We start from the raw sequence: 144,179 nt of genomic DNA on the forward strand, positions 1-144,179 counted from the left end.
TTTTGGCCTGTATTGATATACAGAAGATAAAGGTGAGTGATGATCACACACAGCAGAAACAAAAAAGAAAAATCTTTTGTTATCAAGTAGTAGTGATGACTAAGATTTATTGAATACTCACAATGTAGCCGATACTGTGTAAGCACTTTACTAACTCATTGAATTCTCACTGCCTTTTGATAAGTACTACTCATTTAAGAGACATTATTATTCTACTTTATGGAAAGACAATTGGGGAACAGAGAAGTTAAGTAACTTGCCCAAGTTTATATATTTATGAAGAGGCAGATGCAGGATATTTGAATTCAGTCTTTCTCATTCCAGAGTCCCAGAGGCCTAACCACCGCAAAAACTTTCTCCTTCTCAGATGTTTACCTAAGATGACCCTATGAGTGGCAGACTGAGAATTTCTGTAGCTACAGATGATGTTGGTAGGCAAACCTTGATGCACAGAACAAATACAGGGCAAAACAAAGGAAACAAACAATAGCAGCAATGAAATTTTTGTAGCAGAATTTGGACATGATGGTTCAAAGGAGATCTGGTTGAAGTAAATAGTTATAAGGTGATATGATGAGGTCAAAATAAAACAAGTTGTTCTACCCTTAAGGTGTTGGTCAGAGAGGAAGAGAAGCATCAGAGATTTATAGTGATAGATGCTCAATGGAAAACTGCTCTGGAGCTGGGGTGCTATTAATTATCATCTATGATCAGGATTCTTGGAGGAAATAAATGGAAATGTGTGCATAGTCTATGCGTTGTCATCTTTTGGGTGTTGCTAGTCTCTTTCTCCTCCTTTTAGCAATTTTATTCTAAAAAATGATTATTCCTTTAATCGTGTCTAGAGCTCTTTGTTTATTCTCTTTCTAGGCCATCTTTTCTTTTGTTTACTTTTTTCTTGGTAAGCGGTATATACTAAGAACACACTCCTTCAGCCACAGTTCTAAGGTCTGTAGATTTATGGGATGCTATGGGAGCTGTATGTAGGACAGTAACTATGTTCCTACTTTTGGATGATGGAGGTGGCCAGGGAATTAATTGGAAGTGAGTGGTTTCTTCTCTACTGAAGAGGACAGGGCTTACCTGGTGATGCAGTGGTTAAGAATCAGCCTGCCAGTGCAGGGAACACGGGTTCCAGCCCCGGTCCAGGAAGATCCCACATGCCTTGTTGCAGAGCACAGGCTCTAGGCGTGTGGGCTTCAATAGTTGTGGCTTGCGGGCTCAGTAGTTGTGGCTCATGGGCTTAGTTGTTCCGTGGCATGTGAAAATGTGTGCATAGTCCATGCATTGTCATCTTTTGGGTGTTGTTAGTCTCTTTCTCCTCCTTTTAGCAATTTTATTCTAAAAAATGATTATTCCTTTAATCGTGTCTAGAGCTCTTTGTTTATTCTCTTTCTAGGCCATCTTTTCTTTTGTTTACTTTTTTCTTGGTAAGCGGTATACACTAAGAACACACCCCTTCAGCCACAGTTCTAAGCTTGTGCACCACAACTAACTGAGCCTGCGCTCTAGAGCCGGCAAGCCACAACTATTGAGCCCATGTGCCACAACTACTGAAGCCTGCGTGCCTCAAGGCCATGCTTTGCAACAAGAGAAGCCACCACAATGAAGAGTAGCCCCAACTCTCTGCAACTAGAGAAAGCCCACACACAGCAATGATAACCCAATGCAGCCAATAAATAAATAAATAAATAAACTTATAAAAAAAAAAAAAAAAGAGGAGGACAGAGGGGCAGCCAGATGACCTGAAACCTTGGGAGGCTCTCTTCCTTTGTTAGGACTTATAATGTGTTTCCTTAGTTCAAAAGACGTTTCGTATAAGTTCAGGCAGAACATTGATTGCATCCTACGTGAGTTAGGAAACCCAGTTCAAGGTGCAGATTTGGGGTATTGCATAGCCAGAGTGTACATAAAAAGTCTTTGGGCACATGCTGTGCAGTTTGAGAGATTCAGAAGCTCCCTTTTGTCAATGACAGGACATGATGGTGAGGACTGCTCTGGGTTGGGGTGAGGTGGGGAGAAGAAGCCACAGGGAAGTTGGTCATGAATAACAAATACTCTCTTTCCAAAAAGATACCATGCATAGAAATCTTAGTAAGTCTTTAGGCATCTGACAGGGGATCAGGAGGATGGTGGAGAGGAGGAAGAAAGGGATTTGCAAATACAAACGAGAAAGTTCAGATCCCATGAAGAATATAGCAGGAGTATAGCCATGCAGGCCATATCTGTAATAATACAGATATACCCACCACGATAATCTTAAACATTGTTAAAGATGAACTGTAGGACTTCCTAGGTGGCGCAGTGGTAAAGAATCTGCCTGCCAACGCAAGGGACGTGGGTTCAAGCTCTGCCCTGGGAAGATTCCACATGCCACGGAGGAACTAAGCCCGTGCGCCACAACTATTGAGCCTGTGCTCTAGAGCCCGTGAGCCACAACTACTGAGCCCATGTGCCACAACTACTGAAGCCCACGCGCCTAGGGCCCATGCTCCACAACAAGAGAAGCCACTACAATGAGGAGCCTGCGCACCACAATGAAGAGTAGCCCCTGCTCTCAGCAACTAGCAAAATCCCGTGTGCAGCAACGAAGACCCAGCACAGCCAATAAATAAATAAAATAAATAAATTTATAAAAAAAAAAAAAAAAGATGAACTGTAATGTTTTCTCAGATTCCTGGTGGTCCAAATGAAAAGGTTAAGCAGAACAATTTACATAATTTTTACTATTTGTAAGGAGGAAACACCAGGACGTCAAATGTTAAAATTACTTTTCATCACAGTTCAAATGGAAACAAAACAGAGGGGGCAGAAATGGCTCAGAGAGGACAATTAACTAGCATAGGACCTTCATGATACCCTTCTTTTACTGTTATTTCACAAAGAAATCCTCAAAAGTTATTTTTCTCAGACTTAAAAAACAATACTATATTCCCAAGGGTTCTAATAAATTTACTTTAAAAAATACTCAGAAATGTTTAAAGTTTCCTAACAACCACATTCTGTATATATAGTCAAATCTGACTTTACTAGACTCTGACATTTTGGTTACATTAGAGATTCATCCACAATAAAAATATACTGGAGATAATAGATTTATAACCACGTGCTTTCTATTTGTTAGTATTAGTGGACTGAACAAGTGCAGAACAGATAAAGAAAATATACATTTGTCAGGGGAGAATTCCTTCCACATTGCCTGTCACAATCTGAAATGGAATGTAGTTAATTTCTCTCCTTTCTCAGTTTAGTAAGTTTATTTTCTTAGAATCTATTCTCTGAGTCAGTTTTAAGGAATCAGGTTTGATTGGAAGTACTGTATTGGAAGAAGCTCAAAACAGAGCCATGGCTAAAATAATGAGAAATTATATCCGTAGAAAAAATTTAAGTCTGAGAATTAAAAATAACAACAATAATAAAGTTCTACGTATTACTGAGAAAATGTAGATTCATGATTGTTTAATAATTAAATAATCTAAGTGAAAGAAGAGTACAGAGGACATGCCTGGGCAAAGGGCTTTTCCGTTTACAATTCAAACAGAAAGAGATGTCATGAGATCCTACAAGGCAGCTTTGGTTTCACTTGGATCAAAATTTAGTGACTGCTATTATTATATTGCTTTTCATAATGAGATGCAAAATAAAAAGTCTAATTTATTGGTCTTTGAAAACAGATTTCATATAGATATTCATTGGAAGGTTTCAAAACTTTAAAGATTTAAATGCTTTTCTTTTGAGATATAATAGAAAGCTGATAGTCAAATTAACCCTGATTTGTGTTGATTTACTTCATCCCATCAAGCAGTCATAGGAATTATTTACATTTTGAATAGAAAATAGTAGAAATAGACAAAATAATACATCCCTTTTTAGTGTTCAGTGTAACTCAGCTTTGTAAAAGTCAATGTACTGAGATATCAATCAATCCAGCAATTGCTTTTTGTTACAGGCTCCTGCGTGGATCACTGGGGACTTCAGACTGTGAGCAAATAACAGGGAACAAGATCAGGTATGTTATATAAGCCATTGATTTTTTTTTGTCCCTGATGAATTCAGGTAAAATTGCATAATTAAAATCATACAAACTGCTCTTAAGCCACTTTTAGAAAGCTAATCTGCTTGGGTTTCTTGGTTCAATGTATCCAGCTATGTGCGCATGTATGGAGATCAGACAGGTTAAGTCTTACTGCTGCTAAGAATTTGATAAGACACCATCCAGCTTCTCAAGCCATGACTTTCCTGTGCTGGAAGAAATCATAAAATGCCAAGTCGATGTAAACATGAGGATTAATCTATTAAGAAAGATTCATGATGTTTCCTTTCTTTTGTTACAAAATCAAGGAAAAATGACATGCATCATTAATATTGCCAGCAAGAGACACATTTGGGGGCTAAATGGAATAAATAACTTTCTTTTAAAAATGTTACTTTCATTGTTTTGTAGATTTTGAACCTTGGATTTTCAAAAAAATTGGTGAAAGAGTATGTATGTTTTGCTTCCAGGGTACCTTTACAGGCACACAAGACTAATCATTAATGTGAAAATTCTATCTTGCTAGATTTGTATACACTTGCAAACAAATTTGTTTGCAAATTTGTTTTCTCTGTTAGTACTTCTAAGAGCAGAGAAGCAGTAGGATACTCTGGGAGTTTCTGACCAATATGAACTTTTCTTGTGTGCTGGCTCATGTTTTAGTATCATAATGATTTCAGGTCAGATTGTTCATTTTTCTTTATTTTCACAAGATCATTTACTGGACAATTCTTTAATATGAAGACCCTAAATTTTATTCTTACTGAGACAGTTTTTTCCCCAAGGAATTTAGTTTTCAAAAATACTTCACAGTTAGGTTTTGACTCGGATAAGAAGTTGTAAGCCCTAATGAAATTCCCAGTTCCTTTTACTATTTTTCCTATTGTCACGTTTTACAATCTTTACACAGCCTCAGCGAGCATTACAAGCCCTCATGGCATAACTGCTAATTTCTACCAGCACATGACAATCAATTTCCCTGTACTGAGGAGGATATAACTCAGTCAAAAATCATTCAACCACTGAGGAGCTTCAAGATGAAGTGACATGCCATATGCCAAGTCTTAGGGTGAAATACAAAGCTGGAGATGAAAGGACAAATCAAAATGACCATCCTTTCACATTTATTTTATTCTTCACTAACGCTAATCCCCACTCACTGATCCCAAGAGCAGAGGGAAAAAAACTACCCATGTCTATTCTAAAGTGCTCTATGGTAAAATTCCTTTCTGATTTCAAATTTTAGCAGCCTGTTAAATATAGGAACATGATTCACCAGAAGAAAGCATATAATTCCATGTAAAGTCTGAAATCTCCAGTGTGTAATAAAGGAAGTCACATGTTTGAAAATGATGTCCTATTACTTCCTGCTAGGAATACGTTGGACTTCAGAATGAAAAATCAGTTTTAAGAATCAATTACTTAGGGGACTTCCTAGGTGGTGCAGTGGTTGAGAATCTGCCTGCTAATGCAGGGGACCCAGGTTCGATCCCTGCTCCAGGAGGATCCCACATGCTGCGGAGCAACTAAGCCCTTGTGCCGCAACTATTGAGCCTGCGCTCTAGAGCCCGTGAGCCACAGCTATTGAGCCCCTGTGCCGTAACTACTGAAGCCCATGCACCTAGAGCCTGTGCTCTGCAGCAAAAGCAGCCACCGCAATAAGAAACTGCAAAGACGAGCAGCCCCTGCTCGCTGCAACTAGAGAAAGCCTGTGTGTAGCAACAAAGACCCAATGCAGCCAATAAACAAATTAAAAAAAAAAAAGAACCAATTACTTAATATTTTTTACCCTATATCGTATTTCTAGACTTGGTGACACCGTATAATAGATTCTAGAAAATTTTTATTTAACTTTGCTTTTAGGTACAATAATTTCTTTGGAGGAGAGATATTGGCATTATGAAGATGGAATTTTAAAGTTCTATATAATAACATCCTGTAGGTTGTGCAGTTTTTTAAACTATTTTTTAGGATTGCTAGCATATAATATATGGTAATACAGCCAGCAGAATCCCATTTATTTTTTGAATAATAATACATTTAACTGTTTGTCTTCAGTAGTCTGTTATAGTGTACACCAACTCATGTATTTATGAATTATGTCTATTTCAAAACATAAAATAGGTCTCTGTTCTTTCTCAGTGCTGTTGGGGGGGTCACCACATTAACTAATCTTTTAATTTTAGAGGAAGACCACATCTGGCATAATAAAATCAGTTTTGAAGCTAGTTTAATTCTTTCCATATTATGTAGTTAAAAGTAGATGTTTTATTTAATGTTATTTTAGTACATTAAAGGCAATTGATTTCAGTCAGTGAACTCTGATTATGACTGAATTTCCCACTCAATTCTCCACAAGAAGGTATTTACCTACTTATTAGATGAAAGAATGAACAAAGTGGTGATATTTAGAGAAAGTTACCAGGAATTAAGTAAGATTAACAAACAAAACATGGGACTTTCTGGCAGTCCAGTGGTTAAGACTTTGCCTTCTAATGCAGGGGATGTGGGTTCAACCCCTGGTTGGGAAGCTAAGATCCCACATGCCTCTCAGCCAAAAACCAAAACATAAAAAACAGAAGCAATAATGTAACAAATTCAATAAAGACTTTAAAAATGGTCCACAGCAAAAAAAAATCTTTAAAAGAAACAAAACCAAACCAAAAAACTCTTGAGTCAAAATATTATTAGGTTTTATTAAAATAAAAATTGAATATTAAGAATAAACTCTAAAGGCAATGCAGAAGCTTTACTTTTATGATGTATTTTAATAAAAGTATTGAGATTTTTATCCCATTTCAAGTTTTGTTATCTTTCATAACACTCTCTTCAGAGGTGTCCAAAATTATTACTATTATTATTATTATTATTATTATGTTTTCATGAGTTAGATTATACCTGGTAGAACAGGACATCTAAATAGTATCACTTACCTTTGGTTCTACCTGGAGAGGTTGCCACAATCCGAGTCTGTTCAGGTGTGTAGGGTTCTGGGAGGTTGTGTGAACAGATGGTATCTTTGCCTAATTGTTTTACAGTTAGTGTGAAGAAATGGAATCAAGTTTGAGAAGTGAAATGAAAGTTTAAAGCGGCACCAAGTCTTGATGGAAAAATTAAAGAGACAGAGGGTTCATGAGGTCAAAGGCTAGGATGCTTTGAAACAGGACAGAATAAATAGGAAGATTAAAATGAGTTGAGAGGGTGGTTTAGAACTAAAGTCAAGGATGTGTCAGAGGCTAAATGTTATAGAGGCAGATGGATGAGATAAAGCTATCTGTAAGTTTGGAAGGTAGGATTGCCCCTAAATAGTGTCCCTGCCACAGTGACCAGCTGCCCTAAAGTGACAGAATGTCATAGCCATGTGGTATCCCATCTCACATTAGACATGGGTACCACTTTTTAAAAATGGGAATGAAATTTAAATTTGTCAAAAAAACCCAGTTATTCTATTTTTCAGGGTTAATCATAAACTGCTGTTGTTATTATTGTGGTTAATATAAATAACCGATAGCTTCCAAGCATCACTGGCAATGGAATACCTGGAATGGGGAGAGTTGACATTAGTTAGAAGGCTTTGAATTGCTTTATGCAATAAATGGAAGTGGCTTTGGGCCTTTGAGATAGAGTAAAACAATAACAGCATTAGAAGAGACAGATAGTACATTCTAGTCAAAGGGCTGGAGGTGGAAGCATACTCTTAGGCCTCTACTCTGAGAAAGGAGGAGGAGGTAGGATTAACTGGGGGTGGGGGGAGGAGCCTGGCTTGTCTGACCCACACCCAACTTCCAAGCTGTAGTAATTTAGTGTCTCCCTAGCTGGACTTGGAGGTTTAGCCCAGCCCAGGTTCTGGCATCATTCTGGTTCTCAGAATTGAGGACATTCAATCATCATTTGACCAAAATAAATCAGTTGCAAGACTGTTTTGCTGCTGGATCCAATATTTCCTTACTCTGTTTCATGGAATTTCCAGCTTGTGACTTCTGTGGGGTAACTGTGCCTGTGTCATTCCCAGGTCTAGCCAGTTGCTCCCTATCTAAGCCCTACCTGTTTTTCTGGAGCCGTGGGCTGAGCCTCAATATCTCCAGTTTGGGTTGTAGATACCTGTTTTATAGGTACAGGTGATAACCACAGGATGTGAGCTGAACACTGAAGGTACTTTGACCCAGATACAAGAAAGAAGCTTGTGGAACTTGTTGAGTCATCTCCTCCTAGAACAGTTCAAAAGTTGCAGCAATCCTGCCTAAGGAAGATAAGGCTTTAAATAAGTGATTTTCCTGTTAGGATTCTTCTTAACAAATAACACTCTACAAATAAAATTGTAATAATTAGAGCTGAAAAATATCCCCCAGTATTTCATTATCTTAATAAATCAACATTTTCCACTTTTCCATTCTCCTTTTTAGTTTTTACCCATATGAACACACTGTTGTTACTTAGTTGTAACCATAATAGAGATCCAAATTAGTATGCTAGATCTACTCTAAAGAGAAAATGTGACAATTTATATTTTACTACCTGCTCTGATCTGAATGATTGTGAACTCCCAAAATCATATGTTGAAATCCTAACCCTCATTGTGATGGTATTAGGAGGTGAGGTCTTTGGGAAGGGAACCCTCACGAATGGGATTGGTGCCCTGATAAGAGGCTCCAGAGAAATCCTTAACCCCTTCTGCCCTGTGAGTATGAGAAACATGCGACCTGGAAGAGGACCCTTACCTGACCATAGTGGCATCCTGATCTCAGACTTCCAGCCACCAAAGTGGTGAGTGATGACTCTCTATAGTTTATATGCTATGCAGTCAATGGTGTTTTGTTACAGCAGCCTGAATGGAATAAGACACTGACCAACATGTTGAAACAAAAGTAGTTTAGCAAAGATATGCTAACACCTACAGAGATAGCTAGTGGGTACCCCTAGAATTTTTATTTTTTGTAAGCAGAGCTGGACTTCCTTTGTGAGAATAAGATTATTTGACCACCACTGTTAGAAAAATTCTTGAGAAGTGTGGAGACCCTTTGCTCTATGCATTGAGAACATATTTTACCTGCTACTTTGGTCCCAAACGTTACTAAAGCTTGTCTTAAAATCAACTCCCTGAGGTTTTATTTGCCATTCTACTGCCCTTCCAGTAAGGATTTTGAGAGATGAGAAAACAATTTTTCAGTTAAGGAAATGCAGCAGTGAAGCACAGTCTGGGCTGTTAGGAAAGCGTTATTTAACCCTGGAAAGAGGCACTGTTGTGGTTATCATTTTCCAGGGTACTTCTAGCTGAAGTTGCATTATTTGAATTTGATGATCAGGTAACACAACTTTAAAAGTTGCACATAAAAAATGTTCTAAAATATGGAAGAAAAATAATTTTGGCGGTATAGCTCACAGCCTGTGGGGTAGGAAGTAGGGTTAGTTTTAAACAAGTTGGTAAATTTGGTGAAACTTGTCTTTGAATCACCTTGCCCCCCCCCTTTTTTTTTTCTGCTCTTTCTCCTTTTATTTTGTACTCACTGATATTGTATATTCCAAAACTTATACAGAGAGCGTCCTGATGGGTTAATTAACACAGAGGCTTTAGTGGCTTAATTACTAGCTGTCTAGAAGGATATAAATTTTGTAAGGAGCACCTCAGGGAGTAATATTTAACCTAAATGTGTGGTTCTTTAATAGCAGGATTTCAAGAGCTGCATTCCTGGAAGGGGAGATATTTGCTGGACTAAATGCTTCTTGACCTGCAATTATATCATATTAAAGCATAACTACTAAATATGTGTAGAGATGCTCTGAAAAATATTCAGCATCTTTGGAAAGGGAATTCAGTAGAAAATCTCAAGATTTAGAGATGAATGGGGAACAGGAAATTGCAAATCTTCTTTCTTGAAAGAAAGGACAGTTGTTGTGTCTGCTATGTGATTGCCCTATGCCTATCACCTCTCCTGAAGAATGTCAAGGTAAAGTCAGTGATTATCAGAATCCCTCAAGGAAAATATTTCCCCTCAGGGATTTATAATTAAGTGAAATCATTTCTTTGAACACTTCTGAAATATTAGGACTTATTTGTCCTCTTAACATCATTTTTTTTTTTTTTTTTAAGATTTTTTTTGATGTGGACCATTTTTGAAGTCTTTATTGACTTTGTTACAATATTCCTTCTGTTTTATGTTTTGGTTTTTGGCAGAAGGCATGTGGGATCTTAGCTCCCCAATCAGGGATTGAACCCACACCCCTTACAGTGGAAGGCGAAGTCTTAACCACTGGATGGCCAGGGAAGTCCCTATTCTTTAGCAATTGTTTCAGCAGCTCTCCTAAAACTCTCTGCTTAGAAACAGTCGAAGTTCTGTTCTGGTAACTATGGTTAAGTTAGGCGAAATCCTTGAAATATCCCTCAGAAGTTGCAAACTTTGCTGGGATATGGAAGCATGGCCAGGTTGTTCCTTTGTCCTTTGGGATCTTTGGGTCATGGGACGTGTTTAGGGACTTGGCGATTTGGGGCATACAAAGAAACAAAAAATCTGCAGTTGGTTTTTTGATTGCTTGATATTTGCTAAAATAGTACATGTCTACTTGAATCAAATTTGAAGATATGTTGAAAAAAATAAAAATGGTAATATTTATTTACTTTTATAAGTGCATTTACCAATCTACATTCATTGGAATTACATGTAAACATTACTAGACTCCATAAGCCAATATTTGAAGTTCTTATTCATTTCCTTTTCTATGAAATATATTGACATAAATAAAACTATACTATTTAGAAAAGCTACTTATGGATTCAATTAATTAGGACCTTTTTGCCTCACTCATTTTACTTTAAGAAGACAGCTTATTTATGTGTTACTATAGCAATTCATGACACAAGTAAATTAAAATAAGAAATGTCCACTTTCAGAAATTTTTCTTTTATGATCTGAAACTGCTATAACTACAAGGGACCCATCTAGTGCAATATTACTCTAAAAATTCTTACCATTGTATTTGGCCAAATATAAAAAAAATTAACCTGGGTTATATTGAGGAGCTAATAGTTGGTCAAGCTTCTATCCATTGACATCTAGTGCTGCATTGTTAAACATGTGTGGTCTTGTTTTTAATTCGCCCTCGAAAGTTAAATGCTTTGTGCTTTAAGACTTTTAGACACAGAATAAATCAGCGATTAGCTGTCGCTCAGTTAAATTCATGGCAAACCTGATGAGGAGTCATTCTTGACCAGAATTTGCAGTTGCTCAAGGCTGGTTCAAATGATTTTTACTTCTTTCTATATTCTGCAGTTACGTTCTTGTCCAAAGGCGTCTCCACCCCCACTCCCGGCTTGGGAAATAATCATTAGTTTATTTTCAAGGGTTAGAAACCCACAAAATTATGATTAAAGATGTGGAAATTAAACATGTATAACAGGTAATGCTGCCTTTTGGGTGACACTTCATAGCTAAGGAGTGTTTGTATTTTCTTCATTCAGACAGTAAGGTCAGCTTAATGCATCAGTGTGGTGACTTGATGACAATTGCCTGACGTGAGTGAGAGGTCTGGTTAGAAATTCTCTTTGTTCTTTGTGGCTCTATCTTGTGACACTCTGCTTTTTCCTTTAAAGTAGAGGCTGGCATAATGGCTTGTAGGGAGGATGACCTGGTATAACCTGACCTACACAAACTCAGGTCTTTATTAGGTTGGACCCTTTGACATGCCTCTCTAGATGTTGCTATGCTAATATTATATTGGAATGGAAGAATCTGATTACTTTGGGAATCAATAGCTACCATAGACTTTTTGGAAACATGTTAAACAAATGAATTTGCTACTTTTCCCTCCTTCTTTTTTCTAGACACATGACTCTATTAAGGGAAATTTAATCCGTATGTTTCTGATTCCTTTACACTTAACTCATCAAAATGTTGTTTTGTAAGAGTCCTTTGAAGTCAAGGAAGCCTTTTAAGTCATTTTTTATGAGACTTTTTCAAGAGTCTTTTCTTAGGAACAGGAAGTGGCATTTAGCCAACAGTTAACAAACTCAAACAACAAAAGGTTTAACTTGGGTTTGAATCTCTGAACCCACAAGTGTTTGAATGGATCCTTGACATGACCCATCTTTGCTGTATATCTAGTGCCAATAGCCATCATCACAGTTCTAATTACCAGGATCCTAACTGCCTGCCAGCTCACAAGTGTTTCTCTAATCAATCTACTTCATGCTAAATTACGACTCATTTAACTTTAAAGGAACTACTTTATTACCCAATCGGCCTCGTGTTTTTGTGACTTTTGTGAGAGCTATTTAAATTGTCACTCTCACAAAGCTAGCAAGATAGAACTTTTAAATCCAGTCACCAGTAAAATCACCCAAGAATTCAAGTTCATGGGATAAGGGAGCATTGATTGACCATGAAGTCTTCTACCCACAAAGATACACAGATTATTTCAACCACTCAGTTTCTGAGTAAAGAAGATAACATGGATCCTGCAATCCTTTAGAAAATAAAATGCACATTAGAATAACAAATGAAGCATCTGGCTTCACAAGTTCTCCTTTGATTTATACTCAACAGTTGTTGTAAGTATAAACTAGCCTCCCTTTCTCAGGGAATTTATAGTCCAAACAAGCACAGTACTGCCATGGTAGTTCCCACTGCCTAATGCATTTGGAGTGATACTATCCAGTAGGCTTTGAAATCATCCTGCTGAGTACTAATTCTGCAACTTGCAAATTATGCGACAATGAACATGCCAGGTAGCAACAGCTGACCTACATGATGAGTGGTTTAAGGTAGTCTCAAAGGTAACCGAGAAAGGGATAGTAAGAAATAATTCTAGAAGCAGGAGAGTTTCAGTAATTAACACTGATGTGAAGAGAGCTCAGCCAGAATGCTATGCCTCTTCTTTAGGGGTGTTGTAACTCAGTGCGCTGTACACAGTGTTTATTATCCAGGCTAAGGAGTCTGGGGATGTGATGCAGACTTCCTCTGTACAGATATATTGGATAGCATAGTGGCTAAGTGCCTAGGGGTTCTGGAATCAGACAGCCCAGTTCAAAACCTGACACCATCCATCACTGGATCTGTGATTTTGGGAAAATGGGGATAATAATAGAACCTATCTCACTGGGCTGTTGTGAGGATTAAATATGATACAGGTGAAGGGCCTGGTAGTTGCTCCATAAACTGTGATGTTGTTGTTGTTGATGATGGTGATGGTGATGGTGATGATGATGATGATGGTGATGGTAATGGTGATGGTGATGGTGATGATGATGGTGATGGTGATGATGATGGTGATGGGGATGGTGATGGTGATGATGATGGTGATGGTGATGGTCATGATGATGGTGATGATGATGGTGGTGATGATGGTGATCACGGTGATGATATTGTTTAGGACCAGAGAATAGTATAAGGAGGAAGCAGTCACTCAGGTATAAGTCACACACTGGGAGTAATGAGCTCCTTATGTGCTTTAATCTTCCTTAAAAATTCTCATCTATATCCATGGCTTTGACACTGGTTTATTGCTGATTCTAAAATCATTGTACTTCCTCTTGGCCTTTGTCAGAACAAGGCTTATAAGGCCACTATCAACCTAATCTTCAGCTTCTCTTGCTGAGCTATGGGCCTTTTCTCCAACTTGCGTGTTCTCTTAGGATGCCAGAACTTTGCACGTGGTGCTCCCTCCATCTTTAATGCCCTCACTTCTTATCTGTCTGGCACATTTCAACACATCCTTCAATGCTCAAGTACCATGTCCTCTGTAAAAGGCATGGACTCCTTTTTGCTGATTTAGGTGTTTTTCTCTTTATGCTTTAATTACGCCTCACTCATATTCCACTGCAGCACTCAGCCTATTTTGCTGGAAATCACAGCGCAATAGGATGTTTGTTTATCTCTACACTCCCCTGTGAGCACTGTGAGGGCAGAGACTGCATCTTACATCTTTGGACACCACACCTAACACAGCACCTTGCATGTGGTGGGCTTCAACAGAAACTGGGTGGAGGAATGAAATGTGTCTAGAGAAATAATTGAAAGGTAAGGTGTGTTGAAAATAGTTTTGGTTTTATCACTTCCACTTTTACTATAGTAGACCCTTGACTCCATATTTCAATTCTCCTAGTAGTCACATCTAGCAAATGTAATTATCTGGGAAGTAGTCTATGTGTACACATGAGTTTTATCTTTCTCTATGAAAGATATGCAACAGTGATCAATATACAGAAGAGTGCGTATTCCCCATGTTATACATTGACTATAATAGCCCAGATTTCAAAACAGCTTGACCAGGACAGAGGTTTTCCTTGTTGTTAGGTCAGTGCCTGGCATAGGAGAGACATAGTATTTGGTGAATGAATATATGAGAGGAAAGGAGTAACAGTATCTGGATAATTGAGATGAAAACCCCAGGTTCTTTGCACCTATTTGGGTAATGGCTTCAGTTCCTTAGAGTGATTCTCTAGTCTTTAGAGTGACTCATTGTGTTTAGTATCAATCCTATCAGTTGCCAATGTCAGAGAGTCTTCTTTCTCCAACCTCATTGCTAACGATACCTCCTCAATGTCCTCACGAGTGTGGAACGTGTTGAGAAACTTGTATACAACCTTCAAAACTCAACTGCATGTGCTCTATGAAAATTGCAAGTTACTAACTGCGAGTGATTGATGCATATGGCCAAGAGATGGCTTACAGCTCGGTGGATGCCCTACTGCAAAGAAATGTGTAGTTTGCTTGACTTTAGAGCTATTATGTGAATTTTTATCTGGAAACTTTAAGTCTGGAATCCAGCCAATTGCTGAGAGTAGCTTGAAACACTGTACCTTCTGAGATTCACTGCATAAGGGATATGACCAGAGATCTAAATTGCTTCTTTGATGATTTCACAACCCTCATGCTTAGCTAAGTTGGTCCAAGGGTTTTTTTAAACTCCAAGTCATAACCCATTAATTGGTCATGAAATGAATTTAAAAATGACATGAACAGAACATATCAGTATATTTTGCACAGTAAAAGTAAGTATTGTTCCATGAAGCTTTTGTTTTCTTTATTAAATTATGCTTGTGTTTGTGTGTGTGTGTAGTGTGGTGTGATGTGATGTGTGTGCTGGGTCTTGATGTAAAATTTGTTTCTTACTCTGGGTTGCAGTAAAAACAATTTGAAAGCTGCTATCTTAGAAACTCTAAAGCAACCTGGAGTTTGGATGTTGATCAAGGAATCACAACCACCCTGTGATACAAAGCAGCCAACTGGAACATTGCTTGGCACAAACTCATGTATGTCATGTGGCTTTTTACCAGTGCCAACTCTCTATTATTCATAGAAATGGAAGACAGGATATCTTAGATAATTTACAAAATTTGGATTTCTCATGTCTAATTTTACTCATTTTTTCCCTTAATTTGAGAAACATCTATTGAGTATTATATGTCAAGAACTATTCTAGATGCTAGGGGGACAACAATGTAAAAGTCAGTTCCTGACCTCATGGAACTTAAGATGTTTCCAAATAAAACATCTTACAATTGTGAGTTACAAAATTAATTGTTTTATTTTCTCTTCCTTTGCTTTAGTTGTTGACTTTCTCTGATAAAAAAGCTAATAAATAGAAACTGGTCAAATAGATGAGCAACCAAAATTAAAAATTGGGAAAAAAAATGATCCTGAAAAACATATAATTAGCCTCTTGGTACTCCAGACAATGGCAGAAATAATGTCATATACATGTTTGACTTCTAAAGTTGGCAAGAACCCAAAAATCTTTAGTTCTTTCTATGAGTCCAGCATCTCTGAGTGTTGTCCTTGTGGCTGTTGTCATCGGACATCCTGGAAGGGAATGAGAAGGCCCACCCTCTAATTCTGATGCAGACTTCGAATTCCTCTCTGGGAGCAAAGCTAGATAGCAAGTTATTTTTCCCTTGTTATTTATATTTCCCTGTTTCTAGTTGCTCCATGCTGGACTGCAACACTTAAGGATCACTGAGTAAAATCCCTTCAGCATAATCAGTCATAAATAGTCCATGTTTCATCCACCATTAAAGTAAGGAAAATAACATTTTTGCTTTTTAAAGAGGAAAAACAAAGGACATGTGCCATGGCCTCTGAAAGGTTTTCCCATATTTTGTTTACATGGAATTTCAAAAGTTGACAATGTCTTTCCTTCCTTCCTGTCCCTTGAAGTCATGAAAAAGTTCCCATGTAAGTTTGATCATTCTAGTTTAAAATATTTATACAGTCTCTCATGTACTCAAATGCTCTTCTGCAATAGAATTCTACAGTGTAAGGGCTTGATAGCTTCGAAATTCCTATTTTCTTTTCTTTTTTTCTCAACAAACTTAACTTGTCCTAACTATCATATAATTTAACTTTATGATCCATTCCACATTCCTGCAGGAAGTCTTCTTTTAAACATGATTATATACTTTGAGAATGGAGCTGCTGATTTTTTACTGAGTTGCATTTTTATGGTTGCTCTCCTATTTCCTGGTAGCATATTTTGGATGACACATCCATAGCAACGGTAGTTGTATTTATAAGTAAACTGAAGAAGAAACATGGACTTTGGCTCGTCTGGGTATACAAAGCACATCCAAATCGCAATTGTAATTATGTCCACTGGTGGTGATATGGTCCAGGGTTTATCAAGAATTTCCAAAGAAATTTGTTCTGTGGGAGGAAATCTACCAGCCATCACAACAGAAAATGAGACAAACTGATGTGGGAATGTCTGTTCTTTTGAAAGTTATGTTTTAAATGTAGTCTTTAAAAATGAGTATATGTTAGCAATAGGGTTGAACTAGTGAACAATCTGGATCTACTCACTAATTAGTTGAACAAACATATATCAAGTACTTATTATGATAGACAATGTGGGGACTGCTGGGATAAATAGAATGTCATCTTCAACTTGAGGAGCTGAGTCTCGTGGAGTGGATTACGCATGGGTAGCAAAATGTTTGGCAATATGTGTTAAAATCTGGAATAAATTACATTAATGTCAAATGGGCTCAGAGGAATGAGGAGTGCCTATTTCTAGACCGGAGTATTGGGGAGTGTATTACAAGGGAGGATGAGCCTCCAAGGAGAGGTAGGATTTAACCTAACTACTGGTATAAGGGGAATGGAGAGAATTCCAGATTAAGTGAACAGGTGAATAAGTTTTGGTTTTCCATTTTGAGTTGAGAGTGTAGGGAGTGTGTCCAAAAGGCAGGTTGGGGCTGGGACTTGCTTGGTATTAAATGCTGTGTGGTAGGGTTTATACTTTATGTTATGTAGAAAAGAAAATTTCAGGATGATTTTAAATAAGAACATGATGTATGTTTGTTATTTTGGTTTTATTTTCTGTTTGTTTTTTTTTTTTATGTTCTTTTTTGTTTTCTTTTTAAAATTCTTTATTGCTTTGTTATTTTTTGCCATTTTGACTTTTATTTTTTGTTTGAGGATGATAAGCAGTAAGTAATATATTAAAAGAGAGGGAGGCTAGAGAGAGGGTGTCAAGTTTAGATGTGGTCGTAATAGTCTACAGAAAGGGAAACTCAATGCTATTGTAAGCAGGAAGGCAAAACTGGAGGAGAAGGAGTGACATTGGCAGTCAAACTAGCCAGGTGGGTACTGATGGACTGGTACTCCAGGGCAGTTAAGGCAGAAGTGCAAGTCGAGGACAATTCCAAAGATTTTGGCTTTTGTGATACAGTTCATGGTAAAATCATAATAGATTAATGGCTCACTAGAAAAAGAAGTGTTTTGTGGTAGTTTTGGGGAAGAACAGGTGAAATGATTATTTTTGCTTTGGCTAAGTAGATGGAAATACATATTTAGAGCAGGGCTTCTCAGATTTTCATGCACGTACAGGTGATGGGGGAACTTATTAAAATGCAGATTCTGATTAAGTAAGTCTAGGTGGAGTCCAAAATTCTGCTTTCCCCCCCCAGCTTCCAGGAGATGTCAATTCTGATGGTGATTCAAGTAACAAAAATCTAGAGACTGGGAAAGAAGTTAGTGTGTGGTGATTTGGTAGCCATTTTAATAGAGGTCTTAATTAAAGTCATGGGACCAGCAGCACCACATTGCTATGTAACAAACCACCTCAAAATGTAGCAGCATAAAGCAACATCATTTTATTATTCCCCACCTGAGATGGTTCCTCTCCACTCCATGTCATCTCATCTGAGTCCACATGAGGTGGCCACAATTTGCACCAGAGGGTCCAAAATATCAGACTTGTTTGTCTCATTACTTAGCCTGTTTGGCTGAAATGCTAGGGGTTCTCTTTTATCCTCCTGGCCCTCTCTTTCATTTGGCCTTTCTGGTAGGATAGCCTGGAGGTTTCTTTTTTTATGTTGTGGCTCAGGGAAGAGAAAGTTGCAAGGCTTCTTAAGGTGAAGGCACTGCCATTCACCCAGCATCATTGCTGTCCTATTCTTTGGGTCAAAGGAAAGTGTTCTTTAGGTCACAGAGCAGCTGAGGGTCAACGTGGGAAAGGATGACACAAGGGTGTAAATACAGAGATGCATGATACCTGGGGCCAATTATAATAACGTACCACACAATTTCTAAGATAAAAGAAAAAGAGAGGAGTAGCGAAGATAAAGGACCTACTGTACAGCACAGGGAACTCTGCTCAGTATCCTGTGACAACCGAATTGGGAAAAGAATTTGAAAAAGAATAGATACATGTATATGTATAACTGAATCACTTTGTTGTACACCTGAAACTAACACAATATTGTGAATCAACTATACTCCAATATAAAATAAAAAGTTAAAAAAAGGAGAACTTTCTGAAATGAGGAGGGAATTTGAAGTAGTTTAGGTTGAATGACTTTACTCAACATAGACTGAAAGAAGCTCATCTCTTAAAGGAGAAGTAGTCGTGAAGGACTTTCTGTGAGTCAGAGTGTGATTCCTTTTTTATTATAATATAGGTTAAACCACTCTGGAATTCTGAAATGCAGCTGAAGTTAGGGAGTGCAGCATGAACTTCATTCGAATAGAAATTTCCATCTTATTTTTTTGAGTAAAGTATTTTTGAAATGTATATATCATTTGCACCTTCATATATAATTTTTCATTATACGTGATTTTAGAAAAAATAATATCAAGAACGGTGAAGGACCTGAGATTTACTGAAACTGCAAGCTAAGACGTTAGCTTTTCACAATTTCATGGATGCTGGTGGAAGACAGGAGACTCCATCACAGATAGAGGGCTTTCTTATTCCCAGCAATAGCAGTGTCCAGAATACCTGCATTCTCCTGGGTTGCTTCCCTCAGCCCTAAGCCCCATTGTGAAGAAGTCCAGGTGATGGGTTTCCCTGGTAGTACAGTGGTTAAGAACCCACCTGCCAATGCAGGGGACACGGGTTCAAGCCCTGGTCTGGGAAGATCCCACATGCAGCAGAGCAACTAAGCCCGTGCACCACAACTACTGAGCCTGAGCTCTAGAGCCTGCAAGCCACAACCAATAAGCCCACGCTCCACAACTACTGAAGCCCACGTGCCTAGAGCCTGTGCACTGCAACAAGAGAAGCCACCACAATGAGAAGCCCTCACACCACAACAAAGAGTAGCCCCCGCTCTCTGCAAGTACAGAAAGCCCACGAACAGCAATGAAGACCCAAGGCAGCCAATAAAAAAAAAAAAAAAAAAAAAAAGGCCAGGTGACATCTGAGCACACAGTGTGTTGTATTAGAGGAAAGAAGTCCGGTCTTAGGGAACTTGTCTCTTTTATAATGGGCAGTAGGCATGCTTGTTCTTTTTAATAGGGAAATATCATTTTTATTATACTGTACAGTAAATGTGACTATCCCGTGTTATGGGAGGTGGGGAGATATCATCTTTATTTTCCAAGGCTGTAAGCAAGCCTTTCCTTTGTTCCACAGAGAGAGGCTGTTTCTATCTTCCAATATTGTTTGTTATATAAATCATCCTTGGAAAAATAGTACAGAGCAAAGATAGCCAGTGCCTCTGTTTACAAGACATGTAGAAATGTGTGTGTCCCATGGGGAGTTGTCTCCCAACAACTAATTTTGAAATATTACTTCATTGTGCAAGAAATGGTCGAAAAAAATCCAAATAAATTTCTACCATGAAAAAATATTTCATAGTAACCTTCAACACACAGTTGTTTAAAAATATTCTTTATTTTAAAGTTATGGCATGTTTATTTATATATCAAATTTAATATCAACAGATTTTTCATGTAGGCAATGAAAGTACAAATAAGGCCCTCTTATTAAGATTCATAGTGGAGGCTGGGTGATCTTTGGGGATTTTTAAAATAAAACTTTAAACTGTGGTTAAGTGTACATCAGTTATCACTGTGGTAGGATTTCCATAGAACACATTAGTAGAAAATATGGAATAATGTGTAAACACATTTGAAGCTATGCTGTATTGAAGAAGGAATAAATAAACTCACTTTATACATTTAAACAGCCGATAAATATGAGACTGTTATAGTAGAAGCTGTAAGCTATTTAGAGCACTGATTTCAGTGTTTACCATCTTGAATCTTTGGGGAAATTACAGTCACCAGGGGCCTATTGTGCAGAGGCCACCAACAGCCTCCTTAGGATGGCCCTGTGTAGGTGTCCCTGGCTTTATTAACTGGACTGTAGCTCATCATATTCCCAATACCACACATGGGGCAGCTGGAGTCATTTAGGGACTAGGGCATATCCAGGTCTATAAATGCTCCAAGGGTTTTTTTCCAGCCCAAGGCATGGGGTGGACACGTAAGAACTTGGTGTAAATTTGCATTTCGAATACACCATGAGGTGGTATGGATCTGATGCAGTCCCAGGTACAATGGAACCCAGGGATCTCGTCAAAGCAAGAGAGGAGGTTTAGAATGCTTTCACTTATTGGTGAAGTTTGAGTACCATCCTTGCTAATCATTGTGTAGTTGTTATATTTTTTTAACAGATTTAAAGACATCAAATATATTTTATCTATAAGTAGATATGTGTGTGTGTGTGTGTGTGTGTGTATGTGTGTGTATATATTTTAAAAAAACATATCCTATTATATATTTAATTTAACTCAGTAGGTCATGATGGGGGAAGACTGTTAATTCTGAATCACAGGTAAATAAGTGTGTGTATGAAGATCAGAATCTCAGCAGTGAAGGCAGGACATGAAATGGAATTCAAAATGTTCAGTTTCTCACTTCAGGCTCAGAACATGAATATTAATTAAACTTCTTGTTGTTTTCTCATAAATTTATATTTGCATTTCTTTTTGTTGCATTAGTTTAGTTCAAAGTACAATTTTATTTTAAGGAAGGGACACTAAATCAATTGTTTATCTTCTTAATGTTCCAGTAGTGTCTGGTAACTTGATGAAATACTGAAGTGGTTTGGAATGTAGCATTAGTCAGTATAGCCAAAGAGAATAAGGAAAGAAATTAATGGAAAGAATACATATACCAATATCCACTTCTTTTCCAGCCTTCAACATACTTTCTTGTTTTTCCTGTGACATCTTAACCCCTTCCTAAATACTGGCTGTCTAGACATAGTACTATTTTCATATTACTTTAATTTGTTGAACATTTACTTCCTTATTATAATTGCTTTGCTTTTCTGTTGACTGTCCTCTTATTCTCTCTGTTTATTCCTTCATATAATATTTTTTTGAATACCAGTTTTTACCACTGGGTATTTTTAAACTTTTCCAGAGTCAGAAAATTGCCACTAGAATGATAAGGAAATGGCTTTAGAGGAATTAATTAATACAACATTAGTTCTGTGGAAAAATTTATACTTAAGATTAGGAGATTTTGGTTTCCAGACGGAGGTCTTTATTACCTAGACCACTCCTAGGCTTTCCCTCCTAATTTTTAAGATTGTGTACACACTGTCCAGATGAACTGTGTAGAGTGATCATTGAAAGGAGCACTGGGTCTTGGCACAAAGCTCTCTCCAGACCCAAAACTCTCCCACCCCAAGCAAATGGCAATGGTGTGACATAAAAGTGAGAAATAAGACCCTCCCTAACAAAACTTTAGGCTTCTTAAATTGTATCATTGGCCTCTTTGAAAAAGCCCAGAAATTACTTGCAGAGAGTGCCTGGCATTCAGACACAGTGACAAACATCAGAAGGTTGCTTTCTGCTGGGCTAAGTATGCCAGGATAGGGAGCAGGGAGTGTTAGTAGAGGGAGCTGAAATAGTAGGACTATAAGCAGAGGAAAAGCTTTAGGACAGAACAAAACCTAATTCAAATGTTGTCATTGCACAGTGAATTGCAGGAAAATAGCTATTATGAGAGACCATCCCAGGAGTACAAAAATCACACAAGGTTTTTTGAACCAGGAGCACCTCCTGAGTGCTGGTGTCATGCTGCATCTATTTCAAGTAGTTATCACTATGTTACCTTTTTCTTAGGTTAGAAAGATTTTGGGTCATGCAATTATCTTTCCTTGAACACATGTACCTGTTGGACACCTGGGTAGTGAAGAAATGCCCTAGCATGATAGGAAGCCATAGCTAGGAGAGCAGGAAGAAGGCCCAGAACCTGAAGGTCTGGATAAAATTGGGCAAGAAATAATAAAACAGATAACATTTATCTATTGACTGCTATTGGCCAGAGTTAATGCCAGGACGTGGAGAATTTAGTCAAGGTGAATTTAGTCTCTGTTCGCAAGCTTATAGTCTGATGCAAATTAGCCAGAATCCAGGGAATTCACAGGCACTGAAGGTAAACCTGGTGCTTCAAGATGCCAGATAAGATAGGGCAAAATGTCAGAAAAGAAAGCAGCAGAGAAAATATAACAAACAAACAAACAAAAAAAGAAAGCAGCAGATGTTTTACTATAGAGATCTTGAAAAAGAAGCTATTTCTTCTCCAGCCAAGAAGTCCTCTTCCATAGGTAGAGGTGCAGACATCTCTCAATAAGGCAATGTATCAGCGTCTTGTATGAGGGAGCAAGGAGAACATAGAGGGACAGGGACAGTGTGCTGATCTGGTTAGAGAAGAGATGGCAGGACCAATGGCAAGGGCAAGACCAGACATGCAGGTCATAATCCACCCACTGCTCAGCTTTTGATAGACATCCCCTCCCTCCAAAGAGGTCTCACGGTGCATGCAAACATGGCGAAGGCTTGCTCCTGAAAATGAGGGGGAAGAGTATATCTTTACTACTCCTTTCCTTAATCCTCTCCATTTCTCTTCTCGTCTCTTATTTCCCACTAATGGTTGAGACTCATCATATCTCAGGAACTGTGCTTGCCACCAGGGCAGTTACAAACTTGGACTTTACCATTAAGAAGATCATTCTCTGTTAAGAAGAGAGGTGGGAACCAAAGAAGACAGTACAGTGAATTTAAGTACTAATGGAGGGGGTGTATATTCAAAGTATGAGGGGATCTGAAGGTGGAATCTCTAATTCCAGGGGAGGAATTTTAAGGGAACCTTCAAAGGGAAGGTGGCATTTATGCAGAATTTTGAAGGACAATGAATAGTTTGTCAAATACATGGTTCCAGGAGTTTGTGGGTCAGTTTAGAGAGGGGGAAAGATACTCCAGGCAGATAAGCACCACCAGAATGCAAAAAGGGGCAAAAATATATAAGAAATTCAGGACAGGGAAGAGCTAGACGTAGAGATGAGGCTTAACAGGCAGGCATGGGACAGTAAGAAAAGGCTTCCTTTGTTGCAGTTTACCTACATTTGAGGGAACCTGTCCAGATCACGCCTTTCTTTTTTTTTTCTTAATTTATTTATTTTATTGGCTGTGTGGGGTCTTTTTTGCTGTGCATGGGCTTTGTTTAGTTGCAGTGAGTGGGGGCTACTCTTCGTAGTGGTGTGCGGGCTCCTCATTGCCGTGGCTTCTCTTGTTGCGGAGCACGGGCTCTAGGCGCGTGGGCTTCAGTAGTTGCAGCACATGGGCTCAATAGTTGTGGCTCACGGGCTCCAGAGCGCAGGCTCAATAGTTGCGGCGCACGGGCTTAGTTGCTCCACAGCATGTGGGATCTTCCTGGAGCAGGGATTGAACCCATGTCCCCTGCATTGGCAGGAGGATTCTCAACTGCTGCGCCACCTAGGAAGTCCCCAGATCACGCCTTTCTATGGGAACTGTTCATCATTCACAACCTTGCTAAAGGTGTGAGTCAAGGTAACATATTTGTCTCTGGCTGTCACTGGCCACAACAATTGGATAAGGGGTGGTTACATGACTCCAGAGGAGCTAAATGATAGACCAGGCTGAACCCGTCAAATGTCTGCTTTTCAACTAAGGGTCATACCGGTATGTGATGGATCTCTGAGCAGAGGTCGCCTAGAGTTAGGCTGAGGCAGCCCTTCTCCACCACATGCTTCCTGAAGTAGCTCTCACAGGTCTGCAGAGAGAAACAAGGTAATAGAACAGGTGCTCAGAGAGAAGCAGAGACATGACATCATGTGACTTGTGAGCAAGGTTCTTGAGGTGCACTTCCTGCCTCTCTGTGCCAAGAGATACCACTCTGTAACTTTTAATAAATACTCTTTCCTTTTGGGGGGCAGTCAAATTGTGTTCTTTGCAAACAAACAACACTAAAATGCATGCCATTTTAAAGAGTGTGGATTTTATTTTGTTGGTAAGGAGATACCATGAAAAGTGTTAAGCAAGGGATAGCATAATCAGATTCATTTTGTTGTCATAAAGTAACTTGGAAGAAGGTTGCAGATGCAGAGAACGGACTGAAAGACATGGGGTTGGGGGGAGGGGGCGAAGGGGAAGCTGGATTGAAGTAAGAGAGTAGCATAGACCTATATACACTACCAACTGTAAACTAGATAGCTAGTGGGAAGTATAACAAAGGGAGATCAACTCGATGATGGGTGATGCCTTAGAGGGCCAGGATAGGGAGGGTGGGAGGGAGTCATGGGGGTGAGGGGATATGGGGATAGATGTATAAATATAGCTGATTCACTTTGGTGTACCTCAAAAACTGGTACAAGAGTGTAAAGCAATTATATTCCAATAAAGAGCTTAAAAAAAATAAAGTAACTTGGCTGCAACATGGAGAATGGTAGAGGAGCAACATCAGAAGGAGAGAAAAATGCTAGGAAGCCACGGGAATAATATGGGCAATGGCTGAGGAATCCCTGAACTAAGGAAAGGACACGGGGAAGAGAATATAGAGTGGATAGGTATTTGGAAAGCCCAGATAAGAGAACTCTGGGAATGACTCTTGTCAAGAGTAAAGGATATGATTGAACTTGGTGTACCCCCCCAAAAATAATAAATAAATAAATAAAATTAAAAAAAAAGAATAAAGGGTACAAGAAGGGTGATGAATTAGCTTGTGTGAACAGCAAATTTGTAATCATGGTGAGAACTTTAGAAGATAGATTTGCAAGTGAAAAAAAAGATTAGTTTCAGAGACATTGAGGAATGTGTAAGACATTCCCATAGAAGTATAAGTTCCAAGGAAAGTTCTGGGCTTCCACATACAGAAAGTAGTTGAAACAGTGGTTATGAAAGTGATTGCCAATGGGGAGTCAATAGAATAAGGAGTGTAAAAGTCTACATTGGAACTAGGAAAAACAGTAGTATTCAAGGGATGGGCAGAGAAATGAACTGAGAAAAAAGTCTGAGAAAGAATGAATAATGGGTGAAAGAAAAGCCAGGAGAGCCATGGTAAGAGAAAAAAGATTGGATAGTGTCAAACAAACAAACAAACAAACAAAAGAAGTCAGATGATGCAGTGAAGTCAATAAACATAAGACTTGAATTTAGCTATATCAAGGGCCATGGTGGACTCCATCATAAGGCACACTGAAATCCAAGGAACAGACTGATGGGCTGACCAAAGACTGGTTTGGGAAGCCAGAGCGCAGAGGTTTACCTGTAGGGGTGAGCGGGTGTCCACAGGGCTGGGTCAGGTGCAGGCTTGATGTCCAGGAAGGGTTGTTAAGGATTTGTTGAACATTACACAAAATGTCAAGTCTGGGATTCTTTTTAAACCATAGGCTTCTTTAACTCTGAATTTTAACAGCCTATCTAGGAGCATTTAAGAACTGCATTTTTCCCAGGCTTATGAAATGCAAAAGGGCAAACCTCCCGCTTTGCTAATGAGAGAATCCAATTACTGTCTAACCAAAGTAATTTAATGGCTAAGTAAAATAACTTAAAGAATTTGGAAGAGTCATAATTGCAAATAAGTAATTTTATATAATGTTCATCTACCCCTCCCAGCTGAAGTCACTACAAATCTAGCTCTATTCAGTCCTGATGGGTCCATGCCCAAGTGACCCACTAAGTGGGCTTTGCAGCTCTGGGTCTGGGGTGCAGTATGACTGTGGGGCGGGCCTTGGCCACTTGGAGGTGTGTCCTAGGTTTGTCTGACTCATGTCCCTTAGTGTCTAAATCCTCAGTGGATTTTGCTCTCTTCCTAACTAGACTTCAGGATCACTTGATGTCTGTACTCCTACAGCCTTCCTATGCAACTTGATAAGAACTTACTGGACCCTGACGTTGACCTGAACAAGATCTGAATTAAGCTTGAGTTTTCGTCATCAGTCTGGGACCTCAGCACTGAACCAGCAGAGTAAGTTTCCCACAGTCTTTCTCCAGCTGCCTCCACCTCCCCGCTTGGCTGTGTTCCCAAAGGCTCAGCTTGCTGGCCCCATTCATCAAAGTGCATGATTTTTAATCACAGATAAATACCTATTTTAATAGAAAAGGATTCAGTTTGCTTCTGTATTTTTCCAGAGACAAAACTGAAGTTAAATTAAGGGAATGAAGTATCACATTCAAGTCAAAGCAGTGGGTACTTCTCTTGAAAACATGACCCAAATGTCCCTATTTTGTCAGTGATGGGAGAGAGCAAAGGAGAGGAGATTTTTCATTGGTGATTTGCTGCTTTGCAGTGAATAAGGACCTATGAGGAAGTCTGTGAAAGTCTTGTTTCAGGATAAAGAGTCCAAACCAATGTTTTAGGAATTGGTTAAGAAAAACTCAGATGTGATTGATGTCCTGCTGTAATTTGGTTGACAAATAATCTTGTCTATACAACATTTTCTTTTTCTAAAACAAAATTTGGCATTTTCCTGTTGTAAAAATGGATATGTCAAATTAAAGAAAGACAAATTTATTGTCTTGTGACATTATTTTTACATTTGAGGTTAGAGAATCAGATGGAAGTATATTATGGTGAAAAAGTTATACAAGCTTAAAAAATATGGTTCCGATGACATGTGTCATTGCAGTACAACTCCAAAATTGATTCTGTCCTGAGTATAATCTTATCCTTCTTTACTTCCCACATCCTTAAAATAAATAAATAAATAAATATAAATTGGTCCATAGTTTAATCGGCCCTGGGGACATGTTTGGCTTTAACATTTTTAGGGTTTTGATTTTTGAAAAAATAGTAATCATTTATTTTTATTTTAAGATTGTTTTGTGAACATTAACTGATTTTAATACGCCTTAAAAAAAAAAGACCTGTTACACCAATATTTTAGGGTGCCAAATATACTTTCTGCTCTCATGGAATATTTAGGTAGTTTCTGGCCAGAGAAGATCAATAAAATAGGGCTGAACACTTTGCCAATATATTAAGATTGTTTTTATTCCCAGACCACGAATGGACAGGAGGAGCTTTGCTCTTAAGAAGTGAGTATTTAACCACTAAAAATAGCTCATAGAATGTGAAGTCACTAAAAAGACCCCGTGAGCATGGGAAAATGAGAGCCCTGTGATTCATTTTCTGTGATAAGAAAATTTCGAAGTACATTAGGGAATGGGATGGGACATCAGACTGATTCCCATTCTTCCCCAGAGGCGCTTATTTTGGGAATGCTTACAGATGATAAAAGCATGTTTGTACACTAAACACTCGGAAAGAAAATATACTCTGTTAGTGGCAGTAGAGGCAGCCTTTTTCTCCCAGCAAAGTCAGGGCTCCATTTGTGGAGAAATCAGATTAAGAACTTCATTAGCCTTTCAAAAGCCTGGCGGTGAGGCCTGACTGCGTAAGCTTACAGGGGGCCAGTGAGAAAACCAACAGCTGCAGGAATTAGTGTTAATCAAGTGGATGTGTCTGGTGGGTGATGCGAGCAGTTGGAAAGACTTCAGAATGCACTTTCTCCTTTTCCTGTCTCCCATTAATCCCTGGAATTGCCTGTGTCTTGCATATCCTAGAATAGGAAGTGCCCACTTGGAAATTATTTTAAGGTTAATTGCTCTTAGGGGAGGTGTGGCTGTTGCCATGTTTCTGTAGCCTTCCCCCTCCAGATTGACATCACCCTTTCCTCTGGAGTCTATAAAGTATCCACTGTCCCTAGAGACAGAGGCAGAGGTCAGGCCTGTAGCTGGGAGGGATGGCAGATTCAGAGCAGGGAGGGGCTTCCTCTCGCCTCCCTGTCCTCCCATCTCAGACCACAGGTTGGCAGCGGAGCCCAGCATTAAGTGGGCTGTGATGGGGTGGGCAAGATTTAGCTTCGGCTTCTTTGGCTTCTTCAGTCTCAGGCGTCTCCATCAAGATATCCATAACTACGTTCGCTTCCTTTCTCACATCCTGCCCTCAGCAGAGTGGACCTGTGATGGGCATTGAGGCTCCCTCTGGCTCTTCGCACAGGGCACTGAAAGCATCTAGAATCAGACAGCCAGTGAGTTCTAGTAATGGAGGATGGACCCCTGCTCTGCTAATCAGACAACCAAAAACTCCATTTAAAGTAATTTTGGGGAGAGCTAGGGAGAATATTAAATATTAGTGTCGATTTTCATGTAAACGTCCTGTTTGTTTTCGGTCCCCTGTCGTTGTAGCCTACAGAAAATCAAGTATGGCTATTTCAATGATTAAAGCTCTAAAGGAGAGCAGTTATAGCAAGGAAAGAATTCCCTTGCTGACACCTCTTGGCTTACATATATTAATGCTGCTTTCGGGTCCTTAGCACATGCATAATTGTAAATATAACCTTGTTTCGTTCCTAACAGCAGCAATATCATTGATGGCTTATGTCTTTATAGAAAGAGTAGGGCAGCCCTGGTTTGGGATCCTGCCTCTCCTACTTACGAGATATAGGTCCATGGGCAACCACTCAACAGCTCTGAGCCTCAGTGTCCCCATCTGTGAAAACAGGGGTGGTAACACCACTCAGAGATTTTATTGGAAACAATATAATGTACTTATTATATCTACCACATTGCAGGTATTCAGTAAGTAGTATGTATAATTAATTATTATTAATTAAAATCTCAGGTACTCCTGTACTTTCAATACTCCTGGTAATCATTAAACAGGCAACTGGCATTGTCCTTTTTCCTAATCTTTTTATATCCTCTCTCGAGGTCACCTCATTAACCACTGAATTTGAGTCTCTAAACTTGTGGTTCCTAATCACTTACTGCTGAAGAATCACCTGGAAAATTTGTTAAAATGCAGGGTCCCTGGCCCCAGCTATAGAGATACTAATTATATAGGCTTGCAGTGAGGTCCATAAATGCATTGTTAAAGACATCCCAAGTGTTTTTTTGTTTTGTTTTGTTTCTGTTTTTGTTTGGGCCACACTGCACAACATGCAGGATCTTAGTTCCCTGGACTGGACCAGGGATTAAACCCATGCCCCCTGCAGTGGAAAGGTGGAGTCCTAACCACTGGACTGCCAGGGAATTCCCAAAAGGCAATCCCAGGTTTTATTTTATTTTTTAAATTATTTTTATATTTGTCATGGTGAGCTATGATCAGTGATCTTTTTTAAAAAATGTATTTATTTATTTACTTTGGCCTCATGGCACGTGGGATCTTATTTCCCCTACCAGGGATTGAACTCATGCCCCTTGCATTGTAAGCACAGAGTCTTAACCACTGGACTGCCAGGGAAGTCCCTCTCAGGTGTTTTTGATGCAGGTAATCAGACTGGACCACAGATTGAAAACTGAGCCTTTGTGTATGAAGCACCTTGTAGCCATCTGAGCCTGTGGCCTCTCATGATGCTGCTACTTGGCTATCATTTATTGAGTAGCCACTTACGTTCAAAGCATTATGCTAGGAAATTTACATATGTTATTTTATCTTAATAATAATAGTAATGCTACAATAATTAGTGTTCTGGTTTTATATGGAGGAAACTGCAACTGATTTTCCAGATAGCCTCGTTCACTGACATGCCTGGCTGCTGGGTGAAGATGACTGGAAAAGCTAAGATGACTGGAAAAGCTCACTCTTTATTTTGTGTCAGTCATACACAAACATACGTGTTTTGTGCACACATACACAAACATATGTGTATACATAACCATATATGTACATATTCCTGAGTAACATAGTATTATGTTTGTAAGATAGGTTCCTATTGATGCATATTCTATAGTGCATTTATTTATGCTGCTATATAATACTCAAATAAATATAATACATGTTGAAGAACAACCAACAACAAAGAATAGTATATGTTGAGTATGAATTTAATTTTTAGAGCAGCATTATCCTGGCATGAGTTTGGTTAATCTTTCTGAAAGCTCTTTCCAAATAAGACAGGAGTCTGAAGGGCAGTTTTTGACTGAATATAGAAGGGAATGGGGCAGTATGTCCATGGGTCATTATCATAGCCTGATGGCTCCTGAGTGGGCATTAAACCTGGTCCAGCTCTCTGCAAGGTCTAGGATGAACCACAGAAGGCTCAAGCAGGCTTAGGGTCAGGCAGCAGTCAAGTCTGTTGGCACATGTACAAGATTGGGCAGAGAGTTCTTTTAACACACAATTAAATTATCTATTCCCTTGTCAATGGATGTTTGTGTTGTTTCCAGTTTTTTTTTGCTGTTAAAAATAATGCTGCTGTGAATATTTTGGACGTGTGTCCTGGTGCATGTGGTGAACTTTCTCAAGGAAATATACCCGGGAGTGAAAGATTGGAGTCACAGTATATGTGCATCTTCAAGTTTATTAGATAATGCTAAATTGTTTTCCAAAGACTTCGTGCTAGTTTATGCTCCCACAGCAGGGTGTAAGACCTGCTGCTGTACATTCCCACAACACTTTGTTCCTTGGGCTTTTGATGGACGGACAAATCCCTTGCTAGTCAATTTGGGAAGTAATAGGAGAGTTTAACAAAAGCAACTTTATGGAACCTGTACAGAATCAACATTGGGGATCTTCAGGCAAAGAGTTTGGTTTATCTGTATTTTTAAAAATATTGAAATGTCTTGCAGAGTGCTGACACTTTGAGGTTAACATATTCACTTGATTTTAAGATTCTTGCCCCTGAATTGCCTTTCTGTCCGGCTTGTGTATTTTAAAACTCCTTAAAATGCTTGTATGCATCATACCTGCTCAAAATAGGCATAATTCCAATCTATCATGTAGGATTTTAGTGTGGGTTTATAATAATGGGTTTAATGGCTGAAAAGCGTATGTAATGTTCATATAAACAATGAGGTTGGTACATCAAAACAGAAGTGGAGAGATGCTCAGAGGCCAAGTTAACAAGAGAAGACATAAACACAAGAAATCTTTAAATGCCTTTAAGTACAGCAAAATTTCGGAGATGTAATTATTTAGGGTGAGCCCGCATGCAGAACCGCTGTGTCTGCCTAGTTTAGCAGGTGCTGAATCTTCAGCCAGTCGCTGTAGTGGTAGCAAATTAAGGTCACTGGGAAAGGCAGCTCTTGCTGTTGCTGTCACTTTCTAACCATCTGAAAAATGATGCGGTGTTGTTCAGCAGGAAGGCTAATAAGCCTTCAAGGTATCACAGAAGGGTATGAAGAACTCGCAAAGTCCAAGGGGCAGTGGAACACTAGGAAGAAAAACAGGGAACTTATCTTCGCTACTAAATTTCCAAAGTGAATTCTGCTCAGGTTGATCATGGCTCTGAGTTAATATCTCAATGCACTGCTCAGTCAGTGAAATTACGTGGTGACTCAGCTCTGTCTTTGAGAGAGACAGGTGTCCACTTCAGAAACGACCAACCTACTCAGCAGCCCTCACGACAATGGCAATCAGTGACTGAGCAGTCAGCATCTGAGTCAATTGCAGGAAGGCATCGCTGGGACACAGCCAAATTCCCTTTAGAAATAAAATTCAGTTCAATCCAAGAAATTCATATTGCATTTCTATTATGTCATGACAGTGAATTGGACATTGCAGGGGAGACAGAAATAAAGGAAGACAAGGGCGCTTGCTTCAAGGAGCTTGCAATCAGACATGTTCTCTGCTTAAAAAGGGAAGAGAGGCAAGAGGAAAAAGAAGTCACATCTGTCGTCAAAGCTAAAATAAGCCTTCACCCTACCTGGCTTGCAAAATTGTAATTTGCAAACTTAACATCAGTGATTTTCAGGAAAAAATAGGGAGAATACATAAAAGAACTGGTACTTTCTTAGATGTCTTTTACCAATGAAAGAGAGGAACAGTGTAGAACAGAAATTCCCTCTGAAATGGAGAGCTGAGGAGAAGTCAGTCCTCTCCTATCAAAGAGATAACCATCTTTGGAAACGTGTTTGCTTCTGTGTGTTTGATGCTGCAGTGGGGTGAACTGGACCAATGTCAGCCCAGAAAAATTGGAACAGCCCGAGTATATCTGGAAGCAAATACTCCACAGATGGAGAGAGAAGTGGGAGGTTAGCTCAGACCACTTGATTTTAATTAAACAGCTTTCCATTTTGTGAACTTGGAAAAGAAAAGACAAGCAGAACTGATATAAAGTTCGTGTGACATTGACACCTAGATAAAGAGGAGAGCAAGTCTATGAGCACTAACCATGGGATCTGTCACAGTTTCCCTTCCTACGGGGGATAGTTTTCATACAGCTGGGACTGGGTATAAAGTATTCAAGAAGCACAAAGTCATAGAAGGAGGCTTTAATCACCTTGGCATACATCTGAAGAAAGGGTGGATGTAGCTGTGGTATTTGCTATTTAGAGATGTTTGACAGAATACCTTTGAGGGAGGGAACACGGGTTCATGGTTAATAGAACAGATGGACTGAAGGGCAGCCCCAGCCCTGCTTCCGCAGTTGACTCCAACACTCTTGGGTCACATTTAGAATGCAGCCATCCAGAAACATCATGAGGCCAGAGGAAGGAAACTTGCCAAGGTCCAGGTGTACACGAAGTTGAGGGTGAACTAGTTTGTTGCTTAGAACTAAAGCTGACCAGGTTCTCTTCCTGCTGAAGGCTTTATAAGACTCTAGAGGAGAAAGGAAAAGTGAAAGCAGCCTATAGTTGCCTCTGCCATCTTCATTTTGCTCCTAATGTTATTAATGGCAACCTTTCCTCCCTCATCTCATACATATTCTTCTTATTTAGAATTAATTAGCCAGAAAATATAGTAGCAGCCATTACTTACATTTTAATATTGAGCATACAGTATCTAGGTCAGTTGTCCTCTACTAGGGGAGATTTTCTAGGGGAAACATCTGGCAACATCTGGAGACATTTTGGGTTATCACAACTAGGGAAGGGATGCTAGTGGCATGTAGTAGGTAGAGGCTAGTGATGCAGCTAAATATACGACTGTGCACAGCACAGTGCACTGGGTCCCAAATGTCAATAATGCTAAAGCTGGGAATCCCTGGGCTGTTAAGATATGATTTTTGCAGAGAAAATCTTGGAAAGGTTGGGTGGTGTTGGATGAATTTGTGCTGGTAGACCTAATTTTATAAGGTTGATTTTAGGCTTTCTTTCATTGGTCATTACGTATTAGCAGGCAGTTTTTCTGATGTCTTTGTCACCTGGTCATCACTCTTTTTTTTTGAGAAATGTTGCAGGTCACACTTGTGTGTTTCATCTTTGCTCTATCCATTACTGACTTTGAAGTAGAGGGGAGACTTCCTACCTGGCCTTCTAATCTATATTTTCTTATTTTGAGTAAGTGGGAAGAATCTCCTTGTCTAATTTTTTTTTTTTTTTTTTTGCTCTTTAGGGAATTATACACTCATCGAGAATCAACAACATATTTTGGATGGTCATTGCTTGAATATTTATTCTCCTTTAATTTATTTAAATTTAATTCAATAATTTTTATTTATAGCCCCGTTATTAATATCATTGGTTCAGGAAAGTGAATCAAATGAAAGGTTGTACTAGAAACCTGCAGAAATGTCCTACAGCTGGCTATGTTTGCTCTTCATTCACGATTTTTCCGAGGAATGAACTGCTTCTGGGACAGGTGGCATGATGGCTTATTTTGCTGGGCTGAACTCCATAGCTCGGTACATGGCAGAGATTTGGAGATTCAGTGCAGATGCCCAATATTAGTTGCCCTTGAATAGAAAGCGTTGTTGGTGAGAAGATTCTTGATTTTTTTTCCCCCATCTTGAACATATGAATATTTGGGGATATAGGTAAAATAATCAGCTAACTAAAAATATGTAATAGATTTGGTGCTATCTACACATTTAAAGTACCCTTATTACCTAATGTAATAATTGAGCAGTATTCTTTCTACTTCTGTCTTTTGCAAAACAATTTTGCTCAGCTTGTCACATGTATCTTTAAACAGTGGGTCTTCATCTTCACCAGAGCAAATCTTTAAGCTCTCTCCTATCATGTTTTCCCACTCATATTCCATATATTTTTGAGAAGCGCTACTTTTGAATGTTGCACTTCAACTATATGATGTTGTCATTAGAAATTTTATCCTACACCATAGGTGCCTATTCACATAACATTAAGAATTATTTTTTTCATTCATCTTTTAAAATGTATATTTACAATGTTCACTTGTAATTGGTCATAAATCTATAAGAATAATGATTCTATATGTTCAGAATAATTTTTTACAAGTTCTGAAGGTGGCTTCTATAAGCATCCAAAACTAGCAGTGATAGAAGCCATTAGAGTAGAATTTTTCTGCCATAAACTATATTTTTTGTTCATAATAAAGTTGAAATGGCATCCTCCAAGGTGACTGATTCTGTAAGGTGATCCCTCTTTTTAAGATATAATTTCTTTAAGGGAAAAATCTCTGGCCTAAATATCTGGGCACACAAAGCACGTAACTGTGCATTTTTCTAATTTGGTTCATTACGTGTTATTATGAGACTTACACTTGGCTTTACTCTGAATAACTCACTTATTACCTGACTGTAACTTGGATATACAGAAAAGAGTCTAGTATGATATTTGGAAACTGGTTTAGAAAAAAATATATTCTAAACTCAGTTAAATTTTGCTTAAATAATTCATTGAAAAGCTACTCCCTACGTTTATCCTAGACCCTGTTCCAATCGCTATACTGTAGAAAAGACTCTCACTTACTGCTTAAATGAAAACTCCCCAAATAATGCTCACATGGGGGAAACCACAGAGCCCAGGTGCTCCATTTATATGCCTTCATCCTGAAACTACCACATGTTTACCCCCAGAGAGGTAGCAATATGTTTCTGAAATAATATGTAGATTAAAAAAAAAACTTAAGGAAAAAAAATGAATAAAACATCAAGCCGAAGTACATGGTTTCCAGGTGTACATCCAAGACAGCTTTTTGACAGATGTAAATATTTCCTAGTAATTACCCTTATCTTCTGATGTGCATCCTTAATGTCATTTAAACAACATAAATTGCAAGTTAGGCAGTTAAAAGAGAATTCCACCTGGATTTCAATCTCAGCTCCAACATTTACTACCTGGGTAACCCTGGACAAGTCACAACTTCTATTCAACTTTCTTTATCTCTAAGGATGCTGCTCAAGTTGACTGCCAGAAACAGATGAGATAATATACTTGGAAATGCCTGGCACATAAAAATCAGTTGATAATGATTAATAAAAATATAAAATTTTGCTGATAATTTAGTGAGTATTAGTTATGTCTTTGACCGCCAATAATTTATTTCTACCATTTTCATAGTAAGCATATAGAATTTTTTTGAGGATCAGTAACAGTGTTCTATATTTATATTTCAAGAAAAATTATAAATAAGTTTGCTTTCAAAATCTGGAATAATGGAAGCTAGGAATGGATAAGCCATTTCAGGCTTTTTATTTTCCAAGTGAGATTTTTCCCTGGTCCAGTTTTCAGTGGAAATTGGATATATAATTTTCCTTCCAAGTTGTGGAGTCCTTTATTTCCTGGAAACTTTTCACATTAAGACATCACTTGTTCTTTGATTACTTGGGCCTATGGCCATGTCTAAATCAGGTCAGAATATAAACTTTGACCAACAAACTGAGATTTCTGGACAAGACAGCAAACTAGCAGAGGAGACTAGCTCCTTTCCCTAGACTCAACCTGGAAATGCTACACAAGCAACAGGGAGAATGATTGATAACAGAAACAGTACAACCCTAGTGGTAACAAAGGGTGTTAGGGTCATTTTCTGGGAGGTTAACAGCTGTCCAAACCTGAAGAGAACCAGATGCCGCTAACTAGGGGCTGTTGTGAGAAGGAGCATTCTAATTGTCCTCACCTCTTCATCCTACCTTGCCCTGGATGAATCATTGTTTTCTCCAGTGCACTGTAGTGAGGGGCCACAGCAGCCCTGTGCCAGCACCAGTGGATGAGCCGGGTAACAATGAGAGTGCTGGGGGTGGGGAGATCTGATAGCTACCGTCTCCACTGGGGAGGCTGGTACCCTCTCCTTGCTTAATGGACAAGACAATTACAACAGAGGGAATCAGACTCCAGGAATAGCAGTGCCTGGAAAAAAGAAATAGGAGGTGAATGGCAGGATTGGGGCTTGGGGTGGAAGTAGAGGCTTCCAGATTTGTAATAATAGAGGTTCTTCTCTCCAAGTCATTTCCATACCTCCTAAAGGTACCAGGAGAAGAACACATGCTAGGTCTGAGCTTTGATCTCTACTTTCAAATAAGTGCTACCAGCTAAGGTTACCAATAGTCCTAGCAGAATTTAAGCTCATAGGATGGGGGGGGAACCCCAAACCAAAAAATGGTTAAAAAATAAAGATAATTAAGGAGGTGTACTAACTCTTAAAAGAAAAATAGGTTCTGAAGAAACTTATCAGAGCAAGCTGAATTAATGGCCCAGATAAAACAAGAATTTAAAATAAATAGCTATCTGCAGAGAGGAGGAGAAGATATTGCAAATACTAAGTAGGAGCAGTCAGTGAAGAAGAATCAAATGGAGGCAGGAATAACACATATAACAGGAGAATGGATGTACCCAAAGAATATATCAGTGAGATCAAGGATCTAGCTATGAAATTTTTCCTAGAAGGTGCAATAAAGGAATGGAGAGATGGAAAATATCTAAGAAGAACTAAAATATAGAACAGAGATAGAAAGGTCAACTTCGATCTATTAGGTAAAACTGGATGGAGCACAGCATTTTTTGTTGTTGAAATAATGACTAAGAATTAAAGAAAGAAGAATCAGATCAAAAGGGCTCATAGAGCAAAAGACAACAATAAGAAAAACCCCAAATCTTGACACATTTAATTTAAAACATCAAAGACAAAATTCTAAAAGTGTCTAGAAAAAAAGAATCTCACTCTAAATTAATCGATATCAAAATTCTCAAAGGCAGCAGTAGACTATTAATCTTTTTAAAATATTGAAGGAAAATTTCCAATTTAGGATTTTACATACAAGTAAACTATTATTTAAACACTAGATTGAATAAAATAAAAGCACTTTGAGATACACATACAAGTCATATAAAACATATTACAGAAAACATTCTACAGAAGATGCTGTACAGAGAAAAAAATGATTTCAGAAGAAATAAACAATGGCAAAAAAGTCATGTATGTAAGTATTGGTATATAACAGTGCTATCCAGTAGACCTTTCTTTTGGATGGAAATGTTCTGTTTTCACTGCCCAGTTATGATAGTCCTTAGCCATATATGGCTATTATGATATAAAGTGTGGCTAATGTGGCCAAAGAACTGAGTTTTAAATTTTATTTGATTTTAAGGAATTTAAATTTGAATAGCCATATGTGGGTAGTGGTAACTACATTGTACAGCATAGCTGTATAATAATCTAGATATAAAGTTCTAGATCATACCAGTGTATGGTGAGTAGGAGACAAGCAGAGATAAGAAGATTTTGACAGCAGGCTGAGGTCCTTGTTTTATTCAAGTGGAAGAAATAGATATTAATGGGCCCTAAAAAAGTTAAGTATAAGATTTAATACATGAGCAGAAACCAACCAAAAAAATAGATGTTGAATTTTAATTTTCAAACCAGAAGGAAAAAAATAGATCTAATCAATGAAAGGTAGAAAAGTAGAAAAATAATTAAATAAGAATAAAGTGTAGTTACATTAAAAAATATGAAATAGGATGACAGGAGTAAATCATAACAGGACCATAATTAAAGTAAATGTAAATAAATTAAACATGCACATCAAATCACAGAGACACTCAGGGAAAATAAAATGCCATAATACATTGTCTATGAGAGACAAACTGAAAAGAAACAGAAAATTTGAAAATAACTAGTTAAAAACATGGAAAACTATTTTCAATTTCAATAACAGACAAAATACAATTTAAGCTATTAAACAATATAACTAAAAGACATGAATATTATTTACATTAGAAAAATAAATAGTAGATTAAAAAGAAAATGATGGAAAGATATATACATCTACCTGTATTATGAAAAAAGTTATGAGGATAAAGTAGATAAATCAACAACTGTAGTTAGTGTTGTTAACATATCTTTGAGAAGACAAACAGGTCAAGAAGACAAAAAAGAAAAAAGGAAGGATTTAGAAGATTTGGAAAAAACCCTTGGGATTAGTAAACCTAGACAGTAGATGTAAACAGAATTTTATACTCCAAAACATAGCATACACATTCTTTTTGCACATATGTGAATATTTATAAATGAAATAAATTCTATAAAAGAAAAATCATAAAATTAGAGATCAGTAAAAAAAAGATAGTTTTAAAAGACCTGCAGAAACCCTTATATAATATAGAGATCAAAATATGATAAAAGTATATCATGAACAACAGAATGACTAAAAATTTGAGAACTGATGAAATTGATGAATTTCTAGAGCTACATATAATACAAAATTGTTAGAGGATTAAATGAAAAACTTGGATACGATAATTATCAGAGAAGAAATTAAAATATAATCAAATACCTCTTTCCTCTCAAAAGCTCCAATACCAAATAGTTTTAAATATACATCTACTTAACTCTCAAGAAACAGATAATTTATTATATAACAAAAAGCTTCCAAAGTCAATTAAATCTAATAACATTTAAAAAATACATAAAATGTACTTTTTTTTTAATATAATGGAAACAATCCTTTATACACTCTGGTCCAAGATCTTAATGTATTTTTTAAATCTATTTTCCCAAAGAAAATAATGGTATTTCAATATCAGATGTTCTATTAAAGTAAATAACCTCCAGCAATGGTCATAACCATTGAAAAAGCTGTAGTTGTATACCCTTTAAAAATAGAGAAAGGAAAAAAGATTTTTCCTATTACTACAAATGTTCAACATAATATTGGAATTCTTAGTTAATGCAAAAGAATAAGAAAAATAAATCAGATGTATAAGAATCAAAAGGGTAGCAACAAGTCTTATCTATTTGCAGATGATGGGACCTTTTAAATAGAGAACTAGGCAAAATCAATGGAGAAACTTAGAAATTATAAAACTGAGCACAGATATTCAATACAGGATAGATACCTCAAATCAATAGCACTTTTTAATACCAAACTTGAAAATATAAAAGGTAAGACTTTATTGACAGTAGTAACATTTCTGAAATAATTCAGAAATTAACACAATACAGAATCCAATCTTTTATGTAGTTTAGGAATTAGAGGAGGGTCTAAAGTGAATCTGCTTAGTAGCCTTCCAAAGAATTATTTAAGCAAAATTTAACTAAGCTTAGAATTTAAGAAAATATTTTCTTAAACTAGTTTCCAACCATAATACAATACCAGATTTTTCTCAGTGTATCCAAGATATTATCAAGTAATATATGAGTTACTCAGACTAGAGACTGAGTCTCATAATAATATCCAATCAATTGCCAAATTACATAGACAATGTACATAATGATGGTAACCTCTAGATTGTCTCTCCAGTGAAACCTGACTCCTGGTAGTCATGCGTTTGTATAATTCTCTCACCTTGAATATGGGTTGGGCTTGGTGCCCATCTTCTAATACACAGAATGTGGAAAAGGTTATGAAATATTGCTTCTGAGATGAGGTTACAAAGAAGCTGTGATTTCCACCTTGCTCTCCTTTTCTCTTAATTTCTTTCTAGCTTCCTCTTAGGGAAGCCAGATGTCATGCTGTCAGTGGCACTACGGAGAGGCCCTGTGGCAAGGAACCAAAGGAGGCCTTGGCCACAGCCAGAGAGAAACTGATCTGGTCAAGAATCATGTGAATGAACCTGAAAGCCAATCTGCCCCCAGTTGTGCCTTTACATGAGACTGCAGCCCCTGCTGACCAACACTGAATACAGCCTCGTGAGGGGTCTTGAGGAAAAGGCACACTGCTAAGCCACACCTGGATTCCTGACTCACAGAAGTGGTGAGATAATAAACGGTTGCCGTTTTAAGCTGATAACTTTTAGTGTAACTTGTTATGCAGCAATAGATAAGGAACGCAGACAGTTATCCAAAATAAAATAGACTATTAGCTAGAGAGAAATGTTGATGATGTGTACTTCAAGATGAGGATGATGCTTTACTAGTATAGTTGTGGACCAAATAAATAACAACAAACACAAACCAAAAATCTGGTCACATTGCCATGGAAGCCTTGGAATCACTGGGTCTACTTGATCAAAATCATGAGACATGACCAATACTGTAAATTGACTCTTTTAATGGTCATTTGAACTACTTTGTCCCTTACCTTCTTGTATCCCCATGGAGCTGGAAAGCAGCTATTGAATTTGCAGCTTTTCTTGCAGCTAAAACTGATCATGAACACAGCTCGGTGCAATAATATGAAGGCAGAAGCTCCCCAGGAGAGTTTCATTTCTCAGATGAAAAAGCTAATTTTTCCCAGGAAAAATTTTCCTTACACCTGTATGTTCTTTCTGTTTTGAACATTAAAGTGATATTTAGACTTGCAAGACATCTTGCAACCATGACTATAGGGAGGAAAGACCACACGCTAGAAATAGCAGAACAGGAAGCTGGACGGTTCCTGGGTTCCTGATGGTGTTGTTGAGGCGAAGGGCTAGTCTAGACTCCTTGTTAATGTATCAAATAGACTATTTATTAGTTAAGCCACTGTGATAGGATTTTATGCTATTCACAGCTAACTGAAACAGGAGAATAACTTTAGAATTTTGTATCAAAATTTCCTAGGCCATGTAAACCTAATTTAAATTGGATACTTTGGAGGATGCATAAATTCCTTCAGGTTATATTAGTTAATAATGGGTGAAATGAAGAGAATTGTATGAATGTTCATTCTGGATGCCATTTTTGCTTTAGCAGAAATTTAACAAAATAAACAAAGATATGAAAAATTAGAGAGTACTAAAGACCTAAATCTTCCTTTGGCGTTGGCTTACTTGCAGAAGATCCAGTGAATTTTGTATCAAACTGTTCCCAATTCCAGGGATGTTTCAAACTCAACCCAGGTATATAATAGCTCAAAAAAGGTCCCTCTTTTATTACTTTGTTTAACTTCAGGCTTATTAAATGGAATTCCTATGACAACCTGAAATCTGGTGTTAAAATGCAAGCATCTATCCAGTATAATGAGTCCAACTCTATTTTACCAGTTACTTTTGGTTCCTAAGAAATATACGTGAGTTATAAATTTAGGGCACCATCTAGCACCATCCAGGAACTAGTGCACTAATGGTCTGAGAGTCCAATAAATCTCATTTTATTCAGGGCACTTTGTGGCTAGAAATAGAAACCAACTCTGGCTGGTTTAAGCAGAAAGAATTTTATTGAAAGGATGTTGGGTAATTCACAAAATTGCCAGAATAGCTGATGAATCAGACTTGGGAAACAGGCAGGCACCAAGGGAGATGACTGCTGACAACCACAGCCAAACTTCCATCTAGGACGGCCTGGCAGGGGTATTTCTCTTGTCCTGAAGTGACAATAGAGGTCAATGCTGGTCCTGGACAAGTTACCAAATGTAGTCACCATCTCTGGCTCTAATATCTTGGAAAGAGAAAAGTGTTCCCACTGCCTCTGGAACAGAATTCTCCTGACTCTCTGAATCCAGCAATAAGATTAAATAAAGATTTAAAGAAATGAAACATGGACAAAATGTAGTACTTACTACGTTCCAAATGATTTCTAACTTATTTCCTTACCTCCAGGATATTTTATTAAAAAAGAGATGATGGGGAAAACAAAATACTTAAGAAAAATATGAAAAATGATTGGTTATCAAATAATTAAATGAAATAGTCAAAGAATGATAAAGATCTTATTATATTGCACATCTATAAGAGAACCTAAAGTGAGATTCTGGTGCACATGTTGGAGTGATTTGGCTCTGAGTGTAGTGCTGATGTAGGAAAAAATAACTAAGTATCCTAATTTTCTTCTCCACTCTGTTTCACCAACTCCATCAGATGACTCTTTAAAATTCCCATGGTGATTGGGTATCCAGGCCTTATTTTTTTAAAAATACAATTGGATTAAATGATTTAGAAACCTGTGCTCACCTTATATCCAATACCTTTGAATGATTATTTATACAGTTGTGTCTTTAGCAAATTACTTGTGATCTTAGTTTCACTTCCTCAAGACATTTTCCCTTTTTGTTAATTTCGATTTACTTCATTTAGTTTCCATCACCTCATTTAACTGAATTCACATGATGTTCTGAGTAATCACTTACTGTTGTAATTGTCATCCGGGAATAATCCTGTTTGTGCTGGAGAGTTACGAAAGTTCTTACCAGGGAAGATACTTTACCAAGTTTGCATTATTCATGAGTAAAGCAAATTCACAAATGTTAAGAGTTGGAAAGAGAGAAAACCAAGAATTTGGTCTAAGGGTTTTTCTTTAGACCTGAGGAAGACAGATGGCTTGGAAGATTTCTGGTGTCAGATCTGAACTCTAATCAGTCAAGGAGACATATTTGCAGAACTGGGTGGTCAAAATGGCATCCTAGGAATTTTCAGACTTGCATTCTTGAACAGGAGGGCTTAAAAGACAATTCAAAGAAATGCTCACCCTCAAGCATTTTTATGCAAAATGATGAAATTTAGAGGAAAATTGGAAACAGCCAATTTCTGAGAATTATACACAATGAGCTAACTGTGATGTGATCATTATTTGCGTCAATACTATTCAGTGCTTAGGAGAATTTGGTTTGTTTGATTAATACCAGGATTCTTTCTTTTCCCAAATGACTAGATTGGGTACCATTGATGTATGTTCCTTCAGCACTCCTTCATTGTGCTAATCATATGTACAATTTCTCTATTGTCTGCCTTCTCCACTAGTTTGTAAGCTTCAGAGGGCAGGAATTGGGTCTAATTTTTTTCTCTGTGTTCCTGTCACCTAGCAAGTATATGCCTGACACCTAGTAAATCCTTCATCATTTCTCAACTGATTGGCAAACGGAAGCAAATTGATTATATTTAGGAAATTTCATCCTGAAGATAGCCACTGAGAGTAGCATGCAGAAAGGTAAACAGTCTGTTAACTCAGTCTCATTTCTTGACTCCTTAAGGCTCTTGCTAAATTTGACTCATTTCCAAGATTCTATGTCTGGTTCGTGATTGTCCGTTGCAAATCCCAAGGACTAATCCTTGTTTTCAGTAGACTTTCCATAAATATTTATTATTTGGATTTTGTTCATTGTTGACTGAACTGGGGGTCTTGGCTGCAAAATTTTAAGTAGAGCTTTGTATGAATCTAACTGACTGCAGAATCTAGTTATCTTAAGCAGATGTTAAGCCTAGAATTGGTTCTAACACATATATACATATATATTCTAACATATTATATGTATAGTTGGCTCAACACATTTATATATTATTTCTACATATGTATCTAGCATATAATATATATAGTAAAGCAGACCCCTCTCCTGTAGCTGATCTAGAATGACACAATCTTTAACATCAGGAATATGAAGATATTCAGTTTATGTATTTATTGGGCAATAAGGATTATAACTTTTGCAGAATTCCTCCAAAGTCCAAGTGAGTGATAATTATCACTGATAATAGAAGTGAATTATTTAAAGTATTATATAGCAGTATTATATTTATAATCCTTCAATCATTTCCAATATCCTTATAGTAAAATTCAGTGTTCTTAATTTGGTTTGTCATGACTCTGACTATGCTTCAGATTACTCCCTGTACGTTACACTTCCACTAGACTAAGTTTCTGATTATGCCATTATTTTTTTTAGCTTCCAGGCTTTTGTATTTATTTGGTTTGAAATATTTTTCTTACTCTTCTTTTCTTTACCGCAGTCCTCCCCGAAAGAAAAGTTATGTTTCCCTACTAAATGTTCCCCTCCTATTAACTACCCATTACTTCCTCATCATTAATGCTTGGCACACATGTACTGTTACTTGTTTGACTTTCTGTGTCCCCCACTAGAACACACATAAGCCAGTGTCAGGGTCCCCATTGCACCTGTCCTATGTTCCCAGTACTGGCACAGTGCCTCCTTTGTGGTTAACAGTATCTTTGTTGGATGAAAAATGAAAGAATGAACATGTGGCCTAAATAGAACATATTTCTGTACCTGTTAACTTATTAACTTCTTTGGTAGAGTTGGAAAATGGGCAATGGGAGAAATGCCATTCCTATTTCAGCTTCTGAATGGACTGTGTGGCTGACTGTTTATGTGGGGTGGTGGTCCCATTTCCCGTCCTGTTGATTTGTATCATATACACAAACCTTGTAAAAACTCCTCAGACCACTCCTCCGACATTCAACAAAAAGTGGATTTATAGATTTCAGCCTGGGTTTATTTGCCAAAGTATTTGTACAGGTAGGCTGTGTTTCATTGCTGAGACCTTTCCTTTGGCTGTCTAGTTACTTGGACTCTTCTATCCATCATTTTCCTCTTTTGGTTTCAATCACATCACTCCAACTGAATGCAACAAAACTGATTTCTCCCTCTTTGCCCTTCCCATCCTTTGGGCACAGATTTGGATGGAGAACAAATAAAATATAATGGTGTGTTGAGCCCTTTTCCCCAACTCAGCATCTTGTCTCTAACAAGGTCACTAGGAGCGCTGGTGGAGATGGGGAAGCAATTCTTCAAGAGCTGTTCGATTCCCTTGATGGTGTCTTCTTCAGAATTTAGGATTGTACTCCCAGCACCTTTAATACATGTTTTATAGGTTGTTATACAGCTGTCCTTTCCTGACTTGAAATACTGAGTTCTCCATGTTGATTCTCTGTGCTGAAAGTTACATCTGAAACAAAAACCTGTCTTTAGGTATCAGAAATGAGATCTAATATTGATTCAGATCTGTGTTTAACTCTTGTCCATAACTGGCTGTATGACCTTGGGCAGGTCACTTTATCACATTAAGACTCAGTTTTTTCACCTCTAATAGGAGAGTGTGAGAGGAATCTCTAAGGTCATTTACGGTTCTGGATTTTATGAGTTATCTTTGCCATCTTTCCACATTAATCTTAATCTCTGGTTCTCCGATTATTCCTTTGAACAAAAGTGGGAAACCATACACCCTAAAGATAAAGTAGTGCTCTGAAAACAAGGAAAAACTGAGACATGAATACTAATGAAACAATTATGTCCTGTCATGTGTCTATTTTCTTTCTACTAGAAAGGGAGCATTTCACGTGTGGAAGTTGTGCCATTTCCAGGTAATTTAAAGAAAACACCATTTGCGAGGACCTCAAAAAATGAATAAAAGTTAAAATCATGCTTTCCTCTTTACACAGTTAGAAAGTCAGATGAAACTATAAGAACGATTTAGCTGCTGGGCTAGAATACTGAGCCATGTTATCTGAATTCTGTTTCTCCCTCCAGTCTTAACTTTTATAGTATAATACAAACAGTATTATTATTTTGATAACATAATTAACCTGGATACATTCTCTTAGTAAAAGTTTCAGAGAGTAAAGAATTTCACAAAGTAGAATGGGAAAGTTTCTCTTCATCCTCATCCTCATCCTCATTACATCCACATTCGTCCCCCAAAGCAGTAACTGACAACACTTTGTTGGGTGACCTTCTATTTCTTACCCCAGACATATCTGTACATTCTGCCACTTTTCATTCCTGGCTTCTGTTTCAACTGCCTCTCTCACAGTCACCTTCCTTCTTCAGCCCAAAGCCCTGAGTTTGTGAATAACTGGTCTTCTGATTATTGTTTCCATTTGAAGTGTCACCTCATCAGAGAAAAGCGTTCACTGCTCAACCTAACTGAAGTAGTTCTGGCCAACCTTACCCTATGGTATTTTTAAGATTAGAATATGCTGCTTTGTGTCCATAAAGCTGTAAAGTAATTGTATTTGTTTTGCTTCTTTTCATTTTCTGTTTTACCTTCTTGCTCTCTGCATTGTAAGCCCGTGAAAGTAGAGTAGAGGATATGCTTGTTTTGTTTGTTGTTGTATATCCACTATTCTTCATGTTTTCTGAAGTAAATATTGGTGAAATAAATTAATATATACATGTCCACAGACACATACACAAATATATTTAAATCAGTGTGCCATATTCTGTGTATTATTTATAATTTTTTTAGTAAATCTTAGAGATTTTTCCATATCAGGATGTTCTCTCGATGACTGACTAGTACTGCACTGTATGGAAATACCCATAATTTACTAAAACTTTCCACTACAAATGTTCAAACTAGGCTGTTTCCAGTTTTTTATAATCATAAACAATGCTTCATTGACCATTCAGGTCTTGCTCAAAACTTATCTGGGCACCTGTGCAAGTATTTCTGTAGATAAATTCCTAGTCGTGGAATTACTGAATTGAAAAGATGATGTAGTCTTAATTTTGATGGATAGTCACAAATTAAGTTCCTAACCTGGTGTTTAAAATTATACCGAGCCAACTACAATGACAAGAATTCTTGTTTGGTAATTCTCACCACCACTTGATATTATAAAACTTCAAGTTTTGTCAAGCAAAAGAGTTTAAAAAAAAAAAAGACAGTATTTCACTGCTTTAATCTGTGCTGCTACTAGCAAGGTAAACATTTTTAATCTGTTTATGGTCATGAGTAGTATTCCCCACCCCACCCCGGCAGTGCCGCATGCAGCATGCAGGATCCCAGTTCTCCAGCCAGGGATGGAACCCATGTCCCTGCAGTGGAAGCACGGAGCCCCAACCCCTGGACCACCGGGGAATTCCCTGTATTTCTTCTTTGAATTGTCTTTGCCATGTACATTCCCCCTTTCCACTGGGTTGCTTATTGTTTTGCTTAGTGATTTGCAGAAGCTGTTCATTTGTATGTGTGTGTGTGTGCATGCGCGCCCATGTTTCTTGATCCCTTATACAAAATTGGACTTGACAATTTGAGAACAACGTAGACTTACATTAAAAATAGAACAAAAAATACCAACAATACAAAAAAATTGAGGTCACTTAAATGGCAACTGGTGCCTGTAAGACAAAATTGAAAACATTCATATGACTGTTTGCCAAATGTTAAATACAGGAGTATAGTGTGCTTTACACATACTTAAAAATAGACACAAATAACAAAACAATGAAACATTCCTAAAAGATGCTACTTGAAAATCTCACCAGTTATTCATTATCTTAACATTGCTATAGGAGTTTAGAATATAATTGAGAGAGTCTTCCTTCAAAAATGTATAACTATGAAATGTATCAATCATTGGGCATGAATGGCTGAGTCCAGGAAAAGATAATGCATAGCCAAATATGTAATGATCACTAGAGTCAACAGTGCCAGGACAAACCGTGTTAGTTTAAATTATATATTTTAGAAATCCACAGACAGTAGACATGAGCTTAACTACATAAACCAATTCCTCTTTTGTTAGAATTTTGGGCAGAAAATGTAGTGGTACGATTTTCACGTTGCCCTGAGTGTATCACCAAGGTGAAGGGCTCATCCTTTTAACTCTTTACAGGAGGATGTGTCCTATGTAACATAGTCATTATTCAATGATCAGTTCTTGTGACTTCACCTTTCCTTTCCTTGTAATTTTCTTGGGACAATATTTTAACCATGCTTTATTAAATGATATTCTAATTTAATTATATCATATAATAAGGGTCCAGCTAGTTATTCTGTTAATGTTTTCCAGAATATTATCACATGGTATTTACATCATTCCATGTAATGCCTCTGATTGAATTGGGACTCAGCTTTGGAAGAGCAGTGAATGGTTTTGTGCTCGGACCACAGATCATTAATTTATTTTGGGGAGTTCACTATTGTGGGCTTCAGGGGAGAGCCAATGCACTTTGAATCCACTGTCTTTTAAGGCAAGCCACATATTGATGTGCATAAAATGATCTCAAAAAAGCAAAAATTGATTGGGATTAGGTCACTTTTCATTTAGAAATTATGCGGTTGACATTGATAATTTGGTGGGTCAGAACCAGTTGAATGTTGGAATGTCATGGTTTTATAATAGTTGACATCATATTTATTAGATTTTGATAGTATGGAGGTGCAGAGATAGGTGATTTCTGCATTTCCTGCTTTTGTCAAGCTATAGCCATGGAAATATTGATCTACCAGGAGAATTACTATTTTATCAACTTTACCAAGCTATACAGAGTCAAGAAAGATAATAAAAACCATTAATATCACTCACTAAAAGAATTTCTATTTCTTTAACTGCTAACTCAGTTATTTTAGTAACATAACAGTTAACTCAGTAGAGGGTCTTTCTTTTAAATTGTTATTCACAGGGAACTATTAAGACAGATTTCATTCTCTTAGGAAAATAAGAGGCTTTGGGGAACTATCTGTAGGAGTCCTTTTAAGGAAGACTCTAGAGGCTGTTGTCATCAGCCATCTACAAACTTGTGATATCCTTGTTTAATCAATTTCAATGTGAGCCCTGTAGAGAATAGTTGAAGAAATGTTCTGCTGGAATAAAGATTTAAATCCACAGAGAGAGCTGACAGAGACCCACAATATCGCAAGATTCCTGTGAAACAGTTTGCATCTAATTAGAATTGGAATAAGTGTCAAGTATAAATAAAAAAATGAAACTCTGCTTACTATGCTATATATGTTTATATATATTATATATGAGATGCTGCTCAGTATGCTAAACATATATGAAGTTCTTTAAGTAGTTTTCATTCTCAAATTATATTGTAAGGTAGAAAAAAAGACATGTAGGCTTCATTTGCATTTACAAATGGAAAGGAAAAAATGAGAAAATAATTGTAGTTTCAAAATTTTTTGAAATGGATAACTAAGAAAAACTTTATATTGATTGCAAAGTGATATTATTCCCCCTACTTTTCCTAATGTATGTAAAGAGGCTAGAGGGTAAAAAAACATCTTGAAGTGACATGAACAGCTTTTCCTGGATCTATCAGTTAGATAAACATAAAGAATTCTGGGGATTAAAAAAAGTTGATTATATTTAATATCATTTATAAAGGAAATTTTTCTCTTAAGTTCTTCAGTAAGTTGCTGTTCAGGTCACAAAAGGTTGTTTAATATCAGAAAGCATAACCCTTAAATCTCAAGACTTCTGCCTAAACTTGGATATACAAAATATTCTTCTTTGCTGATATTATGATTTCTCTCTATATAATTAGGAAACAATTTAGAACATTATTATGATTATAATTTAGCATTCTTCAATTTAATTTCACAGAGTTTACTGATTGTAGAATCATGAGTCTTTCTCATTATTTGGTTTCACAGTAATTCCCCCACATGCTTTACCTGCAAAACCGCTTTAAAATGTAATCCACATCACAAATGTTACAAATTCTGTTATAGTAGTTTGCTCAAGATTCTGCACACATTTTTTCCAGTGTGCAATGAAGCAAAGATAACTGAAATACTATACGGTGGTTGGATTTGGCATGGAAATCAACCCAAAGACCTACTTGGGTATAGCAAGCCTTCAGAATGTGTCAGATAGACATTTACAATATTTCAAGAGAGTAAAGATAAATTCCACACAGACAATTTTCTCCCTTTCACATACAGTAAAGGTTTAATGTGAATCTCTGGAATGATGGTATTGGCAGTATATAGTATCAAATAGTCTATTGGGGATTAATTGTTCCTAAATGTGATATGAAGAAATTTCCTTAGAGCACCTTCTGTTTTCTAAAGATAGCTGTAATATGTGCTGTGATTGATTAAAAGGATGCAAAATGAGTTTTCCATATTCAGCTGTTTCTTAGGCACTACTCAAAATTTAACCATAATGGATTCCAGTAGCTAGAAAGTGATTGTGTATGAACTGGACATAATACATGTTTCACCTCTTATAATCAGAGATTAGTAGAATGGGAAGTCACCCCCAAAGTAATTTATTGATTGATTAATTTTTTTACTTAATAAAATAGTTGAGATATTAAATAGAGCTTTGCATAGTGACTCCTAACATCAACCTCTCCATCATCCCTGCGTATTCCCCCTAGATACTACCCTGTTTCTCCTCTCTTCCCATCCAGTGTCTGGATTTGCACCATTTGAAGTCAGTTCTCCATAAACACATCTGAGATTGAGAGGAAAACACAAGAAAGCAGGATTTCCTTCAATTGTTATTTTGTTGGTTTGCCTGAGATAAAATCGTTACCAAACTTGAATTTTCCTTCACTCTGTGGTCCAGTTTCTTGTAGGCGTGGTGCATGCACAGAAAGCCAAAACACGAGACCACAGTGAGAATCACAGAAGGTCACTGAAGGTCTGTTTCTCTATCTCTGTGGTTCTAAAATTGTCATCTGTGATCCTCTGAGGGTTTTTGAGAGTAGCTTTCAGGGGATCTGAGAGTCAAAAAAAAAATTATGATAATACTAAAACATTATTTGCCTTTTTCATTATTTATACTAATTATGTAAAAGCAACAATGAGTGAAACTGCTGGCATCTCAGCACAGATCAAGGTAGTGGCACCAAACTCTAGTGATGTATTCTTCATTGCCATACACCCACACTAAACCTCCCCCCCCCCACACACACTCACACACTCACACTAGTTTCACTTAAGAATATTCTTGATGAAGCAGTAGAAATTAATTCTATCAATCTCAGTCTCTGAGCACACACCTTTTAAGTATTTCTATGGGAAGAAATGGAAAGTACACATAAAGTACTTCTACTGCTTACTGAATTGTAACAGTTGTCCTGGGAAAAACTCCTCAAGCAATTGTTTGAATTTCAGGATAAAGTAACCACTTTTTTCATGAACACTGTATTTACCTGAAAGAATGAGTGACAGATAAACTATGGTCATTCTGACTTGAGTATTGGGTAGACATTTTTTTTTTAAATGAATGAGGTGAATTGTCATCTTAAGGAAAAAAACTAATAATGTTTGTTGCCAGTGAAAATTAGAGTTTGGAAAAACTTGTCTGCTCCTGTGAACTTAACTGCTTCCTGATCCTCAAAGACTTTTCTGGTAAGATTAGTGGTATTAAACATATAATTTTTAAAATATTGAATAGTAGAATATGATAATATTTGGAAGGTCTGCAGATCTTTTTAAATCAGTACTTTCCCCATGGCAAGGCACGATATTACAAAATCATGCCTAGGTTAAAAAAAATCCATTTAAGTTGTAAGAGCAAGGAATTTTTATATAACAGAGTATACAATGTTCGTTGTTATGGTTTCAGATTCCACTTTGCAACTATCCTCTAAAGACTACAAACTGGCAAGTTTTGGTCTAGTAGTAAAGAAGACTCTCCACAATTATCTTAAAAGGTGATTAAAATACTCTTCCCTTTCCTCACGCATATCTGTGTGAGAATGATTTTGTTGATATACTTTAACCAAATCAATTTTTCAGCTCTTCTATTAAATCAGACACTAAAGGGATTTTAAAATGCAAAACAATGTCAGTCTTCTCACTAAGTGTTTGAAATATATATTATATATGTTAACATGTAATAGGTTGTTATTGCTAATTCAAATAAATAATAAGTATTTAAAATTTTCTCAGTATTAATTTCTAACACAGTAAATATAGGTAGACATAATCTACATAAACAAAAGCTTTTGTGGTCCTTAATACTTTTTAATAATTAACAGGGAGGTCCTGAGGCTACTGAGTTTAAGAACTATTTTTTTTTTCCAAATACCTCTGGAAAAAATTCCAGAACAAAGGGAGAAACCTCTCATTTTGATATTCAATAATGTTTTCAAATCTAATGTAACAGCAAAAAATAATTTTGTGGCATTTTCATTTTTTTCATAAACAAAATCTTATAAGTAATTTGCCATTAAAATGAAGAAGATATACTTTCCTGTTTAGTTTCAAAAGATTCTTATAATTATCATTGTGAAAGAATATATAATTGTGTAGATTCTAATGAGAAAGATGTTATCATTATCAATGGACAAATCAAATTGTCCTTCCTTAAAATTTCTCACTGAATGTTCTAGTGTCTATAATTTTTCTTTTATAAATGTATGCTATATTACCATGCAACACTTTGCATTCCAGGCTGCGGCTTTTTATTTCCAATGAGATACTCAACAGTAAATAACATAGAACCTACATCCCTCCATGCCTTGGCCAATGAGAACTCAACTTGTGTGTGAGGAGGTAGTTTGTTGTTCTACTGTTATAGAAAGTCATCTGCAGTGAACACTGGACACTCTTTCATTCCCCATATCCCTTTGCTGGACTGGAGCCCCAATCCTCCAACTGCTGTGGGTGTTGATTGTTAAGGGTTCACAGCTTTAGCCTTTCTGAAGGATGGCCCAGAATTTACGGGAGCTGCTTTACCCACGAGGTTGTGCCATTCCTGGTGGCCTGCAGCTCACGGCTGACTGATGCCATGTAAAAGGCCAGCCCCTTGCCTCCAAGCAGGATGTATGTACTGTAGGCACAATCTACTCTGTGGTACAGTTTTTATATTCCAGAGCTCTCCTAGGATTAGGCTGAAGCCAGATCACAACTAAAACCACTTCCAACTTGGTTCTTTCTGCTTACCTCTTGTGTTCCCTCACTTTCCTTCAGATTCCTCTTGGGAGCAATCCCTCAAGAATAATCCTTCAGAGCCTGAGATGAGAATCCTTGTTCTAGATCTCCCACCTTTGACATGATTCCATTTATTCGTCCAGGTGGGGCATTTTGGGTACCTGAGCTGGGATCAATGGAGTGCAGACATGCCCGTTATAACCATTGTTCTTTCATTTTATCTCCTTATTTACAAATATAATTTAATGACCTGTATTTTTGTTGTCATTCAGATGAGACACATTAGGGATTCATTATAAAAGTAAAGTGCCACTATTCAATTTGATTAGGGCTAAGATGCCAGAATTTTTACCATCATTGTTTTTGATGATTAGTGTAAATATTAGTGAAAAAGGCAGATGATGGTTCTCAGCTGGGATGATTTTGCTCCTCAGGAGACATTTGGTAATTTTTAATTGTCACAAATGTGGAGAGGGTCCTACTGGCTGTGTTGAGTAGAGGCACGGATTCTGCTAAATATCCTAGAATGCACAAGACAGCTCCCCCCCCCCCCAAAACGAAGAATTATCTGGTCTGTAGTGGCAGTTGTGTTGAAGCTGAGAAAACTGATTGAAATTTAAAAATTTCTCAATACAGTATTCATGAATGAAGTATGGCCATTTCACAAAAATTATTTGCATAACTCAAATTATAGAAATAAAGACTTGCTTTATATTTGTCTTCCTTAGAAGAAGATGTGATTAAGTCTGTTTTCTTTTACTTGGCACAGCTTATAGAAACTCATGGAAGAAAATAATCAATTTCATTGGTTTCCCCCTTCCTCCAGAAATTGGCAAAAATAATGAAGGCAGAAATTCTGTTTGTTAGTTTCAGAGTTCTGCTTTATGTCAAATTAATTTGACTGACATGAGTAGACAAAAAATTTAAAACAAGTATTCTCTTCCCATACCCCCATCTTTTAATTTAAGACACAGCACTGGAAAAAATGTCAAAAAGGCAATAGCTTTTATTTGCACAATTTTATGGGGCCATTCTCAGCACTGAGGATATTCACACCTTTTAGCAGAAAGCCATTATGCTTATGAATAGTTCAGGAAATAATTGCATTAGAGACCTTTTTATTCTGGTTTCAATAAAAATTAATACTTTGAAGTATTATAATGCACTTGATTTTCAAAGAATAAAGCATTAAGACAAATCAATTAATTAATTAGCTTTTGCCTTTGACCTTGAATGGCTCATGCTGAGTGCTATGTGTTCAGCACGGAAATCAGGGACTTTTCATTTCTTATAAGTGGTTAGTGGGGCTATTGTTTGCATCCAGATTTTTTTTTCTTTAACTCGTTCTTGTCGTAGTGATAGGTCCACTGCATGTTTTCTATTTGACTCAAGGAATTTTCAGACTCTTTGCAAAGGAAGAAGTTCCTTTCTTTTTTTTTTTCTCCATAGAAGTTCTTCTACTTCTAATTATTTGTCTTCATTTCATTCTATCCCCAAATCTGGGAGCAAAATTTCCTTTTGGTTTTCTGGTTCATGAATATGTTTACACATGAAGCTATTTCACTTCTGCAATGAAAGATGAATTGGCAATAGGCCTTTGGGCTTAAATGTTTGTCTTTTGTTCTGTGTCTCTAGTATCTCTCCTGGCCCAAATTCAAGTATCTCTTTTAGCATCTACTTCTGTGATGTGTCCTGTTGTTTCAGGTAAGAACTCTAGGTGTCTGGTCTTAAGCCAAATATTCTCACCAAAGGTAGAACTTGCCCCCACAAATTCCTTTGATTCTGTTCTTAGAGAAGCTCATCTGCAACTTCTCCCGTTTACTGTGGATTACATACGGCAAGCGCTTGGGTAACAGATAAGGCATGAGTATGTTCTAATATACTCTGTGAGAGCTGAATGGGGGTTGCATTTTTTTCTTTCCCTGCAGAATTACAAGGCATTTCTCAGTCATGTCTTTTCAGTGAATTTGAAAAGTGAACACAGTAAATACAAATGAAGTCGTGCTCTATTTCATTGCTTTGAAATGTCTTTTTTTAAACACAGATTTGCAGCTAGAAGTGATGACAATCTAATATTTTCCCCCGTAATCTCTAATTATAATGTGTTTTTGTAGCACTTTCCTAGTTCACAATTCAGAAATGGTATAAAACTGGATTACAGACCACTGTATTTCCTGTATTATTTAAAATGTGCATCAGTGACACAAATTTTACCTATAATAGTCATGATCTTAACTATGGTTTGTACAGTAATATGTGTTACAGGTGTTTGCTGGGGTTAGAATAAGATTTCTGAGATTAGAAAAACTTTTGTGACTCAAATAGTATGTCATTAGGGGAATCATTGATGAGCTGTATTAGAAACAAAATATGTCTCATATTGATGATTAACTAAAAACGTTTGGGGCAGAGATGGTCTTTTGCATATTTTACACTCCGTTGTCTTTCATAATCTTTAGTAAAAAAATAAACTTTACTATGTAAAGATTTGTTGATTTTAAAGTCAAAGTGTGGCTATCTTTTCTAGTTAATGTTTTTAAGAAAATCAATTTTTTTTCCAGTAGCTTGTTGGTTTCGACACTATTTCAAAATTTCTTCCTATTTCCCCTCCTGCTGAATCCCAATTTGTTGTAGTTGCTGCTCCTCCAAGAGTCAAAGACAAATGACGGATGGTTGCTCAGCTTCTTATAAATGCAGCATGTTTTAGTGCCTTTTCATACTCGACTTTCATTGCTAGTGTTGACTGATGATATATTACTTACCAGACATTGAAGGGCTACTAGTTTATAATATTCAAGGTAAAACATTTGAAGCGGTATGCAATGTGGAGATTTCCTTCTACTGGGACAAGTTAATGGCCTATCGAAAAGGAGAAAGATCTGGGCATGCTGGGAATGGTTCATATCTTTTGCAGCCAAGATCTACTCGTGGGGTAATTTTCATACCATTTTGATGAGTAAGTGAATAGATTTTCATCTTTTAATTGCCCTCAGTTTCTTTGGAAGGGATATTTGGGATGATTGGCTTTTAACAGTCTGGTTGCTGAAAAATACCTTTAGAAAACTTGTATTTAGGAACCAGATTATTCCTTTTTTTTTTTTTTTTTTTCTGTTTTGGCCATATCACTGCACATCAATACCTCCCTAGTGTTTGTATAGGGGCAAATATAAATTGGTGGTTTGCACTGCACAGGCAGAGAATGTATCTTTTATCTCATTTATGTTTTCCAGAATACTTAATATAATACTGGTTACATTGTGAGAACACACCTAAATGTTGTGTGGCTAAGTGAATGACAAAGAATGACCTACATTCTAATTTATCAGTCTCACTTGATCTTTCTCTTTTGAGAAAATGAGAAAGGGCATCAAACTTTTGTTAAAATATGATTTTTAGTTGCTGGATTTAGGTTTATAATTTTGTTTGTGTGTTTTTGGTTATTCCTTGGTTATGCCATAAATGACAGAGAGATTATTGTGAATCAAAGCAGGGAAAAATAGAAAATATATGCATGCAGGTTGAAGTAATAGACAGTCTTTTGATGGAATAAATGTTGTGAATAACAGTTCCATTTGGCTCTAGCTTGCTAATTTAGCACTTTGAATTTCTTTATAGTTTATTTTCAGGTCATATTTTAATTTTATGCTTCTTAAAATAAAGAGTCAATTGAGCATTTACAAACATCAAACATTTCTGGATAATATAGCATTCCAAGTAGTAAAGCTTAGGCTTTTGGAAGCAAAGCAGTACAAATAAACCAGAGTTTCCATAAATTGACATAAATAAGTAAAATATTTAATTTTGGGGGAGAAAACCTTTTTCTCTGCAACCTGTTAGGGGCATTTGCTAGTATTTTCAAGTGGATAAAAGTGATTGGAATTCATATTTAATGTGCCATTTAACAGGCATGTACGGATTTAGAAGTTGGAAAAATACTGAAACAATGTAATGTAAATTAATTACAATTTCATGAGATAAAATTGAAGAAAGTAGTTTTCATTCTGTTTTATGGAAATCCTATATAACCTAATGAATTATACAACATTAAGGCAGCATTTTGGGAATAAACTGTCAGGTAGGTAGTTACAGGTTCAAAGAATGACTCAAGACTGTGGAACTTTCTTATAGTATGTAAGAATTTATAACAAGTTCTAACAGCTCTGTTAACTGATTAAAAATACCTAATAAGGTTGCTGGATTCATTACTGGGTACTTTTAAAGAAAAATTGGCAATAAAACAATAGCATTTGTTTAAGCAGAAAAAAAAAAATCCCCTGCATTCCTTCTTTTGAAAAGAAACAGCCATGTTATGGGTGTTCTCATAGCTTTATGTTGAAACAAGGCACCTTTTCAAAAACTGTCAAGTTTAGTGTTTCAAAGACTTGTTGAAGAACGAAGACAGTGGGTGTGTAAATAAATGCGTTGATTTCATCAAGACTATTTCACCTTTTGCTTAGTGATTTTAGAGTTTTTGAAGGAGTATGGTTTTAAAGGTTAAATATTAAAGCCAATACTTTTCCTTTAGTAATAATGTATGTAGGAAATGACCTTAGAAATTTCTTCTGTCTAAGTAAGAATGCCACTCAATTCAGGACACAGTAATGTATCAATCCCTATTCTTTAATTTTCAGAAAAAAAGCTTGGAAACATTTCAAAGAATTTTCCATTGATATAAAAGATTGTAATTTAAAATTAGTTGTTTTCAAAATAGAAGAAAATTAGTTCATCAACCAAAGGTGATTTTTAAAACACTAACTCTATTTCCAGCATGACATAAGTGAACTGCAAAGAAGTAAAAGGTACTTTTGCTTTCACTCAAATAGCTTGTAATTTAGTTGATAAAATTAGATTAGTATACAAAATCATTAGAGAAATGGTCTTGTCTTGTTACTAATCTTAGATATAAGTTTTCAGTCTTTCACTATTGAGTATGTATGAGGTTAGCTGTGAGATTCTCATAAATGCCCTTTATCAAGTTGAGGAAGTTTCTTTCTATTCCTTGTTTGTTGAGTGTTTTTATCATGAAAGGGTGTTGGGTTTTTTTTCAAATGCTGTTACTGCATCACTTGAGATGATCATGTGATCTTTTTCCCCTCATTCTACCAATGTGGTATATTACATTAATTTCTTTTTGCATGTTGAACCCCCCTTGCATTCATGGGATAAATTTCACTTAATCATGGTTTATAATCTTCTGGATTCCGTTTGCTAGTATTTTGCTGTGGATTTTTGCATCTATATTCATGAGGCATATTGGCATGGAATGTCTTTGGTTTTGGTATTAGGGTAATTCCAACCTCATAGACTGATTTAGGAAGTGTTCCTTCCTCATCTACTTTTTGGAAGAATTTAAGATAGGTTGGTATTAATTCTTCTTTAAATGTTTGGTAGCATTCAACAGTGAAGTCATCTTTAGAATTTTACTTTTAAAAATGGATAAATACTGACAATTAAGTCTAAAGTATCAAAATTTAGATGGAAATGTTTTAAATTTGGCAATAGCCAAAAAAATTATAAGCCCAAAACATGTCTGCTAATACAATGGCTATTACTACTTTCAAAATTATATATTTAGAAAAATAGGGGGAGGGAATAAAAATAATTTTAATACCATATTCAAGATATTGGCAAAACTTGACTTCTATTAGGTAAACTGTGCACATATAATATGTTGAAAATATGCGGCAGTTATCCAAATAAACAGGAACATAACTGAGAAATGAGTGTTATAATGTATTCAGACTCTTAATTTGATTTTCCTTTTGACTTACCCATATACAAATAATCAGTTACTCTTAGTTGATAATTTGTTTAAATTAGAAAAAGAAAAATATCTCCAAATTTTACAATTTTATATTCTCTCTTAGATTCATTATTTTTCTGAGATGTCAAGGCAATATTTTATATATATATAATAGTTGCTTATTCAGATATACAACTAGCCAGGTACTAACTAGATTTGAAAATGTTAAGCCATAATTTTTATGTTATATATAAATCTCCTAGATATCAATATTGACATCATGATCATCCTAAGTATCAGTTCCAGAAAATGTAGATCAGAGAATGTATTTGGAAAGACACATGGGGAGGAATGCCTTTCAAGCTTTTGAGTAATGATGATGACTAGCCAAGAGAATAATAGAATTGAATGTCAATTTGTTTTTGAGTGAGTGGAAACGAGGTCAATATTTAGGTGGTTCCTGTAAGCATTAAAGAGCTAGATAAGCATAGACCAAACTTCAGAGGCATGAAGTTGGTAATTTTGCTACCTCTTGAAATAAGTATACCTTACAAAAAGCACTGTTTGCTTGCTCGAAACTTCAGAAATGTAAATACCCTGAATTGGCGTAATGTTTGGGATATTGGTAGAACTTTCAGAGAAAAAAGTTTATAGATAGCTTCTGGGTGAATCATACCAACTTTTCTCAAGATAAGAAATTTATATTAGAAGGATTGACTCTGACATTTTACATGGGTTTCTGTTATTAACACAACTCTAAGTCTTTTGAGCATTCATCTCAGGGTGTACCTAATAGTAATATATGTCAGCCCCTGGACTTTAAGCTGCCTATAGACTAAGTTCATATATTATTTTGAATGCCTGGCACATATATGGCAAGTGTGCAGCAAATAGTTATTGTCCGGATAATCTTATAGTAAAGAAGCAGCATGAACTGGGAAGAATGTCATCTTCTATTTCTAAAAGTTTAGTGTCATACTAAGAAATTATGACCAACTGATCTGCAATCTTAACTTATCTGAAGTTTTCTTGAATTAAGAAGTTGGTCTAAGGTATCTCTTAAGTCCCTTCTAGCTCTGAAATGTTATGACATGTTCAAGACTAGACTTGTGAATATCTTTTCCGCTGAACTCAGCTCTCAATGTCTTATATCATCTTGTAAGAAGTAAGTCATTGAGTGGTTTTATTATATCATGTGGATTTTTTTTCTTTACCTGAATTGCTGCAAATGTAGTTGGAATTAAAAAGTACCTACACATGCAGGCACTATCTATAGTTAGACGTTTTCTCAGTGTAAGACATGATCTCCACTCTCAAGGAGCTCATAATCTAGTGTAGAAAAAAAGAAATATATACAAAATGATGCAACTAACACAAGGAAATTCAGGGTGAGTTGGGCAGAAATCTTATAATTTCTTTGCTGTGAGTCTAGATTTAGTTGAAGCTTGAAGTAAATATATGTAGCTATGAAGAAGGAAAGAGAAACTTTAGGGAAAAGAAGAAACCTATGTGAAGAGGAATAAGGAGTACTGCATCTTAAAGAGCATACCCACCATGCTTTGAATCCATTTAAAAATTTTACTTTTCCTCTCTAAACTTTCTCCAGGTAAAAGGTGTGACAGCCTCTAGGTCAGTTTTTCTCAGATTTTGGTCATATTTATGGTCATATTGAATTACATCAATGATTTTCATCTTACACATTTTTTGCCTATGTATTTAATGTTTTCTTATGTACTTTCCTATGTACTTAATATTTTTCCTTCAATTAATTTCCTATTTTTACTTGAATGTATTTTAGAAGTTTGAATAGAAACTCAAATCATTATATTTAGATGGTAATTATAAAGAAAAAGTCCAGTGAAAATAGAACAATATGGTTAAATTCTTTCTGTGTATTGTTGCCTTCCTGAAGCTTCTGCATCTGAGAGCTGTTCTTTTTTTAAAATGGAAACTTAGCACATTACAGAGAGCTTATTAAACATGCTCTATCCCTGAATGGAGATGTCCTCCTTGAAGAATTCAGAAGTGATGGGCAGAGTTGAAAAATAAGGGAAAGAGAATAACTCCATGGCTCTAATCTTACAGTCAGGTGGCTTTATTTATGCACATTCCTTCTGAAAGGAAGCCATGCTTATCTATGGAGAGGCTGGAGGAAGCATTGATAGTTTCCATGACTTGTCAGATGTTAAACTTGAAGAGATGTTTTGCGGACTAAGTGACTCACAGACTGAGTCACTATTGGGACTGAGTCACTATTAGAACTACTAGCAATCAGATTTTCCAAGTTGTTGGGTATAATCGCAATGTATTCTCTACCTGAAACTGAATCAAATAGGAAAATGTATTGAAGTTCACAGAAAGCAGAGACAGAAATTTGGGATTTGGGATTTTTTTAAATATCACGAAAATAATTCTTAATTTTGCCTAAGAAAATATACACACTGGTAGGTCATAAATAAAATATTCCAAGTATGCTTACTAACCCTTGATGAGCGAGAACCCTTGCTTAGAGGCAGTTGTTAACCTTATTTAACACCAATAATCAATAACTTTGAACTCAATGCTGTAAACTCAAGTCCACGTCCAATAATATTATCAATATCATTGTTACAGAATGTATTAAAATACCACCTTTTTAATGGAGTTTGCCTTCCAATTCAACCAATATTCAGGAATTTTGTGCAAATGAATTTTATGCCAAGTGAGGGTGAGGATTAAAAGATGTGTGGGACAAAATTCCTGTCTTCAAGGAGCTTATGATCTACAACAGTAATAAACTATACTGAAGAAGGGTAGCTCCAGAAAAGGGGCAAAGTAGTGTTGTGGGAATATAAAACAAGAAAGGAGCACCTGAGTAAATCAAGTGGCTTCATGGAGGAGGTAGCATCTGATTTGGGCTGTGAAGAAAGGCATGCTTTTGACAGAGAATGAATAGGGTGTAGGGCATTTAGGTAGGTTTCTGTGACAGGTACACAAATGGAAACAGTAGTGGGAAAAGCTGGGGTATTTTTTATGGTTAGTAAGAAGTCTAGGTTTGTTGGGATATAGGGAAGCAGTGAGAGTTAACATTGGAAGGATAGGCTGGGACAAAGTGATATGAAAAAACATGGATTCATGACTCACATAGAATACCACAGCCATTCATAATCTAATGTCAAGGACTGGCCCAAGTGATGGCTCCAACATTAGAAAAGCTGCATAGTCCTTTAATTATCTTCATTGGCAGAGCTCATAGGTAGATAGTCATAGCAATAATACCATTCGCTGAATGCATGTTAAGTGCCAGGCATGATACTTAGTGCCTCAAGTACATTATTTTCACTATAATTTGGTGAAATAGATATTATCTTTATTTTACAGAAACGAATATAGAGCCTCTTAAGGAGCTTGAAGTTAAGGAGAAACAATTTATATCAGTCTAGTAGGACATTTATTTTACTTTATTACCTTCAGAAAGAGTGGGCTCATAAATATTACGTAGTTACATGTAAAGTCATAGAACATCTCCCACATGGATTCCTAAGCAGTTCTTCCAACCCATAATGTTTGGTAATAAAATGCAAATGACAACAGCAACAATGACAATAAAAGGAGCCAGGGCATTTAATAACCATTGTTAATAACCAATTACAAGCGTTTCCTATAGAAAATAGCTTATTAAGAATTGCAGTCACATGTGATATGGTCATCAGCCATTTTTCAAGATGCCACATTTCAAGCAGGACTATTAATAATTCCATTTCTTGTGTATTTCAACCTCACTTCACAGTGTGAAATTGCTAAGGAACATACATTTATCAGATATGTTCCATGATACTTCTTGTTTGCTATCACTTCCTTCAGTGCATCGTATTTTTGTTATGTAATCAATATGAGAGTCTTCTTTCGAGAGAAGTCAACTCATTTCCCTGCCTAGTTTGAAGTGGGGGACTTAAAATCACTTACAAAAATCCCTCCAGTTACTTTTTTCTCCCACCCTCCTTCCTTCCTTAGACCCCATTATAAATAAGCTTAATTCTTCACAGTCTGTGGCCTTAAAACTCAAATGGTTACTGGAACATCACATTTAATTAGAAGCTATTATATTAATTTAACAAAGTGACCTTGGTTTGGTCTGGACTCAGAAACTATTTTGAACCTGAGATGAGGAAACACTAGAACAGTTTATTACAAATGATAAGAAGTGATTTTGCTTTATAAGAGGACTGTATAAGGGTTCTCCGGGAAACAGAACCAATAGGATGTGTGTATATTTATAGAAAAAGACTTATTTTAAGGAATTGACTCATGTGATTGTGGAGGTTTAGCAAGTCCAAAATCTGATAGGCATGGCTATCATGCTGGAGGCTTGGAAAAAAGTTGCAGTCTGAATCCAAAGACAGACTGCTGGAGAATTTCCTCTTGCTCAGAGTAGATTAATCTTTTGTTCTATTCAGACTTTCAACTGATTGGATGAGGCCCACTCACATTATGGAGGGCAATTTATTTACTCAGAGTTCACTGATTTAAATGTAAATCTCATCCAAAAACAGCCCCACAAAGACATTCAGAATAATGTTTGATCAAATATCTGGGCACTGTGGCCCAGCCAAGTTGACACATGAAATTGACCACCGTAAGGAAGGAATCTATCATTGAGGGATATTTTCCTCTTGCTCCTAGAAAACCATTTTCTAGTTATATCTGAGAAAGTTTGGGTCTGGAATGGACAGGTTTGAAGTTATGGCTCCAAAGAACTAAACTGCTCTGAATCTTCTTGTTAAGGGCCATCTCTGCAAACTTGCTTCCTTTTGAGAACTGTTTTCAAAATCTATATTTAGATTGCCATTGTATTTTCAACATTGCTTGTCCTTAGAAGTCTGTGTGTGGGTTTTTTGTCTAAGTAATGTTGTAAACCATTGTTCACTGGAGGTTGGGAGGAAAGGAAGAGCTGTACCCCATGGAGGTACTTGCAAGTGGTCTAAGAGCTATGCAGGGATGGAAAGGGAAATGGTGGTATGGGACTGTGCAGTCTTTGCAAGTTATCCTGTGGGTTACTTTCCCCCATTATTGTGGAAACTTTGGCAGATCTCTTTATAAATAACAGCCCTTGTGTGTTGTGCTGTGGAAGATTAAGGGAAGGAGCCAGATTGGAGTGGGACTAGTCCATGTGAAAGCCATTCCCTTAACAAAATGACAGTGAGTGCATTTTATAAATTAAATGTTTGTGTCCTCCTAAATTTCATATGTTGGAATCTCAACCACCACTGATATAGTATTAGAAGGTGAGGCTTTTGGGAGTTAATAAGGTGACGAGGCTGAAGCCCCCATGAATGGGATTAGTACCTTTATAAGAAGAAACACAAGAGAGCTTGCTTCTTCTCTTTGCTTTCTGCCACTTGAGGAACAATTCTTGGGCATACTATTATATACTTAACAGGCCTTAATTTGGTTTTACTTTATATAATTTATCTATGAACATACTTCTAAGAAGTAAATAATTCTATAAAACTTGTTATAAAAATCATCAGTCCCTGACCACCCTCATTTTTATTTTTCTTTCTCTAGAAACAACTTTTTCAACTTTTAACCAATACTTTTTTTCTGTTGTTTACTGCTATGTGTCTAATGAACAGGTGTATACTGCTAATTCTTGATATTTAACAGTGTTTTTGCTACTTCTTGGGATTTTTTTGTTTACTTTTAGGTATTAACTATTGAGTTCTTAAAATGGGAACTGGGAATTTAGCTCTTTGTAATCTCTTCCCCATCTTTCTCTCTTAACTCCTGTCCCTTCAACCCAATATAAAGTAATATTAAGTGATTTTGGTTAGATCAGTATCAATACTCAGAAGTTACAGTACTAGGATTATATAAACACTATCAATACTTGAGCCATGTAATATACATAATTTTAAATTTTTTCTGTTCATTTCTTAAACCACTGGAACTAGTAGCTATTGGCTTTTATTCCCTGATTTATCTACTCCCACAGTCTCCTAGTGTTCCTTTTTATAGCATATTGTTCTTGTTGCATGGATATGACACCTTTTCCATCCAAGTAAGTGAAACAGTCTAAGGTGATCTGGCTAGTTTCTTTCTCTGGAAACCCCCAACATTGTTATTCTTAGATTTAGTTATTCTTAGAAAAAGTCTCTTTCAGTTCCTTGCCTGGAATATATAAACCTCTCACATTAAAAGTTTTATATGATTTAAAAACAATCTGTTATTTTATTATTACAAAAGTGGTACCTGTTAGTAAAAATAAAATTTAGAAGCACAACAGATAGAAAGGTACACAGATCTAAAATTTTAATCCCATCTGTAAGATAAAACAATTATTTATTAAGTGTTTTTTTTCCTGTCTTGTTTTCTTTCTTTAGCATCTAACAAAACTGGCACTAGAGTAGACACTTAAAATTTTTTGATAGAGCATGAATACAAAAGTCAATGTTACATCAACATACATAAAGAGTGGCCAGTATTTATGTGTATGAAGCAAATAGTACACCTTAACCATGAATTTTGAAATAAATTGATATGCAAACTTAAATTTGTTTTGCAAATTGACTGTTTCAATGGAAGGCAAAGCATAGGAAAGTAAATCATATAAAGTATGTTCCATAAAAGTGATATGAAATAGAAAGTTATCAGGGATGCTAAAGATAGATCTATTTAACTTTGGTTGGTGGTTGAAAAGGATTTATTAAGTACTACTACAAATGTAAAACTTTTTAAGTAGCAGGGCAAATTCTTTCAGGTAACTCTCAATCTGGAGGTTCTTCTCTTTCTTCCAAAGTCTGAGGTACTGCAGTATCCTGTAGGTAGAGAAGACATTTTGGGGACAGTGTCGGAGGAAACTGTCCCTCTTTGCTTCCAGCCGTTGAAGGGATCTTGGCATTACTATTAGAGAGAAAAAAGTCCTGAGCTATTGGCATATGATTGATTAAGGTGTCTGAATATTTAAAAAAGGTTTAGGTGGGCTGAGAATTCTCTGCAGTAAACCTTCAGAGCCCAATGCAAGGAAGAGACCGGCTGGTACAAAAGCTGTCAGTTATGGAATTACTCTGGGGTGAGAGGCAGGATGGAATACAGGGAGGGCCAACAAATGCTGCCATATTAAATAAACAAAAATTGAAATGAATGCAAACCTGAGCAAAATCATTTTCCAGCCTGCTCCTGGACAAGGATTTTGAAGAAAGAAAAAAAACTTAAAGACATTAAATGCTAATTGTTTATGATTCTTTTTACTTTGTTATATGTGAATATATTTGTGCAAATGTGTATCATATATAACTCTCAGTAAATTATTCATTGGATAATGGTGGTTCAGCTGATTTTATCTGAATTTGATTTATTTGTCGTTTTTTTCCCAGCTTTACTGAGATATAGTTAGCATGTAACTGTGTAATTTTAAGGTGTACAATGTGATAATTTGATACCCATATATATTGTGAAGTGTTTACCATAGGTCAGTTAACACATCTTTCACCTTGTGTAAATACTATTTTGTTGTTGGTGTTGTTGTTATGGTGAGAACATTAAAGTTCTACTCTCACAGCAACTTTTGAGTGTATAGTACAGTATGATTAACTGTAGTCACCACGCCGTACATAGACCCCCAAAACTTACGCATCATTTTGTACCATCTGACCAATATCTCCCCATTTCCTCCACCCTTCAGCTCCTGGCAACTACTCTTTGTCCCTATGAGTTTGGTGTTTTTGATCTCGCATATAAATGAGATCATACAGTATTTATCCTTCTCTGTCTAACTCATTTCACTTAGCTTAATTCCCCCAGAGGTCCATTCATGTTGTTGCAAATGGCAATATTTCCTCCTTTTTATGGCTAATCAATATTCCATTTATACATATATGTGTGTGTGTATACATATACAGTATATATATATATATAAAATCTTGTTTATCCATTTATCTGTTAATGGACACTTAGGTTGTTTTCATGTCTTGGCTGTTGTGAATAATACTTTGATAAACAACGGGGGTGCAGATATCTCTTCAAAGCAGTGATTTTGTTTCCTGCAAATATATATAGCCAGAAATAGGATTGTTGTATCATGTGGTAGTTCTGTTTTTAATATTTTGAGGAACCTTCATTCTCTTTTCCATAGTGCCTGCACCAACTTAACATTCCCACCAACTGTGTATCAGGGTTCCCTTTCCTCCATGTTCTCACCAGCATTTGTTATCTTTTGTCTTTTTGAGAATACCCATTTTGACAGGTGTGAGGTAATATCTCATTGTGCTTTTGATATGCATTTCACTGATGATTAGTGGCTTTGAGCTCCTTTTCATGTTCCTGTTGGCTTTTTTATGTACTTGTTTGTATGTCTTCTTTAGAAAAATTTGTATTCAAATCCTCTGCCTATTTTTTAATTGGTTTGTTTGATTTTTTGCTAATGAGTTATATCAGTTCATTACATATTTTGGTTTTTAACCCACCATCTTATATAAGGTTTGCAAATATTTTCTTTCATTCTATAGATTGTCTTTTCAGTTTTTCATTTTGTTGATTATTTCCTTTGCTGTGCAGAAGCTTTTGAGTTTAGTTAGAATGTTGTTGTTATCATTGTCAGGGGAGTAAGCATCAGTCCTGAAGGAAGGGCAAGGAGCAGACAGTCTGGGATATGCTGAGCATAAGGGATGCGTCAGAGAATGGGAGAAATAGGCCTGAGGTGCTGCAGCAGCAACCACTCTTCTTAGAAGAAGCCAGACCTCTTGGGACCTTGGGAGTTCTATGGATGGATAGTGGAGTCCTGGATGAGAAACATGTGGGTGCTTTGGGAGCCAGAGGCCCCTCATCCCAGACTTGTCCCTGGGGAGTCTGACTCATACCACCTATCACAAAAACACCAATGCTCATGGTTGCCTCCCACTTCACACCCCACAGAGTCACAATACAGATGGGATGCTACATGTGGGAGGATGTACTCTAGACCAAAGGCTGTGCAGGGGAGGGACCACCCAAAGTCAGAACAAGAAGAGAACTATGCATGGGTGTTCCACACATCCATAGCCTTCTAGGAGCCAGAAAGTCTCAGGAGTGAAGCTCTTGGACTGCTGGGGCAGAACCATATAGCCTCAATCCCACATCCATCAAGGTCCAAGCCTGCAGCAACCCTAAGAATGTATTGCATTTTCCTCAGGGCCACTTGTTGATTTTTGAATTTGTTGCTTGTAATTTTGGTGTCATATCCAAAAAAATCATTGCCAAGACTGATGTCAAGGAGCTTTTTCCTTGTTTTTTTGTAGAAGTTTTATGGGTCAGGTCTTATGTTTAAGTCCTTAATCCATTTCAAGTTAATTTTTGTGGGTGGTGTTAAACTGGGGTCCAGTTTTATAGTTTTGCTTGTGGATACCCAGTTTTCCCAACACCATTTATTGAAGAGACTATACTTTCCCCATTGAGTGCTCTTGGATCCCTTGTTAAATATTAATTAGTCATATATGCATGGGTTTATTTTTCAGTTCTTGATTCTGTTCCATTGGTCTATGTGCCTGTTTTTATGCCAATATCATACTCTTTTGATTACTATAGCTTTGTAATATAGTTTGAAACCAGGTCAATCTGTTTAAAGTCACAAAGTTTCAGAAATGGTTAATCTGAACCAGATTCTCATTTTGGGAAAACCAGGTTAAGAGAACACAGCTGAGAGTAAATCTTGTTCACTTTGGATATGCCTCATAGCAGACTGGTGCTGACCTTTGTGAATCCCAGTCCCACAAAGTAAACAAAATTGGGCTCCCATATTCCCTTGAACTTGTGCTCATGACACTGGTATCAGAGTATCCTTAAGTATCCAAAGTCTAATGAACACATTAGACTCACCAGCTTCTGGTTTAATCCTCTGATGTTGAATCAGCTGTAGATTTCATTAGGAAATCTGTTATGCAAAACAAGTGACAAAACAGCCACCCTGATGTCAGCAAAAGTAGATCCTCTGAAAGTCCACACTTTCCCACAAATGCAAAGCTCTCACCTCCCAGCCAAGCTGTGGTCCAAAGAGGAACCTGCTGGGATTGAGAGATAAGCTCTTTTTGTTTGTTTGTTTGAGCATCTTCAGTATCTCTTACCAGAGCATCAGATTCAGTGCTTTCTTCAGAAACCAAGCAAATGGTGGCTTTAGAAAACTACTTACTCTCATTTTCTTTCCATTTTTCTAGTGCATCACAGGCATCCCTCCTTAAGACTTTTGGCTTATTATCTTATTAACAACTGAAAGGTCTAGGCTGTTATTATGTACAACTTAGGGACAAATGTCAGACTTTTCTATTATGAAGGAAAATGTGCAATGTGGAAAGGAGGTTTACTTTGGAATAGATTTATCTTAATCTAAATTGAAGGGCTTTTGTGAAGATTACTGAATTGATGTTTTCAAAATTCTTTGACATCCTCAGACAAAAGTACAAATGGTTATTTTTACTATAATGGTAGTGTTATATTAAACAAACTTGCTTAGGTATTCTCAAGTTTCTATTCCTACTGCCTCCAGCAGAGCACTTGTGGTTAAAATGACACGTCTTCTTTCAGTTGTGAGGTTATGAGAATGTTTTGAAATATTGAAGATTTTTACTGTTAATTATACATGCATATAATGCCTAGTTAAATTTTGAATGTACTTCATACTTTGGAAGGGAAGGTAAAATAAATACCTAATTCTGCTGCTTGCTCTGCAGTTCAACAAAGCATCTTCTTGGCCATTGTCCTAATTGAATCTGAGCTGGGATGTTCCATAACATTGAACTTATTGTAATTCTGAAATGAGAATTCCAGTAGTATGGAATGGTTCCATTCTATCGCCCCTCTAACCACTCCAAGGTTTCTTGACATATATCTCGATCATGGTAGTAAAGAGAAAAAAAAAAAAAAGCTACTCAACAAACCAAAAGCCAGCTTTAGAAAATTATGTACATTTTATCTTTTAAAATCTTTTAAACTTTGGAGTTGAGAAAAAATGTTTTTTCTTGTGTTTTGAAGATGCATTAAATAGTCACCTTGGCTTACTCAATAGACCTTGTTGACTACATTATGCTAAGTCAGACAGAGAAAGAAAAGTACTTTATGATATCATTTATATGTGGAATCTAAAAATCCCAAACTCATAAAAACAGAAAGCAAAATGGTGATTCCTGGGGAATGGGGGATAGGGAGATAGATGTTGTTTAAGGGGACAAGCTTGCAACAAGTACTAAACAAGCCCTAGAGGTTTAATGCACAGTACAGTGAATATAGACAACCATAGTGTATTATGATCATCAAACTTGCTAAGAGACTAAAACTTAGTGTTTCCCACCACTAAAAAGAAAAAGAAAGGATTATTATGTAACCTGATAGATATGTTAATGATCACTACAATGGCAGTCATATTACAATATGTTATATATCAAATTCACATATACACCTTAAATTTGAACAATGTTATATGTCAAATATATTTCAATAAAAACATTGAAAAAGTAAAAAGGGAAGCAATAAAAAAAAAGAAAGCAAATTCCCTCATGTAAGAGATACAGGAGAGACTCCATAGGGTAAAATAATAAATGTCCAGTACAACCATATGTTAAAGTGAGATGCAGGCTCTCTTGCAAACTGGACCAAAACTATTCCTGCTGGGCTTATCATATGGCCCAGCTCAAGATATAAAATAGTTTAGTTGGAAAAAAAAAAGTCACATTTTTTTGCTTCAAATTTTCCTTGATATGGATGTACCTCCTAGAAGAATCTGCCATATTACCTACCCTGTGGGGGTTTATGATTTTGCTGTCAAGAAAATAGTTACATACTTGAAATACATTATTAAATATTAAGAAACTGTATAGTACGAAATAGGCTATCTTTGTAAAATACTATTTCAACCTTCTTACTCTAAATGAGGTAAGATTTCAGAGAAAGGTTTCTTGAAGATGATAGTATTGTCTGTGCCACGGTTTTGAAACTGATGCAGAAGTGTTGGGAACAGAGCATCCAGGGTGCCCTGAATTGATGTGTCTGAAAACTCTCAACATTATCAATTTTAGATTTTATCTCAGAGGCAAGATGACTTTTTTATTGGAAAAATAATACTGTTTTTATAGAAATAGTTTTTGAAGGTTATAAGCACTTCCTAAAATGAGAGCCTTTGGCCAAATTATTAACACTAAAGATGTTGATTTAGTTGACAAAGGTTTAATGAGTTCCTATTAGATACAGAGCAGTGTGCTAGACCTTTAGAGTATATAAAAATGCACCTACTTGTACAATCAGATAACCTAGAGGTTAATATATATAGGTAGCTAGTGATATTACAAATTAGCTCATGATACATTCAAATGAGGGACCATAGAATCACAAAAGACATAAGTAATTTTGACTGAGATATCTATCAAGATTCGACAAAGGTTCTGAGAGCTGCAGTACCTTGGAACCTGATTTAATTCTGAAAATCTATCACATTTACTATTCCTATGAAGTTTAAAAGCTATGTTTATAAATGCATCAGTGGCCCTGGGAATAAAAACTCAGAACCGTTGGAAACTCCTGACAGTGACAAGAAACATCTAACTCCTTAGGACAATGTGTTTTATTTTCACTGCACTACAGAATTATTTATGATCCCAGATCCTACCTCAGGTAAGGAAGGACGAGACAAAAGACACCCCCCCCCTTTTTTTTTAGATAGAAATAGTTGATTCCAGCTGGATTCAGCTACCTTTTAAGTAGTTAGTCCTGAAGGATATCTGCTAGCTGTGATGGGCAGTTTACTGATGCTGGTTAGAAGTTGTCTAGGTAAACTTACTCTGAAGGCAAGTAATGTGGGAATTTGGTGCTTTGTGGGAGACACTGTGTTTTGAGAAATACTGTCACACAGTATCCACTCCCATTGCTTCCAGCTTCCGCTGCCTCAGAACGGAAAAGAGCCCCTGAGTTTGAGATGGTTTGAGATAGACAATGAAACCAAAAGCCAGTTGAAATTCACTGTTTTGGTGGGAAATACACACATAACTGACAAAGTAGTAAATGAGGTGATCTTAACAATAGAACCCAATCCAGTAGAAAAACTATTTTACAAATAAAGTTTGAAAAGTTAATTTTCAACTAGTTTTTAAAAGACTTGAATATTTTTTTCCGGTCACATGTTGCAGCTTGCGGGATCTTAGTTCCCTGACCAGGAATCAAACCCATGCCACCTGCAGTGGAAGAGCAGAGTCCTAACCTCTGGACTGCCAGAGAAGTCCTAAAAGACTTGAATTTAATGAAGAATAAATTAGAAAGATCTCAACTTCTCTCATACATAGGTTGTACCTAAACAAACGATTATTCACTGAACTTTCTTTTTACTATTAAGATATTTTTTGCTGTATAGAGAGAAGGCATAAAAGCCTTTTTTGCAGATATGTAAAAGTTAGTGTTAGAAGAAGTATGATAATTAAATATAGAATGAAACACATAGCTATTACTCAAAGTAAAAATTTTGCTTAAGGTAATGCTTTTTGCATTTGGTCAGTCTAAGGGAGTGTGACATCGAGCCCGATAGATTTTCGGTAAAGATTTGACTATGGAATATGTGAATCAATAAATCTTCTTTCTCTTTATGGTATATATTCAAACACTTGATTGGCCAGTGATTGATGGATTCTATACTTTGTTTGAAGAGGAGCACATGAACATATATAACCCAAGAATCATATTTTCTTCTTATTGCCTAAATTACTCTCTGGATGTAATTTAAGCACTTGGATATTTGCATCTTGTTCATTTTGCTTACCATTTTTCCACTCTACTAGAGCAATCGTTTCTAACAGTAAGAAAAAAAAAAAAAGAATGTATTTTTGAAAAGGATAAGCATATGACCAGATCAAAGCCTGGAAGTTTGAGTTCAAAATGCATCGTTGGCATATTCAGAGATAGGAGGTGAAATGTCAAGTCCTAAATTATAGGTCTATTGCAGTGTGGTTTATCTTCTTTTGCCCTCTAGAAACACTCTCCACCCTTATCCACCCTGCTCTGGGCTTCAGAGGTTGACCTGCGCAACAGGAGTTTGAACTGCTGGGCTTCATATTATCGCTTCTCTCTTGTCTTCAGGCTTTGTGTTGGGTCCAACCTATTAGGAGACTGGAAGGGAGTAAGCTGGCTGCATTTCTTTGCAAAGCTCATCTCTCTCTCCTCTGTTCCTATCTCCAGAATACTGCTCTGACTCTTACAGTTTCCTACAATCCTGCCCTCACCTTATAAATAGTCTCTTTATTATACTTTTGGCAAATGTATTGTCTTCCCACTGACTACCTGATACAGTCTGCAATCACAAAACACGTACTTTTTGCCCAGTGAGTTGATAACATTTGTTGTACATCCATTGACTTTGAGATACTAGTGCGCTACTCATTTGCAAGAAAATAAAAAAATGTATCCCCCTTATGGGATAGGGGAAGAAAACCATTTATTTGTTCAAAAGAGTGTAATTCAGGCACAGTTTTAAAAACCCAATTAAGATTTTCAACAAAATCATAGTCTTATGGTTTCACATACTCTATTTCCAATTCTAAAAGCACCTTGAACATCCCTGTGTTTCATGGTTCAGTTGAGTTCAGGAAAAGCAAATATTTGTATGAGAGAACACCTTGAATCAAAGAAACTGATGGATGGTTCTGAAGAAAGGGAAATTAATATCTCTCCAGAGCTACAAACATTTTCAATACATCTATACTATAATTGTCAAATGGAGATATTAAACACATGGTCAAAATAATTATGCACAAATTGATTACCGTTCTTCATTTATCCATTAGTCTGGAAGAGATCTCGAGAAGTAAGGCTACACTTAAGCATACTAAAATTTTGGAGTTTGCTAAAACCGAGAAAATATTATACACTGAGTTGGTCTGACATGATGTTCTATACAAGGTAATTAGGTTTGTTATGTTTGAAACAAGAAAGACTTTTGACACTGCTCAACGGAAAATCTTGAATTTTTCACCGAATGCCCACTAAATTACGTAACACTGAACTATAGATTTTAAAAATATGTATCACATACATAATGTATTTCTTCTTTAGAACCTAATGAATGGGAACATGGTTTTAGTCTAGTTTTCACTGTATTTTTGTTATAAGAAAAAAATTCACACAGCTCTCTCTGTGTATTTATAGCATTGTTGCTTTTCAGTCAGCAAATGAAAATTTAACTTCTCATGTCCGCCTTTATTGGAGAAATTCAGCTGCATTTTCTTTCAAAAATGGAGCTGGATTGGAAACAAATATTTTTCTTCTACTGTATATCAGGATGAGGGCTCATACTGTCTAGAGCTAAAATAAGTAATAATGATTTGCTCTAGGGTCTGTAACTTTACACATTCTTTTTTCTTCCGTCAGTGGTATGGAAACAGAGGATATGCATATCTTGCCAATACCTACTCTCTAGATGTAAACATCTTTGCTGAGTACTACACTTGGACCCACTACTGGGGTCCATAGGCGGTAGCCCTATGAATATGTTCTTCCCTTGCCCAGACTCCCCCATTCCCTTCTACCATTACACAACCAGCTCCAGTATCTCAGTCTGGCAAACCAAACCTGACGCCCCTGCAGACAGAATTTGTCATTCGCTGCTTTGCCTGTGGATGTGCTGCCTATTTCTGTTGGCATGTATCACACTGCATTTTTTTTCATCTTCATTGGAGTATAATTGCTTTACAGTGTTGTGTTAGTTTCTGCTGTACAACAAAGTGAATCAGCTATATGTATACATATATCCCCATATCCCCTCCCTCTTGAGCCTTCCTCCCACCCTCCCTATCCCACCCCTTTAGATCTTCACAAAGCATCGAGCGGATCTCCCTGTGCTGTGTAGCAGCTTCCCACTAGCTATCTATTTTACATTTAGTAGTCACACTGTATTTTATATGTTATTTCCAGACCATACTGTAAGTTCATGTGTGGGACCGAATCTTGTCTTTGATGATTAGCAAACTCCTTAGAAACTCATTAGGAGGCAATCAGGCTGAACTATTCAATGCTATTCTGCTTCTCATTTATTTGCAGAGAAAATAGAATAAAATAACTTTTACTGAGTTTGTGAGAACCAGCAATTTAACTCGAGCATAGTTCTCTTCTCCAGTGGAAGCTAAAGGAGAGAAATTCTGTCTTGTTTGTGATTGTCTCCGGAGACAACTGTATGTCCGTTAAAATCAGTATTTGTTACAGAAATTAAGAAATAACAAAAAACCCCAAACCTTACCATATCTTGCTTCATTCTATAAAAGCCATAAAATTATACACTAGTTCCCCTCCCCGCCCCCCCCCCCCCAGTTTTTAGCCATTTGCTGATTTGCTCTCTCTTTCAAGCTTGTGTCCCTAAAGACAGGATTGCTTTTCTTTCAATACATTTCTCTTTATATTGAAATAAAGGAAAGCTCTGTATGTGCGTGTGTGTGTGTGCGTGCACATGCTCGCATGTATGTACATGCAGTTTATCAGAAAGGAAAAACCTTCTTTGATCAGATTGAGTTCACCGCACAGACCTGACAGCAGCTCAGCTGATATCGGTTTCACTGAAGTGAACAGGCGAGTAAGGTTGTCCAGGCACCTTCTAGCAAGTCTTCTCTTCCGAAGACTCTGCTCTGCATTACAGAGTATCCTAGGGTTCCTGCTGCCCTTCCAGCTAGAGACCTGCCTTTTCCTTCCTTGGTGTCCTTGGTGAATGCCTCAGGGTTGAAAAGTTGGGAGTGGAGGAGAGAGTTTGTTCTTGAATTTATGAACTGTGTGTGTGAGAAACTTAAGTGCCACAGTTCTCCAGTCGACATTACAGATATGGGCAAAATAATAATCCTTTTTATCATCCCGCAGTCAATAAAATGAATGTCTTTTAATGGTGTGGGCATAATGAAAGAAATATGAAGTTAATTGGACAGACACCAATGTAAGGTTTCAGTAGTAACTACTGTGGCTCCGTGCGCTGCTGGAACTCTCTAGGATCATATTTCAAATGACTGTTGCTGAGAGAACTCCCAATATTGAATATATTCTTGGCAAATGTGATTTCTTTCTTTCATTTCTTTCTTTTTTTTTAAGTTTATCACCTCCACTGGGCCTTAACAATTACATTATAAATGCTGTTTTGAGTTTGTCCAACATTTTTTCTACGACCTCACTGAAAAAAAACTTGTTTGCTTTTTCCTACAAGGTTCCAACACTTGGAACCAGGATCAGGGACTATGGCTACTAAATTCCTAGTCCTCTTTTATGTACTTGCTTCAAAGCAGGCTTATGTTTTCTCGGTATCTTTTATGAGTATATGTCACCAATAAAATAGAAGAGGGTGATCCTGGCCAAATTAATCGCCATTTTTTATGGCATATCTGATAATTCCCTGTATAGATAGAGAGTAGTATGCACTTAAAATAATCTCTTGAAACTCTTCAAAAACATTTTTTTTTTGATCAGGTCTTACATTCTCTTTCCTTTCTAAGTGTCCAGATTGTGTATTACAGAGAGCATAAATTCTCTTTCCAGTGGCTGCTATATTCACGCTTCTCATTTTATTTTATTCATTCTGTTTTACGGATTTTGCAAACCTGACTTTCAGTTAACCTTATGCCCCCTGAGGCTAAACTTTTGATTTAAAATTATTCGAAGCTTTGGACTTTGGATTCTGTAGTGGATATAGATCCAGCTAAAGCTTTAGGTGACTGAGAGCCAGGAAGCACAGCTTTCAGAGTTGACACCAGGGGCCAGCTGCTGGCCCCAGAGAGTACAGAGGCGGTAGCACTAAATGGCTGGGAATATGATAGTGTTCCCTGAAACTCAGTGATGGTGCCAGAGAATTCCTCTTCTAGGGTCAGGTGATGCTATAGACACAGTTCTAGTAGCATGAAGCCCGTTTCAACCCCTTCAGCATTTGGCTGAGCCATTCATCAAAGACCTCACATTTCGCCAAGCCTCCCTGTGTTCACACTCCCTGGAGGGGTGTTAATATGTCTGGGTATCACATCCTGCATGCTCTTTACACTCTCACCCTTCTACATGCTTCCCTCTTTCCATTTCCCTCAACTCACTTTGGGCTTCTCTTCCAGGCTCTGCTTCTTTAATCAGAGAGAGTGATTCTCACCAACACCATAGACTTCTTTTTCCCTTAACCTTCCTTCAATTGTGATCATTTTTAGTTGTTGTTCACTAGTAGTTGCTTTATTTGATAGCTACAATTTAACATCAACCAACAGCTGTAGCATTTACATTAAATTTTCTTTATTGAATGAAAGTCTTTAAACTCTAGAGTGCTTTACAATTTTCAAAAATTTCATGCACATGATTTCATATAATGCCGTAATACCCCTTTTGTCCCTCTACCCTATGTTGCCCCTCCCTGCCGCCCACTCCCCACTGGTGACCACTAGCTTGTTCATTGAGCCAGTTCAGATATATTCCACTTCACCTCCTTATCCATCCTCTTTGTTGCTACATCAAGCTTAAACGTCTTAAGAATGTGCAAGGGCTATGTGGATTGATTTGACCCAATAGCTCTGTCTCCCTACCGCAATAAGTAATGCGTAACGCTACTTCACCTCGAAGACTGATGTCATCTCTGGAAACTGTGTTTTCCTAACTTGCCTTGAAATCTATATCTCTAGGTTTTACTTTTATTCTGCATTTTATCCCTGTTACTAAGTAAATGATGGTCTGTTGATGCTCTGTTATCACTTCACACTCAAACTCAAGTGTAAATTCAAGTTTATCTTCCATTTTACCTCTATGTCTAACACAACACAGGGGTAGAAGGAACCCATAATTTGACGCCAGAGCACTTGAGTTTGGGACCTGACTCAACTTATTGCGAATTTATGTGATATGTCATTGAAATGTGAATAGTATTAGCAGTAATACATGTGTTATCATAATATTTTTGTAATTCATTTTGTCTTCTGTTTTATCCTCCCTATCAGTGCCCTAGCTCATCTATTTATGGAAATACCAGACATATCTTTGTAAAATACTGCTTTGGTAAACTACTCGCCCAAAGTCAAACTCTTTGGTGTCATGTTTGAGAATTACCTTAAACTTATTCAAATATACATTTTCAGATCCTTACTTTTCCTTGAAATTCTTAGCCTTCACCAGCCCTGCTCTCTCTTGAAGCCAACAAGAGACTATGATAACTTCTCAGTCATACCACCACTACCCTTCTCTTTGCCTTTCTTATTACAATTTCTTATTCAAGCCCCATCTCACCTTGATTTCCTGGATATTAACATATTAACTCCTTTTAATACCTAATTGAAATAATCACACTACCTAACATTTGCCTTATTCATGGTCTAGAGGCCTGACTTGTATTATTATGAGGATGTTAATTATTCTGTAGCCCACTGAGTATTGCTTAATAATTTACGCCTAAGAAAGTCTTTATTGCCTTTGCCTTGGTTTTCTGATACACAAAATGAGGAACATTGTATTTTCTCTTCATAGGTCTTTATGGGATTTTATAGGTTAATTAAAAGCTCTGAAAAGCTTCTTGAATAAAGATTATAATAAAGTTGTATATTTTTATATTTGGCTGTCAGTTCTATTTTTCTGTATATTACTATTATTTATATCAACCTATTTTTGATAAATTTATTTTTTTCTCAGCTTTTAAAAAACAGTTCTTAAATGAAAGTTCACATTGTGGCCAGTGGCCGTTGTAGTGTAGATGGAATAAAACAAAACAATGCATGATATATATTTCCTTCCCACGTGTTTATGTACACTTCTTAAATATAATAAAGAAGAAAGAAAGAAAGAAGGAAGGGAATATGGAAGAAAAATAAAGAAAACAAGAAAAGGAAGGAAAGAAAATAGATTAAATTCTACAAAGCAAATGATTAAAAATTTGCTAGCAAGTTTTTATGGTGCTCATTTACTCAAACTTTGATTTAAAGATGGAACATTTTATAATGGAACCGTATATGAGACAGAAACCTAATTGCATCCTTAATTCAGGAAGCAAGTGGTTACAGTGATGTGTCTTTTTGAATGTGGTCTTGAGCAAAAGAACAACTTGCAGCCAAGCAACAACATCCAGTTTTTAAAACCTTATTTTTTTCCTAGTATGAAGATCTTTTCTGTGTCTGCCAACAGATATTTTTTCTCTTTTAGTCTGGTGACCAGTGAAGAAACTTGACAGTTTTCATAAACTGAAAAGTTATTGGGAGATATAAACTTCAAATTAAAGGCCTATAAATGTGATTACATTAGTTTGAGTAAAAACAGCCTCACTTTTCTGAGTTCCTCTATTCCTGCCCTTGTGTTGATTTAGCTAATGGGTGGCAATGTGTGATCTCTTAATCTCTTGGGTCTCTGTTTCCTTCTGGAGGTAAAGTTCTAGGATTCTATACAGAAATGATTCTCAACTTGGTTGGGTAATCAATACTTATAAGAATCTGATAAAAGCTATAAATTATCTCCCCAGTAAAAAAGTATAGTTTCCTGAAAGATATGTACAATTGACCCTTGAACAACATGGGTCTGAACTGCATGGGTCCACTTAGGCACAGATTTTTTTCATGAAATAGGTACTACAATACTACATGATCTGCAGTTGGATACAGAAAAACTTTGAATACAAAGAGCTGACTGTAAACTTACGTGTGAATTTTGGATGCAAGCGGGTTGGTGCCCTTAATCCAAGCATTGCTCAAGGGTCAACTGTATATGTACATAATTATATTTATATTATTATATGAAATGTATGTGTGTGTGTGTGTATACATATATTTCTTTTCTCTTAAGCTGCCCAGCTGCTGGGTAAGCAGCCACTATGCACGTTTTCATAACAACCAAGCCCCACCACTTAGCATAGCTCCCAGAATCTGGAGCGGCCCACTGCACTCTCTGAGACGGCACAGACAGAATGCTGGCATGTGGCCTGAGCTCTGCCAACTGACTCATCCTGTCTACTCCTGGGATTTTGAATCTAGAGCTAGTGTTACAAAGAAACAGGGAATGCTTTGCATTTATTCTGGAGGCACAAGTGGATTCAATGTTCCAGACCAGCAAAAGCTGTGTTTCCAGTGGTGAAATACTGTGTCTGCTAGCGGTGGAGGCCTAACCAGCCTCTTGTGGTGTGATTTTCACTATTCTTGCCTAACTTCTGTTGGTTTTATAACTGATTTCTAGGCTCTACAGTATCTTTCCAGTAAATTCGGCAAACTATCCAATATCCTACCAGGAAATTCATTTTCTGTTTAAATTCACCAGAATTGGTTTCTGTTGTTTGCAAACAAGAGCCCTAATACACATAAAGGTAAGAAGACAGTTTCAGTATTTTAATGAGCCTCCTAAGTCCACCCATGGAGTCTGCCTTCTTCTTTCAATCTAGTGGTGTTGGTGGTTTGGGGGGATTGGTGGTGATTAGGACAGGGAAGTAGCAGGAAGGGCTGGTTAAGGATGCCTGCTCTAAAGGGCATCAAGTTAATTGTTAAAAAAAATTAGGGGTCTGAAAATCTCAATTTTCTCATTGTATTAATATAAGGGAAAAAAGTCATGAGCTTAAGCCTATCATTTCTAGAAAGTTGAGTTTATTTTAAAAGGATACATTTGTAATCCCAATTATTTACTTTAGATCTAGGTACCTCTTATTTTTGAATTGTTGAGTAGGGTAAAATTTCTGTCCACTGAACAAAGGAAATCAAACAAGGCCCCGCATATATTCATCTTCTGTAGTATGTACCTAAGAGGTTTTATTAGTGAAGGAAATAAAACAAAAGGGCTTATATTTGTGTTATAAGTGGGCTCACATTCATCTGATGCAGCAATTCTCCCACACTGAGCCTTTTCACAAAACATTTCAGAGCAGAAATACAGGAGGCTGTGTGTGCTATGTAAGTTAGTCTACTTAGTATACTCCACAAAAACAAATTTAAAAAATCAACCTCAGAATGTTTACAGAGTAGTAGATGGCCTGCAGTTGAATGTCTAAGTTGATATATAGTGAGCCTACCACATATCTGAGTGGCCTGTATGCACAAACATTGGGTAGATTTTGTTAAAATATAAATGATTGATACTTGGTCTATGAAGATGAAAGTGGTGCAGTGTTTTGTGTGTGTGTGTGTGTAAGAGAGAGAGAGAGAGATCTTTTCTCCAGGGTCATCAAGTTCTTTTAGTAGAACTTACCACTTGTGAGGCAATTAATATTAAAATTTTAAACATAAGGAAACTAGGAAGTATGAGATCCAGAGAGTAAGTGAGCTGTGCAGGTCATGTGACTTCAGAAATGGAGACAGAGGAAGAACAAATCTGTTTTCTGCAATCCCTTTTGTATTTTCTTTTGTTTTGATTATGTAATCTCTTTCTAGATAGTCAAAGAAAAGTTCCAAGGTAGACTTTCCTTTCTCTTTTTAGAGGTCAATTTTCTTTGAAACACAGAGACAAAATGTTTGTCTGCTATATTGTTTGTTTATTAAAATCCATTGTCTTCCCTCCTCTTGTATCGTAGCAAAGTCCAGGATTATCTTCTTCCATGTTTATTGTACTCCTTGTCTGCACCAGCAAAGTAACATCAGCAGAAGCAGCCTGAGAATGCTTCTTGTGTGAAACTTAGAATTATTCATTCTAGACAGAATTTATCTTTAATGCTTATGAAAATCTCAAAGGAGAGTCTATTTCCCAGGCAGGCATTATGTACAGCAGAGCAGACCTATCCCATTCAGGCTGGAGCTGAAGTATCATCTCCATGACAAAGTGCTTCTCCATAAGAATTGCATCTTTGGTTTCTCTGCTATCAAGAGAGCAGTTTTGGTCATCTACAGTTTTTTATAATAAGGACACTTGTTTGCTAATAACTAAGCTGAGGGTATCACAACACTGGGACTCAGTACTCTGTAATGACCTATATGGAAAAGAATCTAAAAAAAGAGGTGATATATGTATATGTATAACTGATTCACTTTGCTGTACAGCAGAAACTAAAACAACATTTTAAATCAGCTAAAAATTTTTAAAAATGTACTAATATAAATGTAGCTGCTTTGGGGCTTCCTATATAGACAATAAAATTTATAAAAAAAAATAACATGGGAATACATTGCAGGTCATACGTATACACAGATCTTTGCTTTTGATAGCTTAACAGACCATAGCTTTTTCTAAGTGGCTAAATTGACTTTCAGATTTTCTAGTATTTATTGCATTTCATTTTAAGCAGGTATTATAGTTAAATAACTAATTACTTTATAGCAGGTGTAACAAATATCATGAGGGTGTCATCCATTAAAATGCTTTATCACTGCTTTTTCAGTGTCACAAGGTAATAATCAAAGGCAGAGCTTAAAAGAAAAAATGAGTTCCATTAGTGAAGCAAATTAAGATTTCATTTTCAGTGAGACTCAGCATGCTTGAATGCTACTTGAGTAAACTAGCATAGGCTAGAAACAATAGGTCTATTGAAATGACTTCTGTTGAATGAGTTACTGGACAGAATGTCATCTAAATCCACTCAAGGGCATGTTCCTGCTGAAGGAGCCAAGTGTTTGAGATCCTTTTCTCCTTTACTGGTTGGCAGACTACGTAGAGAAGGCAAAGGCCTTTTTTAGTCTTCATTTGTGACTGTGCTACAGAGGACATGACTGAGAAATTGAGAGGTTAAAAAATAGGAAACTTCTCATTCTTCTGTGGGTTTGTATGTAGGTAATATTTAAAATTAAAGACTGAAATCAAGATATGAAGGTATTGATCTTTATAACGTCTGTAGCTAAGGATGTTGCTTCATATTCTTTTTAGAAGATCAGGAAGTCAAACATCAATAGGAATTTACTAGTTCTCCAGGGATAGAGATAAATGTAACTGTTGATATAAAGCATCAAAAGTAAAAGTAGCCAAGCAATCAAAGGACTTAACTTCCAAATTACCAAATTACAAATCTTCTCTTTGATTATACATATATATGTAATCATATATATTTTAATATACATACAATCATATGTTTGCATATAGAATCATATATTTGAATTATATTTGAATACATATGTATCTTTGAATATATATGTATTCTTAGAAGCAGTTGACAGAATAATGGAATATTTGAAATATTAGAATTAGTAGACGGTTTAAGGATTACATTGTTTATCCCTCTATTTTTGGAATAAAAAATTGAGGCCAGATAGTTGAATTGATTTATCTAGTTTCCATAATTAATGGTCAGGATAACACTTCCTTGAAGTATAGTAATATTTGCAAATACGTAATCTTTTTATGTCTCTACTTTAAAACTTCAACTTAACTCACTTGGAAAAAGGATTTTAGTTTAGCCTCAAATTTAATCTCTTTATTTACCAATATAGAGGGTGTCTGCATTTATCATGTAGAGTGAAAAGTTAATCTAAATTGCTTTTGAAATTCATTTGCTACTCGGTATAAATATTCTGACTTTCATTATCTTGCAAGTAAAAATGTGGTCATATTAACATTGACACCCAAATCTAGTTAGCTCCAAATGCCCAGGCAGAACCTCAGAGCCAATCCCTTCCCAAGGGATCTCAGAAATTCTCAGAATGGCCATGACTGACTCAGCGATACAACTCTTAATGTTTTCTTCCAGATTCTTCTTGTTGGTCTGCTGTCGCTAAGTCCTAAGCCACTGCTTTAAGATGCTGCTGCGGTGTTTGGTGCAGAAGTGAGGAGACTATCTGTAGCTATTTTGTGTCTAGTGCAGAACTTCTTGTGCTCAGAGCCTCAGAACATCTTCATACACTTCTACTGAATCCTTGAGATTCAGTACTCAGATGCCATCCATTTTTCTACTTCTTCCCCACACTCTCTCCTAGCCCCACAAAGCCCATTCCTTTTCCAGAAAATACTATAAGGGCAAATGGAAACTTGCAGAGAAGGAGAGTGCTGTTCATGTCACTTTTGAAGAAGCATTTACCTTTCATCTTCACCCAGCCAAGATAACATTTTAAGAATATTTTCAGATACATTTTACTTTATGAGAACTGGCACGAATGAGATGGGTCATCATTACTCTAATTAATCACTTCTATTTGTAAGTATGATGAAGATTTGTGTGGTTTGGCCAAAATATTGAGCCTCCATTAAGAAACATTTTTTCAATTATTCAACTAAAAACCCATCTCTGAAGCAACTTCACAAAAGATAACTTTACTTTAATCTGTGCTTCTAGTGCCTTACTTTCTATGAGTTCCAAATGGACCTCAAGTCTTTTTCTGGGGCATGGACATGGAAAATCATGGTTGGCAGTCAACGGTCATTAAAAAACATTCTTAGAATGCTTCTGTAGCATTGGGCAGCCATTACTGTCATGTTGTGAGTGGAAAAGGTAGAATCATAGTATTTTAAAAATGGGAGAGAACTTAGAAATAATTTTGTTCAACTCCCTTGTCCTATAGATAAAAGCAGTCATGTAACAATTTGTCATTTTATACCCAATTTAGAAGTTTGCAATATTCTTCTATAAAAAGAAAATATGCAATCAGATAAGGCACTATTCCTTGCAGAGAGTTTATTTGAGCATAACCTTTCTATTCCATTTAACCATTGCACTGGTATATCCAGTGGTAATTCCCATCCTTGATTTATAACAATCCCAGGGGCATTTTACACTCCATCCATGAAATTACTGAAACACTACAAAAATAATTCACATTTTAGTAAAGAATTCCACAAAATACTTTCATAGGGTGGGACTATTTTGCAATAAAATAAGATTAGGTAGATAAAGCAGTTTCTAAAATAGTGGGATTCTTAGAGCACTGATAAGATTAGTTGAAGCCTGAATGAATATCTTAAATGGCCGAGGAGGAGGGGATCAAAGACAAAAAAATTAACTTTATGTTTTTATGGATAAATGCAGTAACATTTAAGTTTCTGAAAATTCAATCAGGATGTTCAAATTCATTTCCAACTGACTGTCTTGTTTCTCTTGTATCATGTTAAACCAGCCTTGGATCTTCATGACTCCCAAATGAATTTCCAGTTCCTTGCCCTTCCTAAGAGCCATCTGTTGTATTGAAGTTCCCACTAGATCTGACATAAACATTTACGTGTGAGTTCATCTTGAGCAGGGACTGCGCCTAATAAATCCCTGGAACTCTGTACTGCCCAACACACAGTTACTAAGTTTATTTTTCTCAAGGTACCTTCTCTGACAAAAGTTCTATTGTGGGGCTAATTTAGCTGAAACTAGCACACTAATTTTTGCTAGTTAATTAAAACCCTTAAGATGATGATAAAGGTATTGGTGATCATTGAGAGCCCAGGATGCTAAGAGCTCTTTTCACAGGGGTTAAAAAAAATCTTAATCTAAACAAACAAAATGATCCTATGAATTGAAAATATTTATACAGTATTCTTCCCATGAGTCAAATTCAGATGATGGAGATCCACTAGAATGATTGTATTGATGTAGTTTATTTAAGGGCCGTCAAGGTACCATTGACTAGAAGCAAATTGGTTGTAATTCACTTGAGAATGTTGTGGTGCCTGCCTTTATTGTCTTCTGAAGTTGACTTATAAAATCAAACCAGTATCCTCCTGGACATACTTAAATTTAAATAAAGCATTCAAGCAGGCATTTTGCCAAATCCCTTTGAGATGGTATTAAATAGAAAGATATTTTAAACTTTCATTTTGATGAATGGCACATAGGTATGACCTTGTTCAGGCCGCAGAGCCTTGTACACAATGAAGCATTGACTAACAGGGAGTTTATTACAGTAAGATGGAATTTATCTTTCTACATTGGATATATATTTGCCTCAGTGTGTTATATCAATTTTAGAGAGACTTTTTATTCTGATTATGAAATTAATACATGTTCATTGTAGAACATTAGGAAAATACAAAAGGAAACGGGAAAATAATAAAAAAAAATTAACTCAGTTCAGAAGAATAGCCACTATTTCTATCTTGGCCTAAATCTTTTTTAGATAAAATATATAAATATGTTTATTTTCATATATTTTTATTTTTTATAATTTTTATATTTATTTAATTTTATTAAAAATTTTTGTATTGATTACTTATTATTTAATTATAAAATTAAACTGTACATATTATTGTATAATTTAACATTTTTACACAATGCATTTAATGGAAATATTAATTATGTGTGAAGTATTAATCATATGTAAGCAACATAATTTATTTCTGTGACTCTATAATTGGGCACTTATGTAATTTCCTTTTGCTTGTTGTTATTAAGAGTGATTCTTTGATGAAGACTGTGTTCTTAAAACTTATTAGTCCCTTTTTAATTATATAAAATTTTAGCATAAGATTGCATCTTGCGCCAAATTCCTAGAAACAGACACTTGGATAAAAGGAGAACTGTTAAGTACTCTTGCCTTGCATTGTCCAATTGTTCTCCATAAAATTTGATACAATTTTTACTCACATTATCAGTTTAGGAGAATCTGTTTCCTGCTCCTTAAATAATTTTATCAATTTTTGTAATATTGTAATTTTGTAATCATTTTACAACCCATGTGTTTCTATGAGAGAAAAATATTTGTTTATATTATAATGTCTAAATCTTATTTTAACAAGTCTTTTACTTTCCCAAAGTATTATTTGTATGTATAATTTATAGGAAACTGTGATAATTCCTACTTTTCTTTCTCATGTCATATTGGAATGACTTAACATCAAATATTTATTGAGTAGCTACTATGTATCATGCCTCACTAAAACAGTAACGAACAGAAATGCCAGATTCATGGAAAAGTGGAAAAAGTGTGTGTAATTAGGCATCAGGTTTGGTCCCTGATCTGGAAGGCAGACCTCTGAATACAGACTGGGCACAGTGGCTGGCTTACATGTTAGCAGAGATGGTATTTTATGGAATACCTGAGACAGCACAGGTGTGGACCAATAAGAAGGGACACAATTGTTGGACAGATGTAAGCTAGGGGATCACAGGGCAGAGGCCTGTGGGATACCCGGTGAGCTGCAGAGCTACATCCTTATAACAGCCCTACTTTTCAGGGTTGATGTTTAAATGCTCACTGTTATTAATTTTTCTTATTTTAGAAAATGTCATTGGATAATCTGTTCACATATTAAGTTAAAACAGTATGTATATATTAAATGCAAATATCTTTGTAACTACTCTTCAGATCCCTTTTATACCTAACAAAATAGCCAACTTTGATATCATTTATCTTAGCCACTTTGGCACTGTAATCATGTCCCTTTTTCTGAAGCTAATTTTATTTCTAGAAGTTGGTATTTCTTTATATGATAAAGTGCTAATAGTAACTTAACCAACATGGGGAGTTTAGAGAATTCCTCTGGGGCTACAAATAAGTTTTGCTATTTTAACTTTATAGACACCTAAATTACTTTAAACTACCAAAAAATATATAATTAACAATGTATTTATTTGTAAGTAAGCAATAGTGCATGGTGGGCAGTATTCAAAATAACATCTTACTTTTTCTGTAGCAATTCACAAAGCACTTAGCATATAATATTTCATTTATTTATGGCAACAATCTTTTGAAGGAGGCAATACAATTCACATTTTATAAATAAAGAAATGGAGGCTGAGAGAAACCAAACTATTTGTCTTAATGTGCACAGCTTGTAAGTAGCATAATCAGAGTCAAAATTCTGGGATTTGTTTGCTTAAATCTAATACTCTTTCTAATATAACCTACTACCTTATGACTGCTTTTTTTTAAAAAAGTTTTTAGTATTGATTACAATTAGTTTTGTTTTAAAAGAAGATGTTTTAAAGGGCTGTATCAATTTTTAATAGACTAAAAGACTTTGCCTTTCAGGATATAATAAAAACTCTCAATTACATAAATGTTGATTAGTTAGGTTCTTTAATACTGAATCATGGTCTCCATTGACAAAAATTTATTAATGCATTCTAAGTATCTTACTTTACATCCCATTTTCATTAACAAACTTGAAATATATGATGTGGCACAAATTCTTGTGTATTTGATAGTCCATTGGGTTTTGTGCTGTGTATCCAACAACTGCCACCTCTCCAACCTACAGAAGTAGATGCCTTATGAATTACAGATTTTTTATGTAACTGAAGTCAATGGCTACAAGTCCTTTTGGATTTAAATAATTTAGAACTAATCTGCTGCTTAGAGTGGGACAGATCCACTTTACATGGCAAAATAAGAAAAAAGGTAAACAGGATTAATTTAGTTTACTCAGGAATATTTTAAGTAAAAGTTGAAATTAAAGTCTACCAATTCCCTTAATCAATGTAAGCACCATAATTCCAAGGGAAAAATCAGATATGAATGACAAGGATTTGTCTATTTTCTTTCTAGTAAGTGTAAAACATAGGGTCATTTGCAGTCCAAGAACCATATGGTGTACATCTAGAGAGTATAAAATGTCTATTAGAATAAAATACCTTGCATCATTGTGATGGTTAATTTTACGTGTCAACTTGACTGGGACAAGGGAAGTCCAGATAACTGGTTAAACATTATTTCTGTATCTGTAGAGATGCTTCCAGAAGAGATAAGCATTTGAATTAGTGGACTGAGTAAGGCAGATGGCCTTCCCCAGTGTGGGTGGGCATCATCCAGTCCATTGAGGGATGGAATACCAAAAGGTGGTGGAAAGTTGGATTCACTCTCTGCCTGACTGATGCCCTGAGACATTGATTGTCTGTCCTCAGCCCTCCTGGTTCTCAGGCCTTCACACTCAGACTGGCACCTACACCATCCACAATCTGCACTCTTGCTTTCGGGCCTATGAACTACGCTACTGGCTTTCTGGGGATCTCCAGCTTGCAGACAGCAGGGGGACATTTCAGCCTCCATAATTACATGAGCTGATACCTTACAATAATTCTCTTTCTAGATACATATTATAACAATATTTTTAAAAATATAATCATATATCTCTGTACATGTAAAATTATAGTATATTTAAAATATAAATTCATATATTAAATATATAATATAAATATTGCATATTTATATAAATATGTAATTAAATATATAAAATTTTATATTTATTAGATATATAATACAGTTATATATTAAATAATTATAATATCTAATATATGTTAGCTATAATTATATGTAATATAAATCTAGATAGAGATTTAATAAAGTATTAAGGTATTTAATATGGTATTAATTAATGTATAATGTTATATATATTCTATTGGTTATGTTTCTTGGAGAACCCTGCTTAATACAACCTTAGATATCCTTATTTTCTGGTTGCCCTGGATACAATAGTGATCCCTCCAGAAGTGTTCATATTTTAATCCCAGAAGCCTGTGAGTGTTACCTTATAAGGAGACCTTGCCATATGCTAAAGTTAAGGGTTTCCATATGGAGAGATTGGATTATCCTGGTGGGCCCTAAATATAATCACAAAGACCCATATAGAAGAGAGGGAGAGGGAGGTTTGATTACAGAAGATGGCACTGTGATGATGGAAGCCAGACACTAGGGACTGGTTTTGATGATGAAGGAGGGGCCACCTGCCAAGGAATGTAAGTGGCTTCTAGAAGTGGGAAAGGACAAGGAAATGGATTTTCTCTTCTAGAAGTGGGAAAAGGCAAAGAAATGGATTTTCTCCTTGACTCTCTAGAAGGAACCAGCCCTGCCTTCAGCTTGCCTTCAGTCCAGTGAGACTGATTTTGGACTTCTGACTTTCAGAACTGTAAGAGAATACATTTGTGTTGTTTGAAGCTACTAAGTTTGTGGCAATTTGTTATAACAATAGGAAACTATTCTGGACTTAGTTTTCTTCTCTCCTGATAAAATTCCTACACTGTGTCTCTTAGGCATTTCACAGGATGCATTTGCTTCTGAACATCCCAATCCCATAATTCTGAGAAGTCGTCTCTTACAGGACGGCATGTGGATACGGCCAGGCATAAGTCCTGGGGCTTGATGAAAGCCTTACTCAAAGCTTCTGGAAAGGTTCCTGGGGAGGGCAAGTAAGGATGTGTGGGTCTGGTTGGGCTCTAGGCAAGCCTGCCTGTGCAAGCTGGACATGGTGTTCCTTTCAGTACACAGTGGTCAGTGGCCAGTCCTCAGGAGGCAATAAGACAGCCTGGGTCTTGGCACTTGGTCTTCTGCTCACTCATGCAACAGTATACACAAACAGATGATGGATAAACCAAGAGAAGCCACATTCTCTGAAGAAATATCCCTACAAAGTGCAGTAAATTTCTAGAATCACTTGATTAAAAGAGATAGACATCCAGAATGATGAAACCCAGAAATTGTGCAGGGAGTGAATTTAGCATAATTTAAGTTCTTTGGTTCATTTTTAACAGACCAGGGATTAAAAAAAAAATAGTGAGTATAACATCTGAAGTTTGGGGATCTATGCTTTATTTCTCCTGTGCATCATCTCTAGGCTTTTCTGAAGTCAGAATTGACAAGAGAATTCTGACCATGAGCCAGCTGCTCTCTCCTGGCGTCAGGCTGGCCACAAAGAGGCAAATATATCAGGGTGGAAATATCAACTCTCACTTCTTTTCTGCTGGCTTAAGGCTTGATAAGCTGTTTGATCAACCAAGAAATCTAAATTGCAAGCACAGAGTCTACATTTCTGGATTGTAATCTGTTTATTCCTGGGCACTCTGTTCTTTGCCTGACTCACCTGCTGGTCTACCTTACTTTCCTTTGAGTCATAATCTGCTTGTGATGACATAGTCTCCTGAAGGGACTTTGCTGTGCCCCAATATCTTGCAGAGATTTCAGGATGCAGGGTTTTCACTTTTCACTGACAGGTCGCTTTTTCCTTTGAAAATGGGCTAGGAGCACATCTAAGTGATAATAGTACTCAGTTATTACTCATTTTGAATCTCCCAAGAATGGTGGCCAGTCACCTCATAAGGTTGTAGGATGAGTTCTTTCTTGGAAGGCACCTTGGAAGAAGAGTCAAATTAACCTCAATCAGACAGTTCTGTGTATCTTCCATGGCTGAGATAAAGTATTTGAATCCTGCATAATTGAGTTATTTTCCCAGAAGGTTATCAGCCCAATGGATACAGACTTCTATTGGGCTCTACTATTAGCTTATTAGGTTTGATCAGAAATAGACACAGATGCAACATAGTCTATGCTTGGGCTAGATTCCCATTACATGTGGAAGAAGAGTAGATCACAGAAGAATTTGAGGCTGCAGTGTCTGCAGTGAACACTGGTCTATGAGTGGGACAGCTCAAGGGCGTGAGGTACTGTGGACCACCTGGGAGAAGAGCTTTGAAACAGATGGTCAACACCTCTACTTGATCTTTACTACAAGAGACACCACCTAACACTCTTTTTAATCAATGGCCTGATTTTTGGCCCTTTCTGGGTCTCCATCTCCTATCACTGTCTCCTGCTCCTTGGCACAGGGGTGGACAGACAGGTGAGAGAAAGCACAGGCAAAAGGGGAATGAGGATATGAGGATAAGGCTGACTTCTGGGGAAATATCTCTTCGTTAACTACGGTGCCGATAATTCAGGTTGTACGCACAGTGGAGAGGGCAGGAACCCAAGTGGATTCGCCAGACATTCCCATTCTCAGCTCCCTGAGATGTTTGGAATTATTGCCAGGGGTTGTCAATCAATACATGCCATGAACATTGCCATTGTTCACAGATTGAATAAATAATACATGCCACTTACTTGTGCTACTAGGTTTCAAATATAACAGAATATAAATCTGGTTTTAAATGAACTGTTACTCATTTGTTTTTCATTTGTTCATTTGTTCCCCAATATACCATAGTAAAATTAATAGTACCATCCTGTGGCCATCTGGAAAACAAAGCTTTTTTTTTTCTTCCAGTTTTATAAAAATAGGAGTAGACAAATTCTGACACCTTAGAAGGACCAAATATTTTGTTGGATACACGGAGCCATAACTTCTCCAAATACAATAGATATTCTGTCCACACAATATAAACTTGTCATTGGATGCATTTTGTTCTTTCATTAAAATGTGTGTTTGAGAATTAGCCTATTCTATTTCTTTCAGAATCAATTGTTTCTCATCAGGTAACTGTGTTGTTTAAAATTAACATATAAACAGACATATTTTTCCTCTTAGAAAAAAAATGCAGACAGGAAAAGGGGAGGATTCCTCACAATTTAATTGCTCAAGATATTTAATATTAATATCTGGGTGTATATCCTTCTATAACTTTTAAAATACACATGCTTATATATATCATTTTCTTATAAGGGATTTTTTTCCAGGTGCTGTGTATAGCTTGCTGTCTTTTTTCTTCAATTTACCAGCTTAGGATTAACATCTTTCCATGAGAAGACATCTTGTTCAAATTTGGAATTCCCTATTAAATCATTTTCAAAGGAATCTGTGATTGAGGTAAATCCAGGTTTCTAGAGAGCAGAAAGGAATTCTTGTTTCCCTTTGAAATCATGCCGGGAAGGTATGACAAGTTAATGTGACTGCACAAATTCTTTTTCTAACACATCTTCCTCCCAACTAAATAATTATGATTTCTTTCCTTATGCCACATGTTCTTTTATGCTTTTTGTTCTTTGTCTGTGATTAAAACCTCTTTAATTAGGAGCTAGAGAAATCACTCTAATTTAGGATTCGTTTAAAATTCACTGGCCTGCACTTAACAATTCTAATCTTTCACTGCTTGTGTCCATTTACTAGGGTGCTTTTTAGCATTACATAGCTTCCTATCTCTAAAAATAAAAGGTTCTTCCAAAGCCTATTTAAAAAGGCTCTCAGGAAAGTGTAGATATCAAATACTCTAGTATTTCACACATTTTAGTTTAAATGAGATAGAAACATGTGAACTAAATTTCCTTTAATAAAAACACAAGCTTTCAAATTACAGACTCTATAATATTTCCCTGGCTATAACCTCAGGAAGGGCAAAGTACATCTTCATGGGATAAATGTTAGTCCGAAAGAACAATAAATGAACTCAGAGGAGAGTAAAAGAATAATTAAGGCTTAGAGAATAATATCTGTAGAACAAATAACAGAATTATATTTATTGCCTTGGTAAAATGGCTGTTAGAAATTACAAACAGAATTTATAACGGCAAACGGAATAGTTACCACTGTTAACCAATGTGAAGGATGAAACAAGAACCAGAAGCCTTAAAATATTTAGGTCATATCCCTCTAAAAAGAGATGAAAAAAAAAAAAAGTCATTTACTAGGAAGACAGTGAAGTTGTTGGAAAGTACATTGAACCAGAAGTCCGGAGATCTGAGTTCTATTTGGGCACTGCCTCTGACTCATCATGCAATCTTCATACATCATATTATCTCCCTGGATGAGAGTTTCCTCATCTTTTAAATAAAATGATGGAACTAAGATATTGCTAATATTCTATGAGCCCCAACATGCTCTGATCTGGGTAGTGTCATTCTTATCCAGTGTGGCAGAGACTGTCAGCTGCCTTCTCCAACACCCATCTTCCCCTTCCACCTCAGAAACAAATCTGATTATTTTTATCTGGCATAATTTTTCCTAGAATAAAAGACTGTATATCTTGGTTTCCTTGTAGCATACTGTGGCCACACAACTAAGATCTAGTAAATTAAGAGGAAGCAGATGAGTTCCATGGGAGTGTGGGAAGGAAGCTGAGTCAGCTTCAAGGGGTCCCTTTTTTTGGTCTTTCTTTTTCTCCTGTAGACACAAGAGTCAGATGAGGTGGCTGAAGCTTCAAAAGCCACCTTGGACCATGAGGTGACCTTGAGAATGGAAACAATTATCTAGATAATGGAACGACGATAACATCCTGGGTGTCCTTAATGATACCACAGAGTTACCACATATGTCCTGGTCTGCTCTGTGCTTTCTTACAAGAGAGAGAAATTCATATCTATCTTTGTTAGGCGCTACTAATTTTTTTTTCTTTTAAAACATCTATATCGAATTCTAACTGACGCAGTCAATAAAATGTGATTATTGTTGTTTTAAAATAACTACAGCTATCAATTATTTTGCACTTAGTAGATGCCAAACACTGTGCTAAGGGTGTTACGGACATTGTCTGATTTGATTTGTACAATGCAAATACTTATGAGTTAGGTATTATTATCTATAATTTACAACTAAGGAAATGGAAGCTTAGAAAGATTAAATTGTATCTACAGGGTCATCATGGAGTTCATAAATGACCCAGCCTGGATTCTAAACCAGTTTGGGATGACTCCAAAACTTGTCCTCTCAATCACTATCTTCAGTTTAATGCAGTCCTTCTTTGTGGTTAAAAGATGTACAAGGAGCACAATGTTAGCTGTTAGTTCCGGAGAGCCTTATAGAATTATCAAGATGTAGACATTACCTCTAATCTATTTCCTGAACAAAAGCAGGAAACAAAGATCGATCATGCCTGCAGTAACACAGATAATACCTATCTCCAGACCTTATTTACACATATATTTTATCTTTATAAGAGATTTTTAAAAATGGAAATGACATTACCTGATATTAAAGACTGTGTTGGGGATTAAATACAATGATACGTGTAAAGTTCACAGTGGAATACCGGGTACACAATAGGTGCTCAATAAATGATACTGGACAGCATTATTATTTGAGATCTATGGTGATGTGAAAATCTGGGGGAGTTGGAAATATTAAGTTCAAATACAACCTCTGCAACCTGGTTATTATGTGAACACAGTTCAGTCATTTAACTTTGAGACATTTAATTTTCTAAAGAATGGGTTATTTATCTTACAGAATTATAATCAGAGGTAATGTTTTTCAAGTGCCCATTCCAATGCTTGATATGTTCTAGAATCCCAGCAGATAGAAGTATTTATATTATCATTAGTATTATTCTCAAAGGATTCTAATAAAGTCGTTGGCCAACAGTTATTTTCTCATTGGTTTATCAGCTTACACGGAAGAATGCTTGCTGTGGGGTGTGGCTGAGCTACAGCAATGTGTGCCTGTAATTCAGAAACTGCCATGGGTTAGTTTCTGTCAGAGCAGACAGCTGCAATACGTACTGTAGCAGACAGCGCACTGGGCCATTCCGTTGGTCCTGCCAGATTGCTTTGGAATTCAAGTTTGTCTCCTTCAATTACTGTTTCTGTGCATGCCTTGATCTCCTTTCTGCCTTTGCCCTGTAGCCAAGGTCATCCCAAGCTCGGTAGGTCCAGAGGAGACCAGTGCTTGCTGTAAACACAGGGCGTAATGATCATGGGAGAGGTGTACCAGGCTAGATGGAGCTTTACAAAGTGGGTGCTCCACGTGAGAACATCTTCATGTATTTCTCTTTATCAATCTTCCGGCAAATTTTCACTCTTTTGAAAACTTTGTCTCATAAAAATCAAATAATAAAACATTACAGAATAAAAGCAAGGGTTTTCTTATGTAAATATCACTTATTTAATTCTTTCCAACATGAACAATGCATTGAGACCTCTATCAGAATGTGGACCTCAAGTATTAGGAGTGCATAATTCTCAAAGCCTCATGCAAAGTTTGAAACTAGGAGAAGTGTTTCCCCATCTCTCCCTATTTCCTTCCCCTCCCTGTTAAGTTTTATTTGAGATTAAAATATTCATGTACCAATTTTTTTTTCCATTTTAAAATTCTCAAATTTGACCACATCCTTCATGGAAAAAGGGTAACTCTAAACTCCTGCTTCTAGGCTACTGGTGATGAAGAATCTGCTGGAAGCTCTGGAGGACAGGTGCTCACTGTCTAATGTTACACAGCTCTCCTCTCTCAACTTACTGCCCCAGGAAAGGAATTTTTGCCAGAGCAGGAGGGAGCTGAGGAAGTCTGGGCAGTTCACAACAGACCATCTGAAATCATTTTCCCAGGCAGCGAAATAAACACCAAGCCAGACATTACATTGCTTTCAAAGAGGTGAGTCCTTTCTTGTTTCCTAACTGCCATCCAAAAAACTAAACAAAAATTAAGCTGTTGATGCATGCGAGAAAGCCAAAGCAAGAAATAGCTCTTCTTTTTTAGAGGAGGCAGTTGTGGGGGGTGGGGTGGGGTAGGTCTGGGTGAGTCGTTAAATTGTGGTTTTGAAATCAAGGTCAATTTGCTTTGATAATAAGGTATGTGTAAATCAGAAAGGCTGAGATTACTACAAAAGAAAAAAAAAGTGTAAAGGATTGGGTGGTTTAACTGTGCTTATGTTCTTTTTTATAACTGCATTCTTTGAAGGAAAATGTCAAGTTCTGTTTAGATTTTGTAGAAAAAAATTTCAGAAAACCTGGCTTACTTGAGTACTTCCCCCCTGCTTTTTCTGTTACCATTATCAAAGAATTACTCCTGCTGCCTGTGCAAGAATGACATTAAAAACAGCAATGGTGTTAGCTTAAGGGCTGCTAGACTACGGGGCCCTGGGAGTTCAAACCATGCTTCCTATATTCAATTCAACACCTGCCATTATTTCCAAGTGTGTTATTGTCATGACTCTCTGACTACTACTTCCTTTGGGCTTCCATAGCAATTTGTATGTGTTACTATTTTAGAATTTATCAAATCAATTTATAACTAGCTGTTTATGTGTCTTTAATATACATGACTTTTGATATCAGATAACACTATGTCAGTAATTTTTTGGTCTCCAGTGACTAGACTAGTGCTTGGTACATAGTAGGTGTTTAATAAATTTTTTACTGATTGAACGAAAGCTCTCCAGGCCATGCGCATTATTTGTAGACAAAGAACCTTAGGATGTAATCGGATTTAACATTTGATCTTTGAAAAACACTTCGTGAAAGTGTTCCAACAACACTCTTTAATAAAATAAATTTAGTGTGACATACAAGAATGTGTTCAACCCAGAGATTAGCTTCCTTTTTAATAACAAGCTATCCCAGCAGGCTATGTCTGGATGTGATGCTTTGGCTCACTCTGGGCTGATATCAAATAATTTTCCTCCATTTCTCCCTTTCTCAGATGTTCTATGGAGCCCCTGTCATAGGTGCAGGGCCAAAGGGAGGGCTGTGCACAGTGTTCCACTCCCACGGAGCATCTCCAATTCAAGCATAGCCCATAACCTTCATCAGGTCCGCCAACCTATCCAGTTGGATCCTTGCTGGGACTTTCCTTATCTGTGTTTCCACCTCTGGCTCTTTAAGAAATGTGGCACTTCGTGGGTGTGGCTTTGTTTCTTGGAACTAGTGGTCCTGGGTGAGTTAGGGTTGCTCCTGCCACGGCTGGCAGGCTGACCGCCCAGAGGGAGTCTACTGCTTGCCGAAGTAGCCATGTCTGCTTTGTTGAGTCAAGCTGGTCTCCTCAGAGGCAAGGAAGGCACAGGTGTTGTGGAAGTTGTGAGTGCCACTTTCCCGCCACCCCCTTTAGAGCAGAGGCATTTATTCCACCAACTTCTGGGAGTGTTGGCAGCTTAAGCGTTGGCAAGCCTTTGTTGGAACTGCTTCACAATTCAGCTCTTCCATCCACCCAGTCCTGCTTCCTTCAATCCTCTATGTGTATGGGTCAAATAAACCTCCTGCATGCTGATCTCCATCTCAGATCTCTTTCCCAGAGAACCCCACCTAAGACAGGTAGGAATCCAAACCTACATGCATATCGAGACTTAAGGATGGATTTAGAGAATAAGGGCTGGAGAAAGGGAATGAATCAGTTGTAGACTCATGAAAACTAGTTCTGCAGGCTCAGTCTGGGCCTTGTCCAATCTGAGCCCCTGAACTCTCCCAGGCTCTGGTGGGAGAACTCTGACATCAACTATGATCTAAGTCCGAGCCTTTCACAAGCTGAGATCCTTTAGTCATGACCACAGGGAAAATCCTGAGCTGAGAGTTATCAAGTATTCATAAAAATCCAAATCTTTTGGAATCACAATAGGGAAATAATAAAACAAAAATTTTAACATCGAAGAAACTTGGGTTCAAATCCTTACTCTTATAATCGTGAGATCAATAACTCTAGGTTATTTATTTCACCATTCTAACTTTCAGTGTATTCATTAGTAAATAGTAATAATAATAATAAGCACCACCTCAAATAGCTCTTGTGATGTTTAAGATAGAAAGCTTACGCAAAGCATACTTTATGATGCCTGACATTTTAAAAGCACAAAGAATTTTTAATTATGAGGTTCTAATTCCTGGCTTAAATACATTGCTTACACTCTGTTTAAAGACTTTGTGGGGTGGCTTTAATACTCCTCACCTCAAATTAGTTAAGTTTTGCAGCTTTTCTTATAGAAACCTCTTTTTTACAGGTAACTCAAAATCTTCTGTAGCAGTTTCTACCTCCTTCTGCTTATGGCTATCCATGTTTTATACGAACATTCTAGCCTAGTGCACATTTTCTTTAACCTAGAGTTACAAAGACTTATTCAAATCCTCAGTGAATTGACCAAACTTTGAAGAGAATATTTTCATCTCTGTTCAATAGATTCTCTCTAATCTAGAAAAAAAAAAAAAGCCTTATGAAACCCATGAAAACCAATGTTTATCTCTGGCTCTCCTCTACTCTGTGCTACTTCTAAGGCAATCAGAGATTTCCAAGCCAATTTATACCCCCACTTTTTTAGAACTCTAAAGTTTCCTTTGTGAAATCTTAAGCTTGGCCTTGGCACATAGTTTCTGTGCCCATGCAAAGAGCATATGAGCACCCAGACCCTCGATGCCCAGGTGCTTCTCATTTCGGGTGAACTTCCATCCAGCAGTGGGCAGGTTACATGGCCCCTGGGATTCCAAGTGAGCGGGTGGCAGCCCTGCTCTCTCTTTGCTCTTGGGCATGCGTTGGTGTGGTCACTGCCATCCTCACTGGGGTCACCTGTCCCTGTCAGAACTACATCCTGGGTTTCCCCATTCCCTCTTAGAGGTAGACTCATCTGGGTTTCTTCCTGACTTAAGCGCTATGAAGCAGAAGCCATTGGCATTGTCTCAAAGCACTGGGTAAGCAGGCCGGCCTCTTCTTTCCCATCCTCCCCTGCATCAGGGACCTGCAAATGTCTCCCATTCCCAGCACACGCCTCTTCTTCTTAAAAATACCATGTATGTGACTTATGAGGAAGTACAATAACGAATACATATGGGAATATCTTTTGAGTGTGATGGCAAATATGGGCGAGATAAGGGTTAAATATTTACCTTAGACAGAAGTTGACTTTGGAGTTTTCGTACATTTATTTATATACGAGCGGGTAAAGGTGAGGGAAAGGAAGAGAGAGGGTGGTGGTAAAGAGAACAAAGCGGGCGATTCCTGCAGAGCCACCGCCTGCAGGAGCTCAGAGCCCAGGTCTGGGCAGAGCTGGGCAGCAAATGCGCTCTTTGTTCAGACAGACAGGCTTTCTCTTTGGTTCTTTCTCTGCTCTTGCCCTTACGTCAGATATGCAAGGAGTAAGCTTTTTCTTTGGTGCCCTGGGCATTTAGAAAGCTGGTCAGCCTCCACCCCACCTCCCTGCGCTTCCTCCATTTGTTTGTTTGTTTTTCTAATCACAAACTGAAATGAAGAGAAATATTCATGTTTTTGCAAGTTAGTTCTTTTCATAAGGTCAGTTTGTACCCATTACCTGGTCGAGAGGAGGAAAGCTTGAGCAAACGATCACATTTAATTAGAAAAAGAATGAATCTTAGCTCATAATGACAATGGGCAATTTGAGTCATTAAAAATTATTTTAGCAAAGCATTGATTTCTTTTAAATTAAAATATGCACAGAAGTTTATTTATATTTTATATATATTTTATATATATATTCAAATGACTTTTTTGTTATTGTCTTTCTCATTTTAAACCACTTGTGAGCTGACTTTTCCATTTATGCTGGAGGATGTTCTGTATCTCAGAATATTAATTGAGAATGACCCATAAATACTTTGAATTTATGAAACTCTCTCTGACCAGCTAAACCGCAATTCCTTCAGTGCAACAGCTGGGGAAAAGCATAGTAGGATTCTAGAGAAAACAGTTCTTGGCTTTAACTTCTTATGTTCAGCAGACTTCTTATTGTTGAGATTCCCCAAATTAAAATGCAAAACTCAGCTTCTTGGCTAGGCTCACTTACTTAACCTTAACAAAATATAAGTGTCTGTTTCATTAATCAGAAACACACTAGACATAGTGCATGAATTTTATCTTCCACTTTGTCCTTTGTGTTTCAGAATGATGATAATAATAAAAGTCCTTGGATTTGGCAGCCAGACGATCGTATTCTCTTTGTTTCTATCATGTTCCTATGCAAAATGAATTTCTCAGACAGACTAAATGCCTTAAGGGGCAAAAACTCCTATGATCCTCTCCCCGGGAAATCTTTAAAAATAGAATAAACTTTCATTTGTCTGGGCGTGGTTTTTTCGGCACAGTCTGTCTTTGACAGAGGGATAGTTTGGTTGACCTATGGATGTTGCTTTAAGCTGTACGATCACTTAGGAGGAGAATTTCCCCTTAATCCTTGCCAGATTTAATTTATTACAACAATGCATATTCTTATAAACGTTGTAAAACAAAAACAGGGTGCAATCTTCTTTTCCATTGTAAAGTAATAAAAGAGTTTATTTCTCAAATCTGAGAAAGTGAGATTACATCAGGAAAATGTATGATGTTTTTCTCATCTTCAAACCTCTCCTGAAAGATAGTGAAATATGATAAATAGCATGCTACTTAAGACAGTGTGTTTTCAAACAACTGGACCAAATCAGCAAAATGGAACCATATGCTCTATCAAGACCACCTTCATGTTCCTCACTTGAATCTAAAGCTGGACATCTGGACAGACGAAGGGGACTGACCATGCTCAGGTGTGCTGATGGACGCTGACAGGATGGGTAGTGGGAGAGGGCTGGGGAAAGCGATTTCACAGATACGGTTACAAGCTGTTATACATACATCATCTGTCCTCCTGTTGGCCTCCCAGACACTCTGCGGACAGCCACAAGTTCCCTGCTGTCCAGTCCCCCCTGCTTGGAGTGATAATGTTATGAAAGTTTTAACATAATCCCCAAAGAAAAGAATAGTGTTATCGTTTCAGTACATTGATCATTAATTCACATACACACACTCAAACAGAGGCATAACAGTGGGTCAGCTTTTAAAAACTGTGTTTTCTCTATCGGCAAATTCCAAGTTAAATTTATTCAGGTATTTACCAGTTCATTTTTTTCTCTCTTTCAAGAGGAAATCCAAAATGTGTTTGTTTTTAACAGTCAAACTTTATCGAGGTATTAGTTACTTACGTGAAAATGCAGGTGTGCATGCAAATCGGTTTTTTTTTTTTTTAGTGAATTTATAGAACAGTGTAATCATCACTACATCCCAGTTTTAAAATGTTTCTGTCACCCCAATAAGTTCCCTGTGCCCATCTGCAGTCTATCTCTTCTCCCATCTCCAGCCCTAGGCAAGCACTGATTCCTTTCTGCCCCCTAGATTTACTTTTCCTAAGAAATTCAATAATAGAACACAATACAATTTTTGGAATGCTTCTTTTGCTTAGAATAATGTTTTTGAGGTTCACCTGTGGTGTTGTAGCTTATATCAGTAGCTTTTTTCTTTTAATTGCTGAATAGTATTCCAGTGTTATGGGTATACCACATTGTTGGTTTTTGTTTATTTTTTTAATCAATTCACTGGTTGATAGTCATTTGGATGGTTCCCAATTTGGGACTATCATGGATACGCTGCTGTGAACATTTCAGATACAAGTCTTTGTATAAATGTCAGTTTTCATTTCTCTTGGAGGGATAGCCTTACTTTGTGTCATATACTAAGTTTAAGTTTAACTTTTTTTTTTCAAGCAAGAGAAATAGTTTTCCAAAGTAATTGTGTTAGTTTACATTTGCTTCAACAACTCATGGGGATTCCAGATTTCCCTTGCTAATATTTTTTATTGACTGGATTTTGATAATGGCCATCCTAAGGGGTATGAAGTGGTATCCAGTGATTTATGATGTTGAGCATCTTTTCAAGTGCTTATCGGGCTTTTACATATCTTCTTTGGACAAATGTCTATTCAAATCCTTTCCTCATTTTTAAATTGGGTTGCTTGGATTTTTATTGCTGAGTTGTAGAAGCTCTTTATAGATTCAGTATACAAGTCCTTTATGAGATATATGATTTGAAACATCTTCTATCAGTCTGTGGCTTGTATTTTAATTAAAAAAATTTAAAAACAAAAGTTTAAAAATTTTGATGAAGTCCAATTTATCAACTTTTGTTTTATAGATAATGATGTTAGTGTCACATCTAAAAAAGCTTTGCCTAACCTATTTCAAAAATATTTTTCTCTCCCTTTTTCATTAGAATTTTTATAGTTTTATCTCTTACATTCAGGTCTGTGATCCATCTTGAGTTGATTTTTGTGTGTGTTATAAAGAGCTAAGATGATAATTACTATTGCTATTTTTTGCATGGATATCCAAGGATATCCAATTATTCCAGCATCATTTTTTGACAAAAATTATTCCTTCCCCACTGAATTTCTTTGTCAAAGATCAACTGACTATAAATATAAGGGTTTATTTCTGAACTTTCTATTCTGTTCCATTGATCTATATGTCAATTTCTATGCTAATTACACTGCCTTGATTACTGTAGCTTTATAGTAAGTTTTGAAATTGAGTAAAGTCCTCCTACTTCGTTCTTCTTTTCTAAATGGAGCCAAATCTTATCCTAGTAGTACTCCTTTCACTATAGGAAATGGTTTAATTTCCACTCCTACAAGAATCATGAAAAAGGGGAAATCATCTTTGCCTTTATGCCTCTACAGATGTGTTAAGCGATTTTTATTGGCTCTTGTGTAAGTGAGCCTTTGCAAAATAACAAACCACTTCAAAACTAGTGGCTTAAAAAAACAAAACAAAAAAAACAACCATTTGTTTCGTTCACAATTCCAAGTCAGCAATATAAGATGTCCTTAGCGGAGCAGTTTTTCTCCTGATCTCAGTCATGTGTCTATGGTCAGCTGCCAGTTACCTTGGCCATTCTGCTTCTGGGGGGTTAACTGGATGCCAGCTGGGGCAACATGGGTAGCTGGGCCATGTGTTTCTCATCATACATCAGCCTAACCTGAACTTGTTCCCATGGCAGCAGGGTAACCACAACAGCAAGAGGAAAGACTTCTGAAATCTCTGCTCATATCACTTTTGCTAATGGCCCATTAGTCAAAGCAAGAGACAAAGACAAGACCAGTATCCACTGGGAGGGCTCTACCAAGGAGAACACAGGTATATATGAACTAATCGAAGGCATTGCTGGGGCCAATCCACCACAGTTTTTAGCAACTGGGAGGAATTAGCTGCTTTAAATGTGAAGAGAGTCACGTTTCTGGGTATGCCAAACCAGTTATTTCAAAACAACAGTCTTGGGGCTTCCCTGGTGGCGCAACAGTTAAGAATCCGCCTGCCAATGCAGGGGACACGGGTTTGATCCCTGGTCCAGGAAGATCCTGCATGGCGTGGAGCAACTAAGCCCATGTGCCACAACCACTGAGCCCGCTCTCCAGAGCCCGCGAGCCACAACTGTTGAGCCCATGTGCCACAACTACTGAAGCCTGTGCACCTAGAGCCAGAGCTCCGCATCAAGCCACAGCAGTAAGAAGCCCGTGCAATGCAATGAAGAGTAGTCCCCACTCACCACAACCAGAGAAAGCCCGTGCACAGCAATGAAGACCCAATGCAGCCAAAAATAAAATTAATTAAACAAACAAAAAACAACAGTCTTTTGTCATTGGAACTTATTACAGTACAGATTCCCAATCCATTGAGCCCATATATCATCCAGTAGCTAATCTCAGAGAAGGATATAGAGAAATAAAATGACTCCTTATAATTTTCCTTCAGATCACAAAACTTTGGGGAAACCCAAAAACCCAAAAATGTTTTCTCAGCAAGAACATTTGGGAATTCCCAATTCCATGCTTTCCTAACTTAACATGATTTACTTTTAGAACAGGGTAGCCTTAGAGACCTTAGCGGCCATGCAGACCAAATCCAAAGGCTGTACCTTAGAGCTACACTGGAGGGCTAGATATCCTGATATTAGGATGCACTATTTCTGTATAAATAACCAGGTCACACAAGTGTTCTCCTATATTTTTCTGGGGGGAAGAAAAGTACAAGCAGCTACCAGTTTTTTGGTGGGAAGACAGAACTTTATTTCCAAATTCATAACAGTCTACTTTAACTCAATATTGTCTTTTCCTTTATGTGCTGTGGGTCACCATTGGCATTAGAATTTCTGCTGCCACTGCTGCTATGAAAACACTTGAAATGTTTTAGCAAAGGGGTGGGCTTGGAAGCAGATGAGAGGAAGGAAGCTGAGTAGTCTGGGCATAGCCCAGTAAGTAGAATTGACCTGCTCAGAAGCTGTATGGCTTCGGTGAGTAGTTTTATTATGTTAGAACAGTAGTTATGGATTAAATATACTCTTTGAGCCAACCAGGAAAAGCAACCACCAATGACATTGATATCGGAAAAAAATAATTGAGCAAATAATTTTACAAGTACAATCCATTTGTACCTGAGTTGTTTATTTCAGAATATATAGGTAAAAAGCTGGATTTATATGAGAACTTGGAGAGACTTTTTAGCTAAATGAACCAATTAATGCAGTGCCAAGTGGACAATTCAAATACTGCTCCTTGATTTCATTTTTACCTGACAAGCTTGTTGGTTAAAATGATAAGTGTATTATGTTGGCATTGTGACTATGGAATCAGACCAAACAAATTTAAGTTATTACAAGTCTAGATCACTTGAGGTGCTGAGTAAGAGGCTATTTTTTTAGTGTTGATAGTCCTGGCAGTCATTATATAAAGGAGTTTATGAGGAAATGAGGGCTTGTCCTTGGTCACAGGTAGGCATATTTGCTGCTTTCTAGAATGGCAATTTAGTTGAATCACCTGCACGCTTCAGGCTCTGTTTCAATATGTGGATGAAGCTAGAAAGATGATGTCTGTCAAAGATGAGTGACTTCATTAATTAAATTAGCAGGAAATTTTACTAGCTTTAATTAGTATAAAATAAGCCATAGAAATATAGTAATTAAAGCATGCTAATCTGATTAGCATGACTATATGTGTTGTTATAGGTTACTTGGTAATAGAGAATCAAGTACCTGTTTGAAAGAAGAGGGTCGTTGCAAATGATACCCAAACCTGGAACTGCTGTTGGATTGCCAGGACGTTTGAGGGAGCATGCAAATCATGAGGCATTGTTGAATTGATAAAAGCCTTCTTTCTAGAAGAAGGACTATAAAATACATGACCATCTGCAGTGAAAGGAGCTAAATCTAACTTCAGTGCATTCACCAGCTGAGCAAGATTTTAGGCAGAAGAGGCCCAGCCCCTCAAACTTTCAAATTTATGCAGTCTGTAGAGTAGGCAGATTATGAAATGTCCGTACTTTCTTTATCCAGACCTACACAATGAAGGCAGTGTCCGTTTGAGACTTTTAGACAAAGAATATCCAAGGATATTGTGGATTGAGAGAAATGCAGTTTTGTTAAATTCAGTGCAGTACAAATCGTACCATTAAATTATCATGCACATCCTCTCTAACGTTCTGTTTCTTGATCTAACTTTGCATAGAGCTAATTTTTGTTCGTGAATGTATAGACGAAAACTGTCTATTTTCTTTCCACCAATTCCCAGTCCCCCCCACCAATTTTCTGGTTTGAAAAGTTTCCAGTCACCTCAAAACCTGTATGCTATAACAGGTCATCTGTCTCTATTATTTTCTATGTGTATATACAGTGCATTGTTTATGAGGCTTTTGTAATATTTAGATAATCATAAATCCGCAGAAACCATAACAAAACTTCACTATTAAAAGAAATCATAACGAAAGTTTTTAGAAGGTATTCAACTATAAGTTAAATAAAAAAGGTACAGTTTATATTGACTTAGGTGTCTAATATCTGGCATTGACTATTTTAAATTTTTATTTTCAGTGTGGGCTTATTATATGAATAGATTTTCTTTCAGTTTGGCAAATGCTGAGACATAAGAAGAAATTCATTTTAAGTGGCCAGTATTATAACAGAAGGTTATGGCCGTTTCAAATCAAATCATTTTTTAAAAAATAGACATTTTATTGTCAATTCATTGTCATAGATTTCAGCCACAATTGTGTCACCCTGCCTATTGAAATGATTTAGTTCAAAATAAAACAACATATTCACTATAGATTTTTCATTAAAAATCTCTACTAAGAGAAAAGGATTGTTTTTGGTGCTTGTGGCTAGAAAACAAAATGGAGTGAGCAATTCCTGGAATATCCTTGAGTTAAATTAATCTAATTCCTTATATGTGTTGAATTGATTAATTATGATTCACCATATATAGTTTATACCTCTCACAAACTATGATGTGAAATTCAATTTCAATTGAACTGCTATGTATTTGGCAGCAGAAATATATTTTTTCTCAGCCAGTGAATATTTGTTGAGAACCCCAGAAGGCACATTATTCTGTCCTGTGCATTTGGTATCTTTTTCAAGGGATGTATATGATCTGGTGACTAGATAGGATACTTGCCTTAGATTTTTAATGGAGACATGCTGATAATGTGTGTGCCACACAGACACTGACAGATGCAGACAGTAACCAGGTAGAATACTGACTCTGCCTTTAAGTTCAAAGTGTTCTTCTTCGAAGCTTCCTGCCTTTCTTCTCAGTCTGGAAGCCTTTAGGAGAGGTTGAGAAAGGTAGCACCTGTAAGGGGGAAAGGCAGTGACACAGTAAAGGTGTGATTGCTTGAACGTGTTGAGGATGGCGTCTGTGCCACTGGAGGTGAGCTTTTGAAACCCACGTGGATGAGCGGGTTTCTGCCCAGGGAGGGGTAGGCGGATGCTCGTGGAAGCCCCAGGGATGGGTGTTGAAGTCAGAGGGGGTGAAGAGGGCCTCCTTGAAAGGAGGCGGAGGTTTTGGCAGTGATGCGTGTAGAAGGCCAATTGGAGAAGGGGAAAGTTCACGTGTGAGGAGTCGGGGAGCTGAAGTCCAATTTATCATTTTTTTTTAATAGGTCATGACTTTAGTGTCACATCTAAAAAAAAAAATCTTTGCTCAAGCCAATTTCAAAAATATTTTCTCTCATGTTTACACTAGAAGTTTTATAGTTTTATCTCTTACATTCAGGTCTGTGATCTGTCTTGAGTCGGTTTTTCTGTGTGATGTGTTATAAAGAGCTAAAATGATGATTACTTTTGCTACTTTTTGCATGGATATTATTCCAGTACCATTTGTTGAAAAAAAATTATCCTTTCCGTACTGAATTGCTTTGGCTCTTTGTCAAAAATCAATTTACCATAAATATTAGGGTTTATTTCTGAAATTTTTATTCTGTTCCATTGATCTATATGTAAACCTTTATGCTAATCACACTGCCTTGATTACTATGGCTTTATAGTAAGTTTTAAAATTGAGAGGTGAAAGTCCTCCTACTCTGGGGGCAGAGTTGGTGCTTCAGAGGATGCAGAGAGCATGTGCATAGCCTGGCAAGGAGCATCAGAGCCCAGAAGAGAGGAGGAGATTGCCTGTGTGTCGGCGCTGGTGGTGAGACCCACCATGGGTCATGAAGGCTGAGAACAAGGTGACAAGAGCATCCTGGTGGGAGGCAAAGGCAATGGCAGCAACATCCATGCATGAATATTGGAGGCCAAGCCGTGTGTGGAGGGCACCTGTGCAGGGACTGCGGCAGGAGCGGCTGGGGGTGGTGAAGAGCACATCCACATGAAGATGGGCAGTGGGCGTGATGTGCTGGGGAATCGGTTACCTTCTGGGGGACTGAGTGAATAAATAAGTGTAACGATAGAGACAGGTTTCTTATTGTAGGAAATAAGGAAAAGGAGAAAACTGGAATAAACCTTACAGTGTTAGTTCGGAATTGAGGTATTGGTTTGAACTCATAGTTTTCAATACATAGTATTCAATAAATAGATACATATGTATGTGTGTACATATACATGTACAGTATGTGCACACACATACATGCATATGTTAACTAGCTTTGTCCAATAAGAGGGCCTGAGAACAGCGGCAGGCTAGTGCCATCCAGATGTTGGCAAGTAAAATCCGTGCTCCAGTAAAAGAACCAGGATTCCTCAGAGAAATGGCTGATACTAGGGAGGGATCAGGAAAGTTTCAAAATAAATGTGAGGCATCTCATTATGCCAGAAAATAAGGAAGTACTCCAAGAACAACGAGGACATGTCAAAAGGACAGAGAAGCCAGGTGGCCAAATAAGGGACAATTTTAGTATCAAAATAAAAAAAAAAATGATAGTCAACTTTTTCCTTACAGTAAACTACCGACTGATTAATGTATTAAGGAAGAAGAAAATCCTTTGGCAGCCATCATAATAATAATTCAGGCCAGAAACATAGTGGTAGAAACTTTGATGAAGAATGGGTTAGTGTCTTAAAGTACCTTCACAAAGGGACAGAGAGTAACTTTACAAGGAAGAAAGCTGGCAGGCAATAACTTAGCCAAGGAGTCAAGGTGAACATTACCAAGTGAGACACAGCAAAGTTATACAGCACTGAAGGGCCACACCGAGAATATAGCATCACATTTGTGATATTCCCACCAAAAACATATGCCCTAAATGCAATCAGGAGGAAGCATCAGACAGCCAGAGTGAAGGGTGTCCTTCTAGATAACTGGCCTGTAATCTTCAGAAGTCTCAGTGTCATGAGAGCCAAGGAAACTTTGAGAAACTGTTTGAGATTGAAGGAGATGAGAAAGATGTGGTCACCAAATAGGGTTTTAGATCGGAACCTTTTGCTAAAGCACACATTCTGGCCAACTGGGGAGATTTGAACATGGATTAAATGGTGGAAATATATTAACAGTAAGTTCTTTATTTTCATTACTATATTGGAGCTTTGTAGGAAAAGATATTACTTGTAGGAAACACATTCTAAAGTAACTGAGGGTAACGGGGCATCAAAGCATAAAAACTGTGTTGAAATTTGAAATCATTTTGAAAGAAAAAAAGGAAAAAATTACCAGGAATCTAAAACAATCTCTTTTCCGGAATTGGCTGTGTTATGCCCTCGCTGTTTGAGGGAGGACAAATCACCTCATCCCTTTACGTTTCTGTTTCTTTATCTCTTACATGAAGGAGCTGGACTAGATTATCTTAAATTCCTTATAGATCTAACACAAGTTTCTCAGGCTCCAGAACATGGCAGTTAGGGGTTAGGCAAGACTGGGGTAAGGGGTAAAAAGGTCTGGAAGAAGAAACACTGTGGTTGCATTTGTTGAGAACTGAGATTTCCGGCGAAGCCAGGCAGAGGATGGAGTTCAAGGGAGAAGAATGTGCCAAGCAAACAATCTGACAGAAGGTACACAAGCGGAGGAGAGAGACTTTATTTTTCATTGGAAGGTTTCTTGATTCCTCCCTTCCTCCTTCCTTCCCCTCCCCTTCCTCCCTCCCTCCCTCCCTGCCTGCCTCCCTTCTCTCCTTCCTTTCTTCCTTCCTTCATTCCTCCCTCCCTCCCTCCCACCCTTCCTTCCTTCCAAGGCACTGGGTGAAACACTGCAGGTAGTATGGACCAAAAAGATAGTTTCTGTTCTCAAATTGCTTACAGTCTACTAGAAGAGGAGAAACACATAGACAAAACCACACCACACACACACACACACACACACATACACACACACACACACACACACCCCTCTGCTGAAACGGCACTGTGCTTCTGCCACTCTGATGGTCAGAACTGAATTAGCCTCTTGATCTTGATCTCTGGAGAGATTCCTTCCTCTCTCCCCTCCCCCAAGACACTTCTTCCCCTTTATTTGATTCTTTTATAGGGGAGGTGACATGTGGCCTTTTTTTCACTGATAGCTGTAAATTTTATCAGGGAAAGGAAATGCCTTAGTCAGGTGAGCAGTACTCCAGAGACTCTATCTGCCTAATGACTCCAGGAATATAATGGAATTTATCTCTTTGATTTTTAAATCTCAGAGAAACTTGTCTTTCCCTTCTTTATCACAGAGAAAACTGCAATTTAACAATTTATGTATAAAATGGATATTTTATTAGGGTAAAATTGTGAAATACAGTATGAATTAGGTTCCTCTTAAGGATGTAAACCATCTTTTTGAGTTGGTAAAATGATAATGTGTATTAATTTATATAATATTGTTATATTATGACATTATAGTATGATATTACATTATAATGTCAGGAAATTTATATGTATGCCAGTGAAAATCAGTACAAGAGTTCATCCTTAAAATCCATATTATTTTCTTTATGAGTAGTTTTGGAAGAGACATGGAAAATTATATTGCTTGAATAAAATATGTTTTTAATGAATTTCCAAATAAATTTTTCCCTAATGTTCATCCTTGTTCATTAAGCCTACATAAAAGGGACTAAAGCATCCATTAAGTAGTGGTTCAATGGCTCTCTGTTTAAAGTGGATGCTACTGTTCCAACCAATAATGTGTCTATTGTCTTGGAAAATGCTAATTGTTAAATTGATTGTGATATTCATGTTCTGACACTCCAGTGGAACACTGAACAATGTCCCATGTGATGATGGAAAATAGCTTGTTGTTTGATGCACAGTGATAGCAGATCCACATCTATCACAATTATGAAAGGTTGTTTCTGTGCCATGATTGTCTCTCTAAATGAGAATGGCTCAGACCAGAGAAGGTAGTGCAAGATATTAAATTATGCTTATTCTTTTCATTAGTGAAGTTGCCTAGATTAATAGATGCTGAGCAAGGGAACAACATTTTACATATTTGTAATGGATTCAGAGAGTGGCTGAGAAAGCCAGCACGGCATGACGGAATGCATGATGCTCTAGGAGTTCAGAACGTGCTTCTAGTCCTGCTCTGGCCCTCCTGGCTTCATCATGTTGGCAAATTACTCTTTGAGATCTCATCTAAGAAGTAAGGATTTGGACAAAATAGTTCCTGAGTCCTATTTTTAAATGAAAAAATCATTGTCAAATTTTTTTGCTTAGTACTTAATATGGGAAAAACCAACAAATAGCTTCCAATAAATCCTTCCTAAAATAGTTACCAAGTCATTTTTTTGTGCTAGAACTGTGCTTTTGCCAAAAGTAAAAATATTAAAGTAAATATTATAATGTAGTATGTGTCATCCCAAGTTTATAGCCTAGCCTAATACTGGGAGATTAATGATAAAATTAGTAAAACAATGTTATAATAAGTAACAAAATATAACCAAATGTAATGCAAGATCCTGGAATGGATGCTGAATCAGAAAAAAATATTGCCATAATGAACATTGTTAGAAAACTGTACTGAATGAATATCAAACTTACTGAATATAAGAATTGTATTGTGGTTTTTAAGGAGAGTATTCTTGTTCTTAGGAATCATGCTAAAGTATTTGGAGTCATGATGTCTTCAACTTACTCTCAAATGATTCAGCAAAATACACATACACACACACACGAGTATATATACACACATACTTATATATGTGAAAGAGAGAGGAAGAGAGTGTAGCAAAATGCTTACAACTGGTGAAAGTGGTATATGGGTATTTCTTCATGATTTTTACAACTTTTCTTAAAGTTTAAATTTTTTCAAATTAAAATAGAAAACATAATGTGTGATAGAGTGCTACAGGAATGCAGGAAAATTATATTCAAGATAATAATAATAGCTAGTTCTGTGAAACAGGATGTTAAATGATCTCATTTCATGTATTAGACCCCAAAGATGAAATACATTGGTGAAATGTGCCCAATGATTCTGAAGAGTAGCACTAGTCATATACCACCACAGAACCTGGTAAGAGGTGACCTGCACCAAGCCAGCTCATCAGCCTCTCCCAGCCCATAGCAGAGAAGAGTGTTTAAGTAACGTCCTCAAGGTCCCACAGTCAAGAGCAGAGGCAAGAAATCAAAATCATACTTTTGCCAAGCACTCTCCCTGCCTCACCTCTCCTCTATACTGCTTCTAATAACAGTGTTGAACTCAGTTTGGATGTTAGACTGTTTATTTTTTCTGTCTACTTTTTCCAGTTTAGCTTGGAATGAAAATGTCCAAAGGAGTTCAAATTATGGTTGCATAATTATTAGTGAATTAGTCAAACTGAAACTTTGTGGATCCGATTACTCCCATAGCCCTCATTAATGTGATTTGTCTTGTCATAATGATTGTAAGTGATTATAAGCGGTTTGTCCAGTCATTGATTTTCGAGATTTTGAGAGCAATCAGCTCACCTATGCTGCAACTTGGATCTTTAAAAATATTATATATTTTAATACATGTATCTTAAAGGAAACAGTCACCATCTAATTCTTGATTAGTAAGGCTGAGATTAAAATATGATAAAAATGATATTGGGCAAACTGTCTCCAAGTCCTCATCCAAGATGCTTCTCAGGGGAATAATGTGTCACAGGAAAAACACTAGATTGACTTGAGGGTAGACAAGACTTCTCATTTTGAATTTAGGAGAATGTAAGTATTTTAGAAGATATTCGGAAACATGATAAAAATTTTTAAGTTTCAAAAACAATGTAAGGTACAGTCACCTACTTAGACCAAGATATTTTGGGAATACAATTGTGAATACTAATACCTTTAGAAAAATTCTCTGAAGGAGTAGGAAAAAAGTAGAGACAGTGTAGGAAGAAAGAATCTAGACGTTCAACTTAAAGTAATGGTAATCTTTGGATTCTGCAATTTTGGGTAAACCAGTCTTACAATTTATTCCTCTGATGTTTGTTTCTTTTCACTATGAAGATTCAACCTTTGAAGGAGAACCTGATGGGATGTACTCTGTTAATCTAGCCTTCTGGGAAGCTGTCTTCCACTGAATAATAGCCACAAATCTGTGAGCTCATTCATCTCAACCAAGTGGCAGGAGCAAACTTAAATGAGCCATACTGAAGCACTTCCCACGAACAGCTTCAACTTGAGTTTTGAATAATGTTACTTTTAGGTGTTTTTAAAAGCCTTATTATGTTCATCATGAAGTCTAATGGAAGGTATTTTGCACTTTGAGAGGAATTATAATGTGAATATTTTCCAGAAGCTGAATTATTTAAATGGTAATCCAAAGAAGTCCCTTCTCAGAAGTAGCATCACTTTACACATGCCATGGGCGAGGAGCGGTTGTGCGTCATCCCAGTCGGGAATCGTGACCAGTGACTAGTGTATCTAGTGAAGTTATGCAATTAATTACTTACATATAATTCGTTCCTTTTTTTGGTATCTGATATTATTTTAATAGCATTTCTGTCAATTCTCTTCAGAAAATAATTTGTCTACATTAAGGAAATTTTTATGTTCTGTGCACAATTTATACCTCTTCTCTTTTACTTTTCTCTCTTTTTATGTTTTTACTTCTTTTTTCAGTTTTATTGAGATATAATTGACATACAGCACTGTAGAAGTTTGTGTACAGCCTAAGGGCTTGACTTACATATCTTCTGAAATGTTTAACTACAGTAAGTTTAGTTGACATCTATCATCATATATAAATACAAAAAAATGTTTTTTTCCTTGTGATGAGAACTTTTAGGATTCACTCTCTTAACAGCTTTCAAATATGCCATACAGAAGTGTTAACTATAGCCATCATGCTGTATATTATAGCCTAGTACTTATATATCTTGTGCCTGGAAGTTTGCACCTTTTAACCACCTTCATCCATTTCTACCACTTTCTTCTCCACAGGCAGGGAGCAGATTTCTTTGTCTTATGAGTTTGATTTCTTTTAAGATTCCACATATAAGTGTAATCATACAGTATTTGTCTTTCTCTGTCTAACTTATTTCTGTTAGCATAATATCCTTCCCAGTCCATTCATGTTGTCAAAAATGGCAAGATTTCCTTCTTTTTATGGCTGAAAATAATATTCCATTATCCATTCATCCATTAATAGACACACAGGTTGTTTTCATGTCTTGGTAATGGTAAAATAATGTTGCAATGAAATATGTTCCTTTTGATAGTCTCCTGTGACATATGAAGGCTATACACTATGAATTAGCCCTTGGTTGTATTTACTCGATCAATTATTATAAAATGTTTGCTTTACCTTCTGTACCATATACAAGTATTGTTTCTCCTTAGTTGTGAGACATGCAGGGACCTCAGCAGAGATGGAGGGGAAAAATAATATAAACAGCATTAGGCAAGTGGGATTCTCCATGTGGAGAGCTGGTCTCCACATGGGGAAGACTGGTGTTTTATATAACAGTGTCTGGGGAACAGGGGTGACTCTGGCCACAGGCAGGGTAGGGTTACTGTCCCAGAGGTCCCATCTGTTGACTAAGACATGGAAGCAGGAAGTCACTAGACAGGGGTAAGGATGAATTCCTATCAGCTAAGTTTCAGGAGTTCTAGGTTTGTTTTTTTGGTTTGTTTTGAGTCTTAAATCCACATTTTTTTAGATTGAAGTATAGTTGATTTACAAAGTTGTGTTTCAGGTGTACAGCAAAGTGACTCAGTTATATATATATATATATCTGCATTCTTGATAACCAGTCCACAGGTGCAGACAAATGAGTATCGAGTTTAATTCAATTTTAAAGAATTAAAATTTTCATATCCTTTTCCATTATTGTTTATTACTGGGAGTCTAGCTTTAAGTAAGGCCCTAGCTGGCAATGGAAGGGTGGAGGGAGTGTGTCTGGCACCTGCGGCCGGAGGACTGTTGATAAAAATCTAGTGGATTCACTATCCAGCCAAAAGGACTAAATTTTAGGGCAGAACTCCAGCCCCGGTGGCAGGAAGAGTCAGTTCTCTCAGGAAGGCAAGAAGCCAGTCTTTAGGACAAATGGAGAGTGTGGTCAGGCCTTATTCTAGCTTAGTGGACACTGGATTATGGGGTTCGGGGCAGAAAAATAAATTCCATTCTCCTCTGCTGGTGGTCCCGGGGTTCATCGTCAGTTAGAATTCATTCAAGTGTTTGCTGAGGCTAAATTTCAGATAAAGGATCATTGGTACTGGGCAGTGCTTCGGGAGGCAGGAAAGGATCAATTATAAGATTTTAGGAATAGATGTGTTTATCTCAGTACACAGAGCCTAGCACGGCATAAGTGCAAGGCAGGTGCTCAGAGTAGGTATTGAGGTGATATTTGTGCATTATACATTATGGTTGGTTCCTTATGTATACCTAAGTTAATAGTGTAAATCCATGTCTAGAATGCCCTTCTTGTCTGCTTAGGAATGTTTAGGATATATTCAGACTAAAGCGCTAGTTCCTTCAACTAGTTTTAAAAGTGGTATTTAAAAATATCTCCTTTTAGTGTTCCAATTACCACACTCAGATAATATTATTAATCTTCTTTAAAACTGACTTAAACTCCATACTCATTTGTCTGCACCTGTGGATTGGTTATCAAGAATGCAGTTGTGGTGAGGTTTGCAAAATTGAAAATTTAACATTACTGGGATCATGTTTCTGCCCAGTGCAGAGCTATGATACTGCTGCCATTATTAAAATAGGATATTTTTGCGTATACAAATGGTGCTATTGACAACTATTGGAAGAAGTGCCCCTTGAGCATCATCAGGGGTGATTTGTCCTTTGTCATCCACATCCCCTCAATTCCTAGCCTTATGAATGCTGCATTAACATAGAGCTCATGGTGAATTTTGTCATCAGGGGATAGTGTGTTTCTTTCCACTTGCCCACATAAAACAATTCACAATTAAGTGTAACTAAGCATATATATTTTCTTCTGTATTCCCTTTTTTACCTCCTACATAGGGGCTCCATTAGCCAGAGTCGTTTCCTTTATAAAATTTGTGTTTTCTGAAATTTCCTTAGTAATTACTAAGTTTAACTAGCTTTTTGTTTTGTTTTCCTTTGCTTTGTTTTGTTTTTACATAAGAAACCAAAACTTAGAGAGTTTAAATAACTTTTGCCTGGTATCCAAATATTGGTATTACCTGCATCCAGATATCTTATTTTCCAAACTAGTTTTCTCTTTCTTTTTTTTTCTGTCACTTTGCTCTGATTTGCAAACTATTGGTAAAGTATTTGTTAGAAATGGTTTTTACCACCATCTATAACCAATAGATTTGTAGATCCCTGCTGCACGCTTCTCCCCTTTTCTGCTGTTTATTGTTATTGAAGTCCATTGTCAATCTATATAATAACATTTAGAAATCTTAAATACTCTACAGCAAGGAATGTTTTCATGAAGTTAAATACTCAAATGAAAAAATTTTCAAAAATAGCCAAACATCCGGATGTCTTCTAAATTCCCACATGTGTAGCATCCTATGGAGAAACTCTCCAGATAAAAGCCTAAAGTTTTAAACCTTTATGTGAAGGTGCCTTCCATGTGGATATTTCCTAAAGTCTTTCCCATATTATTCTTTTTTTTTTTTTCACCTATACTTCTTTATTTGCACACATCGGATTCTTTTTTTTTTTTGGGGGGATGGGTACACCAGGTTCAATCATCTGTTTTTATACACATATCCCCATATTCCCTCCCTTCCTTGACTACCCCCCCTCGAGTCCCCCCCACCCTCCCCGCCCCAGTCCTCTAAGGCATCTTCCATCCTCGACTTGGACTCCCTTTGTTATACAACAACTTCCCACTGACTATTTTACAGTTGGTAGTATATATATGTCTGTGCTACTCTCACTTCGTCTCAGTTTCCCCTTCACCCCCCCCATACCTCGAGTTCTCCAGTCCATTCTCTGTATCTGCATCCTTATTCTTGTCACTGAGTTCATCAGTACCATTTTTAGATTCCATATATGTGAGTTAGCATACAATATTTGTCCTTCTCTTTCTGACTTACTTCACTCTGTATGACAGATTGTAGTTCTATCCACCTCATTACATATAGCTCCATCTCATCCCTTTTTATAGCTGAGTAATATTCCATTGTATATATATGCCACATCCTCTGTATCCATTCATTTGTTGATGGGCATTTAGGTTGCTTCCATGTCCTGGCTATTGTAAATAGTGCTGCAATAAACATGATGGTACAAGTTTCTTTTGGGATGATGGTTTTCTTTGGGTATATGCCCAGGAGTGGGATTACTGGATCATATGGTAGTTCTATTTGTAGTTTTTTAAGGAACCTCCAAACTGTTTTTCATAGTGGCTGTACCAACTTACAGTCCCACCCACAGTGCAGGAGAGTTCCCTTTTCTCCACACCCTCTCCAACATTTGTGGTTTCCAGACTTTGTGATGATGGCCATTCTGATTGGTGTGAGGTGATACCTCATTGTGGCTTTGACTTGCATTTCTCTGATGATGAGTGATGTTGAGCATCTTTTCATGTGTTTGTTGGCCATCTGTATGTCTTCTTTGGAGAAATGTCTATTTAGGTCTTCTGCCCATTTGTGGATTGGGTTATTTGCTTTTTTGGTATGAAGCTTCATGAGCTGCTTGTATATTTTGGAGGTTAATCCTTTGTCCGTTGTTTCATAGGCAATTATTTTTTCCCATTCTGAGGGTTGCCTTTTAGTCTTGTTTATGGTTTCTTTTGCTGTGCAAAAGCTTTTAAGTTTCATGAGGTCCCATTCGTTTATTCTTGATTTTATTTCCCTGATTCTAGGAGGTGGGTCCAAAAGGATGTTGCTTTGATGTATGTCATAGAGTGTTCTGCCTATGTTTTCCTCTAGGAGTTTTATCGTGTCTGGCCTTACATGTAGGTCTTTAATCCATTTGGAGTTTATTTTTGTGTATGGTGTTAGGAAGTGTTCTAATTTCATTCTTTTACATGTTGCTGTCCAGTTTTCCCAGCACCACTTATTGAAGAGGCTGTCTTTTTTCCATTGTATACTCGTGCCTCCTTTGTCAAAGATAAGGTGCCCATAAGTGTTTGGGCTTACTTCTGAGTTCTCTATTCTATTCCATTGATCCTCCTTTCTATTTTTGTGCCAGTACCATACTGTCTTGATCACTATGGCCTTGTAGTATAGTTTGAAGTCAGGAAGCCTGATTCCACCAACTCCATTTTTCCTTCTCAAGATTGCTTTGGCTATTCGGGGTCTTTTGTGTTTCCATACAAATCGTAAGATTTCTTGCTCTAGTTCTGTGAAAAATGCCATTGGTAATTTGATCGGGATTGCATTGAATCTGTAAATTGCTTTGGGTAGTACAGACATTTTCACGATGTTGATTCTTCCAATCCAGGAACATGGTATGTCTCTCCATCTGTTTGTGTCGTCTTTGATTTCTTTCATCAATGTCTTAAAGTTTTCTGCATACAGATCTTTTGCCTCCTTAGGCAGGTTTATTCCTAGGTATTTGATTCTTTTGGTTGCAATGGTGAATGGGAGAGTTTCCTTAATTTCTCTTTCTGCTCTTCCATTGTTAGTGTATAGGAATGCAAGAGATTTCTGCCCATTCATTTTGTATCCTGCTACTTTACTAAACTCATCAATGAGTGCTAGCAGTTTTCTGGTAGAGTCTTTAGGGTTTTCTATATATAATATCATGTCATCTGCAAAGAGTGACAATTTGACTTCTTCTTTTCCAATTTAGATTCCTTTGATTTCTTTTTCTTCTCTGATTGCTGTGGCTAAAACTTCCAAAACTATGTTGAATAATAGTGGTGAGAGTGGACACCCTTGTCTTGTTCCTGTTCTTAGAGGGAATTCTTCTAGTTTTTCCCCATTGAGAACGATGTTGGCTTTTGGTTTTTCATATATGGCTTTTATTATGTTGAGGTAATTTCCTTCTATGCCCGTTTTCTGGAGAGCTTTTATCATGAATGGATGTTGAACTTTGTCAAAAGCTTTTTCTGCATCTATTGAAATGATCATATGGTTTCTATCCTTCAATTTGTTGATATGATGTATCACGTTGATTGATTTGCGTATATTGAAGAATCCTTGCATCCCAGGGATAAACCCCACTTGATCATGGTGTATGATTTTTTTAATGTGCTGTTGCAGTCTGTTAGCTAGTATTTTGTTGAGGATTTTTGCATCTATATTCATCAGTGATATTGGTCTGTAGTTTTCTTTTTTTGTGACATTTTTGCCTGGTTTTGGTATCAGGGTGATGGTAGCCTCGTAGAATGAGTTTGGGAGTACTCCGCCTTCTGCAATATTTTGGAAGAGTTTGAGAAGGATAGGTGTTAACTCTTCTCGAAATGTTTGATAGAATTTGCCCATGAACCCATCTGGTCCTGGGCTTTTGTGTGTTGGGAGATTTTTAATCACTGCCTCAATCTCCGTACTTGTGATTGGTCTGTTCATGGTTTCTATTTCTTCCTGGTTCAGTCTTGGAAGATTGTATTTTTCTAAGAATGTATCCATTTCTTCCAGGTTATCCAATTGATTGGCATATAGTTGCTTGTAGTAGTCTCTCATGATGTTTTGTATTTCTGAGGTGTCCGTTGTGACTTCTCCTTTTTCATTTCTAATTCTGTTGATTTGCATCTTCTCCCTTTTTTTTTTTGATGAGTCTGGCTAATGGTTTATCAATTTTGTTAATCTTCTCAAAGAACCAGCTTTTAGTTTTATTTATTTTTCTTATGGTTTCTTTCCTTTCTTTTTCATTTATTTCTGCTCTGATCTTTATGATTTCTTTCCTTCTGCTCACTTTGGGGTTTCTTTGTTCTTCTTTCTCTAGTTGTTTGAGGTGTAAGGTTAGGTTGTTTATTCGATCATTTTCTTGTTTCTTAAGGTAGGACTGTATTGCTATAAACTTCCCTCTTAGAACTGCTTTTGCTGCTTCCCATAGGTTTTGGGTTGTTGTGTTTTCGTTGTCATTTGTTTCTAGATATTTTTTGATTTCCTCTTTGATTTCTTTAGTGATTCCTTGGTTGTTTAAGAGTGAATTGTTTAGCCTCCATGTGTTTGTCTTTTTTGCAGTTTTTTTCCTGTAATTGATATCTAGTCTCATGGCGTTGTGGTCTGAGAAGATGCTTGATATGATTTCAATTTTCTTGAATTTGCTGAGGTTTTATTTGTGACCCAAGATGTGATCTATCCTGGAAAATGTTCCGTGTGCACTTGAGAAGAACGGGTAGTCTGTCGTTTTTGGATGGAATGTCCTATAAATATCAATTAAGTCGAGATGGTCTAATGTGTCATTTAAAGCTTGTGTGTCTTTATTTATTTTCTGTTTGGATGATCTGTCCATTGATGTAAGTGGGGTGTTCAAGTCTCCCACTATTATTGTGTTCCTGTCGATGTCCCCTTTTATAGCTGTTAGCATTTGCCTAATGTATTGAGGTGCTCCTATATTGGGGGCATAGATATTTACCATTGTGATATGTTCTTGAATGGATCCCTTGATCATGATGTAGTGTCCTTCCTTGTCTCTTGTAATAGTCTTTACTTTCAAGTCTAATTTGTCTGCTATGAGTATTGCTACTCCAGCTTTCTTTTGACTTCCATTTGCATGGAATATCTTTTTCCATCCCTTTTCTTTCAGTCTATATGTATCCCTTGGTCTGAAGTGGGTTTCTTGTAGGCAGCATATAGAAGGGTCTTGTTTTTGTATCCATTCAGCCAGTCTGTGTCTTTTGGTTGGAGCATTTAATCCATTTACATTTAAAGTGATTATTGACATGTGTGTTCCAATGACCATTTTCTGAATTGTTTTGGGTTTGTATTTGTAGGTGTTTTCCTTTTCTTGTGTTTCCTACTTAGAGAAGTTCCTTTAGCACTTGTTGTAAGGCTGGTTTGGTGGTGCTGAATTCTCTTAACTTTTGCTTGTCTGGAAAGCTTTTGATTTCTCCCTCAAATCTGAATGAGATTCTTGCTGGGTAGAGTATTCTTGGCTGTAGGTTTCTCTCTTTCAGGACTTTCAGTATATCCTGCCATTCCCTTCTGGCCTGCAGAGTTTCTGTAGAAAGGTCAGCTGTTATCCTGATGGGTTTTCCCTTATATGTTGTTTGTTGCTTTTCTCTTGCTGCTTTTAATATTTTTTCTTTGTGTTGAATTGTCATTAGTTTGATTAATATGTGTCTTGGTGTATTTCTCCTTGGGTTTATTCTGTATGGGACTCTCTGTGCTTCTTGGACTTGGCTAATTATTTCCTTTCCCATGTTGGGGAAGTTTTCCACTATAACCTCTTCAAATATTTTCTCAGACCCTTTCTTGTTTTCTTCTTCTTCTGGGATGCCTATAATTCGAATGTTGGTACGTTTAAGGTTATCACTGAGGTCTCTGAGACTGTCTTCTAATCTTTTTATTCTTTTTTCTTTTTCCTGCTCTGTGGCAGTTATTTCCCCCATTCTATCTTCCAACTCACTTATTCATTCTTCTGCCTCAGTCATTCTGCTGGTTATAGCATCTAGAGTATTTTTAATTTCCGTTATTTTGTTATCCATTGCTGTTTGTTTTTCTGAGTTCTTATGAACTGTTTCTTGTACTTTCTCTATTTTGTTATCGAGATTTTGTATCATTTTTACTATCATTACTCTAAATTCTTTTTCAGGCATTTTTCCTATTTCCTCCTCATTTATTTGGTCTTGTGGGTTTTTTTCCTGCTCCTATGCCTGCATGGTGTTTCTTTGTTTCCTCATGGTTGTCCAAACTTTTGGGGTTGCTTGTCCTGGTGATAGAGGTGTTTATAGAAGACTGTCCAAGCCTCAGACTAATGTCCAAGTATTGGATTAAATGAATATTAAGTCTAGGAAACACATACATGTATAAGACACACAATTACTGAATCCGTTAGGACATAAGGCTCTAGAAAGACCTGACAGAACCCCAGTGTGCTATCAGATATTCAAAGAGAAACCCAGCAGAAATTGGCAACTGAAACAGAACAAATCAGAGACAAAAGCAAAAGCAAACAAACAACAAATAACACCCTACACATACAAACATCAATCCAGGGAGATTTTGTAAGCTAGGATCAAATATAGAAAAGAGCTGGAGTACCACCAGAGAGAATGGAGATTCTCAGAATGTAATTAGACAACTGTACTAAGAACTAAGATAAAGACAAAAGCCTAATATTAAATACCAAGGCAGTGCGTCATCTGGAGAATAGAGCAAGGAGTCTGAGCAGACCGATAGTGTTGCTTATAAGTATGTTAAGATAAAATAAACTTAAAATGGCTGGAAGAAAGGGGAACAGAAGAGCGTAGTGTGGTTGGAAATATGCAAATAAAAAGAAAGGAATAGAAATGTATGAAAGATAGGGATGAAAGGAAAATATGAGAGATATTTTGTCCATACTACCAAAAACTTAGCTAGATATAGAAGTATATAAAAAGGCCAAAAAAAAAAAAAAAGAATAAAAAATATCATTAAAAAATTATGTTATAAAACTTGTAGATCCCTTAGGGCTAAGATCGTATTTAATAAATAAAAAAAAAAAAAAAAAAGAGAAAGAAAAAAAAAAAATCCAGAACTGATCCCAGAATGGACCAGTTCAATAGATATTGATACTACTATTTCTGTTTCCTTAGCGTCTCAGCTGTAAGTGTCCTTCTCCTCGCCTTGGGTTTTTTTGCGTTATTCTGTGACCAGCAGAGGTTCCTTTATTGTTCATCTGTAAGCGTCGGTGTGTGGGGAGGGAGAGGGTACAATAGTGGCTCCTTCTCCTGGGAGTGAGTGAGCAGTGGCGCACTGTTGTTTCAGTCGGGCTTGGAGGTGCCTGTTGCAGAGGGACGCCGGTGGCTCAGGCGTAAACAGAAAGTCTTAGAGTTGGGCCTCTCTCGGGGTTTTTTTCTTTTTGATGCTGTTGTTGTTTTTTTTTTTCTCTTGGCAGCCTCCCTGCTGCTGGCGTTGCAAGGGGTTTTAATCTAGCCCCGCCCGAGCGCCTGAAGGTGCTTGTTATCCCTGAGCGCCTTAGGTGGCCCACGGGCGTCTCTCCACTACCTGTTGCAGAGGCGCCGAAAGAGAGGGAGAGGCTACGCGCGCGGCTCCTGCCCCCCGCCCGTGAGCCTGCAGCCTCCGGCCGCCATCATGGCTGGGCAGCTCTCAGGGACCGGCACTCCTCTCCGCAGACCTCCTCCCTCCTGTCCTCTCGGTCCGTCACACCGGCAACAATGTTTCTCCCCCTGAACCAGCTCTCCGGTTCCCACGCTCCCGCTCCTGGACCCTCCGTTCAGCCGTAGATCGATGTCTCGGTCTGGGAACGCTGAGCTGCGCTGCGGACCCTCCGTATGTTTCTCACTCCCTCCCGTCTGCCACAGCTCCGCTGCTTCACCCTCTTTGAGCCCTCGTAGATGCCTCCCTACCGGCTATGTCGGGCTCCCCGCAGCCCTTTCTGGTGTCCGAGGCCGTCTGTTCTCCCATATTATTCTGTACAAAAAACTGAAAGAATAATGCTGCCTCTCCAGATAAATAGATTTTTTAAAAATTATTTATTTATTTAGGCTGTCTTGGGTCTTCGTTGGTGTGTGTGGGCTCAATAGTTGTGGCACACAGGCTTAGTTGCTCCACGGCAAGTGGGATCTTCCCAGACCAGGGATTAAACCTGCGTCTCCTGTACTGGCAGTTGGATTCTTAACCACTGTGCCACCAGGGAAGTTACCCAGATATATGGATTTAATTAATGTTTTAAAACTGATCTTTCTCATTACCTCGTTTCTCACAATGTAACTCCATTTACGTCTACATGCGTGTTGTGTTCTCAGTGGTATCTTCGGATCTGTATCATTGATTACTCAACATAACCATTAAGCCCATTATAAATTTAATAACAGAAAATACAAGATGAATAATTACCAATCATTATCAAATAATATGTACTTCAAGTTATAAAGCTATCAATTTTTATATCTCTGACTATCTATCATTTTCTTTTTAGATGACACTGTACTAACATAATTTGAAAACCTGAATTAACTTTGTTTAAAAGCATATTCTGTATGGTAATGCAGCCAGCGATTGTCCATGTTTAGGCTTTTCTTTGAAAGGGGTATTAAAATTGTCACAATTGTCACTTGAGTTGAATTCAAGTTTGTATCTTTAATTATGCCTGAAGGACGTATATTGCCTTAGGGTTTTATAAATCACTCTCAGAAAGATAAGAAATAATTAGTTGAAAGTAATTGAACTTGTACTGTGGCATATTAAACAATATTTAGCTTATTTAATAGTTAACTCATGTATATAAAGTTAATTTATAGATATTATATGTGATTTAACTATATATGTATATAGCCACTCATTACATATACACACTCTTGTTCATGTATTCAACACGTATTTATCAAGAACTTACTTGATTCCAGGCATGTTGCTAGGATAGGAAATATAGCATGAACAAGACAAACACGAGGGCATCTGTCCTTATAGATCCTGCCCAGCACAAGGAATGTCCTTAACTTCTACTCCTGCTGCCTTGGCAGGCGTCACTAATCAACAAAGGCATTCTCACCCTGAAGCTTGGATCTGCTCAACTCAGTGCTCTATGACTGGGTCAGAGCTGGCTTGGGATTTGAAACCTATTTGCCATCCCTAGCTGCATATTAATAACCAGGTAGGCTATTAAATTGGAAGATGAAAATGATTGAATCAAGTTCAAACCTTTTATTGGGAAATGGTTACATGATTTTGGGTCTCTTTCCAGGGGCCCTTCACCAAGATAAAATCCTGAAAGGTTGAGCAAGACTAGGAAAAGATTTTGTGAGGATAATTTCTATGTCAAGATGGCATTAAGGGCCACATTCCTCTTAAGGAATCATACTCCCTTTGCTCAAGGCTGTTAGTGGGTGCTTTCAGGGATGACTTGGCAGATTTGTAGTTAAAGGGCCACAGGACCACAATCATGCTTAAGAAAGTGGAAGTGACTTGTGTGGAAGTGACTTGTGTGGAAGAGAACTCTATAGCTGGGAAGAAAATGCATTCCCCACCAACGCAAGTCAATAACGGTGTGGATACTTGGCCAGAGGACATCATAGTGATGCCATTTCAAAATGAATCTTGCCCAAGGGCTTTTCCTGCAAGGGTAAGAGGACTCAAGTGGTAACTGGCTGAAAAGTGTACCACCAGGGACAGAAGCTGATGTTCGATTTCCAGAGCTGAAGACTCAGGAAAGGCACTGCCTGTGTCACAGGAGTGGCAATTGATGGGGCCCGGCAGATGAACTGTCAAAGAACTCACACAATCAGCTGCACAAGAAAGTCAGCTTTAAAACACGTGCAAGGGCTGGAAAGCATGACACCGACCTATGACAGCGATGGTCATGTAAGAAGCATGAATTTCCTGCCACTTTTCCATCCAACATCCCCCAACCCCAGCTGGCAGAAGCAGGAAAGGAATTTCATCGCCACTGCTAGCTACAGGCTTCAGCTGCGGGAGGAGCTGGGATTTAACTTGAATCAAGTTAGAACTTTTCAATATTATCTGGAAAAGCAATTTTACATTACTTGAGATCGTATTCACTACTTAAAGCTATCATAGTCCTTTCTATTATCTGAGTGACCAAAAAAGTTGTAGAAATGTCTTCATTGTCCTGCCAAGGGCAGGGGATAGACTACCAGTACCAAACAGGTTTAATGGGACAGTTGGAAACAAAAGTAAAACTGCTTATACAATTTATTCATTCATTCCCTCATCCATCCGTTCATCCAGCATGTATTCATCGAACACCTGCTCTGTGTCAGGTACTGTTCTAGGTACTGTATATACATCAGTGACGAAAACGTATTTAAAAAATCTGTTTCACAGAGTTTTTTATTTAGTGAGTGTATATTCAACGTCCTGGAGATGTATACACGTAAGCACACATAGCTGGACAGGTGATAGAGTGAGTTACCCAGACATTCTGTCTACTTTCCGTCACCTCTTTAAAGTTTGGGTGAAACCCTAAGCTAGTGTGGTTGAGAGAAATGTGAAGTTGCTCCTCCCTTTGACTTGATTTGTGTGAGTTTGTTCTCTTAGGTTCTGTGCTAGTTTTCATTCAAATTGTCACATTCTTGTACTATGGTTGCTAAATTAATTACAGAATTTTTCTAGTCTGTCCGCAAAGTTCAACTTTAAAGTGCTGCTTTTCCTCAATTATGTATATAATTCAACTTAATTTGTTTTTGAATGTTTTTTGCAATGCTGCATTTTCTGCGTAAAATTGTTTCTGCATGGTCTGGTACATAAAAATGAGCTCTTTTCCTGCTCTTTAGTGCACAAGACCGTTAAGAAGAAACTTGGACTCTGGTGACAATGTTTTAGAAATTTCCCAGCAGAGTGAAAACAGGATTTGCATTCTATACAGTATAGTCAGGTTCTGGGCTGAGAATTTACTTTGAACAGTTCTCTGTCCTCAACTCCCTCCCCCATCCCACCCCATACACACTTATACACAGCCTGCCTTGTAGGTCTTATTAGTACAGGACTGCGGAAAAGATCACTTTGACTTATGATGGGAGGGGGAAATGCTTGTTCAATGCTCTGCTACTGTGTAAAATCTCTTTACTGTGCCACTGTCTGTCTGAAACATTTGCTATATAGTTCTTTTGTGTTTGTTTATGTGTGGTGGAACAAATACAAGACTAATGATCTCCTAGTTTTAAAGTTGAAACATTTTGATCATTTAGCAGAAGGAAAACCAAGACATCTTTTATTAAAACATTAAAATAATTATTAATTGGCATTGTATAAAACGTATAAGCATATAAAACTTTAAATTATACTGCTTGTTATTTACTTATTAAAATCACTTAAAGAACATATCATGCCTATTTTCTAATCATAACATTGTAGCTGTTGCCTAGTTTCAATTCCACAGGTTTCTTTAAATACCATATTGATGTTCATTATACTGCCATTTGACAGTTTTTAAAGTTTTTAAAGTAAGAGCCCTTCAGTGTTTTAGTCAATATAATTTAGCCGTTATTAAAAATCAGTTTGGTTGAGTGGTGTTTATTATATATTGGACCACTTCTACTTATGAATATTGATAAATAGACTCTTACCATTGGTTTAAGTTAGTTTAGCAAAAATATTATTGCTTTCTTACTATGTGCCAGACACAGTCCTCATTTCTGTGTCAGCTAAAATATACTAACTGTCTTTGAGGAGCTTATCATATCATCTAAAAACCTGTGAGAGAAGAGATATGGAAATCTGTGATTTACACCTTTATAATTCATAGAATATAAATTTGTAATTTCAGTAAAATGTGTCAAGAGCTGTGGTAAAACACACACATATTATTACCTCTTTCTAATTTATAATTCCTGCATGATTTCTATTAATAACAGAGTGAGCACTTTGACATGAGACAAGAGTTTTTAGGTAAAGGTTACACATACCATTAATAGTAGGGTATCAGAAAGATTGCAAATGCTGATGTTGTATGTGTGAATTGTGTACTGCAGATGTTAATCCTAAAGAAATGTGTTAATAAACAACATGTATTGAATGTACTGATTAAAACTGTCTGATTAATCCAACAGTAAATGCTCTAGAGTCATTAAACTGAGCTCTTAGAGAATTATTATCTACTTGAATCTTTTTAACTTCTCAAATGCCCCTAATATATTATTTACCACTTGCTAGTTTTTGAAATCATGAGAGTAATGTCATTTGGACGCTTAAAAATATATAACTAGAGATAAAGTAATAAAATAATAAATCTTTCTTCTTCCAATAATCTATTTTACCTTTCTAACCTTACTTCATAGTTAACTGTTATGCACAAGTAAATCTCTGGAGACATTGTAATAGTACAGTGCTTGGTTTCAAAGAGTGTATTAATTCAAAATTCCCTTTGCTTACCACTTAAAGCTGGAATTATGAACATAAAAAATATGTATTAAAACCTATTTCAGGAAAAGAGAGTATATCAGCCTGCCACGATAGAAAATATATAGTGAAGAGAGTCCGTGAACTCAAAACTAGAGCATTCATAAAATTAGAAACTTATCTGTTATGGGGCAAGGAGAATTAAGAATATGAAATTTCCACAGAATTTGGCTTCAACTAAACACTAACGCTTTATAAAATACAATAATATGTATTATCAGTTTCATGAGTAAAATTAAGAGATTTTTAGATGAAATGAGTCCACAGCAACTAAACATCAAACACAGACTCTTTTTAGACCAAGATGATTCTTCACCCACAAAGCATAAGCAACATGGGAATTTGTAGTTGCTGTGTATGAAATTCTGTGCAGCTGCATTTCAATGTCAATAATACTAGATGGGGCATAACACAATATGTCTACTACGTATTGACGTAACTTTGTCCCACACACCTTCCATTTTCCATTTCTTTTTTATCCCCCAAGGAAATAAGATAGAACCAGGGACTCTGAAAGAGAATTGTATATCTGTGCATGCGGTGGGAAACACAGGCAGAAAAGGAAGCGAAATGTAAAAGTGGGCATGGGATCAAATAGGAGCTCAGTATAGACTACAGAAAAGTGGAATCATACTCTTTTTAGACATATTACAAGGTTGTTCTTGAGTTCTATTTTAGGAGCTTGTGTGGTATTTCTTAGATCTGACTGTATTTGGGTCCTCTGGACCAAGAGGTCAACTCTTTTGAGGGATGTTCTACATATAGCTTTTGTGTATAGATGAACTTTCATTCTATACAGAGATTTCTAAAATCACTGGCTGGTTGAGAATCTGTGGATCTCTCAGTCACTGTTGTCATTTTCCCAGTGATGAAGGAAAATACGATTCCACTTGACACCCTGTCATCCTGACCTTCACGTGTCCTTTCTTTATGAGATAGTTCCTAGGATAGCTTATTGAAAGCTAACAGGGACTTCCTAGGTGGTGCAGTGGTTAAGAATCCGCCTGCCAATGCAGAGGACACAGGTTTGATCCCTGCTCCAGGAAGATCCCGTATGCCACGGAGCAACTAAGCCTGCAAGCCACAACAACAATTGAGCCTACACCCTAGAGCCCGTGAGCAGCAACTACTGAACCCATGTGCTGCAACTACTGAAGCCCGTGTATCTAGAGCCCATGCTGCGCAGCAAGAGAAGCCACAGCAATGAGGAGCAATGAGGAGCCTGCCCACCACAATGAAGAGAAAACTCCACTCACCGCAACTAGAGAAAGCCCATGTGCAGCAACGAAGACCCCATGCAGCCAATAAATAAATAAATAAATAAATAAATAAATAAAAAGAAAGAAAGCTAACAAACATTATTAAGCAGCTCCTAAATAGTTTTTAGGTAAAGTGTATCAAAATAGTTCAATACCTCTTTTCCTCACCTCACCCTAAAACACTTCCTTTTAGTATATTGTTGTCAACAGTTCCTTATTCTATACAATATTTAAACAAAGGACCATAAGAAGAAATGTGGAATTAGTAGTAGAGATAAATGGCATTGCTGTAGATCTTAGTGGGTTGGGAATTTGGGTGTTCAGGGCTAATTCTATAGGAATTTTGTTAGATGGTTTCGAATATATCACAAATACAGACCTATCCTAGAAATGTCAGTTTTATATAGAAAAGTCGCTAATTTTTGTTGCAGTTCTGTTCTGTCTCTAATTTCAGTGTATTTAGACAGTGAATCCTTTGTATCTGTGCATAAATAAACTTGTCATCTGAACAACATTCTAATAGTAAGACTGTGGAAATATCTTTGGAACATAGAGTTTTTTTAAGAGGAAATGTTCATTTCCCATGTCTATTTAAATAGTTCTTTTGAAAAGCATTTTGTAGACTTTCTGAGTGTGCAGGATGTTAGCTAGAAATCTAAATTATATTCTAGCATCTTTAGAATGTACCTGCCTTTCACACACCACAATCACTGCAAAAGAGGTAATTCTTGTTGCCTCATTTGTAATTCTGTGATGTAAATTCTGAAATTTCACAAATTGGCCATGACGGTTATTACAGTATTAACACAGCTACACATCTCTTTGGTTAGTTTACATGCTTAATTAATCATGTTTCAGTTTTTTTCTGGCTTTCATAGAAGCTTCTCTTAATTTTAAATTGAGATTTACAAAAGAGAACATTTCTGAGGACTCTCCAAGTCTCCTATCTTTAAAGAAATTCCTTCTCAAAGGACCCAAATTGGTCAACATTGAAGCCAAGACAAGGAAAAATGGCACTGGATGTGGAAGGTGAATGCTGACAGGGACTCAAGATCAAAACTTTTGAAGTATGTTTCTGCCACTGACTGTGTGGCCTGTGGGATGTACTTCATCTTTCTTGGCTTCATTTCACTTGTCAGTTAAAAAGGGCATAATATTTATATCCAAAGTGTCCTGTAAGTCATTCATTTTTTGATTTTCTTAATGAACACTTTGTTCATATTGAAGCAAGCCTGTATTATGAACAAATGATAGGGTCACAATGAAAAACTCCCTTCCTATGGGGAGAGCCTGAGGGACAGCTCCATTTCCTATTCAGCTTTACACCTTTGCAGATGGATGAGGCTTGCGTTGCTGCCTAAAGGTCAGTGCTCAAAGTATTCGCTGACTCGGCTGAAAGGATAAAACCTAGAGTTTCAATCTACCTATATAAAACACCTACTCTTTAGTATTTAGTAGAAATAAAACCTGGGAACACTTAGGGAAAAACAAAATCTTTTTTTTTACTGGGAGCCAAAAGTTTTATGTTCTAGGACTCTATTATTCAAGAGCCATATCAGAGAAATAAGATATCAGGTGTAACTCAGCTTTCAGATGTTCTTAGAACATAGTCTTCACCACTGTGAACAAGGCAAGAAATGTATCTTTTTCCTGTAGCTGTTTGTTCATATCAAATGAGATGATACACATAAATTCCTTATTAATTAGATTATGGTATCTAAATTTTGAAAATATCTTCCCATCTGGTTCCTTTTCTTATCTCCTGTCTTTAGCTGCCACTCTAATGAAGAATACTAAAAATGAAAATCTCCAAACTAAATCAGTCAATTCTAACTATCATACATAGAGCAAAAATTATTTAAGGAGGCAAAACTATAACAGACTAAAATTAGATTTGGGTACTATCTTATTCATAATTGTAAGTTTCTTCATATTGTTCCTAGCCTACTTCCCAGTTACAATGAGTATTACTGTGGCTATTGTGCTAATTCTATGAATTAAAATGTACTTACTCTTTCCCATACAGTGCCAAGTACTGAACTAAGAATTTCACTCGACAACCCTATCGGTGGCCACTGTCATAACCCTCATTTATCAATGAGGTGGAGAGATTAAAACACATTTCCAAGGTTCCATCACTGGTAATTGGTAGAAACAGCATTTAAATCTGTGTGTGTGTCTAACTTTAAAACTGTGCTCTTTCTTAATTACTAAGCAGCACCCTGTCTGCTAACTAGCATGATGCAGTATTAGTTAAGTACTTCTCATATGCATGTTTGCAGATTTGGGTTTAAAATCACCCCATAAAATGGATTTTTGAGGTAATAAAAATTACCAATGTATTCTGTAAATTTTACTGCCTAAAGAATAAAAGAAACCACTTCTCTTCTATGTGAGCATGAATGAGAGTTTCTCGCTTTCCACGGGTCTCCTCTTATGCCTGATTCCCTACGTCTGCGGCTTCTGTGTTTAAAGTCTCCGCAGAACAGTGCGATGGTTCTTTAAGCGTGGTCCCCTGGTCAGCAGCAGCAGCAGCACGTGGAAGGTTGTTAGGAATGCACATTCTTGGACTCTACCCCACACCTACTACCACATCAGAAACTCTGGGCATGGGTGTCTGCAACATGATGCACTTCAAAGTTCAAGAACCATTGACCTTGAGTGTTCATAGTGCAGACGGTGAAAAGTACTATGAAAATTGGTATTTTATGTGTATGTTATAAAGTACAGCACAGGGAAGGAAATTAGGAGCATGGAGGTTGTGACCAGATGTACACATACTAGATACCAATCATTTATTCAGGTGCTTAATGTTATATTAAAAGTGATGACTGGAATCACTGTATTTGTTTCCAAGTGGTTATAACAGACTTCACTTCTTGACTACCATTCCAAAAGACCAGAGTGTTAGATGATGCTCAGATATGACAGAACATGATGTTAGCTGTCTCCTGGAAAATTAGAAAGTGAATACTTTTCGTTATAGGCCGTGAACAATGGTAAGTGCTGAATGGAGATCTCAGTTTAATCCTGGCCTTATTGTAGGTTTAAAGGAAGAGGAAGTACCTAGATTCCCTCCTCCCTCCCACCTTCCTAAAAACCCTGGGAGGCAGCAGTAGCAGTGGCATCACAGTGGTCCTCTTTCTCAGTGCTTAGTATGTGCTGGACAGAAGGGAACATGTTCCATCACAATCTCTTAACACTGATGAGATAAAATTACATTTCTGGCTGTTTCTGTTCTAGTTATACATCAAAATTATATTTCTCTTACATATTGGTAAAAACCTTGGACTGGGAATTTGGAGAATTGGATGCTTGTAGAGACTGGGCTGTTTCTTCTGACGCTGTGCGCCATTGGGAAATTACTGGGAATGACTGCTCCCTGGTCCTTCGTTTCCTCACCAGCAAAATAAAGGTTGGATTTTATGATCCTCTGCCATCTAAGATCCTGAACATTCATGATAAAATTCAGCAGAGATCTTAAAACAAGAAGTTGCTTCCAGGCTATTGGCTCCCTGATCAAGTCAGAGAAACTCTGGAGCCTGCAACATCCCCTCGCTTTGGAAGACGTTGTGACTCACGACTTGTCCTGCCTTTTCTTCTTCTACAGCCTTGGGCCAGGTCACATCTCTCGGGCTGCACTCATCTGAACAGACCTTGCCAAGAGAACACATTCCAGGGCAGCAGTTGGCTGAGTGGTCCTCACCAGTGGAGGAGTGACTGGATGACCAGAAGGGCTCTGCTGTGGCTCTTGATTAGTGAGGAGTGATGTGGCTGGGAGGCACTGGCCTGGCCAAAAGAGTGTTCTTTCACTCCTAGCCAGCATTTCACTTCTCAGCATTCTCCACAGAATGTGCAATGTTGGCTGAAACTGTGAGGGTAGATAACATAGCCGCTAGCATATGCCTATCTCCTACTTTGAAAATTACAGAGTTTTAGAGGGGAAACACGGTGCAGTGGTATTTCTCGTTAGGCAACAGACAGCTTAACACTTACAATTTGATTGATAAAATGGAATTGTTTTATAGTCCACTAGGCTCCAAATTGTTATTTGACTCAGATCTTTATTGCTTGGTCTTTGTTAATTCAATAAGCAATCTGTATCACTGGTATAGAAGACAAGTAGCTTTATAAGTGAAGATGTAAAAAACTGAAGTGATATTAATATGACCAAGAACAGGATTTCACTTATTTTTTATCAGTGGCAGATTGTATTTTTGGTAACCTCCATGCAAACAAACCAATATGGTCTTCTGAAAGCCATAACTGAGATGACAAAATTGTGACTGTCCTACCATTGACTGTCCTACCATGGAATCACACTGAGGGCCACAGTAATTTAATTATACCAAGAGTTGCTATTGGAATAGTAGGCACAAACATGAGGAAACTTCTGCAATACTTTTCCCTACACACTTTGCCCCCAAACACTGCTTCTGCTTTGGATAAATCACTTTTCTAAAATAGCAGTTAATTAAATAACATCTGTCCCATTAAACAACTGTACATCAAATAATATCTGCATTACATTAATAGAATAAAGCCTCTGAAGAATAACTCTTTGGCATCCATTTCTTTGCCAAGGTCTCTGGGAGCCATGCCAGGAAAATATAGTAAAATTTTCTAGCCTAAAATTTGTGTCCTTCCTTCCCCTCTCTGTGTCTCCATCATCTATTCCATTTTTAAAGAATCTTTATTATCTTGCTAGGAATTTGAGAGCTCGGCTTTAGTTTATTTGAAACGTGCCTTATATTTTTTCAGTGTTACGGTTCTGTTTCAATGGAATGATATTATAATCTCTTCTTTGAAGTTGATTCCCCATGTTTTTGATGATCTGTGTTTTTCAGATACTGATTCAAATGCCCCATCACTACACTTCACGGGGCTTTTGTCCCTGCCTTGCTACACTTTGCATGGTCTCTTCCTTTCTCTGAATCTTAAGCCACAAGGAGGCAGGGCCATTTCCAAAATCAATTCCTGGCAGGAAAGAAAGGGCCTCCATGCATCAGGAAACCATTTCAAAGGTTAACGGTATATCCAAGGGCATTAATTAAACTTCTTACATAAATAAAGGCTCAGTGCTGTCAAAAGGTGGAGTGCATGAGGAGACAAGTCCGAGGCTATAGCTTCCTTCACAAAAAAGAAATGAAGCTTTTCGCAGACAAAGCCTATTAAGCACGTTCACCTCCAGATTGTTAGATGTAACAAGTAAGAGGGAGAGACAGACCGCAGAAGAGTCCTTAATTCAAGGAATAAAGGACGCCTTCTATATTCTCTGTCATTGAGGTCTTGTCTCTAATTCAAAGAGCCCTGAAGGTGGTGACAATTAACCAAATGATTGATACTGGACAAAGATGACTTTTTAGGTTCATTTGATACCAGTTTTCTTCAGGGAGAGAATCTGTTATTCCTTTTAGCATTGAGCCCCGCATAGGAGATTAAAAATGACACAGCCTTTGTTAAACAGCTTAAAAGAATTGGAGAATTTTCTTTCCGAGGTTTTGACTGATGAGATTCTTTGCCAATATATGAGAGGAGACAAATGGAAAAATTACAGAATAAACTATCATAGTCACTTTAGTTAGAGCATTTTCATATTTACGTCTACTATCAGCATTTGACAAAATAATGTCAAGGGCAAGGAAATTAACAGCCTGACTTTTGTTATCACATGGGGACTAAGCCACATCAAGGTGAAGTGTAGGTGTTAGAAACTGTAAGTGAATACTGGGCACACAGAGAGCCGGAGCAGCTTATCCCGTCACCAGGCTGTAGAGTATCACATGTTCCTTAGATGTGAGCAAGTGGCATGTCAGGGATTAGGTAGAAAGTACGTGATGCAGAAAGAAAAATCCGCTTAAAATATATTTAATAAAAATTCAAAAGATTGTTTAATTTGAGAGGTCTGTTTTTTGTGTGAAAATTATTCACCCTCCTTTTAAGTGGAGACATGACAGCTGCTAACTCTTGCATAGGGTAATGGACACAAGGGATCAAGTGCAGTCAGTCCCCAAGCCTCAGCTTCAGGCTTTTACTTTCAGTCAGGAGAACCCTTTGCAGGGACCCATTTCCAGTGCCCATACATTTCCCTCTGTCTCTCTGCACCTGTCCTCTCTCTGTCTCAGTGGCTCACACCTCCTTGATGACACAAATACTTGGCAGTGAAACACAAGAAGCAAATGCAGTGGATTATTTTCAAGATGGAGAGTGTCAGGGATGGCCAAGGCTGGACAATGGCTAAGTGGATAAAGGCCAGGAAGAAGCTTGGAAGGGTCTGAACCTTGACCCGGTGCAAGTGATGGCATCATACAGAATTCAAAGCTCCAGAGGCAGGGTTACAGCTCAAGGTGCAGAGGAGTCAGGAGAAGATGGGGAGTAGCTCTTGGGACTCAGAGACTTGCTTTGTTCCATCCTGAGTGTATGTTTTCTGACTGAGACAGGATTGGCTTACAGGACCAGAAATAGGGTGGACTAAAGATTTGGTTACGTTTTATCACATGATATCCAAATCTTCTCCTCAGGTAAGGTGGGGAGGAGGTTAAGATTATATGTAGGGCATATTCCTACAATAGTGGGAAGTATCTCATCCAAAACAAATCAGGGAAAGCCAAACCCAGGGAGAAAGTGGGACTGAGGGCCGTGCAGGATGCTAGCATTCATAATCCAGAAGAGAGACTAGAATTGTGGAAAATATTGTAGAAACACAAAAGTCAGATGTGGGACCCAAGAATCCAGAATTGGAATATATTAAAATAAAAATCCCACAAAAGAGTTGAATCCTTGACACTACTGATCAGGAGAAGGAAGACACAAATAAATAATATTGTGAGTGAAAAGGGGCCCCTCCTATAAGTAGAAATGAAAAAGATAATAACACTACTAACAACTATATTCCTAACAATTTTGAAATCTGAGATGAAATGGACAAATTCCTGGGAAAATATAATGTGTAGAAATTATCTAAAGAGGGTTAAAAGCTTGAATAATACAAGTAGTAAAGCAATTAAATTTGTCTTCAAATCTCAAATAAAATAGATAAATGAAAATCTTCAAATAAAACAGCAGAATCAGATGGTTTTACAGGGAGTTCTACCAAATGTTTCAAATGCAGAGTATCCTTAATTTATTTAATTTTTAATTTAATAAACTTCTTAATGGTTAGAAAAGAGGGAATATCCAACTCATTCTACAATAGAAGCATAACCCTTATACCAAAAGCCAAAAAAGACATATGAAAGGAAAAATTACAGGTCAACTTTACTTTTTAATATAGGTGCAAAAAAACCCTAAAAATAATTTATATTAAAAAACTAGAAAATCAAATCTAATGTGTATTAAAAAAGAAAATACACCAAGACAAGATTGGGTTTATCCTCAGTAGGCAAGGAGGATTTATATTTTAAAAATACTATTCACATTAATAAATATTTAGATGGTGAGTAAAATTAACATGGAGCTTTAACATATTAGAGAAATCTTGCTACAGAAAAACCTATTTCAATTCTTTCAACTTGAATCTTTCCAAAATTTACTTGGACACTTAATTATTACTGAGTCTCTTAAGATAGATTCTACACATGTAATTTCTCTTTTATTTTTTATTTTTTCAAGCCTTTTATTGGAATGTAATAGCTTTCCATTGTTGTGCCAATTTTTGCTGTACAACAAAGTGAATCAGCTGCATCTACACACATATCCCCAAATCCCCTCCCTCCCCACGACTCCTTCTGCCTTCCCTATCCCACCCCTCTAAGTCATCACCCATCATCAATTTGATCTCCTGAACAACATGGTGCGATATGGCCCTGGGGCAGGAGCCATGAGGTGGGGACTGTAGCTCTTTCATTGCTGTGAATGAGTTAAATGATGCTTAAACTTATTTGCATCACTGCTTTCTAAAATACAAAATTATAATCTTTATAATTCATCTCCCTAGAGTTTTGAGTTCTCTAGATTAGAAAAATATAATTTTTTACATATGATTTGCACACATTTTTGTGTTTGTAGCATTTTAATAAAACTTGCCAAATGAAAGTTCTATCACTTTATAATTTGTGCGCTATCAGTTGTCTAATTAAAAAAAATAGTTCCGAGATAGGATCAAGATGGCGGAGTAGGAGGATGTGTGCTCACTCCCTCTTGCAAGAGCACCGGAATTACAACTAACTGCTGAACAATCATCGACAGAAAGACACTGGAACTCACCAAAAAAGACACCCCACATCCAGAGACAAAGGAGAAGCCACAATGAGACAGTAGGAGGGGTGCAATCGCGTTAAAATCAAATCCCGTAAATGCTGGGTGGGTGACTCACAAACTGGAGAACAGTTATACCGCAGAAGTCCACCCACTAAAGTGAGGGTTCTGAGCCCCACGTCAGGCTTCCCAACCTGGGAGTCCAGCAATGGGAGGGGAAATCCTCAGAGAATCAGACTTTGAAAGCCAGTGGGATTTAATTGCAGGACCTCCACAGGACTGGGGGAAACAGAGACTCCACTCCTGGAGGGCACACAAAAAATAGTGTGCTCACCAGGACCCAGGGGGAAGGAGCAGTGACCCCATAGGAGACTGAACCAGACCTACCTGCTGGTGTTGGAGGGTTGCCTGCGGAGGTGGGGGGTGACTGTGGCTCACCGAGAAGAAGGGGGCACTGGTGGCAGGGTTTCTGGGAAGTGCTCATTGGCATGACCCCTCCCAGAGTCCACCATTAGCCCCACCAAAGAGCCTGTGGGCTCCAGTGCTAGGTGACCTCAGGCCAAACGACCAACAGGGTGGAAACACAGCCCCACCCATTGGCAAACAAGCAGATTAAAGTTTTACTGAGCTCTGCCCACCCAGCCCTACCCACCATCAGTCCCTCCCATCAGGAAGCACCCATGAGCCTCCTAGATAGCTTCCTCCACAAGAGGGCAGACAGCAGAATCAAGCAAGTATCAGCAGTATTTTGTCTTGTAGAACTGAAAACCACAGCCACAGAAAGATAGAGAGTATGAAAAAGCAGAGGACTTTGTACCAGATGAAGGGACAGCATAAAACCCCAGGAAAATAACTAAATGAAGAGGAGATAGGCACCCTTCCAGAAAAAGAAATTAGAGTAATGAAAGTGAAGATGATCCAGGACTTTGAAAAAAGACTGGATGCAAAGATTGAAAAGTTTACCAAAGACCTATAAGAATTAAAGAGCAGAGATATGCAACACAATAACTGAAATGAAAAATACACTAGAAGGAACCAATAGCAGATTAACTGAGGCAGAAGGGTGAATAAGTGACCTGGAAGACAGAATGGTGATAATCACTGATGTGGAAAAGAATAAAGAAAAAAGAATGGAAAGAACTGAAGACAGCGTAAGAGACCTCTGGGACAATGTTAAATGCACCAACATTCGCATTATAGGGGTCCCAGAAGGAGAAGAGAGAGAGAAAGGACCTGAGAAAATCTTGGAAGAGATTATAGTTGAAAACTTCCCTAACATGGGAAAGGAAATAGCTACTCAAGTGCAGGAAGTGCAGAGAGTCCCAGACAGGATACACCCAAGGAGAAACATGCCAAGACACATAGTAGTCAAAATGACAAAAATTAAAGACAGAGAAAAGTTATTAAAAGCAACAAGGGAAAAACAACAAATAACATACAAGGGAACTCCCATAAGGGTAACAGCTGATTTCTCAGCAGAAACTCTGCAAGCCAGAAGGGAGTGGCACAATATATTTCAAGTGATGAAAGGGAAGAACCTACAACCAAGAATACTCTACCCAGCAAGGATCTCATTCAGATTCAATAGAGAAATCAAAAGCTTTACAGACAGGCAACAGCTAAGAGAATTCAGCACCACCAAACCAGCCCTACAACAAATGCTAAAGGAGCTTCTCTAAGCGGGAAACATAAGAGAAGAAAAGGACCTACAAAAACAAAAACAAAACAATTAAGAAAATGGTAATAGGAACATATATATCGATAATTACCTTGAATGTAAATGAACTGAATGCACCAACCAAAAGACACAGACTGGCTGAATGGATACAAAAACAAGACCCATATATATGCTGTCTACAAGAGACCCACTTCAGACCTAAGGACACATACAGACTGAACGTGAGGGGATGGAAAAAGATACTCCATGCAAATGGAAATCAAAAGAAAGCTGGAGTAGCAATATTCACATCAGATAAAATAGACTTTAAAATAAAAAATGTTACAAGAGACAAGAAAGGACATTATATAAAGATCAAGGGATCCATCCAAGAAGAGGAGATAACAATTTTAATTATCTATGCACCCAATATAAGAGCACCTCAATGCATAAGGCAAATGCTAACAACTATGAAAGAGGAAATCGACAGGAACACAATCATAGTGGGAGACTTTAACACCCCACTTACACCAATGGACAGATCATCCAGACAGAAAATTAATAAGGAAACACAAGCTTTAAATGACACAATAAATCAGGTTGATTTAATAGATATCTATAGGACATTACATCCAAAAACAGCAGATTACATGTTCTTCTCAAGTGCACATGGAACATTCTCCAGAATAGATCACATTTTGGGTCATAAATCAAGCGTTGGTAAATTCAAGAAAATTGAAATCGTATCAAGCATCTTTTCCGACCACAACGCTATGAGATTAGAAATCAATCACTGGAAAAAAACTGTAAAAAACACAAACACATGGAGGCTAAACGATATGCTACTAAATAACCAAGAGATCACTGAAGAAATCAAAGAGGAAATCAGAAAATACATAGAGACAAATGACAATGAAAACACAAGGATCCAAAACCTATGGGATGCAACAAAGGCAGCTCTAAGAGGGACGTTTATAGCGATACAATCCTACCTCAAGAAACAAGAAAAATCCCAAATAAACCATCTAACCTCACACCTAAAGAAACTAGAGAAAGCAGAGCAAACAAAACCCAAAGTTAGTAGACAAACTGGGACATTTGTAGAGACATGGATGGACCTAGAGACTGTCATACAGATTGAAATGAGTCAGAAAGAGAAAAACAAATATTGTATATTAACATATATGTGGATTATAGAAAAATGGTACAAACCAACCAGTTTGCAAGGCAGAGATGAGACACAGATGTAGAGAACAAACATATGGACACCAAGTGGGGAAAGCAGAGAGGGTTGGGGGGGAATGAACTGGGAGAATGGGATACCAAATTGTATACTCTAAATATATGCTCTTTATTGTCTGTTAACTGTATCTCAATAAAAGTTCTTAAAAAAAAAAATAGTTCCAACAATTTAAGCCTCTAACTACTATGATTCAGAGCCCAGGAGGAACTGCGAGGCACTCCCTTCTGAGCACATGGCATTTTGGCATGGTCATTCTGTCATGCCTGCCTTGACATAAGCATGTTCACTCCAGGGTTATTTGGACACTGCATTTTTTGCGTGGAGGACATGATATTTACGCAGATGTCATGACCAAAGATAGCAAACTGTTAAACTTTTCACTTAAAAACATAAATTTCTGTGAGAAACGTAGAGCCTCCTCCCATCTCTGATTCTCACCTAGAACCTAAGCTCCAACTTCTCCCTGAGTGATACTCTACCCTACAGAATCAAAACACCTTGTGACCAGAAGAGTGCCTGACAGATAGATAGTGGACGCTGAATCGGTGATTGAACAGATGATGACTAGACTCTTACTTTCTATACTGACTCCCCACACCTGCTCTTGAAAGCATGACTTTTTTCTTCCTTTTTAAAAATCATAGTGCGCCTAGTCCGCACAACAGATCTATGCCTGGTGGATGGATTAATGATTATTGCACGTGTTAAAGTGAATGACCAAGGCTGTTCAATCTAACACAATAGACATTTATTAAAGACACACCACATGTTATCATATGATATATGTATGCATTTTAAGCAAGGTTATTGAAGTAGGAAGAATAAAAATAATGAAGACTAAGGCAAAGGGGAAGTCCATATAAGAAAATAAAAATAATAGCATCTAAGTTGTCGCCGAATGACCTCAACTCTTTGTCTCCATGCTTTTGTGTAATTCTCTCGCCTTGAGTATAGGCTGGACCTGGTGGCTTCCTTTTAATTGAGAAGAATATACCAGAAGTGATGCGACATCACTTCTGAGATTAGGTTACAAAAAGACAGTGACTTGCATCTTTTCTATTGCTTTCTCTTATTGCTTGCTTAGTCTGCCATGAATGTGAGCTGACCTGTGGAAAATGCCCCTTGACGAGGAACTGAGCAAATCCTCTGACCGACAATCAGAAACTAAGGACTTCAGTCCAACAGCCTGTGAAGTGCCAGATCCTATCAGGAACCACCTAAGCAGATACTCCTTTCCTTAATCCCTTAATTGAGAAGACAGCCCTGGTCAAAATTTGATCGAAAAACTTGTGTGAAACTTCGAGGCAGAGACACCCAGCTAAGCTGCACCCACAGAAACTATGAGCTAATAAATGTTTGTTGCTTTTAAGCCCTAGTGTTTTAGGTAATTTATTATGCAGCAATAGGAAACTAATGCATTCAGGAATAAAATTAACACATCAGTATATATATATATTGTATTGTGTAGTTGATATACAATTGCTTGAAGCAAACCTGAGTCTTGTCTCTAAGTTAATGGAGAGCCAAAGCAGAGCGAGACACCACCCTTTACAAGAAATAGTACCCAAACAATAAATACAACTCAATTGTTTATGAGAATAATTGCTTTCCTTCACTTTGGAGTCAGAAGAAATGTTTCCCATTAGTCCTCTTAAGGTGATCCCTGGTGATGTCTTTAATAGCATCACTACAACGAATAAACAGTGATCCATAGGTCCACTCTCAATATACAACGTCTCTCAATATATGTCAATGTCAATGACAGAGTGCTGAAGCTTTGTTTGTGAGTATTTGTACAAGAGGCAACAAAAACAGTGTAAGACACACGTTATTTTGGTGGTCAGGATTGACCTTAGGAGAAAATTTAGAATACGCAGATATATGTATGAATTCTAGCTCTATTCTTAATAAGAACTAGAGCGTGCAAACTTCAAGGTTGTAATCAAAGGCAAGAACCAAAAGTAAAGATATTTTGTTTTGAAATTTTAGTGGTTTTTTTTTAGTTTATTTTATTGAAGTATAGTTGATTTATAATGTTGTGTTAGTTTCTGGTGTACAGAAAAATGATTCAGTTTATATATATATTTTTTATATATATTGTATAGTACATGTATTTTATATATATTATATATTCTTTTTCATATTTTTTCCATTATGGTTTATTACAGGATATTGAATATAGCTCCCTGTGCTATGCAATAGGACCTTGTTGTTTTTCCATCCTATATATATTAGTTTGCACCTGCTAATCCCAGACTCCCAATTCCTCCCTCCCCTACCCCCACCCTTCTTGGCAACCACAAGTCCATTCTCTATGTCTGTGAGTCTGTTTCTGTTTCACAGATAAGTGCAGTTGTGTCATATTTTAGATGCCACATATAAGGGACGTATGGTATTTGTCTGTCTCTTTCTGACTTACGTCTCTCAGTGTGATGATCTCTAGATCCATCCATGTCATGTTGCAGTCTTAAAAGAGATGCATAAATTTAAAGAAAATCTATAGGGCAGAGGGTAGAATCAAGATCCTTTTATTAAAGTTAAGTAGAATAGTCGGTGCTTGTGTAGTACCAAAGTAGACAAGCTACATTAGAAAGTAGTTTTTGAAGGTGAGGGTAAAACAAGTAGTCTCATTCTCCAGCAGCTGTTCCAGCCCATGTCAACAACTAGTTGTGACATATAAGCCTGTCTGTGAAATAGCCAGCGGATGGCTACCAAATGTCCTCATAGTCTCAGCTGTAGTAAGTTCTTCTTGAAACTGCTCATTTTATCCTGAACTGGGAAATAATTCTACAAGGTTTTCAGAAATGAACAGCGTCTGTTTTCCTTTTCTCACCAGTAGCATATATAGCCTCAGAAGGACAGTTTATACTTTCTTCACACAAACAGGAACCCTTCCTTATTCCATGTACTAATAATGACTAGGTAATAATTTTTTGATTGAGAAGTTGTATTAACTTGACTCTTTTTCCTTTTAATCCCCTTTGATTTTCTGCAAATATTATTTTTGTCATACCTATCTCCTTGATATACTTGATCTCCTGGAGTACTTTAAAAACAAACCTTCTATTTATTTATGTGGCCTTCTAACAGAGCAAAAACCTCATTTTCTGCTCTGCCTTCTCCCCAATTTGACCAAAAGGAACATGAAATTGTGGGGATTTATGGAGGGAGATTTGTCAGTCTTTTCTTATTTACTTTGACTGTGAGATATAAATTGAATTTGGGGCCCTTTCTTCAAGAATACATTATTCACTATCAAATAAGTTTGCGTTAGTGGATCAGACATACATAAGGTGTTTCTATGATAACCTTAAAGGTGAGTTAGAGTACTCTGGGTTCTCGAATAACAGCTTGCTTTCTTGTGTGTGCAAACGTGACTTTTGTTTCTGACTATTCCATTTGGACACCCTTGGTCTGCTGGAGAGTCAGTGTCTTATGTAAAACTCGATAGTCTGAGGACAGCTGAACTACTTATTGCTGCCATTTTAACAGACACAGCAGATGTTTACACGATTGCCTCAGCGATTTTGATCATTATTGATTGTGAATAGTGTCTACGAGAACCAGTTAATAGTGTTGCGCCTGCTTCCTTCCTTACTGAACTCATGTGACTTTACTCGATGGTAATTGTGACATGCCCGAGTTTGGGGAATGATCAAAAGCTAAAAGAAAAATGATAAGATAATGAAAACCATTTTAAAATATGAATGTGGCTTATGTTAATATAAACCAGTCATCCAGATTTCTTCACCGGCTCGTTCAGTATTTAGGTAGTTCCAGGGATATGTGGACATGGTGAGGCCACCTAATATTACCTCAAATGCATTAAAGTGCATTCATATATGTGGAATAAATGATCATCCCAAAGAATTAAAATTCAGCTGCAGTTACAGAATGAACATAACACTTCCTATATCTCAGCACTGTTATGTTTCTTTTTTTTTAATGGGACTTATTTAGTGATTAATCAGGGATATTCAGTAATTTGCAGTAGGGCTCTTTATCATTACTGTGAATTAACAAAATGGTTCTGTTGTCCTTAGTAATTAGTCTGAGTAGCAAACGAGGAAAAGACAACATAGTCTAGGGCTGCTCAATACTACCTTTATTTTTTCTTAATGTTTGTTAGCTAAATATGGAATTTTAATTTCCTCCCTAATTATCAAGGATTCTTTGGCCAAATGAGCATACCCCCCCAGGCACCATTGCTTGTTTTCACTCTATATTTTCACTTTACTTTCTTGAAATGTGTTATTTATAAACTTGCACAGTAGTCTACAAGCATTTCTATGGGGAAAAAAAGAAAAAAAAACTCATCAATATTAAATAGGATATGAGGGTTTTAAGCCTCCTCCAGGGCATCTTCAATGCTGTTGTCTCATTTGATCCTCCCAGGAGCACTTCAAAAATAGCTATAAGGGAATGTGCTTTGCAAGTAGGAAACAGATTTGTTGAAGTTGTTACTTCCTCAGCATCCCATGTCTAGGTGGGTAAACTGAGATTCCAAACTTAGGTTTGGCTGTAAAGCTCACAGTTGTGATCAAACAATACATTCTTCTATCTATCCTGAATTGGCTTAGATTTGGCTATCTCAACAGGGTTTCTTCTCTGTTTTACCACCTGGCAAGTGATACCTAGTAGTTTTCCTACCTTTACCTTGTCATGGAAGATG

The 144,179-nt window shown here is 37.1% G+C and overlaps 1 long non-coding RNA gene across 1 annotated transcript; it reads left to right on the top strand.

Annotated features, from left to right (window-relative positions):
- Positions 1–3,616: 3,616 nt before the first annotated feature.
- Positions 3,617–95,442, top strand: LOC130829727 (uncharacterized). Its single transcript, XR_009047646.1, has 4 exons — positions 3,617–4,009; positions 26,385–26,532; positions 40,137–40,405; positions 95,228–95,442. It is a non-coding gene; the product is annotated as an uncharacterized LOC130829727 (long non-coding RNA).
- Positions 95,443–144,179: the final 48,737 nt, after the last annotated feature.

This window comes from Hippopotamus amphibius, chromosome 10 (genome assembly GCF_030028045.1).
Source record: "Hippopotamus amphibius kiboko isolate mHipAmp2 chromosome 10, mHipAmp2.hap2, whole genome shotgun sequence".
Classification (NCBI taxonomy): domain Eukaryota; kingdom Metazoa; phylum Chordata; class Mammalia; order Artiodactyla; family Hippopotamidae; genus Hippopotamus; species Hippopotamus amphibius.